Source organism: Dipteris shenzhenensis, chromosome 16 (assembly GCF_047967505.1).
Source record: "Dipteris shenzhenensis isolate YYH24624 ecotype China chromosome 16, Dip_SZ_1.0, whole genome shotgun sequence".
In the NCBI taxonomy this organism is placed as follows: Eukaryota; Viridiplantae; Streptophyta; class Polypodiopsida; order Gleicheniales; family Dipteridaceae; genus Dipteris; species Dipteris shenzhenensis.
This window is the reverse complement of record NC_141611.1, coordinates 19,716,203-19,860,381: the sequence shown is the minus strand read 5'-3', so window position 1 is coordinate 19,860,381 and position 144,179 is coordinate 19,716,203. Positions and strand designations below refer to the sequence as shown.

Sequence of the window (144,179 nt, the reverse complement as noted above, 5' to 3'; positions counted from 1 at the left end):
ATGAGATTGCAATGAGAAGGTGGTGTTGCAAGTTTGGAGCCTTGGGCTGAGCTTTCTCCATTAGAGGTTCCTTCTCCTCCAGAATGTATTGATCACCCTTTGTTGAACTAGATGCCTCAAACATTACTCCACTTCTTCCTCACATGGCTTCTCTAGATTCAACATCTCCAGTGTGTACCGTGCAACTACTTTCATTCTCTCCATGCATTTGGGGGGAAATGAGGGAAAGAAGGGAAATGAAAAAAATTATAAAAAAAACAAAGCCAATGGCTTTCCCACTCCCTCCAATGCGTGCCCAAACGGATCTCTCCCAATTGCCCCTTCCTACACACAATCAACATTGTGGAGAACTCCAAATTTCCAATGTCCATCTGCCCTATTCTGTGCGCACATAGCCAATTTGCCAAAGACTTGCTCCTTGTATGGATTTCCATCGAGATTGCCATCAAGATTGTGCACAATGTACCTTAATCTCAGCAAAGCAATTATACTGAGGTGCTTCATGGGTGCAGGCTAGTACTCATACGTCGAGTCATTGATTAGCAGCTGTAGCTCCTCAGTCACCAGTGTCCTCATGACTCACAAGGCCGCAACTACAATGTGTTTCTATTGGTGTTTCTATAGTCTATGCCTATCTTTCTATTGGTGTTTCTATATGTCTATGCTTCTTTAGTCTCTATGTGAATGCCATTGTTTGTTCTTCTATGTTTCATTAAGTTTATGCCTTGTCTATATGGTATGGCAATATTTCTTTTATTTGGTTATGGTATGGTAGTTTCACTTTTATGTATTTCTTTCATTCACTTATGGTATGATATTGCACTTTGTTAGGTGTTTATAATGGCAAGTTCTTCAAACAATTTAAGAAGGTGCTCATGCAACTATAGGTGTGCCCATATGACTCAAGGATAGCAATTTGTTAGTAGAAGCACTTGTTATAAGCATTGTCAACATGATTTGACTAGAAATGTGCATTTGATTGTGCTAAGTCAAAGTCGTTGTTTGAGTCAAGAGCAAACATCTCATGTGCAAGAAGGAAGTGAGATGAATACTTTGTCTACCATGGAAGAAAGAAGAAGAATATGGTGTGATTGTCTCTCATATAGTCATGGTGGACAACATGTAGCTCCTTCAACTTTTGTTTTACACCAACAATTAAAACATAGATATGAAGGCCTGAATACCCAACACTACTAGGCATATGCCCTTTTTCAATAAAAATACTGACCTTTTTTACACTTTTCTTTTTGACAGGCGCAAAGGTCACTATTCACGTCGCTATAAGTGTAAAAAAAGAACGGTTGCTATTGCCATTGGAAGGGAGCCTCTAATGGGACTCGTTGACTTATGCTCTGGCTAGCACTACACCAACCTCGGTCTTCATGCCCTTACTGTCCTTCGGGTAGGTGGAGTTGGGTTTACCGTTTACCCACCACGGAGCATGGGGCCAATGGGTCGTAACATGCTCCTTGCATATGGTGGCCACCCCAAAACCCTTTCCTAAAACTACACCTTTGAAACAAGTACTACCTGAAATAAAAATATAAGTGTCGCTATATAGCGATGCTAATAAACGTTGCTATATAGCGATGCTAATAAATGTTGCTATATAGCAACACTGGTAATCATCGCTATATAGCAACAGTGGTGAATGTTGCTATATAGCAACGATTAACAGAAGCTTTAAAAAAACATTAGTGGGGCTAAACAGGGCCACAACAAGCCCTGTTTTGCCCCACTAATGTTTTTTATTTAGTAATTACAAAATAATGTTTTTTATTACAAAATTTTCATTGTGGAAAGGGTGATACAAAATCGCTCACATGAACCAATTGAGCAATAGAAGCATATACATGTCAAAGATATACAACATTGTTTGTTACAAACTTACCCTTTCGAAAAGGGTGATACAAAGTCACCCAAATGAGCTGATATACAAAAGGATATACATGGCAAAGTATATGTAAACTACTACTACTACTCCTCATCCAAATCCTCCTCATCGTCCTTGTCCTCATCTTGCTACCCTGATCCCTAGCCCTCATCAGCTACGCCTAATCCTTGGCCCTCATGAGCTGCACCTGATTTCTGGCCCTCGTCAACTGTGCCTGATCCTTGGCCCTCATCACCACTCACCTCTGCTAATGGGACGATCGAGCTTTCATTCTGAGAGTGAAACCATATTAATTGGAAAATAGATTGGAACTTAAAGAATAAATTAGCTTAAAAAATGAGATTACAAGTAGGAGTAGACTTATACCGTGCGAGCAACCACCTCAGCCCAATCGACTGTCACTCCCATTGCCTCTTGCTCAATAAACCATGGCTTTGTTCCTATGTAAAATGCGTGTCTCGTCTCTGCGTTTGTAGAAAGGTGACCCATCGCAGCTTGCCATGGGTCCAATTTATGAGAGTTAGATAAAGTGCATGCAATATGTAGTAAAGCAAATAGAACAATACATTAAATTAGGAGAAGTAGACATACCACGGTTGCCTTGAATGCGAACCGTTCGCTTGCACCAAAGTGCGAAGTACCTATTGCGTCCAACCATCTCCTCATAGCCCTCCTTTGACCCTTGAACATTTTGGGGAGGTTCCTATTTTGCTTCTTCAAAAAATTCCAATCCGCTTTGTCTACCCCGTTGGGTTTAGCCCTCCCCTTTGCGATGGAAGTACGCAAGGTTGACCTACGATGCTTCAAGACCAAACTTATGTGCTCTTGCATGTAATTCTCATTGAACTCCCAATTTGGGCTGTTAGGGTATTTCGCTTTCAATTCATTAATGGCTGCTTGCTTCTTTTAGTCATCTTGATACCGCCAGTCAATAGCTATGCCGCTCCTGAAGTGGTGGCTCATCAATTGCCTCATGGTGGCCATCACTGTTGTGCCCTTTTTATCTTCTATTATCTCTCCAATAGTCATGATTTGATAGGATAGTTCCTCGACTAGGTAAGGAGGACTCATGGTAGAAGCGGAGTTAGAGTGAGTGGTGTTTATGCGAGTGCTTCTGGAGCAAGGAGTAGCAGTGGGAGTAGGAGAGGGCAAGGGACCTGACTGGTACTTGGTCTCGGGACCAAGTGGAGACCTATAGGGATATGAGTGGGTTGAGTCGTTTACATCTCCCGAGTCAGCACAACATAAGTGACCCCTCCTACTCTTCCTTCCCTTACGATGGGCATGCCTAGGTGATGACCCCTTAATCAAAGGGGCTAGAGGGGATGGCTAGGCAGTAGGTCCAGAAGTCAGTGTAAGAGAGGGAATTGCTGAGGTCCTCTAGGATAGCAGAGAGAAGAATCTCGCTACCTCCTCATTGGTCACCTATGCGACAAACTCGTCGGGACTCCTGACAAAGCCATGGGCTACTAGCAAAGAAGTTCCTTGAGGGGTAGTCATAGTACTACTTCCAAAAAAAAATGCTTGTACATTACTTGAATGTATGATGCTTGTGCAATTTTGCTAGCAACCATTTTTCTCATTGCTTCAATGGATATATGAAAATTTAGCATGTAAGAAATACAAAACAAGATACACTTATTATGTGGATATTGAGAAACAAATTGAATGTCTTTCTCAACATCACATAAAGATTTTTGAGAACTCATTTTTACAATGAAAGTTCAAGCACAATTGCAACAAATGGAGAAGTTGTTGCTTGTGAATTGTTAATAAGAAATGAAGGGCAAAATAGTAGTCAAGTTATAGAACACAATCATTTCATTTCTTAAGAGAAATTGACACAATAAACAAAAGTGATTGCAAATCAATCATCAATTGTTGTTTTGTGGCCCTTCAATCTTTTGAGCAACATATGCTGTTACAACATTGAACACGTTAATCAAGAAATGACCCTCAGCTTTCTTGTTGAAGAGATACGACTTCAAAAAGTGTGTATTTTCCTCAAACAAATCCACAAAAGGTCGAGGGAGCTGTAACACTTTGTCTACCAAGGAGTCTTTCAACACCACATCCACAGTAGCACCTTGCATGCTTGTAATCGTAGCCTTGACTTTAGAAATTTTGTGAAAGGAAGTGACTTTGTCAACAAACCAAGCAAAGCACTTTGTCAGAATCCCTTGATATTTTGTTCTCCTTGCAAATAGCACAAACAAACTCGTATGTTGCTCAATGGCTTTGCTTAAGAACTTTTGAACTGCAATAAAGCTTTGAATACTGTGTGTTTTGAAGAGGCCTAATTTCCATAACCAATTTGTTGTATGTGGGTGCTAAAAACTCTCGCAAGATAAACACTAAGATTGGGTCTTTCAATGGAGTGATGATAGTGATGTCAAGCATATTCAAAGCAATAGGCTGCATATTTTTCTTGCACCCGACATTATGGAGAACGAACTAAGCCTCTTTAAATGTCTTGAACCTTTCTGCTACCTTGACAAAATCTAAGCGCTTGTTGCTCCAAAATGTGAGCTGCGAAAATTGTACAATCAGTAGAAAATATCAACACTATATCAATGAAGCAATAGTGAACTATTACAATGCATGGAGTATTAAAAATCTATGAAAGATATATCACCATAATGAGGTCTTCAGGGTACTCCCCATCTCCAACTATCGATTCATTGTGCTGCTTGTAAGACATCCCCAACTTGATAACAGTTACAGCTAGGGCGGCTAAGGGCAACTAGTTGCTATCTCCTTTGTTGATCAAATTCTTGCACTTCTCTTTGTACACAACAATAATTCCGTCAGGATAAATCTCAAACACAACACTGAAGGGAGGGATGTGCTCAATACGAGTGGATGGATCAAATGGAATGCTATAGTCGGTGGTACCACCATCATTCCTAGGGTTCTTCTTGCAAACTGAAAAGTTTGTCACTTGAATGCAATCACCTATATTTATAAACCTTATGAAATCACTATAGTATAACTCATCTATGTGCAAAGTTATACATCCTATGCCTTTCCTATCTGCAAGATCCACTTTCGGGAACTCGAGATAATTGACATTTGCCAACATATACGTACCATACTTATTAAGGACCTTTCCATCAAACACACAGTTTTTCACAGTGAGGTCAATGTCTAGAACCACGATATTATTGACAACAGGTCCATTCCTCTCCTCCTCAACCCAATTTTCTACCTCATACAATGCTGGGAAAGGAATATTTTCAACAGATGGAGTGAAGGGTTTGTTTTCTTCTTTCACATGAACTCTTTTCCTGAGAGTTGGGGGACTGAAACAAAGACCTTTTCACTGGAGACTTGATGGAAATGGGAGGGGAAGAAAGAAGGATAGATGCAACACCACTAACAAAAGAGGGATTGATAGCACTTAATGATTTAGGAGAGATTTCTTGAGATAGAACATTTTTCCCTTTGCCTCAGTAGAACCAATAATCTCTGTTCACAACAGGGAAATAGTATAACATTTCTTGAGACACAACATTATGCAGTTACTATAATCTATTAAACTAAAAAAATCTATAAAAGAGATTTGCAGTTCTAAAGATCACTTGCAGAAAGAACGAACACCAATAGCATAAACAAATCCTGAATCAAAATTTTACTTGATGCTCTTTGTGACACTTTTCAAAAAGTCTAGCAACATTTTTAAATATTTCGTAGTAAGAATAAAAAAGAGTTTCCATCCTCACAGTTGCAAAATGACGTTCATTTTCCTTATACTTAACAAAAGTCTAACTTTTTGATTTCAAAGAGTTTAATTAGCAACATTGTGGTTGTATTTTTCCATATTATTCAAACAAAAAGAATAATAAAATTCAAACAATCGAGTTTTTTGATGCATACATTCAATTACTAACTTTAAATGGTCTACCTAAACTTACTATTTTAACTTAAAACAAGACGCTATTCAATTTAATTTACTCATAGTTATGTCTAACAAAGTGGATTCACTATAATGGGTAGAAAACTTTAATATATTTCAAGTACTTCACTAATTAAAAAATGACATTTACAAAGGTTTTGGTTTATCTAAAACATCATTAAACATTTGAGAAAATTTAGTTGAAACAACATAACTCAACATCAATATATTCCATTAATAATTTTGTATTTCAAAAAATCCCATGGCTACAAAGGTTTGATAACTATTTCTTCTGCTCATAAGAGAGGACAGAAGTGTTATAAAGGTGTAAACAGAAAGTGTCAAAATGATATGTTGATTGACAAACCTTTTCTTATGTTCATAAGATACAAAACAGTACTAGCCCAAAAATTTTAGACAAATACATTTTCAAAATGATATGTTGGGGGTATTATGTATACCTATACCTACCCAAGACACCGCAAGCACATAACAAAGCAGTAAAGTAATATAAAAACAGAAGGGCATTCACTGCACAAAAAAGAGATGAGGGTTAAACATGCAGACTGAAACATTTTAAGAGTACAGTACTATGACTACAAACACGAAAAAGACAGACATAGGAAACTGTAACATTATGGAAATAGATATAAGGTGTGTGAATGATCAAGAGAGTAAAGATATCTTCGGTGTGCATATGACCAAGAACATAAAGATAAACCAAGATAGCATATAAAGGAACAGATCAAAGATGCTTTATGACAAAAAAACTAAAAATTGCATGAGAAGTGAAAGGGACTAAGGTTGTAGATGGGCACACCTTCACAATAAACCATGTCGATATCAAACTCTAGGAAGGGCGAACTGGCAGAAAGCATAAGCGAAGTGACAGTTTTGCGAACGACTTGCAAGCAAATGCACTTATATAGAGGTGTGTACTTAAAGAAAATGAGAAGTCCATGACTAAACAAGGTACACGCCATGCACTACCTAGTATCATGCAAAATAGCTATAGGATGGCCTACATGACATACCCCCATGTGATGACATTAAAACCTTCAATCATTTCAACAAGTAAGGAACGCTGCCAGATGACGAAGGTATGGAATATCTACTTCTAAAACGATGAGCACAAAGAATACAAGATCAAAAATCGGTGGTCCTTCTTCTACAATACTATCAGCTATTAATTGCATATTAAAGATAACATTCGCGAATCAACTACTACTAACATGACCATTCAAGAAACAGACTATCATTGGACAGCCATGAAGGCCCACTCTCACAGAGCAATCTTAAACATGCAAGGCCCACAACAGCTTGCGTATATAACCAACTCGCCATAGCTTCATTATCTTTGGAAAGGCCATGAAACATCAGAAAACAATGGCTGCATGGCCATCGTGGCACTGCAGTAGAACCATTTTCATGTCCCCACAAGCCAAAAATCATTTGATACAGCAGAGCAGTCAGGCTGTCATTGCTGAGCAGCACCCGCTTTATTTCCATAAGTAGTAAGCCACTGCGCTGGACCAGCACACCAGATGTCATGTGTATTTTGATTCTCAGTAACTGAATATCCTCTCAGGAACAGCAACATGCCATGCTGCCACAAGGTCATGGAAAGACTACCAGCCCATGGAAGGTAAAAATGAGGAGATGACGCAGAGAGAGGACATGCAAGGACACGGAGCACAGAGAGGAGATGCGAGGACGAGGAGCAAAAGTTGCAGACAAAGGATAGCAAAAAAGGGAGATGGGTCATAGGAAGATAGATGCGAGGAGGAACCGGCGGCAAAGACCAGACGAGCAGGGAGGGAAGATGATCTGGCAGTGAGGAGTAGAGGAGAAAACAATGAGGTAAGTATACACTAACTTATCCTAAAACACTAACATATACTAAAACGAAAACTTAACTTAACCTAACTATGACTAACCACCTAAACCTAACCATGTACACACTAACTCACACAAACAGGTCAAATGACCAAAAGAACTAACTCACTAACTATGGACCATCATATACCCCCTCACACCATAGGACCCTTTGTAGGGCCCAAAAAAGTCTAGACTCGAGAATCTAGATTCTAGAATAAGAGAGGATTCATAAACTGGCATCGGACATACTCGTGTTAACCCTACATGTCTTACCAAACGGTATTTGGACACAAGCTTGGGCACATGCCACTTGCAAACATCCTCTATGGTTTCTTCTTTGTTGCTAAGCACTTCCAAAATACGAGGATCGAGCATATATGAAACGCTTTGTATATTTTGCAGAAAATTTGCTATAACATTACTATATTTAAAAAAAAAGTATTAGCTTCTTGGTTTAATCAAAATAAGCAAAGTATAAAGCCAAGGAAAAGGCTGCATCAAACCTGAGGATGGTTGTAATGACTTTGACATTAACCTCTTTCTTAGGATTCAAGAGGATTGAAATCTCTTCTTCACCAAATTCAAAAAAATGAGGTGGTTGTCGAATTAACAACATAGCGGTGAATGAACTTCCAATCTGCTCCAATAGATTCATATTTTCATGACTCAATCTTCTTGAGAGAGTAGTCTACGTCATATTCTTCTTCACTTGCTATGTCTTCTACATCCTCCTTCTGCTATAAAAATATAAAAAAGTTATGCGATGTACACATCCCAAATAAAGGCTTAAACAAGCAGATAAGGTTTCATACATGCTTTCATTAGAGTGAGTCTCTCCTCCGCTTGGAGCAAAAATTTAAAAAGTAAGGTTTCATACATGCTTTCATTAGAGTGAGTCTCTCCTCCTCTTGGAGGAAAATTTTAAAAAGTTAAGAGATTTACACATCCCAAAAAAAAATAAAGGTTTAAATAATCATAGAAGTATAAAGATAGCATGCTTTCATTTGACTCAGTCTCTTCTCCTCTTGGAGGAAAATATAAAAAAGTTATGAGATTTACATATCCCAATTAAAGGCTTGAACAAGCATACAAGTATAAAGATAAGGTTTTATACATGCTGCAATGTAGTCATATTTTCAGGTTGTTTCCCAATGGTAGCAATTAGACGCTGAATACTCTCAGCCCAAAATGCTAGCAGATCGGCTTCTGTATATGATTCCATTTTGACTGGTAACTCCAAATCAAAAATCTCTCTAAGAAACAACATGCAGTTGTAGGCAACTCTCCACCCATAGCTGTGCCCATCTTTTTGCTCCACTGGCAGACGTCTTTTGAATTCTACTTGGTCTTGTTGCTCTGTGGTTGTTCTGACAGTAGATACTAGCCGATATGCAGCACTGTCCATCATGACATATTAAATATATTAATATGTCATGATCATAAGATACAAAATAAGAAAGTATCAAAAATATTAAGAGAATAATTACCTTGGGGAGTTGGCATGATAGCCTTCCATTGAATTCACAAACCACAAACGGTTGAGTTTAAGGTCCCAGACGATCAGACTCCAATGTGAGCTACACGACCAGAATAAAAATGATTATTGTTTTACACAAACTTGCCAAAGAAATAGTAAAAATAAGGTTAGAGTTGATACCTATGCCTCATGATAAGGCATAAAGATGACTCGCACCCCATCTAAATTCAAAGGGCTTAACCAGGTACAAACATCTTCTATAGTCTTTTGAGGAGAGCTAAGAATAGAAGAAAGGAGAGCATCGAGCATGTAGACATGATGCTGCACTGCACTAGGAAGCTGAGAAATAACTACACTGCACCAAGAAATAAACAAACGTTAGCTCATAGAATTGATTTGCATTTTGCACTAGGAAACTGATATATAACTACACCTGTAAATAAATAAACAAATGTTAGCTCATTGAAGTAGCAACAAATAAACAAACGTTACCTGAGAATGGCCAAGATAACATTGTCATTAACCTCTTTTAAAGGATTGGAGAGGATTGAAACCTCCTCTCTACCAAAGCTCAAATATTGAGGTTCTCGTTTCAAAACGATCCTAACTTCAAATGAGCTCTCCATTTTATCCAATGCAGCTAAATTTGCAGAATGGGTCTCTGTCATAGCTTGTATTCTATGTTTGGGGTCATTCTGCTTTTCCATGGTGTCTTTAAAGCTCTTGTGCTCATGGGATTCTTCAATCAAATTTAGAGGTGGTTGCATTGTTGAAGTAGAAGGGAGTGCCTCCATATTGACTTCATCCATTTCTTCTCCCTCTATTGCCTATAAACAAATATGAGAGATTAGATTCATTATCTTTAAATTTAAATCTTATTTAAAAAATTGTATTTAGTTGAGAAATAGAGAGTTCATACCCCTAAGTATTGTCATAGTGGCCTTTTTTCATAACCCTGCGAGCCATAATTATCAAAGAAGGCATCATCATGTTTGTCTTCATCCACCAACCTCTCTCTGAACGGGTCATGTAAGTCCATCTTCAACTGGGACATTATGATCTTCAAGGTAATAATCCATGTCATCAACTAGGACATTATGATCAACTGGGACATTTCATCATCATCAACTGGGACATTATGATCTTCAAGGTAATCATCCATGTCATCAGTGTCCTTGTGGTCTATCTCTTTTTCATAGCCTATCGTTAGATCTGCTTGAAGCTGAAAATAAGCCATGAAATGCTTATTTTCAATAATATTTGTGGAGTTGCCTTTTATGAGGAGATCCTCAAATAAATATCCCATCCTGCACAAGGTGACCTCCCAACCTGCCGATAGCAAATTCTCCATCATGGTAAGCAAGAGACTCCCACTTTTTGTAGGACTTCCATAGTTGTTTTTTTGATAATGTATGGACCTGGGAATATCTTGCTCTTCTAGCATCAATCTCAAATTATTTGAATTCCCTCTTATGTTCTTTTGTAAGGAGTGATCAGGGTTGGGACTCCACATACACAAAAAGAATGATTCAAGAGATTGAATCGCTATGCCACATTCTCTCTTGCCTCTCTTTGATGCATAAACACCACTATAGATCTTTAAATCTGATGAATATGCTCGCTCTAGAGTAACCTACATGGCTTCTTTGTCTTTTTTATCAACAAAAATGACAATGTTGCAAATTGCCACTTTGCTAATGGTGGTATATACTATTCTATTAATGAAGTTATGGATATCATCGCTAGAAACTTCATTGATAAAGAATAGTTGTGGCTTATCCCATGCTGACTCATTCTTGAAGAAGTCATCTTCTGAGACTCCCCTGAAGTTCACAAGCTTTCTAGACTCTGCCGTAACCTCTACATTGAATTGAAAGCTTTGGTGCATATCTGTCGGCATCCTTATCTCGCTGATTATTCTTTCCACATATGCAACCACCTGTTGTGGGATTTCTTTTCTCATATAAGCGGTTACTATTTCTGACCCATCTTCATCCTTTTTAATCCACCTGTTTGCCCATAGCTTTACCTTGGGTGTTGACAAAGAAGCTATATGCTTCACCACATTATAGTCAATGTTACAATGAGTAAGTGGAATTTGTTTCTCTGATAGTAAATACTTAATGGCACTATGCACTCCATCACGCCTCACCTGTACATTGATGCATTCTTCCATGCAGTGGTCTTTGCCTTTTTTTCCAAAAAACCATTCTTTCTTTAAAATTTTTTGTGCTGCCATGGATGCATACTTGTCAGGTAAGTACTTTATAGGCCTCCACATCCTTGCCGTCAACTCCTTCTTATCCATTACCTTTGACTTTCTAGAGATAAACAAAGGAGCTTCATAGGTCAACTGTCCATGCTCACAAGCAATGCACGTTTCAAGCATCTCATTGAACACTTCAACAGGACGAAATATGATAGAAGTGTAGTCGGCATATCTGTCCCTCACCACCTTGAGGCTTGTCATACTTTCTTCTCGCTCTTGAGTTCCCCTAGGCACAACTGCACTCAAAGAAGTATAGAAGTTTGTGAGTGTGTTGGCGTCTGCTTTTGTGACCTTTCACTTCAAATCAAGATTTGGAGAACCAAATGTTGTCCATATAACCCTTGCCTTCTGTAAGACCTCTGATGTTGAGGATATCTTACGCTTTCCATGGACATAATGATTAAGTCTTTCGAACTCAATCAAATACTTGATCTCATGCTTGAATATACAGATTGTTGCAGGATAATAATGGAATGAACTTATCTTTGCAAATTGTTCTGAAGTGAGTCTTTTGACCTCCTTTGCTTCCTTTGCGATCTGATTACAAGCATAAGCCCAATGTTGACCATCAATGGGCTGGAATCTGCAATGGAGGAGGAATTCCTTCTTTGCTTCCTTTAGCATATTCTCACCTTATGCCTCTTCGCCTTGTTCATGTGGAATATTTTTAAGAGTGTCTTTAAAGAATCGACTGAAGGTTTCCTCGAAATGTGTAGGACCTGTAAATGTTATTTGATCCAAAAAACTATTTTTGATTGGACAAAACATTATTGGGCGCAAGACCACATTGCTTGCCACAGGTTTCTTACCATCTCTCAAAGCCTCATATATTTGCAGTGCATAGGATATATCAAGGCTTCGGCTATTAGTAAAGACAACTGCAGCTTCCACATCTTTGGCATTCACAAACCACGTCCTTTGACCCCAGATATATCCCACATCATCATCTGTAACTGCTTCATTAAGATGCAGATTAAGATTTTTGATTGATGTGAGTTCATCCTGATCATCTTCAGCCTCGGGTTTTGAGTATTCTTCATCTTTCTCTTCTTTTAACCATTTTTCATCCACATTATCTCTCTCTACAGTGGGACGATGCCTTTTTTTCCTGCTTGGAACCATGGCTCTTGCAGTACTAGCCTTTTGCATTTGACATCGTGGTTTGCTAGCAAGAGCTTCTAGCATAACTGCAGTGGATCGACCTTGATCTTTTAATTCCCGTGCACTCAAGGCTTGTGTTTCATCATCCTTACTTACATCCACCATTTCTTGCTCTAGAAGTTTGCGCTCATGTTATACACGTTTGTGACAGTGTGCCTGTTCTTCTTGTCCCTGCATCGAAGTCTGAGCTTTTTGATCTCCTTCATGTGAAGATCCTTGAATATGAGGAGCATATTGTGCATCCTGAAAGTACTCAAACATTATCTTTGCATGCATCCTTTTTGCCACCACACTAGGAAATTGCTCCCAAGTATATAAAAGAGCCTCCAATGCACTTTGCAGCTCTGGAAACTTTGATGGTCGAGGAGGAGGCATCACAAAGCTCTTTGAGTCTCTCCTTGACACAACAAAATGAAGACCGCCAACTTCAGGATCTGAACTCTTTGTAAAAATATCCATAAAAGTCTCTTTTGGCTCTATCATTATGCCTACTACAAGGCTTGAAGTCATATCTTTTTTGAAGAAAGTAGCATCCCATGGATCTTCAACACCATTGAACTCCCTTTTTGACATAAGTAGAAAGAGTCTCTTTTCCTTTTGATGAAGAAACCAAGCTCTTCTGCCCATGTGATATCGAGTTCACCTATTAAAGCCATTGGGGCTATATTCCTTTTCTTTCAAATTCAAAGTGACATCAGAAACCCATTCTCTGATCTCAGAGTCATTTAGGATAGCCACCACATTAGTTGATTGCTCCATAATCCTACAAGAAAAGATAATGAAGAATTTAGATACATACAAGTAAAGTACAATATACAATGCTTGATACAATAAATGTGGGAAATAGCCCAAAAGGCTTTACAAGGCTTCATATGGCAATAAATGTGGGAAATAGCCTAGAAGGCTTTACAAGGCTTAAATATTTGTACAAATGTTAAAAAATTAGCCAATAAAGCTTTACAATAACATAAAATGTCGTCTGGTGATAAAGCTTCAATCTTCGTGAAGACATGTAATCTGTCCATCCATTGATTTGCCCTCTAGTCATAAAGCTTCAATCTTCGTGATGACATGTAATCTGTCCATCCATTGTTGATATCTGTGCAATGATACCCAACTGATGCAATCTACCCACTAAAAATTGTTCCACTGATATCCACTTATGTAGCCCACATGATATCCACTTATGCAGCCCACTGATACTCGTTAAATAGTGAATGGTCAGGATGTCGAGTTTATTACAAGGCGCTTCATATGACCATAAATGTAAAAAATAGCATAGAAGGCTTTACAAGGTTTTTTATGATAATAAATGGGCTTAAATATTTATACAAATGCAATAAAATTAACCAATAATCATCAAGCTCCAATATGTCCCATGACATGTAATCTGTCCACTGATATATGTAATCTGTCCACTGATATCTGCTCATGCAATCTACCCACTATAAACTTCTTGGTAAATGGTAAAAGGCCTGATTTAATAGCATGTTATGAGTATTAAACTACATGCGAGCGAAGGGACTGACAACGATTAGGAACTAGTTAGAAAAATTTGAGCATGGCTTCGATTGGCAACTTGGAGAATTGTCTCTCCTCTAAGGCAATCTAATCTATGCTAAACTATGCTAAACCAACCGTCGAAGCGAAGAAAAGCAATAAATAATTTCTTTTTCTGTGTTCATTTTAATGTGCTGGGGTTTAAGAGGCTTAAATATGCAAAAGAAGGGGTTTTGATGTAGAGGCTAAACCTGCATGTGAGAGAAATGAAGAACAAGTATCTAAAGAAAAGTTAACATTTTTCAATTTAAAAGATGAATATATATAAAAATATTATCTCACCTTCAAAACAAACCATAAACTCACTCTTTTATAATTTTTTAAAAGTATAATATAAAACATGTAAATATATAAAACTCTCTTTACTTTCTCTCTCTCTCTCTCGACTCCTAAATCTCTCTATAGCCATAGTCAAGACACCTCATTCTCTCTCTTAATCTATCTCTCTCTCTCTGACAACTCTTACGTGTTTCCCTCTCTGTCCTCATCCCACTCATTCTCTCTCTTAGTTTATCTCAAGTCTCTCTTTCTCTCCCTCCCATGGCGGCTAAGATTTTTCATTCTCTCTCTTTATCTCTCTCTCTCTCTCCCTAGGATTTGTAATTATTTCTCTCTCTCTCCATCTCTCTCCTCTCTCTCTCTCTCCTCTTCTCTCTCTCTCCTTCTCTCTCTCCCTCTCTCTCTCTCTCTCTCTCTCTCTCTCTCTCTCTCTTAGCCTCTCTACCTCCCTACCTCTATCCTCTTGGCCGCTAGGATTTGTCATTCTTTCCCTCTCTATGTCTCTCTCTCTCTCTCTCTGAATTCTCTCTCTTTCTTTCCCTCCCTACTCTTCTCTCTCATTTAAGGAGCCCCTCTTCTCTCTCTTAATCTCTTGTCTCTCTCCCTCTCTCTCTTTCTCTCCCTCCCTACTCTTCTCTCTCATTTCTCATTCTCTCTCTCCCTTTGGCGGCCATGGCCCCGAAGAGCCCCTCTTCTCTCTCTTAATTTCTCTCTTTCCCTCTCTCCTCTCGCCACGTTTCATTCTCTTAAACTTCTCTCTCTCTCCCTCTCTCTCCCTCTCTCTCTTTCTCTCTCTCTCCCTCTCTCTCTTTCTCTCTCTTTCCCTCTCTCTCCCTACTCTCTCCCTCCCTCAAGCAGCCACGGCTGCCAGGAGACCCTCTTCTCTCTCTTAATCTCTCTCCCCCTCTCTCCTCTCTCTTTCTTTCCCTCCCTACTCTTCTCTCTCATTTAAGGAGCCCCTCTTCTCTCTATGAATCTCTCTCTCTCTCTCTCCCTCTGTCCTCTCTCTCTTTCTCTCCCTCCCTACTCCTCCCATTTCTCATTCTCTCTCTCATTTCTATTCTCTCTCTCCCTTTGATGGCCACGGCCGCCAAGAGCCCCGCTTCTCTCTCTTAATTTCTCTCTTTCCCTCTCTCCTCTCTCTTTCTCTCCCTCTCTATTCTCTCTCATTTCTCAAATTTACAAACTCAAATATAAATAAGAAACTAATTAAAATAGAACTCAAAAACTCAAATAAGAAACTAATTTAAAAAGAATTGTAATGCCTTCTAAAAAACCCCCTCCTCAAAAACTTGAACAATAAACTAATTGAAAAAGAATTGTAAGTAAAGAAAAAGAATTACAAGATGAATTTTAAGAAATAGAACTCAAAAACTTTAACAAGAAACTAATTGAAAAAGAATTGTAAGTAAAGAAAAAGAATTACAAGACGAATGAAAAAGAATGCAAGTATCTGGAAAAAGTGAAAAAAGTAAGGCCCCGCTTATCCTTTCTCTTCAGCTCTTGGTTGCTTCAATGAAATGAGGAGAGAGTGAGAATGAATGAATGGAAAGAAGAGTATATATAAGAAAAACTAGCCCACTCCTCCCACGCATAAATTTGAATTTTCAAAAAAGAGAGGGAAATTTGAATTCATTATAAATTTGAATTCAAATTTGTGTTCAACATTCTTCTTATACTTTCTTCTCGTACGTTCCTTTTGAATTCAAATTTGTGTTCAACATTCTTCTTGATACTTTCTTCTCGTAAGTCCCTTTCATTCTTCTCGTAAGTCAAATCTTATTTGTCGCTCTTGCTCGTGATAGTAAGTCAAATCTTATTTGTCACTCTTGCTCGTGATAGTAAGTCAAATCTTATTTGAGCAAGAATCTTATTTGTCACTCTTGCTTGTGATAGTATTAGTTCTACTCTTAGTTGTAAGAATTCAAATTTGTGTTCAACATTCTTCTTGATACTTTCTTCTCGTAAGTCCCTTTCATTCTTTTCCTAAGTCAAATCTTATTTGTCACTCTTGTAAGAATTCAACCTCTCTCCCTCTACTCCCTCGCTTCTCTCTCCCTCACTCTCTCTCTCTCTCCCATACCTTCCCCCCTCACTCTCTCTCTCTCTTTCTCTCTCCCTCCCCTCACTCTCTCTCTCCCTTCCCTCCCTCCTCTCCCCTCTCTCTCCTTCCGCTCCCTCCTCTCCCCTCCCTCTCTCCCCTCCCTCCTCTCCCTTTCTCTCTCCCTCCCCTCCCCTCTCTCTCTCCCTCGCCTCCCCTCCCTCCTGCCCTGGCGGCCGGCCAGGATGCCCCTCCCCTCCATCCCCTCCCTCTACCCCCCCTTCCCTCATCCCCTCGCTCCCCTCCTTGGGGTCCTTAGCGGCCGCCAGAACCCCGCCTCCCCTCCCCCCCTCCATCCTCTCCTTGGGGTCCTGGCGGCCGCGGCCGCCACAACCCCCTCACCCCCTCCATCCCCCTCCCCTCCCCCCCTCCATCCCCTCCTTGGGGTCCTGGCAGTCGCGGCCGCCAGAACCCCCCCGCCCCCTCCATCCCCCCCACCCCCTCCCTCCCCTCCCCCCCTGGAGGGTCCTAGTGGCCACGGCTGCCAGAACCCCCCCTCCCTCCCTCCCTCGCCCCCGCCCCTGCCCCCCCTCCCTAACCAGCTCCCCTCCCCCCCTCCCCTCCCCTCCCTTCTTGGGGTTCTGGCAACCGCGGCCACCAGAACCCCCCCACCCCCTCCCTCCCCTCCCCCCTCCAGGGGGTCCTGGCGGCCGCAGCCGCCAGAACCCCCCCTCCCTCCCCTCCAAGGGGTCCTGGCGGCCGCGGCCGCCAGATCCCCCCTCCCTCCCTCAACCCCACCCCTGCTCCCCTCCCCCCCTCCCCTCCCCTCCTTCCTTGGGATCCTGGTGGCCGCGGTCGCCAAAACCCCCCCCACCCCCTCCCTCCCCTCCCCCCTCCAGGGGGTCCTGGTGGCCGCGGTTGCTAGAACCTCCCCCCTCCCTCCCTCCCTCGACCCCACCCCTGCCCTCGCCCCTCTATCCCCCCCCTCCCTACCCAGCTCCCCTCCCCCCCTCCCTCCCCTCCCCCCTCTAGGGGGTCCTGGCGGCCGCAGCCACCAAACCCCCCCTCCCTCCCTCGACCCCGCCCCCACCCCCACCCCTCCCTCCCCCCCCTCCAGGGGGTCTTCGCGACTGCGGCCGCCAGACCCCCCCTCCCTCCCTCAACCCCGCCCCTGCTCCCCTCCCCTCCCCTTTCTTCTTGGGGTTCTGGTGGCCGCGGCCGCCAGAACTGCCCCCACCCCCTCCCTCCCCTCCCCCCTCTAAGGGGTCCTTGTGGCGACCGCGGCCGCCAGAACCCCCCCCACCCCCTCCCTCACCTCCCCCCTCCAGGGGGTCCTGGCGACCGTGGCTGCCAGAACCCCCCCTCCCTCCCTCCCTCGACCTCACCTCCCCCACCCCCTCCCTCCCCTCCCCCCTCCAGGGGGTCCTGTCGGCCGCAGCTGCCAGACCCCCCCTCCCTCCCTCGACCCCGCCCCCGCTCCCCTCACCCCCTCCCCTCCCCTCCCTCCTTGGGGTTCTGGCGGCCGTGGCTGCCAAAACCCCCCCCACCCCCTCCCTCCCCCCCCCTCCCTCCCTCCCTTGACCCCGCCCCCGCCCCTGCCCCTCCCTCCCCCCCTCCCTACCTGACTCCTCTCCCCCCCTCCTTGGGGTTCTGGTGGCCGTGACCGCCAGAACCCCCCCCACCCTCTCCCTCCCCTCCCCCCTCCAGGGGGTCCTGGCGGCCGCGGCCGCCAGACCCCCCCCCTCCCTCTCCCCCCCCTCCCCTCCCCCCCTCCTTGGGGTTCTGGCAGCTGCCCCCTTCCTTTCCCCCTCCCTCCCCTCCCCCTCCAGGGGGTCCTGGCGGCCGCGGCCGCCAGAACCCCCCCTCTCCCTCCCTCCCTCGACCCTGCCCCCGCCCCTCCCTCCCCCCCCTCCCTACCTCCCTCGACCCCACTATAACCCCCCCCTCCCTCCCTCCCTCGACCCCGCCCCCGCCCCCACCCCTCGCTCCCCCCCCCCCTACTCGGCTCCCCTCCCCCCCCCTCTCCCTCCCTCGACCCTGCCCCCCGCCCCTCCCTCCCCTCGCCCCCCTCCATCCTCTCCTTCTCCTCCCCTCCTCTCTCTCTCTAGTTCCTCTCTCTTCAAATTTTTTAAAAAAAATCTAGATAAAGAATTAATCAAAAAAATTTGCAAGTACGTGGAAAAAGTTTGTAAGTTCGCTCTTTCTTGCTTTCTTGCTCTTCCTTCCTTGCTTTCTTGATCGTCCTTGCTTTCGTGCTTCAATGAATGAAATGAGGGGAGAATGAATGAAGAAGGAAGACTATATATAAGAAAAATTAGGTTTTCCTCCTCCTCTCCTATTGGCTTTCCATTCCTCCCCTCTCTCCTATTGGCTTTTCATTTATCCCCTCTCCCATTGGCTCCCATTACTCCCCCTCTCCCATTGGACCCCCATCCATTTCTTCTTCCTCCCCCATTGCCACCACTCCCATCAATTTCCACCACGTCCCATACTCCTCCCATTTCCCAAAATCCCATATTTCCCCATCTCACCCTCCTCTTTTTCATCCCCTATCAACTCCCCTCACTCATTTCACTCCCTTATTATCCTACTCCCCTATTACCTTCCCCTCTCCCATTCCATTCTTCCCTCCCCACTCTCACTTGCACTTCCCATTACTCACTTGCCATTTGAAAACTATTAATATATTATTATACTATTTTTTATACTTATTATCATACACCCCTATTACTTCCCTCTCCCATTCCACTCCTCCCTCCTCACTCCCACTTCCACTTCCCATTACTTTCTATACACATTTGCAAACTATTAATATATTATTATATGATTTTTTATACTATTTGCAAACTTACATGTGGGCAAAATCACAGGTGTCAAAGCGATCCTATTGTGGTCATACAACAACTATGCTTTTATTCAAGGGCGTATTTATCCTCATCAATAAGCTTATTTACTCAAGGTATGAAGTGCATAATTTGTGCACTAGGTGTTTACTTTGTTGTATCAAAATTGTTTGCCACACACACACACATATCCACATATCGAGAATTTTCTAATATTATCGCATCTACATTTCTCCGATGGGCACAAAACTTTGTACACGCCTCAACCTAGGTCATATTGACTTGCATATAAAGTGGTGCACCCATCCCATAAGTACTTGTTCGGATAACACACCTCCAAACGTATTTTATGACGATTGTGCATAACACTAGGAACAAAATGGTGTATAATGTGCGATCGACTATGCAAAGCATATCCAATGGACACAAGACTTTGCACGTTCCTCAACCTAGGCAGTATTGACTTGTGTGCAAAGTGGCATCCCCATCCGATAAGTACTTGTTTGAAAAATACACCTAGGATCGTGTTTTTTGACGGTTGTACATGACACCAAGGCCAAAAACGGTATTTAATACTCAATCTACCATGTAAAGCATATCTGATGGACACAATACTTTGCACGTGCCTCAAAAGCGATGGTATGGTATTCCATGCAAAGTGGAACGTCCATTCAATAAGTACTTGGAATGATAATATACCTATTAAGAGCGTGTTCTTTGACGGATGTGCATAACACTAGGGGGAAAATGGTGTATAAAGTGTGATCCCCCATGCAAAGCATAACCGATAGACACAATACTGTGCACGCACATCAACCTAGTTAAAATTGATTTTCTTTCAAAGTGGCTCCCCCATCTGACAAGTACTTTTTAGAATATCACACCTAGGACCATGTTTTTTATTGGTTGTTGTCCATGACACTAAGGCAAAAACGTTGATTTATGCTTAATCGACAATGCAACGCATATCCGATCATCACAATACTTTGCACACATCTCAACCTAGGTATTATTGACTTACATTCAAAGTGGCATGCCCATCCCATAAGTACTTAGTCAAATAACACATCTAGGACCGCGTTTTTTGACGGTTGTGCATGACACTAAGGCCAAAACAGTGTTTAATGCTTGTTCGACAATGCAAAGCATATCCGATGGGCACAATACTTTGCATGAGTCTCAACAATTGTGGTATTGCATTGCATGCAAAGTGGTACACCCATCTGATAAGCAGTTGGTCAGATAACACACCTAAAAGCGTGTTTTTTTATGGTTGTGCATGACATTGAGGCACAAACGGAGTTTAATATGTGATATATCATGCAAAGTACATCCGATGGGCACAATACTTTGCACCCACCTCAACCTCGGTGTTATTGAGTTGCATGAAAAGTGGCGTGTTGCTTAGCTAAGTACTTGATCCGATACCATACCTAGGACCGTGTTTTTTTACAAATGTGCTTGACACTAAGGCAAAAACGGTGTTTTATGCTTGATCAACAATGCAAAGCATATCCGATGGGCACAATACTTTGCACACACCTTCAACTAGGTGGAATTGACTTACATGCAAAGTGGCACGCCCATCCCATAAGTGCTTGTTCGGATAATATACCTAGCAGCGTGTTTTTTTACGGATGTGCATGACACTAGAGCAAAAATAGTATTTAATGCTCGATCGACCATGCAAAGGATATCCAATGGGCACAACACTTTTCCTACACTGCAACCTATGTGGTATTGAAATGTTCTCAAAGAGGCACACCCATCCGATAAGTACTTGGTCAGATAACACACCTAAGGGCGTGTTTTTTTGCGGATGTGCATATCACTAAGAAAAAAACGGTGTATAATGCGTGATCGACCATGCAAAGCATATCCGATGGTGACAATACTTTCCATGCACCTCAACGTAGTTGAAACGTACTTGCATGCAAAGTGGAGCCCCCATCCGATAAGTACTTTTTTGATTAACACACCTAGGACCGTGTTTTTTCATGGTTGTGCATGACACTAAGGCAAAAACGGTGTTTTATGCTTGATCGACAAAGCAAAGCATATCCGATGGGCACAATACTTTGCACACACCTTCAACTAGGTGGAATTGACTTACATGCAAAGTGGCACTCCCATCCCATAAGTGCTTGATCAGATAACATACCTAGCAACGTGTTTTTTTACGAATGTGCATGACACGAGCAAAAATAGTATTTAATGCTCGATCGACCATGCAAAGGATATCTGATGGGCACAACACTTTTTGTATGCCTCAACCTAGGTGGTATTGAAATGTTCTCAAAGAGGCACACCCATCCGATAAGTACTTGGTCAGATAACACACCTAAGGGCGTGTTTTTTTGCGGATCTGCATATTACTAGAGAAAAAATGGTGTATAATGCGTGATCGCCATGCAAAGCATATCCGATGGTAACAATACTTTGCACGCACCTCAACGTAGTTGAAACGGACTTGTGTGCAAAGTGGAGCCCCCATCCGATAAGTACTTGTTTGAATTACACACCTGCGGCTGTGTTTTTATATGGTTCTGCATGACATTAAGGCAAAAACGGTGTTTTACGCTTGATCAACAATGCAAAGCATATCCGATGGGCACAATACCTTGCACACACCTTCAACTAGGTGGAATTGACTTACATGCAAAGTGGCATTTCCATCGCATAAGTACTTGATCGGATAACACACCTAGCAGCGTGTTTTTTTACGGATGTGCATGACACTAAGGCAAAAATGGTATTTAATGCTCGATCGACCATGCAAAGCATATCCGATGGGCACAATACTTTTCCTACACCTTAACCTAGGTGGTATTGAAATTTTCTCAAAGAGGCACACCCATCTGATAAGTACTTGGTCAGATAACATACCTAAGGGCGTGTTTTTTTACGGATGTGCATATCACTACGGGAAAAACATTGTATACTGCGTAATCGACCATGCAGAGCATATCCGATGGTGACAATCCTTTGCACGCATCTCAACCTAGTTGAAACGGACTTGCGTGCAAACTGAAGCCCCCATCCGATAAGTACTTGTTTGATTAACACACTTAGGATCGTGTTTTTTCATGGTTGTGCATGACACTAAGCCAAAAACGGTGTTTTATGCTTGATCGACAATGCAAAGCATATCCGATGGGCACAATACTTTGCACACACCTTCAACTAGGTGGAATTGACTTACATGCAAAGTGGCACACCCATCCCATAAGTGCTTGATTGGATAACATACCTAGCAGCGTGTTTTTTTTACAGATGTGCATGACACTAGAGCAAAAATAGTATTTAATGCTCGATCGACCATGCAAAGGATATCCGATGGGCACGATACTTTTCCTACACCGCAAACTAGGTGGTATTGAAATGTTCTCAAAGAGGCACACCCATCTGATAAGTACTTGGTCAGATAACACACCTAAGGGCGTGTTCTTTTGCGGATGTGCATATCACTAGGGGAAAAACGGTGTATAATGCGTGATCGACCATGCAAATCATATCCCATGGTGACAATACTTTGCGAGCACCTCAATGTAGTTGAAACGGACTTGCGTGCAAAGTGGAGCCCCCATCTGATAAGTACTTGTTTGATTAACACACATAGGACCGTGTTTTTTCATGGTTGTGCATGACACTAAGGCAAAAACGGAGTTTTATGCTTAATCGACAATGCAAATCATATCCGATGGGCACAATACTTTGCACACACCTTCAACTAGGTGGAATTGACTTACATGCAAAGTGGCACTCCCATCCCATAAGTGCTTGATCGGATAACATACCTAGCAGCATGTTTTTTTACGGATGTGCATGACACTAGAGCAAAAATAGTATTTATTGCTCGATCGATCATGCAAAGGATATCTGATGGGCACAACACTTTTTGTACGCCTTAACCTAGGTGGTACTAGAATGTTCTCAAAGAGGCACACCCATCCGATAAGTACTTGGTCAGATAACACACCTAAGGGCGTGTTTTTTTGTGGATGTGCATATCAGTAGAGAAAAAATGGTGTATAATGCGTGATCGACCATGCAAAGCATAGAAAGGGACATTAAAAAGAAGCTATTATACCAAGAGACCACACCATACTTTCCTCCCTTACATGAGAATGAAGATGGTAACATCCCAAGTGATGTTGTACTCAAGAATAGGAAGAAGGAAAGGATCGGCAGAGGCCATAATCTCAGCAAGCCATCTGTGCCAAAGAGAAGAGCGATACGTTGTTGAAAGAAGATCTCGCGCTCAACATGATATGAACTATATATATCGAGGAGTTTGAAGGGGTTGATTGGGTTGGATGGGTAGGTTCCGAGGAAACATTGCACCTCCTTCATAGACACCTTTACACTTAGCTCAAAACACTCTCCAAACTGTCATAAGAAACAGAGACCCATAACTTTCAGCAGAGACATGATATAAAATATTCAATCACACATTGAGATGTGCCTTGAAGTGGGCTTTTCTCTGATATAAGTTTCATCCAAATTGGACCACAAGCAAAAAGTTATGAGCAAAATACTGACAGGGGGTCAAACTGTCATGAAAAACACCTACTCCTTCTATTGGTGCCGACTTGGGAGAATCCTACCTCCATGCTTAGACTTCATCAACGATCCAAGTCCCATAGAGGTCACCTAAGAGGGAAGGAAGAGCCCCTTTTGTGGCTTGGGAAGAGCCTAAAGTGACCTTCATTACCAATAGAGTGAGACTCCACTGTAATGCAACTCAAAATACTACAAACACAAGGGAGAAGAAGAGGTTTCATACATACAATAGGAAGCAGAATCTCCAAGACTACTCATAGAGAGAGAATAAACTAGAGAGAAATGGACTCAAGAGTCTACATAAGAGAATATCTACAAGAGGGAGAGAAGGCTCATGGAAGAGGCTTGAGGAGACTAGAGCTACAGCAACATGAGGCCTAATGGTGGAAGAGATGATGAACGAGGGAGAGGAGGGCTCCTTTTATAGAGATTTTGTCACCCTCCTTCACCCATTTACAATTGCCTGTAGATTCTTTTCCTCATCAATCATATAAGCCCATATGTCACCACCCATGTCCTTTTTGGCTACTCTTGCCATGTGTCCCATCAAAAGATTCTCAAGACTCTTCTCTAGGGCAATTTTTCCATTTGGGAGCCATTATTGGTCTGACATGGGGTGCGTCTTTTGTACGAGCAGAAACCTATGAGCAGTTTTATTCGAGCGTGTTTTTCAAGAAATTTATATTTCTTTAGGAGGATACATGGATTTTACACTTTTATTTCCACAAGAACTAGACTACCTTATCATAAATATATGAAGAATAGTCACTCATTCACTTTCACATAACATAAATTTTCTTATTCATAGACATCGTTTGTACCCATTTTATTACTAAAGAGAGTGTTGAAAAATAATTTCTTTAAGAAACATCCCTCACAATCTCTAAATGTAATAATATTATACATATATAATTGCTTAAATACATTTATGTCAATATAACAAGAGCTTTCTAGTATTTTTATAGCATAAATAACAAGATATTTATGGATATGTTCTAAAGAAGTAAAAATTACTATAAGAAGCATTGACTGTTGGGCTTATGTATCTACTCTCATATATATATATATGCATGATTTAAGATTGTATATGCAAGATTTTGTAAAGTATAACCATGTACATGTTCTCAAATGGTATCTTTTGGTCACTTTGAGTGGTTAAATGACTATATTTGGAGATTGGATGTTTATGTCACTTTTAAAGTGTTTTCTAAGGTAGTTTCGCCAACGAAACTACCTTGGGAGACCTACTTCAAAGAGGTTTTCCTGGTGAAACTACCTTGGATGGCTTGCTTCAATGAGGTTTCTTTGGGAAATACTTTCATGAAGATAGGTTGAGAGAGGGCTTTCAAGTCCCCCCCCTATCAAGTAAAAGTTGTAAGAAGGATCATAAGGAAATTTTCATAGAGTAAAGCTAAAAAGGTAGGTGAAATTGAGTTAGCTCTAAGCCATCCAGCTAGTTTTTGCCCTCTACGAGGATTAATAAGTCCGAACACATTCAGTGTGAAAAAAGACAATGGTCTACTTACCATTTTTATTTTCCCTTTTTTAAACCTTGATGCCGAGGCTCTTGGGAGGCATATTTTGACTCTTCATTTGAGAAAGTCTTCTTTTGTTTTGCACTCGAGCTTGTGCTTTCCCTTTGTGACTAAAAAATCCTTCTCAACATTTCCGAGAGGGGCAGGAAGCTCTTGCTCAGAGTCTTCCTCTTCACTCACTCATCATCAAACCCTTCTTATTTATCTCATCCTCAAAGGTTTTAGCCTAGCCAAGTTTGGCATCTAATTCTTCAATTTGATTATTCTAAGTCCACTGCTCTCTCTTGATCAATCACTGCTTTAAAGGCATGCTTTGATTCAAAGGACCTAGGTATCTGTTCTTTGACAATTTGAGTGTCTACAACCTTCTTTGCCTCATTGACATTGCTCTATGCCATCTTCTTTCTTAGATTTACTTGATTTTTGATAGTCCACATAGTTTTGATAGTCTCAGCGGCTTAGCCAAGTTCTTTTGGAGGCTTTGATTTACCTCTCTTTTGAGGATAGTTCTTGTCATGTGAGAGGACAATTCTTGACTGTGTGAGAGCATAGACCACAAAGGAAACGAGAATTGGGTTAAACAAAAGGTTATCATTTATAGATCTCACCATTCCTATCAACCATGACGAGTATCATGTATCTCCTCTGCAACATCCATCTTATCACAAACTTGGGGATTGCCCTTTGGGTTTATGAACTATTGTTTGTCAACCCCAACAATGTCACCCAAGCTACCACAAAGATTAACAACCTGATTGCAAAGAGAGAAGGGAAGATCAAGAAGGTCAACCCAAACAAGACTAGTAGTGAATATAGGCCTATCCGCGTTGAAATCATGAGACCAATACTTTCAAAGAGAAAGAAGTAATAACCATTCCTAAGAAATCAGACACTACAAACCCTAACCTCACATGCACATAAGTTTTCTTTCCTTGATCTACTACTGAAGTGTTGGATTAGGAGCTCAGCACATAAATCCAAGGTAAATAGACCATATTTGTAATCCAACCGTACTTTATTGACAACTCAATTTCTATTTCTTACTATTTTCGAATGGCAACAATTCTTCCCATATTGAACCAAGGCCTCTAGACACCAAGGTAGTTTATGAAATATGGGAAAAAGATTGCTATGGCTCAATTCTCAAAAACGTAAATCTACCAGTACATAACACAAATTGCCTCCAATCTCTCTCTCTCTCTCTCTCTCTCTCTCTCTCTCTCTCTCTCTCTCGCACATGCACGCACATTGCACGCCTCTCTCTCTCTCTCTCTCTCTCTCTCTCTCTCTCTCTCTCTCTCTCTCTCTCTCTCTCTCTCATACACACACAATCCCCCCTCCTCTCTCTCTCACGTGCACGTGCACACACACACACTCTCCCCCACACACACGCTTTTTTTTTTTGTGTGTGAAACCAGTAACTATGAAATTAACATGAAATCAATGTACATGACATTAGACTCCAAAAGAGAGCCTAATGAAAGAAATCAAAAAGAGTGAGAAAACACTTCAAGGCTAGTAGCATCCAAGTCCCTACTTCAAGGCTAGTAGCATCCAAGTCCCTCGTAGCATAACTATCATATAAAGATTGCTTGAGGGACATTCTGAAGAAAGCATATGCCTGAGGAAATGGTTGTTCCATCCTAAAATGCAATCTCTGTGTCCAAATAGTCCATAGTACCCAAAAGCGAGCCCAGTGAAAGAAAAGGAGGAATGGAGACATCTGAGATGAGAAGCATCCAAACATCCATAAGAGTTTCCCGAATCTAATAGAGGGAAACTGAAGCCGCAGCAAATGAGAGACATGAGTGACCAATATTCGAGAGTGCGGACAAGACCATAACAAATGGGGAACTGTCTCACGGTGATGAGAGCAACGGGGGCAGGAAGAGGAAGCAATACGACGCGCTTCCAATTTCACCCCAATGGAAAAAGCTCCCACTATACATCTCCAAAAGAAAAGCCTCTGTTTCAATGGCAATTCAGCTTTCCAAATTTTCTTGAGTTTTGATTGCCACCAAGATAAAGGCCTATCCAAATTCCAAAGAGTGTTGGCATGCTTATCAATCCATGGCCGTGGAAGAAGAAATCTGTAGACCATCGAGGATGTCAAATTATGCATTGAAAGTGAACAGGTAGTAGGAGACAAGGAAGTCAGATTCCAGTCCAGTAATCTGTCCTGTACAAACAGTGGAGTAACAAGAACAAATGGCTGCAACATAGTTGTAAGTATTCTCCAAATGGGCCTATGATGGAGACCCAAGGGGAATGTCCTACAAGCTTGTGGAAATGAAAGCACATAACCATGTTGATCTACCACATCTCCGACAAATCTTATGCCCAATTTCATAAGATTATATGCTTTAATAGGTGCCTGTAAAGCAAGAGGCGATTCAAACACCTTGCTCCAATGGATGCTTTCCAAAACGAAGAGAGTTACCATGATGGGAGGAAGCACCTGACCATTTAGCATAAGAGAGAATTCTCTTCCAATCATGAATAAAAGCAGTAGAAACAGGACAGCCAGGAATTTTCCCCTGAAATGTGGTCATGACTGCTTCCCAGTGATCTGTAATCCAATGCCCATATGCATGCGACTTCATGTTTCCACACATAGCTGCTAACATAATAGCCCATGGCTGTTTTTGCTGAAAGAAATCAGCAATCATAGTGCTCTTTCTTGCCAACATATGAAACTGAAGATTGAGAATATTCAGTCTGCCATGAGTCTTAGGAGAACAAACAGATTGCATGGAAAGTAGTCGCAAAGCCTTTTTGTGAGATTTGCTTTTCCAAAATATCTCCATAGCCTGGGACATATAGGAAGCCAAATGCTTAAAAGACCAATGAAGAAGAGGCAAATAAAATTGCACATATGCCATAATGATAGAATGTACTATCCGAAGTCGAACATGTAGAGGCCAAGTTGACAAGTGCCAGTATTCCAGCTTCTTGTTAATCTTTTGAAGCACCCATTTAAGCTGTTGTTGAGGGGTAATATTTCAGCCAATGGGATACCCTAAATGCCTCACAATGGTATGGGAAGAAATAATGTGGCCTGGCCAGAGAAGTGCATGCCAATCAGCTTCTTTCAATGCTAAAAGATTCGATTTCTGAAAGTTGATATGCAGTCCAGCAGCTATGCCAAAATCATTCAAAGTATGCATCAAATGAGAGAGGTCACTTTGAGAATTCCTAGGCATGAAATATGGTGCAAGAAACGGCTCTGCCCCTGGAATTTGCAAGCCATGAAGCTGTCCTGTATCTGCAAGATGGTCCATATGCAACAATAACGGATGAGTAGCAATGGCATACAGTAGCGAACTAAGAGGGCATCCCTGTCTCACTGAACGGGTCATAGTCCATGTCCTTGACAACCCACTACCAAGCAGACACTGTGCAGTGGCATGAGAATACAACCAGTAAATAACATGGACGAGCCGAGGGCCAAATCCCAATTTATGCATAGTCTGAGAAATAAAATCCCAATGGACAGTATCAAATGCTTTCACAATGTCCACTTGCAGAATGAGAACATCTTGTTTAGAATATTTGGCATACTCAATTGCAAGCAAAACATTGGAGATATTGTCAGTAATCTACCTTCTGGGAACAAATCCATACTGCCTAGGATGAAGTCTTGCTTGCAAGATAAATCGAACCCTAAGGACAATCATCTTGGCAATGAGCTTGTAGATGACTGCCATAAGAGATATGGGCCGCCAATCAGGCATTGTCTCACACAACCTTTTTTTGGGGATCAATTTGACAAGGCCATGTTTCCAAGAAAGGGGAAGAGATTGTTCTGCCCAAGCATGATTAATCATAAGAAGAAGAGTGTCCTTGAGATCACCCCAAAATGCACGGAAAAATTCAACAGTCAATCCATCCCAACCAGGAGAGCTGCCTTTACGTAAATGACTCAAAGCATCATCTAGTTCATTAAGCATAAATGGCTGCTCCAATGCATGAGCCTGTTCCCGAGACAATATAGGCTGAACATGCATAAGAAATTGAGACCTAGCTGCATTCACTTGCATCGAATAATCAGGCTGAGGAGAAAAGAGATGCTGGAAATGACTAGAGCATTGCGATTCCAATTCTGATTTGGAGGTGGTCCAGGTGCCATCATCCTGCCTGATCCTGCAAATATCCTCCTTTCGCCTATCCGCATGCAGGCTTTTAAAGGCGGCCTTGGAGGAGCAGCCCTTATCCAAAAGGGGTTTCATGCGAGCTCGGATTTGCCACTTCTTTAATTTGCGAAGATCATTTTGATGGATGATATGAACCGCATAACGATGAAATGACTAGAGCATTGCGATTCCAATTCTGATTTGGAGGTGGTCCAGGTGCCATCATCCTGCCTGATCCTGCAAATATCCTCCTTTCGCCTATCCGCATGCAGGCTTTTAAAGGCGGCCTTGGAGGAGCAGCCCTTATCCAAAAGGGGTTTCATGCGAGCTCGGATTTGCCACTTCTTTAATTTGCGAAGATCATTTTGATGGATGATATGAACCGCATAAGCGCAAGAATCATGTTCAGAGGAGGTGAGCTGCCTATAAGAGTTGATTACATCCATTTGTTGCTTGTGAGATTGAGTCCATTTCAGCTTAAGCCTGAGGTTTTCCATGTGACTCTGTCCATAATCTTGAATGACAACCTGCAAGCGATGGGCAAGACTCTGATCCAAGCAAAATCCATGTCCTCCTGAGCATGTAAGAGGAGGGGGCGGACAGCCACTCTCACCATGTTCTGAAATTGTTGATGAAGCAAATAAGCACTATTAACATGGAGTAGGCGACGACCAAAAAAAGGCATATCATCTTACAAACGTGCTATAGATAATGTCAAGCATACTGGAAAGTGATCAGATAGCAAGAGGGAATGATCAACCCATAATGCACATGTGAAGCTAGCATACTGCTAAGCAACAAATACCATCTATCAAGTCGAGCCCAGTAATGAGTAAGAGCATTGTGACAGTATGTATAACCCATATCTCTATCCCTTGTTAAGAGCCATAAATCTTCTGCATGCAAGAAAGAAAGCATATCCTCCCAATGTCGAAGCTCAGTGGGGATCATGTGAGAACGATGAGTGGTGTTGTCTTGCATGGCAGGCGAGTTATTAAAGTCTCCACACAAAAAAGCATTAGACAGCCATGGATATTACTTGAGGGAGGCCCACATTTGAGCTCTTGTCGCAGAAGTTTGAGAGGCATAAACCGATGCTATTTCATAAAGATCGGCATGACAGATGCATCTGATTACCATCCATTGACCCTGGGAGTCGTCGTGAGCAACCGTGGGCTGCATATCATGTTTCACCAGCATGCATACCCCAAAAAAGTGCATTGTACCAGCATAAAAGATGTCATAACCAGCAAAGTGGCCTTGCTGGCCAGCCAAGAAGTGTTGGTTGTGTTTCTGTAAGGAAATTACATCGGAAATTACATCGGGGTGCATTCTATGTACATAGTGCCAAAAAAGTCTCCACTTATTGACATTGCAAAGACCTTGAACATTGTATGTAATGCAAGTAATTGAAGCAGACATAGAAGATATGTACAGCCGAACCAAGAAACATAGTAAAGGTATAAGTTGTCAGGCCTCAGCCATGACATCGACGTCCACCTGGCCTCCTGAATCAATAGCTCTATCGTCCTCATCATTGTCACATATAGGAATGCCCTTCTTGAGCACATCAACCCACAGTCGAGAAGTCAGGCTATCAGCAGGGGTAGAGGCCTGACCAGGGGTGGAAGTAGAGGCATCCCAATGCCGAGATTGTAACGGTCGTGGCTTAAGCGCAAATACCTTTTTGGGTTGCTGCGAGGCACCCTGGGGAGAGGCATTAGATTCTGAAATTTTACCCTTTCCCTTATTCTTTTACTTGGCTGAAACCTGGACCACACTTTCTTTGGGAAGAACAGATTTAGATACCACATCACCCAACTTGCTAGGCGTAGGCTTAGGCCCTGGATCATAAGTTGGAGGGGTAGCTGTAGGTGGGAGCTGATGTAATATTGCAGGACACTGTGAAGCTAGATGGCCAAATTTATAACAAGTAAAACAAGCACCTGTAAATACTCCCCATTTCAAGTCAAAATATTTTTCGCCCAAGGGAACATCTTCCACCTCTACCGCAATGGAAGGAGGGGTTGGGTGATCTGTATCCCAAAGAACACAAAACTAATTTCGATTACCCGAAGGACAGGGTGGGCATACAACTTGCCCCAAAGTCGCTGGCAAACTTGGTAGCTCAGCCCTTATATAATCCGAAAAATCCACTACCTCAACCCATACAGGGTAGTGATGTCGAATGAGACCGTGATAATCCTTATTTGGTGACCATGGCATGACATGCACCATTTGTCTGCCATAGAATAGAGGAGACATCTCCAATATCTGCTGACGATATGAGGCATCCAAAAAGTACACTTCATAAAAACCTCGAGAAGCAAAGTATACTCCTTCAACAAAGCAACCTCCCAACAAAGCCTGAACCCACTGAGCCACATCATTTACAGAAGGTAACTTCCCAGGGAAGAAAATGATAACTGCTTGCTGAGAGAACTTCCGGAGAGGAGTAACCAATGAGGGCAGCTTCAGCTTATACTTAAGGACTGGGGGAGGTTTGGCCCACTCCTTCCAGCTGTGGTGAAATTCATCCTTGAGCATGTCGAAAACATAGTGAGCATCTTCAGAGGCTGAGGTAGAGAATTCGACTTGCTGTCTTTTGGGGTCCCGGGATAAGTCCTTCCGAGAATAGCTTTTAATATGGTCCTCCATGGAGGTGAGCAGGGCAGAATTGATGAAGCGAAAGAGGGCAGCAGGGATTATGCACAGTTATGGACGGGTGATACACAGCAACGGGGAGGAAAGCAGATGGCAAGAAGGGGCGGACGGCAGCAGCTAAAGCAGGCGAGCAAGAGCGAGGCGACATAACTGAGGGGAGCTTCTGAAGGTCGCAGGGGCACAACGGGCACGCTTGGTGGGCGCAGGCAGATGCGCACAAGGTAGATGCACACGGGCAAATGCGCACAGGGAAACAGCAAGCGGACGCACGTCCAGCAACGGGAGCTTCGTCTATCTCCGCGGGCAACAGCAGCAGCTCCGTCGACTCTCCCTCTCACACACACACACACTTTATATTTCCCCCACACACACGCACATTGCGGTCCTCTCTCTCTCTCTCACACACACACACACAGAGAACGGTAACGATACTCTAAGGGCCTGGGCAGGTAATGGAATCCCCGCAAGGTGGCGGTTATAGCAGCAGTGATGCAGAGGAGCTCCCAGAGTTGTCTGATCATGAATCGGTTAGCTGGAGCACAAGGCTGCTGAGTTCCCCAACTTAGGAACAGCCCACTCCCATTTTTTGGCTTCATAACAGCCCCGTGTGTCAGCCGGCATCTCCTCAGAGTCGCGCAGTGACCAGCTTATAAAGGTGACTTGAAAGGCTGTCGAAACCAAGTCGTGCCCGTTTTACCAATCTAGCATGGACTTTCTAAAGAAGAGGGACACTGGCTACTATAAATTAGCCATTGCCATTAGTCTACACAAATTCACTTTCCTTGAAGAAATGAAAGAGATTTGCATCTCTGTGAAGAATATTTGCTCTTTCATAACATAGAGGTGTCCCCTTGGTGTAAGACCTGAGCTAGGGTACACATTCTTTCATTATTACAGGCACTTGTATCCCATTACTCTTGTATCCACCACCTCTGGTGTTCTATGCACAACTCAGCAGTCCACGCTGCTGCTTTCACTCTCATTGCCTTGATTGTCTTCTCATCCTCCTGCGTGTGAGTAAATGTTTGACATCAAGACGTAAGCTGCGGCATACATTTCATCCAATCGCACTGTATGTTCAAAGGCATGTCTTCCAAGCTCCACATTACCCCATTTTCGACAGGCACCCAATAAAGTATACCACACAACAAGATTAGGTTGGAAAGGCATCTTCTCCACCATAGCTCCTGCCTCAGCTAATTGGCCTGCACGGCCAAGAAGATCAACCATGCAAGTATAGTGCTCAATAGTTGGAATGACGCCGTAGTCTTTGCTCATAGCCTCAAGGTATTTTAGACCTTTTTCCATTAGACCTGCATGACTGCATACTGTAAGAGCACTTAGGAAAGTGACCCTGTCTGGCTTTATGCCTTCTCCTGTCATTTGTTGAAGCATATGGAAAACAATCTCACTTTCTCCTACTTGGGCATAGGCTGCAATCAGAATATTCCATGAGACTACACCTCGAACAGGCATCTTCTCAAAAACCTCCCGTGCTTTTGCAAGCAGTCCACATTTGGCATACATATCAACTAGAGTGCTGCTAACAAAAGGAGCTCTTTCCAATTCTTTTCTGGCAATCTCAGCATGTATTTGTTGGCCCTTGTCTATGGTTGCTGCGCTGCCACAAGCTTTCAAGCTGCAAACATACGTGACAACATTCGGAGACACACCCTCCAACTGTATCTGTTCAAAACAATTCAGTGCTTCCTCACCAAGCCCACATTCCACATAACCTGCTATTAATACGTTCCATGAGACTATATCTCGAACTGGCAGCAGATCAAACACATACTTCGCTTTAGCAAGCAAGCCACATTTGGCATACATATGGACCAAAGTGTTCCCAACAAAAGGATCTCTTTCCAATGTCTGTCTAGCAATCTCAGTGTGAATTTGACAGCCCTTGTGTATGGCTCCTATGCTGCCACAAGCTTTCAAGCTGCAAGAAAACGTGAAAGCATCAGGAGACACACCCTCCACTTGCATCTGTTCAAAACAGCTCAGGGCTTCCTCACCTTGCCCACATTCAGCATATCCTGCAATAAGTATGTTCCATGACACCACATCTCGAACTGGCAGCTTGGCAAACTCTTCCCATGCTTTTTCAAGCAAGCCACATTTGGCATACAGATCCACCAAAGTGCTGCCAACAAAGGGATCTCTTTCCAATCCCTTACTAGCAATCTCAGCGTGTATTTCTTGGCCTCTCTCTGCATCTCGCAGTCTTGCACAGGCCTTCAGTAGGGCCACAAACGTGTACTTGCTAGGATGTACGCAGTCCTCTTGCATTTTCTGGTAAAGGTTGAGGGCAAGCTGTGATTCCCCACATTTAATATAACCTGTGATGAGAGAAGTCCAAGAATACTCATTACGATCAAGCAACCTATCGAAAACCTGCCGAGCATCGCCCATGTTTCCACAGTCCACCAACATTGAAACAAGGTAGTTTCCCAACAATACATGCGCTTCCAGCCCACTTTTGCATAAGTAGGCATGCAAGCGCTTGGCATACGCAAGATTCTTCTTTTTTCGGCACTTCTGCAAAATGCATATTAAGTTCTCAAGCGAGGGCAACTGGGGCATCCGTTTCACAGAAGTGAGTGCGTCTTCCAACATCAGCATCTCCAAGCTACTGTTCTTGTGCTTTAGATGCATTCAATCGTACTCCAGCCCTCACAAACCCCGGTCTTCATACCGCTGGATGCTTTGGCCCCGTGCTTGGACTTCGGTTTTTTTCGTACAAAGTCTTAAGCCGAATCGGGATTGTATGAATACCAACTTCTTGCCGTATTTTACCTGTGCAATTCACTTTGCACAGACTCGCGGCAGACTTACTTTGGCCTTTGGGTCGTCCCATTACCACTAGTGTCGATATGTGGCGGATTGTCGCTCCAAGGCTCCTAGTCGACCAAGCATATGGTTCTCCAGCACCTTCTCGAGACCCACAGGCCCTACCCAATCTATACTCCTTGTCTGGCCTGCTGCTGGGTTTCTCCATGGCTGTCCCGACCGTGGCTTAGGGTTTTACCTCATTACGTTCCAATGAGGTGTTGGAAAGGCGAGCAAGGAGAGGTGAGGCGCCAATAACAGGCATCCCCCGAGTCGAGACTGCTAATGTCAGCCTACGGTCTTGCCACTGTGATGATCACTTATTCCAAGCGGTTTAGCTGTTACCAGTCGATCTTGACAACAGCTGATTCTCATGCCATCGATCCAGAACGAAGTTCACAGGGAGGAAATACAATAGCGTTGAAGATTGCGGCCTTCTTCTGCGACGTGGGCACTCCCCATAGCAAGCAACCACAGCTTCCTCTCACAAGCGAATCTCAACGAGCTTTGGAGAGCTCCCCCCGACTCCTTGCCAATGCCTCAAATCCATCGATGATTCCTTGGTAAAGAACTTGGAGAGGCACAGCTGCATCAATGTGGAAAACAAGATGACAAGAAGAAGGTTCCTCTTTTGATTGTATAGATGTGCTTCTTTACTTTGGGAATCATAGTGAGTCTGTGGGCTCGGCAGCATAGCTGAATTGTATTTACTTCCCTTTTTCCATTTAATTTGATTCCAATTGTTCTTTCTCCCAAAAAAACAAGATGAATTAGCCTGCCCAAATGGTGAACATTGACTTTGTTTTAGCACTGGGGCAGAGCTATAGCAATGATTTGCTTTGCCGTGTGAATTCGATTGTGAGACACTTCTAGCCATGGCATGGGTTTTGATTCATCTCCAAGGTGAGTCCTCTTCACTCCTTTAGGAGTTATGTGGCACCCTTGCGCACTTTCCCTTGGCTTTCTCTGTGCATCTCCAACGAATTATCACCCACAGACCAGTTGAATGGATCATCGCAAGGATGATCATAGAAAAGGGGGCAGTGCCTTCGGGCACACAAATTGTGCCCTCTTGTTTGTGACCTATTTACTTGCATTGTAGTGTACAGAAGTTTACAGCCTCCCATATCCCAAATTTGCCTAAACGTTGAAAGTCCCTTCTTAAAAAGACACACACCCAATCTAGGATGACTTTGGATTATCGCAGGGCCATGGCTAAAAGCCCAATGTGAGAGCGAGAGAGATCTCCCTAAAGGCGCATCTCCATAGAGGTCTAAGTCTGCCCGACGAGCATCCTTTTACTTTGAACTTCCATACTTGTACCATTCTAGTTAGCAACTCAAATCCTAATCTGGCAATCTTCCAGGACTACATCTTGCCAAGGAGAACATATACCTTTGGGTGCGTCCATACATATTAGAGCTCATGCTATCACCCACAGCTAGTAACTCCCAAACTAAAGCAAAATTTTGGTGTAGAGCGAGTCATTTTTCTCCTTTACTAGCCCAAGACCTCCTTCTTTACAAGTAGCTCTGATCTAAAGGAATGCCATCTTCCTTCCCATATCAGATTAGTGATGCCTCTATCGACCTACTTCAGACAAGCATTTGAGAAAGGCAAGATAGAGAGGACATGAGCCATTAGGATTCGAGAACATGCTTAGCTACTATAAGCTTTCCTGTGAGGGAGAGAGGTTTACCTTGCCATTTGTCGAATTTGGCACTTAACCTTTGATAAGCCCATTCTATGTGTGTGCCTACAAATGTAGCAATTGGAAAACTTTGTTCTTTTGGTTGTCTTTTGTTGCATTTGAGTAAAAAAAGATGTGGAGTTCTTTCTTTTGTTGGTGGTAAACACTTGTAGTTTTTGATAAGATAGTTGATGTCTTCATCTATTTGTTGTCTAGTTCTTATTATTATTTATCACATTTATGAATGCTTTATTTCTTTATCACATTGGTTCTATCAGCTCGTAGTATTAAATGTTGTTTGCCCAAATGGAGGGTTATATTGACATTCTTGTTGGTCGGATTTGAGAATATCCATGCATCTTTTGTTGGGATTGCTTGGCAGAGATCACCACACAATAGTACATCTACTCCATCGAATTGCTACATATGGTTGTCCTTGATTTCTCTCATGTGCATGTTTGCAGCGGCTATGATTGTATTTTGCCCAGTTAGCAAGACCTCATTGAACATTATTGCTACATATGGTTGTCCTTGATTTCTCTCATGTGCATGTTTGCAGCGGCTATGATTGTATTTTGCCCAGTTAGCAAGACCTCATTGAACATTATTAGTTCTACCTTTTTGTATGATGCATACAATTGTTGTATCTTCTCTACGAATAGGCTTGTGTATTTCAAGGTCATTAGAGGCAAGTGTGATGCCAAATGTATAGTGGTTCCTTCTATGATGTACGCTGCTTTTTCGCAAATGCTAGTAGAAGTACTTGAGGTAGTTCAACATCTTTTGTTTCTTTGTGAGACTATGATTTCTCAAAACTGCTTGTACTATTAGAAGTAATGTGAAAATTTTCCCTGTCCCTACATTTCATGTTAGAAACAAGCTTATTTGGAAGCCATCATCTAACCGCTTACACAACAGCAATTCCTTAAGTATAATGCATTGTTGGCTTGTTGATTTCCTTATCGTGAAATGGAATTCTTTGTTTGACAAAATTCTATATGTGAAATTCAATGTTTTGTTATTGATGTTAATCTCTTTGCTCAAGTTGACACTTCATGTATTTGAACATCTTTTGACTCATTTCAAGATGTTGTTCCTATATGCCTTATGTTTGTGGCACCTATTTCAAAGGGTAATAATTTATTCAATTGGTCCCTGTTAAATTCTATTGTGTCTTTCAAGGCAACGTATAGGTTGAGTCAAGTAGGAAATTGTTCACCCAAGCCGTGTTTGTGTTCTTGGAAAGGCAAGTATAACAAGCACTCTTCTCTATAATGTTTTTCTAGATCTTGTATATGGAATCCATCTTTGCTAGTGGAGCATAAGTCTCATCATAATCCTAACCATGTTGTTGTGCAAATCCTTTTGCAACTAGTCTAGCTTTGTATCTCTGAATACTGCCATTTGGATTATACTTCACTGTGTATACCCATTTGTTTGCTGAGGCCTTCTTTCCTGGTGGAAGGTCGCATAATTCCCAAGTTTTATTCTTATACAAAGCATCCATTTCTTCATTCATAGCAGTTTGCCATTCTAGCTTATCTACTACATCTTCGAAGTACACTGGCTCTTCTGTAGCCATGATGGTAGTCATAAGAGCATAGTTGGTGGTTTCCACCTGAATTGCTTTGCCTTTCTGAGCGTATGTCAATTTGGCTGGTGGTCTACTTTCCCTAGTAGATTGTCTGAGCTGCTGTGACTCTACTTGAGGTGTTTTTGGCAATTCTTGCTCTTCTTCATCAACCTGTTCTCTGTAGATGACTGTGAAGTTGATGCTTCTATCTCCTGTGTAGGTGAGGTTTTCCATTCTAATTCCTCATCAAAGATTACATCTTTGGTGATAATGACTTTGCGGTTGATGGGATCATGCAATTTGTATGCTTTGCTTTCTTCACTATAGCCAACCATGATGCATTTGCATGACTTCGCATCCAATTTCTTGCGATGATCATCATGTATGTGGGAATATGCTATGCAACCAAATATGCGGAGATGCCCAATGTGTGGCTTGTGTCCAGTGAATGCTTCATAAGGAGTCATACCTGTATTGGTTTGGTAGAAAGTCGATTAAGCAAATAGTTCGCAGTGGCTATTGCTTCTGCCCAATACTGATTCGGAAGATGCTTTTCACTAAGCATTGCTCTAGCACTATCTGCTAAAGTCCCATTCTTCCTTTCAACTCTTGCATTCTGCTGAGGAGTATCTACGTGTGAATTGTCTTCGACTGCCGTGATTCTGCAAAAGTTCATGAATGTTGAAGACATGTATTCACCTCCTCTATCTGATGATTGATCTCATGACTTTGATCTTTCTGCCTGTTTGGTTTTCTACCATGGCTTTGAATTCTTGAAATCTGAAAAACACTTCAGTTTTCTCTTTGAGAAAATAGACCCAACAATATCTACTATAGTCGTCGATGAAAGTCTAGTAAAGTGAACCATTGATGATGCGGGTCTGGGCATAACCCTACATCTATATGTATCAAATCAAGAATACCTCGTGCACGAGAGGTACTTCTAAAAAAGTTGGTTCACTTTTGTTTGCCGAAGCAGCATGCTTCGCAAACCTTTCCAAGAAATTGTAGCTTTGGAATCCCAATGGCCATATTTTGATTCCTGAGATCTAACAAGTACTTGAAGTTGACATGTGTAAGAAAATAATACAATGTCTGTGCTCAACAAATAACAAGATCTCGTACGCAAGAGAGAAAACAAGATAGTATGGAGAATCAAAAATTTGATCACTGCAGAACCGATACAATAGATGGCGCTACCTCCCAACCGTGTGCTCCTGTGAAAGAAGCTTTGATGGCCTACTAGAAATAGTAGAAGACGGAGGCTGGATGCTAAGGAATTAGGGTTGCTGTAGCCAGTGATGAAATGGGCTTCACGGGCTTGCTCTTATATAGCCACCAGTTATAGTCAGTTAGGCTCAATTGGGTGACCGACCCAGTCTGCCCAAAACGGTCGACTAGGGGTCGGTAGGCCACCGACAATATGATAGAATCGGTGTGCAAAAACAGAGCAACTATCCTACAGTCTCCGTTTGGCCTAGAGCCATCCGGGATCATCTGAGGCTCCAAACGGGCCCCGCAACCCGAGAGTGTGGGCTGCCTTGGGAAATGCTCCGTCTACCCTCAGTGTGGTCAGTCAAGGGATGCCTTCCCACACTTGCATGTAGCCTAGTTGGCAGTGTGCCAACTCTGCCGTCCAGCCATCAGGCCACACATGGCCCCCATCTGGTGTCCAAACCAGGACCTACCATATAACTGAGCTACTTAAATGCCTTCTTCTCATATGGAGGGCTTACAAGTAGAGTCAGCTGGTTCCCGCGTAGTTACACGAGAGTGGAGCATTGATATCTAACACCCCCCCTCAATGTCCACCCACAAGTGAACTTACTTTTTCGGCCCAATGCCAAGTCGATGAAGATGCCTCTCCAGCAAGTCTCTTCCAAGAGCCTCCGTGAAGATGTCTGCAGCATTCTCTGTAGTCAGACAGTACACCAAGTCAACCTCTTCATCCATGATGAGCTCACGTACAAAGTGATATTGAATCTCAATGTGTTTTGTGCGAGCGTGGAACATCGGGTTCTTTGCAATCGCCATGCAATTCTGATTGTCACATGATAACTAGATAGGCTTGTTCTGCACTGCACCCATGTCCCCCCAAATCCTCCTCAACCACACTGCCTCGCAAGAAGCAAAGCATGCAGATTTGTACTCTCGGCCTCGGTAGAAGAAAGAGCAACTGTGGGTTGCTTCTTGCTGACCCATGACACAACTCCAAATCCAAGTGAGAAACAGTACCCTGTCACTGATCTCCTACTGTCCACGTCTCCTGCCCAATCCGAGTCACAGAATCCGGTCAAGATGTTGCCCTTGGTATAGGTGATGCCATAATCAAGTGTGCCTTTGATGTATTTCAGCACCCACATCCCTGCCCTCCAATGGTTCTCCCGGGGCTTATTGGAAAACCTGCTTAGTACACCAGTCGCAAAACTAATGTCCGGCTATGTGTTGCACAGGTAAATCAAGCTACCCACAAGCCTTCTATACTTCGCTTCGTCCACCAGTGGTGATGAATCCTCGTTTGAGAGCTTCGCGTCAACCTCCATAGGGGTACCAATTGTCTTGCACTCAGCCATGCCAAATGCCTTCAGTATCTCTCCAGCATACTTGAGCTGCATACTTGAGCTATGAAATGAAGATCTGTTTCGGCTCCTGCCAAACTTCATTCCCCAAACAAAAATGCATCAGTCTGAGGTCTGTCATTTCAAACTCTCTTCCTAGCAAATGCTTCGTCTGCGAGATCTTCTCTTCATGGTTCCCTGTTATGACAAGGTCGTCCACATAAAGGACCATGATCATACACCTGCCTCCTTCTCTGAAGATATACAAATTTGCATCAAATGGGCTCCTCCTGAACCCATTTTGCAGAAAGTAGGCATTAATTCACCGATACCATGCTCGTGGGACCTGTTTCAATCCGTAAAGTGCCTTCCTCAGTTTGCAGACTTTACCTTCTAAACCGGGGATCTCAAAACCTGGTGGTTGTTCCACGTATACCTCCTCCTTGAGATCTCCATTCAGAAAGGTGTATTTCACATCCATCTGAAACACGGGCCAACTTCCCTAGGCAGCTAAATCCAAAACACTGCGAATTATGGTTAGTCGAGCTATGGGAGCAAAAGTATCTTGATAATCAAAACCATGTACCTGTGCAAATCCTTTTGCCATGAGCCGAGCCTTGTACTTATCCAACATGCTGTCGGACTTGTACTTGGTCTTGTACACCCACTTGGTTCCGATTACCTTGCGTTTTGGTGGTCGATCCACAAGGTCCCAAGTGTTGTTCTTCATTATGGAGCCATACTCCGACTGCATAGCCTCCATCCACCTATCATCACCCTGTGCCTCTTCAAGACACTTGGGTTCATCAGCACGGATCACTTCTGTCATCAAAGCATAGTTGACCAAGTGTTCCTGCACCCTTCTTTGCTCCTCTAATCTCTTGGACCGACAGTGTTTGAATGGTTCCTCCTCAATGGCTGGAGGTTCTCTGCCATCCAAAAGTTGCTTTACCCACTTCAGGAATGGCCGTTGCCATTGTGGTTCTACAGGCTCTTCTTCATCTTCTTTGTCTTGAATCCTCCCAAGCACCGTTGGGGGAGTTTGGTATACTATTGGTGGTGGTACTGGATGGATATGCTAGTCCTGGTTGTCTGGGAAGGAAGCATCCTCCTCCAATTGATGCGGCTGTTCTGAGAAGACCACATCGTGACTTATAATTACCTTCTTGGTTATAGGGTTATAGAGACGGTAACCCTTCGCCTCTTCACTGTAGCCCAAGAAAATACACTTCCAGCTCTTCAGTTCCCATTTGGTTCTGGTAGCATCAGGGACATGCACAAAACAATCACATCCAAAAAGTCTGAAATGTGCAGCTGAAGGTTTCTTAGCAGAAAAGGCTTGTAGTGGAGTCATCCCGTTCATAGCCTTCGTGTAGCTATGATTTAGGATGTAAACTACAGTGTTACATGCTTCAGCCCAGAAAGTCTTTGGCAAATCTTTCCCTTTCATCATACTCCGGCCCATTTCGCAGATGACGCGCATCTTGTGTTCTACTACTCCATTTTGCTATGATGTATGTGGCAAGGGTTTCTGCCTCTTGATTCCGTGACTTTTGTAGTAACTTTCAAATTCAGTTGATGTGAACTCTCCACCTCTCTCTTATCTCAACTTCTTCACCTTCCTTCCCGTTTCTTTCTCGACCATTACATGCCATTCCTTGAACCTACTAAAATCCTCGTCTTTAGTCTTTAGGAAGTATATCCATATCCTTCTACTGTAGTCATCAATCAACGTCATGAAGTAGTAGGAACCACCCAAAGCTTCCGTCTCCATCTTTCTGCAGAGGTCCATGTGAATGAGCTCTAGAGGAGCCTTTGCCCTGCTGGCCTCTTTAGGAAAGGGATGCCGATGCTGCTTGCCCATCATGCAAGCTTCACATACATCGGGCAGATCTGAAATTTTTGGTAGGTCTGCAATCATTCCACTTTTATGCATCTCCTTCAAAGAACTAAGGTTTAGATGACCAAACCTCTCATGCCACAGCATAGTGTTCTTCACATCCACTCGAGCACTGAAAGCTGAGAGTTTGTAGATGTTGTTGCGCTGTGCACCTTTACCAATGACCTTCCCTTGAAGATCCAGTTTCTATGTGCCATTCTTATCGAATTGAACTTTGAGGTCACGATCCATGATCGCAGAAATGGATAACAAGTTCCTCTTGATATCTGGCACATAAAGAACATCGGACAACTGTTTTACAACTCCATCTGACTTGAGAGCAATCGTACGTTTTCCTTTTGCTGGACATTTTGCATCATTTCCAACTGCTACCAGGATGTCATTCCCTACCGGCTATAGAGAGGTATACCAATCCTTCCGACTGGTCATGTGGCGCGATGCACCATTGTCAATGATCTACAGGCACATGAACTGCCTCTGTCCAATTGCAACGAGCAGCTCTATTGGTACTGCGTGTGCACTATTGCTGGACTCTTTCTTTACTCTGTTCTTCTCATTTAAAATCTTCTTTCGGCACTCATTCTACTTGTGCCCTGCCTTGTTGCAATAGAAGCACTTGATCTTCTTCTTTCTCTTTTTATCATCAGAAGAAGATGGGTTACCAGAGTCCTTACCCTTACCTTTCTTTGATCTGGTCCAGAAAGCCAAATCTTCTCTAGTCCTCGTCTTTTGATGCATCTCCTCCTCCAGAAGCATCGTGCTGAAATCCTCAAAGTTGAGGGGCGGATTTCTGTTCTGCGTATTCCAGTGCCGTAACAAGACCGTCGTACTTTGGTGGGAGAATCCATATGCACCTTCGTGCTAGATTCTCGCTGGTGATGGTGATGCCAATCATAGTCATCTGATCATGTAGATTCTTCACCCTGGTGATGAACTTCTTTGCCGCTTCAGACTCAGACAACTTCTCGTTCATGAGTTGAGTCTCTAGATTCTAAATCCGCATCTGATTCGTGGTCTTGTACTGATTTTTCAAGACCGTCCATGCCTCCTCCACTGTGGTGACATGTTGAATTAACACCATGATGGAATCACTAACACTGCAGACAATAGAACACAGCGCATCTGCATTTCTTCTTGTCCACGTGTGAATCTCATCAGCAGTTGGTACTATTTGTTGTCCTGCATTGGCTGGATCCGGTCTCGCAATCGGCCTCACGTCCATCCCAGTAGCAGTGTCCCAAAGCTCGTATACGCTTAGGATGGTCTTCATCTTGAACTTCCAGAGTGGATAGTTAGAGCCGTCCAACTTTCCACTTTCGCCGAACGGTGGGATTCGCAGTCTTGCAGGCTAGGCCATCTCTCACAATCTACTCGCAAACAGAAACACACTACCAAATCTTCTTGCTAGAGTCCAAGCTCTGATACCATGTAAGAAAATAATACAATGTCTGTGCTCAATAGATAACAGGATCTCGTACGCAAGAGAGAAAACAAGATAGTATGGAGAATCAAAAATTTGATTACTTTAGAACCGATACAATAGATGGCGCTACCTCCCAACTGTGCGCTCCTGTGAAAGAAGCTTCGATGGTGTGCTAGAAATAGTAGAAGACGGAGGCTAGATGCTAAGGAATCAGGGTTACTGTAGCCAATGATGAAATGGGCTTCATGGGCTTGCTCTTATATAGCCACCAGTCGTAGTCAATTAGGCTCAATTGGGTGACCGATCCAGTCCGTCCAAAACGGTCGACTGGGGGTCAGTCCCGAAATAGGCCACCAACCATACGATAGAACCAGTGCGCAAAACAAAGCAACTAACCTATGGTCTCCGTTTGGCCCAAAGCCATCTGAGATCATCTGAGGCTCCAAACAGGCCCCACAACCCGAGAGTGGGCTGCCTCGAGAAATGCTCCGTCTACCCTCAGTGCGGTCAGTCAAGGGATGCCTTCTCGCACTTGCATGTAGCCTAGTTGGCGGTGTGCCAACTCTCTCTGAATATTTCCAGCCATCAGGCCACACATGGCCCCCATTTGGTGTCCAAACCAGGACCTACCAGATAACTGAGCTACTCAAATGCCTTCTTCTCATATGGGGGGCTTACAAGTAGAGTTAGCTGGTTCCCGTGTAGTTACACGAGAGTGGAGCATTGATATCTAACAACGTGACCATATCTCTTCTGCCATTTTGTAGATAGTGGCATCTATTGTGGTTGAGCTGACATGGCATGCTTATCTGGTACTGTAGCTAGCATTCTGTATAAGCATTCTAAATTGATACCTTTTGCTACTAGCTGACATCTTTTGGATTTGCAGAACTTTGGAACATAAAGTGCATCTTTCACCAATCCTTTCGTACCAGTGAAATTGTTCATAGGATAACACTTGTCCCTTGAACTGAATTCGGTGTATTGTCTATTGTGTAGATGACATTCTTCTGACCTTCTAATGGTTTCATCTCTGTGAACCATTCCTGATGATTTGTCATGTGAGATGATGCGCCGCTATTGATATACCAAGGATCTTGTTCCACTTGATTGATAAGCTAAAATCCTCTTTAGGATTGAAATCAGAGTCTAGGTACACTGTATCAGTCTGCTGCGTTTCCTCGCTTGCAAGAAACATAAATGGTTCAAGTAATCTCTCTTGTTGCTATGAGTGGATTGTTGTAGCCGTTTATCCGGAGTATGTAAGCATGACCAGTTTGGCTGCTGTTGCAAAAACTCTGGTTGATCTGGTTTCTCAGTGTGAGAATCTTGGATGTGTTCTTGGACTCATAGAGAGCTGCGAACATATCCCATGCTTCTTTTAATGTCTTGACTGTGTTGCACATTCTACTTGATCCGATGATAGGCATACTTGTCTTTCTTATCCCATTCTACTTGAGCTCGGGCAATGGCAAGATCTGCTACAGGTGCAAAAACTTTTTGTGTAGCTGTAGATTCCATTGTAGATCTCGCTGCTGGTGCTGTGACAACAGGTGGAGTAGAGCTACTATTGGATGGATCATCCAATGGTCTAGGTGTAGACCCATCGACATACTCCCATTTGTCCTGAAGTACAAGAATGGTCTCCATTCGATATTTCCATGTACCGTAATTGGAGTTGTCTAGCTTAGCAGATGCCTCTAGATTGAGGTTGCTAGCAAGTCATAGACATGGTGCAAGAAATGTAGTCAAAAGTGTCGTGAAAATCTTTGTATGAATCAACTACAAATACACTGACTGTGGCAAGTGAAATCTTTGAATTGTTGGTGAAGATAGAACTACAATATATAAAATCTGATCTGTATTACAAGGCTTGTGGCAATGATGCTGGGAATAGCCAAGAGGATTTACAAGGCTGAAATGATGTGCACAATGCCATGAAATAGCCGTGTAGGCTTTACAATGGTGGCATGTGTGTGTGAAATCAAATGCTATCTGCCCACTAAAACAATCTGCAATACCGCTGAACTCTTTGAAGTCTGCTCACTGAACTGATGAACGTAAGGTTTTGGGTAATGTAATGATGTGAAACCATATGTGAGCGTATGGACTGACTCTGAGTAGGTACTAGTTAGGAATTTTGGGCATGGCTTAGATTGGCAGCTTGAGGAAATTCAAAGCATCCCCTCTATGGCAATCTAGTCTACTCTGATCTAGATCTATACAAACCGTCGATCGATGAAAGAACAGCAAATAATTCCTTTTCTTTTGTTCTTTTTTAAGTGATGGGTCAGATGCATTGATGTAGAGGCAGATGTATGTGTAGGAAGTGGATTTGTCGGCGAGGCTAAAATGTGGAACCCATTCACGTTTCTTTTACAAGCATCCCTCATAGAGTTGTTTTATTATATATCTTCTCGGGAGATTTTTCAATGGCTTTGGTTCATACCATAAAGCTGTGAATGTTATAGGAGTTCCCTTGTCATCTCTTTCTATCTTATCAACCTTTACAACCCAAATTAGGCCACCTTGGTCCCCAGAGAATAATCTGAATGACCATCAACTTCTTGCACTCCCACCACAACTGAGGATATACTTTTTCTTTCACCTCTGCCCAAATAGTCCAGTATGTGCCATGTGATAGTCCAGTTAACCATTGATATCCTCAATTGCAAATGGATCTCCCATTAACCATGGGTTTCAATCTAGGTTTATTGTGTCTTGTGCTCAAATGTGCCTTGATGAAGAAAGCATGAAAACTCTTGAAGAAGATATTATGTCTATTAGGCACTGTCTTACTCCAAATACCAAGGCGTATGGCTGCACAATCATCTTTCCCAACTTTTCTAATGTAAAGTCTCTTGCAACAAACTCGCATAAGCATCCTTTCCATATTCTCCTCGGATAACATTACATGTCTCTTTGGTTCTAGAATTGATGCCTTGATTCTTCGCCTCTTCACACTCACATACTTTCTTTTTGTAAATAGTGTCTTGCATTTTCCAGTTGTAAGACCATCACACCTCGAATCCATTTCCCTTGAATCTTCATCTCTATAATCAAATGTTGTGTGGGCTTGAGAATTATTTGATGCCTTGGAAATGGCAATCTGGTAGACATGTTCATTGATGTCAATTTGTTGCCAATGCCTCTTGAATTTTGTGGTTGAACTCTTTCTCCTTCATAACTCAAGATTCTCCCATCTATATTCTCTGGCATGCTAGCAACAATATTATGAACAACATGACTAGTCTCAGATTCTTTGCCCCCTTTGCCCTGCATTCGAGTGGTAACATCATGATTATTGTCACTAATATTATCAATTCCTATTATTGCATCACTTATCCCATCGATCTTTGCATGTATTTTTCTTTGCGGTCCCATCTTATTATTCTCAACACAAGATAAGTCTTCTATATCAGTAAGCATGTTTAAGTCACTTGCAATATAAGACAAGTCTTCTATACCAGTGAGCCTGTTTGAGTCACTTGCAACACAGGACAAGTCTTCTATACCAGTGAGCCTGTTTGAGTCACTTGCAACATAGGACAAGTCTTCTATACCGGTGAGCCTGTTCCAGTCACTTGCAACATAGGACAAGTCTTCTATACCAATGAGTATATTTGAGTCACTTGCAACACAAGAAACCGTTTCTGCATCATCTGTTACTATAATGTCCTCAATACCTGTGAGCATGCCACTATGATACTCTTGATCACTACTATGGCTTCTTATCAATTTGGATCCCATTTGTGTTATAGTCCTTTTCTTCTGATAATATTCTGTTGTGTCTTCCATGACATTGAAGGAAACTATCTTGGGCAAACTTGATTTCCTGAAAGCTAACCCCCATTTACAAGTACTATGAACTTGTAGATGAGACGTAATATTATGGACGTCTAGATGTGAAGTACTATCCATTGCATTTTGAACGACACCTACACTAGTCAACTTAATTATCTCCACTATACAGAGAAAACTCTGAGCATAGCCCTTAAAGTTGCCAATTGCTAAAACTTCTCCAAAGCAAGATAGCATCTCTACTTTTTCCCCCTCAAAATAATTTTTCTTGATATCTTGAAAGTATGTCTTTGGAACAATTTCGTCTTGGTCCCAGAGCATTCTATTTGCTTACATATCAAATATGTCACATTGTAAGCTATCTCCCAATGTTTCAAAGTCTCCATGTGGATATTTTAAATGTACTTCAGGATTTACAACATTGGTGATTATCACTACACATCTTCTCTCACCATAATGTTAGAAATGACACCCATTCATAGGATCAAGACTATGATTCGTCCAAAAGCCACCACTTCATTCTTCTTATATAACACCACATCTATACCCTTTGTTAGCGTGAATACGTATTTTATGTATAAAAATAGATTAGCAAATCAAAAAAAGACACAATAAATAATCATTGAGCTTATTATTACTTTATAATTTTTATATCAAAACTAGCAAAGAAGGCATTAAACCTAAATCCTACATCCTAACCTTTAAACAATTAATACCAAAACATCTTAACCACTGTAAATCCTAAACTTTAAACATTCAATCCCTAAACCCTAAACCCTGAATCCTAAACTACTAAACACTAAATCCTAAACCCTAAACCCTAAACTCTAAATCCTAAACCCTAAATCTTAAGTCCTTAACCCTAAACCCTAACCCTAAAATACAACCAAAATTTGAGCAATAGGTTGGGGGTGCACCCCTCACCTGTTGCTCAAGCAATAGGTTGGGAGATATATCCAACCTATTGCACAAATCAAGAAAATTCCTTGATTTTTGCAATAGGTTGGGTGCACCATTAACTTGTTCCACTTGCAACAGGTTGGGGGATATATTAAACCTATTGCACAAATTGAAAAAAATCATTAAATTTTGGTTGTATTTTAGGGTTAGGGTTTAGGGTTTAGGGTTTAGTATCTAGGGTTAAGGATTTAGGGCTTAGAATTTAAGATTTAGTGTTTAGGGTTTCAAGTTTATGATTATGGTTTTAGGATTTAGGGTTTAGGGCTAAGGGTTTAGGATTTAGTGTTTAGGGTTTAGGATCTAGGGTTTAGGATTTAGGGTTAAGGATTTAGGATTTAGCATTTAGGGTTTAGTGTTTGTGATTATTATTTTAGGGTTTTGGTTTTAGGGTTTAGGGTTTAGGGTATAAGGTCATGAGCTTAGAGTCTAGAATCTAGGGTTTAGGATCTAGAAATTAGGTTTTAGAATTTAAGCTATAGGAGTTAGGGTTTAAGGTTTAGGGTTTAGGGTTTAGGGATTAGAACTATTATATAAGTTTAAGAGCTTAGATTATATAACTTAAGATTTAGGGAACTTTAGGATTTAAGATTTAGGGTGTAAGATTTAAGGTATATAGACTATATAAAATATGCATTCCAAAGTATTTAGTTTATATATATAGAGACTATATATTATATGCTTTCCAAAGTGTTTTTGTTTATATCCAATACTAGGTACGATCCTTGGCAAAGGCTTTGCTTTAAGTAATTATAAGTCTACCTAGTCAAAGTATCCTACTGATTAAGGACAAGCACATAGGCTAAAAGCACACCGATTCATATTTTCTTACATTCATGTTGCATGGTATATCAAAAGAAATGAAGAAGTATGTGATAAGAAATATTCAGAAGAAATGTGTACTCCATATCATGGATTCATACCATGGATATCTGGTGGTTGCTAAAGTAGAAAAATGATATGGATTCAATGATACTGTAATTTTGTGCAAAACCTTAAACAAAGTTTAAGGCTTTTGCAAAGTATTACATACTGTAACAAAGATAAGCAAGTATGCTAAACCACTTCTAGATTCTATGGTTTTAAATACCTACCTTATAAATACATTATCTAATTCTTCATTCTTTGACTAACAAGTATTATACACATGGAAGAAAAGCATACATGCTAAAAGCACGTGTGTAAATTTTAATATTTCCTTATTTTTTAATCTTTGATTGACTAAAAAGGTTATTAGTATATAATATACATAATTTTAAATGTTATTAATCTATAATATTAGTAATTTATATATCTATTTAAATTTATACAATAATTACATTATATTTATATTAGTTTTTAAGTTAATAATGTATAATTTTATTAAAACTAAAATTTAATATCTAGTTAATAGCAAGAAGAATATTGTAGAGATTTTTCATATTAAGAACTACCTTACAAATACATTCACTTATTCTTCATTGTTTGACGAATAAGTATTATATAAAGCACATATGCTAGAAGACCTCCCTTTTAAAAATATTTTCATTGTTATATTTTTTTAATTAATGTATTTATATATATATTTTTATCTAATAATTATATAATATTCATATTTATTTATAGATTAACAATATATATTTTTAGCAAATTTATATTTTAATATTAGTTAATAAAAATTTATTATATTATGAAGTAAAAATATTATAAATGGATTTCTCATATTAATAAAGTGTGGTGAGAAGAGTTTTTGGAGAGATTTATGGTTAAATTTTGTTTTGAAGTTGTTGCATACGCAATAGGTAGGGAGGTTTGAGTGGTTTTGATGTTGAGAGAGAAATTTGTAATAGATTGTTTTCTTTTCTTCTTTTTTTTGAAATTGTTGCATGCCCAATAGGCTGGGAGAGTTTCAGTTTGAGAGAAATTTGTGACAATAGGTTGTGAGAGTTTGAGGTAAAGAGGGAAGTTTGTGGGAAAAAAGATTTAATGCAAAAGATGGTTTTTTGAAGTTGTTGCATATGCAACAGGTTTTTGAGAAAAGAATCAGATTTGAAAAAAAAAATCAAATTTATAAAAACTTGATTCTGAGAAGTTCTTGCATACACAATAGGTTGGAAATGAACTCACCTCTTGCAACATTTTAAAATTTTTGAGAATCCTGCAATAGGTTGATGAGAGGAGAGAAGCGTGGAGTGTGAAAGAATGAACTTTGAATGAAAGAGAGAATGAAGAACGTTCTACTTATAGTAGAACTAAAAAAACTTAAAAACTAAAAAAAGCTGACTTCACCTAAAGCTACCCATTTCCTCTAAAACTCTACTTCTCCTCATTCTCTCTCACAACTTTCCTCGAGCTCTTCCACCACTTCCCCACCCACGTACTCCCTCCCTTCCCCTCCCTTCCCTTCTCCTCCCGCTTCCCATCCCCTCTCCTCCCTCCCCTCCCTTCCCCTCTCCTCCCACTTCCCATCCCTTCTCCTCCCGCTTCCTGTCTCCCCTCCCTTCCCCTCTCTCCCGCTTCCCCCCTCCCTCCTCCCGCTTCCCCCTTCCCCTCTTCTCCCTTCCTCCCTCCCCTCCCTTCCCCTCTCCTCCCCCCTCCCTTCCCCTCTCCTCTCGCTTCCCCCCGCCCCTCCCTTCCCCTCTCCTCCCTTCCTCCCTCCCCTCCCTTCCCCTCTCCTCCTGCTTCTCCCTCCCCTCTTCTCTCGCTTCCCCCCTCCAATGACAAATCCTCTCCCTCCCTCCCCTTCCCCTTCGCTGCATCTTTTTTGTTGGGGGGGAGCGCGGAGGCAGGAAAGTGGGAAGCGGAGAGGCACTCCATCTTTTTTTTTTTGGAGCAGGGAGGCAGGGTGGCGGGGAGTGGGGAGGCGGGTAGGCGGAGGAGAGGTAGAGGGGGAGGCGGGAAGGCAAAGGAGAGGTGGGAGGTGGAGGAGAGGTAGGAGGTGGGAGGCAAAGGAGAGGAGGCGGGGAGGCAGAGGAGAGGAGGGGGGATTAACCCCCCTGAAGTAGTTACGCGTGCAACAGGCCAGCTCGCGGGCTAGCCTATTGTGTGCGCAATAGGTCCAGGGGGGGTTAATCCCCTACCCTAAGCCCCCAAAGGGGAGGCCAGTTGTGCGTGCAACAGGCCCCCCTTTGGGAGCTTAGGGGAGGGGATTAACCCTCCCTTAAGGAAGTGGGGGCCCTTTCGAGCTCACCCCAAAAAAAAAAAAGGGACGAATAAATTAAATTAAATTAATTAAATTTTACAAAATTTTAAAAAATAAAATTAAATTTTGAGAGAATAAACAAATTAAAATTAATTAATTAAATAAATTTTAAAACAATTTAAAAAATTTTAGAAAAATTAAATTAAATTTTAAATATATTAATTAATAAATAAATAAATAAAATAAAACTTTTTAAAAATTAAATAAAGTTTTAGAAAAATTAAATTAAATTCTTTTATCTATGTTTATAAAATATTTTGAATTAAATTATTTATGTAAAAAAATATTAGATAAAATAATAGTATCTAGAAATATAAATATATATTTTTAAAAATATATTTAATTTAATTTTTAATATTTAATATTTAAATATTTAATTAGAAAATTTTTAAATATTTTGAGTTTGAAAATCATTGTAATTCTCTTTTTTTTTTTGGATTACTTTGCAGAAAACTATGGCTTAGAGTTTTGGTTCCAAGGTGTCTTTCAAATATCTTGAACATTCTTGGTATTTTATGGAGCGCAAATCAAAGTATTTTTTGGTGATCACTACCGAGAATGTGTCAAGCATGAAATATTCTTCAAAGGCAGTAAGAAATGGTGGCATGGTCTCAACCATCAACATTAAAGAAAACAATTTGATAGAAGTTATGTGCAAAGGGAAGAATGATGATGTGGTCTACAAGTTACGAGTTATGCACAAGCACTTCTTGAAGCCCTTACCAGATTCAATTGAGGGATCCCAAGAATTACTTAGTGCCTTGGAAGCATTGAAGAAAATGTGGGATGCATTTCCAAGTGGTGGTGTTGTACCTTCAGCAACAGTAAGTATGCCATCTATAACATGTAGCCCTCAAGTTGTACTGCCAATATCTGTGGCAATAACTACGGTATCTCCGACAAGAGTAACTACAATATCTATGGTAGTGACTACAGTATCTCCAACTATACCTACACCATTGACTGCTGCAACTACATGAACAAGAAGGAGTGATTGTGGAGTAGATTCAAGTTCCACAGCTATTCCCAGAAAGAGAGCCAAAATAACTCCTACTCCACGTGCAGATCATTCAAGTGTAGGTTATTTAAAACCAGGCAAAAAATTGGATAATGATGATCAGGAGGATCCACAAGAAGAAGATACAAGTCTCGCAAACTTTTCTATAAGTGTGGCAGACTTACATCCTCTAGAGTATGAGGAATACATTTGGGGATTTGGGGATTTTCACAATTCAGCATGGCCACAATGCTTATTGATCCAGCTTCGTTGTTCACAAATCAAAGAAAGCTAGATAAGACATTTGCATGCAAATTGTATGAAAATACGAGGAAAACAAGAACTCCAGTTGCCACTAATATCACTCTTCGTCCTATGGCATTTAAGAGACTTCAAGAAGATGATCCTACATTGCCTGATGTCACATTTCAAATGCGCATGGACTTTCTTGATGCTTTTGAGGACTTTAGAAGGAGTGACTTTGTTCGTGGAGAGGCTTTGTACCAAAGTCGATATGGAACTGACATCGAGAAGAGATGCATGCTGGCAAAGAATAGATTCTTGGAAAGATGCAGGTTTAAGCCCATTGATGGGCAACACTTTTGTGAAGCTTGCAGGATCACCCTTGATGAGGGAAGAAAAGGAAACTTGCCACAGATTTAGTGGATGGAAAACTTTCAATGAGTCATTTGTCATGTATGCATATTTAACAATGAGTCAAAGTAGATTCTAGAATCAAAAAGGCTAAATTCTGCTCCATTTAGGTTGAAAAAAAGCTCTTCTCTTTCTAAGATCCTGATAAAGGCAAGGGAGTTATGGGTGGGTTGTGGAAAGCCACAAATAGTGAAGGGTAGGAGACCTACATCTGAGTATATGGCAAAGAGGACTCGGTTCTATAGATGCTTGAAAGGTGTTGTAAGCAATACGCAAGGCATACCAAGTAATAAGGTTGAGGCAAAGGATTTGAACACTGCCGTTGCAAGATACAGGGATGTTACTTGCATTGTCTTCCACAAGGACTCAATGTTTTAGAGCATGGTGGATGTTTGCCAAGCATATGAAATAGGAAAGACATCCTTTGAGGCACTAGAGCACACTGCAACTCAAAGGAAAGAAATAATGAAACCGATGTCTATTGTTTGGTGGAGAGCATTAAGGTTTATTCCAGATGCAATAACAGAAGAAATATGCAAGAAGATTCTAAGCGGTGACTACTTTGGAAAGAAGAGCAAGCATAGCAACTTGGATGAAGTGGTCACCCGAATGATTCAAAGTGAGGCTGCTCTCTTGGCACTATTGTTTTTATTGAAATCTAATGATGAGTTAGCTAGCAAGTCAATTGTTGTGGATAAGAAGAAAGCACTTAGCCTAGGTCAACTCCTTGATAAGACATGGGCTAGAAAGTGGTTGGCTTCAATGGATGCAGATGCCACACTAACAAAGGATCTAAGAGCTAAAATGCCAAAGGTTGTTGAGACAAAATATATGGACATCAAGAAAAAGGCCTTGCAGTCCATTGCCCAAGGTAGAGCAATTGGTGGTTTAGATGATGGTTCTCCATTCAGCTTCTCCTATGATATCTTGCTATCAAAGAATGATACAAATTTTGCACACATCAATGGCATTGATACAGAGCATTTCATAACAATGAGCGGTCATGCTTGGGAGAAGCCATGTGTATTTTTCATAGATGAATTGCAAGACCTTGCAGTGTCACAGATAGTTGAACTTGTGTGGTTTATCATACAAGGTCCTATGGCAGATAAGAAAAGATCAACGTTGGTCCTGTTCATGATAGAATCACAAAGGGATGCCTTGTGTGCGAGTTTGGCATCTGCACTTGGGTATTTACTTTCAAAAGTATACCATGGTATAGTCCTACGTAATCATATGACTATCTTGGAAGGCACTACCATTCAAGTCTTGCAACCTTTCTTGATGTGCTTCTTATCTAGGGGGGGTGATGGCAATCTAATCAAAATTCCTTTAAGGACTCTCAAGCTTCATAACTTTGAGGACAATAAGGTTAAGCTTGATGCAACAATGGTGGATTACAGAAAGATGATGGATCCTTATGTGATACTAGAGATGACAAAGAATTTACCAAATGATGGGTAGGAAGTAGCATTGTATCAAATGGGTTTTGCTGCTAAGAAATTGCTACGCCAAGATAGAAATGTAAATGTAATTGATACCCCACATCAGATTAAGTTCTTTGACACATATTACAGTTGCACTACCTTCTTTGAAGAGGAAAATGTCAAAGAAGAGGGTAGTGAGGAAAATGTCGAAGATGAGGGTAGTGAGTCTGAGGGTTATGATTCTAGCTCAGGTGATGATGAGGATGAAAGCTCTGCATCCGATGACTTACGCCGAGAAGATATCTACATAAAGAATAAGGGTGATCAATTGTCAACTAGAGTCAAGGAGGTTCCACTCATTATACGGGAAGGCCTGCGGAAGCAAGAAGTAGTAGTACAGCATGTCGTAGGAAAAGGTAAGGCTAAAGAGGTGGAAGCACTTCCCTTGAAATTAAAAGTAAGGGAGGCACCCTTGATCTTGGGTGAAGGACATGCAAGTGAATCAAGCAAGGAAGCCTTACCCGAAGGAGATATGGACGAGGCAAAGCATGACCAAGAGGAGTTACCAGGAGGCATAGATGGTTCTAGGAGGCATAGATGGTTCTTCAACCATGACCTTACAGGCTCCATAGTAGCCTACTAGTCAGGAACCTAGTCGCCAGGACCCTACTCACCAAGAACTTGGTCATGAGACTCTAGAGCAGCCTACTAGTCAAGAGCTTCGAACTGAAGAGCAAACTACTAGGCAGGATGATACTAGCCAGGACCCTGCTATTGAGACTCTAGTCTTATAGTAGCCTATTAGTCAGGACCTTGGTAGTCAAGGGTGCATTGAGGACATTGGTACTAGCCTATTAGTCAGGACCCTAGTAGCCAAGGACCTGGCATTGAGGACATTGGTACTGAGGAACATGATGGTTGACGGCTTTGTAATCACAAGTTTTGAACTTTGCAAGTTTTGAACTTCTATGTAAAGAGAATATCTAATAAAATTTTTTTTGATTTCTTGACTCTCATTATTGTGTATAAAGATTGTTTATGAGGTCCATTTTATATTTAAAGTGTATTTTAAACTTTATGTCAATGTATTTTTATAGTTAAGGGTGTTTTTTAATACCAAGTGAGGTGTATATGTACACCACTTACACATAAAAGGATTTATGTACACTACCTTTCTAAGGGGTTTATGTACACCACCTTTCTAAAAGAAATGGTCATAAAGGTGTGTGCACACCACTTATACATAAAGGTGTTTATTTACACCATCTTTCTAAGAGAATTGGTCATCTATTGATGTTCTTAGGTGATAGTAGCTCAATTCATAAGAAGTTATGAAGATGTTTATGTAGACCACCTTTGTAAGAGATTTGGTTATGCATTGATGTTCTTAGTACTTAATCACCAAACCTTTTGTTTTGAGTTGTCAAATCTAGTACAAAAAACAACTTTACTAGTATATTCAAAATTTTTGGACTATTTTTTAGTCCATTTCTTAAATTGGACTTTACACAAGTCCAAAATTTTTGAATAGTGTGTTCCTGAAGATGTAACCAAAGTTTCAAGATCATCATTTAAAGTGAGTTCAAATAAGTTGCCTCATCAAAGAGCTATATGAATGATGCGGCCATCTTTCTCAAGCTGACATTGAATATGATCCAATCCAACAAAAATTTCAAGATCAACAAGATAAACCACAGATAACAAATTGCATTGAAATTCAAGAAGATGTAAAACTCCCCGTAAAGTCCATGTAGATGAGGTGGTACTTAAATAAAGATCCCTAATACTAGTGACTTTGCATGTCATATCATTTGCAAGATAAACTAGCTTTTGAACTGGAAGAGTAAGATAGTTATGAAGCTATTGAGCTTGATAAGCCATATTTGCAGTGGCACCAAAATCATTAACAAAAGTATCACCATTATGAATAAAGAGTACTTGAGGAGAGGAGATGGAATGAGTGACATAGTGGACTTCATTGAGATGATGAGATCATCAGTTATTTTAGTTTGATTTTGTTGGTCATCATATGCCTTTTTAAGGCAATGGGAGAAGGGGTGGCACTTGCGGGGCCATAATAATTGCATGTGGCAAGTTGATTATCATTCATCCTTCATCCAGAGATAAAAATACCATGCTCTTGATCATAACATCTTGCAAAACTATCAGAATCGAGAGGGCTTCTTATCCTTGGCCCTTTCACATATTTTGATCCTAAACTTGGGGTACATATTCTTATATTTTTAATCTTGAAAATGATCAAAATTGCAAGTCAAAATACTTTTGGGTCCTGTTGCAAACTACTTTCACTAATTTTGTCAGGGAATGCAAGGGTTGGTATGGGTCTTGGTATGTCTATCAGGATCTAGAATGCCAGAGTCGGTATGATTGTCGGTGGTATGGGTATCAATATGGGTGTCAGTCCCCAATGCACATACCAACGCCCATACCAATGGATTCGTTCCTATTGATGGATTTCGCACTTGTAGTGCAAAAAAATCCTAACACACACAATATTGGGAGATATGTGTCATAAATAGATCGTTGTGTAGTTGCGAAAACAACCTTCCAGAGGCCTTGGAGACCGCATCTTGTATGTAATAGTCTAGGAATGAGGCGAAGCATTTGTCGACTTGAGCTCTTTCAACCTTGCTTGAAAGTTCAAAGGAGGGGCTCTCTATAGAAGTCATTTCTCCTTATCCTCAATGGCATTCACTCATCAAATATAGATTCCAATGAGCATACTTCCACGTCAAAAAGTAAGAAATATAAAATTATGGTGATTCTCGGGTGTGAGCTTGATGTGGGTCATGTGGAGCCATAAAGGTGGAGAAGATGCAAAAAGTACATTGAATATTGAGAGGTGGAGTGCTTTGCAACAACACTTTAGACAAAGTAGTAATGAAGCCATGAAGTTCAAGCTTGGGAAGAAAGTATTGCTTGTAAAGGTGCAACACATCTACATGGGGAAGGACATGCGCCTTCCTCCGTCAAGCAATCAATCGACAATACCATCGCATTTTGTAATTTTGCATTTTGTGTAAGATTTTGAAGTGTAATGAGTCAGCTTGAAATTGTATTTTGAAATAGAACCAATGTAATGAGTCAGTTTGAAATTGTATTTTGAAATAGCACTTGTGCATAGCAGATGTATTTCCTTCAGACTTTGAGGAGTGGGAACCAGTCAAGTGCTTCTTAGGTAAGTTTACTGCCATTCATGAGGATTTAGGAAGGCAAATGCATGTTGGAGAGAAGTCCTCTACTTTGAAATAGAGAAATATCTATTGGTATAATGCCAAGTACATTACTCTAAGGACGGCATCAAGCTATGGCCATCTTTAATGCATTGCAACACCACAACTTGAAGACATGGATTGCAGCATGGTGGACACAAGAACAATGCAATATACAAGGAAAAGATTGCAAAGGATGTGGGCATGGCCATGAAGTTTACATTTGGCTCTAAATGGGTAAGGTTGTCTTGGTTTATGCCTCTCCACATTTTTGCTTTTGTTTTCATAATATCTGGATGCACAGAACAAAAACCATGTGGTCATGCAAGTGCCTACATGAGAATGCCCTTGAGGAATTGCTTGGGGTGAATTGGGGAAGTAGGTCAGGTGAACAAAAGGGTGATCTGTTTCAATGCCATGTATGTAAGGACAATGTGGTTTTCAAGTACCACATCTCCCACCAAATGTTATATTTTGCTTTCCAATATAGGCACTGGAAGAAAACAGGTGGCAATTGGCTCCCCCTTGACTCTAACAATGATGATAATACAGGGGTAAGTTTATTTATTGGTTCTCATTTAGGAGATGTCAAGAATGTGACTGTCACATCACAGAGGACTCTCAGGGACGTGCGGGAACACCTATTGGTCATGGGGGATGGCATGTCTGAGTCCTTTCACTTTACTTAAATGGTGAAAAGTTAGGAAAGCGTGCAGAGAAGCTCATGCATAGTGCCACTTTTATCCCTCCTACAATATTGAAGATTGTCTAGAAAATGTGGGGTGGAACAATTGTGTATTTTGACATTTTCCAATTAATAGTGGTGCAATTAATTTTGATGTTTTGAATGATTTTGTTTCATGTCAATGTCAAGTTTTTCCCAAAAGATTTATAATTCTTTTTATTTTTTATATTTAGAACATTTGGGTATATATAGGTTATAAAGTTACTTTAGTTTCAAAGTTTCACTATCATAGCCATAGTTCTCCTAGCTACCAAACTACCATGGATTCTGCTAGGTCTGCCTTCCACGATTTCATCTCCTGTACTCCATTCATTGATAGAGAGGAGGAGTTATTTACAGTCTTTGATAAGAGCATAGATGTTCTAGGCACCTACTTAGGAGCTCGAGACGATTTTGAAGACCTCATCAAGTACATGCAAGACTACATCACGAGTTTTGCATATCAACTTGATGAGTCTACAAAAAGATGGGTCCCCATTGATTATTCCTAGCTACCAAACTACCATGGATTTTGCTAGGCCTGCCTTCCACGATTTCATCTCCTGTACTCCATTAATTGATCGAGAGGAGGAGTTATTTCCAGTCTTTGATAAGAGCATAGATGTCCTAGGCACCTACTTGGGAGCCCGAGATGAGATTTTGAAGACCTCATCAAGTACATGCAAGACTACATTGCAAGTTTTGCATATCAATTTGATGAGTCTACAAAAAGATGGGTCCCAATTGATTATTTGAAGTACTTGTTCAATCAAGAACCCAGGTTCATGAAGCGTTTAAATCACTTTCGAGCCCAACTCACACCCCTAGGTTTATGGAGGTGGACACTGATGACCTCCTAGCATGTGGAGTTGTCGAAAACACAAGAAATAGGTTCCTATTCTTGGAAATTACCTTTATTTTCCTTCTCCAAGAGGACAAATGGAAGAGGAGGCCTCGACCTCAAGCCCTAACCCTGCCCCTGCCCTTTCCGATCCTCTTATTTATGTTGAGATATTAAGCTCCACTCGCGATATGCCAGGGTGACCGTTGTGTATTTATGTCACCGACTTGTTAGCTGGAGATGCGTTTGGTACACCGCCCACGAATAATAGCTGGATGACAGCTATCCTTATCTACTCTAGTTTGTGGCTCAATTAGTATGCCACCTTAGTTAGTTGAGTTTGGTTTGAGACCCACATATAGGGTTCTTCTATTTCTTTGTACTAGAGTTCTTTTGGCTTTCACAACTAAGAAGAGGAAAACTGTATTCAGCCTCCACCTTTGTGTGTATTTCCCCATTTGTGCATGTGAGAAAGTCGCAAGTGAGACTCCTTCCCTCTCTCCCACTATCTTAACATGGTATCAGAGCCTTGTTCATAGTAAGGAGCTCAAGAAAGCAAGCCAAGTTCGTGGTGTCCTGGTAAGAGGACCAGTGTTGCTTTCCTATTTCGAGTTTGGGAGCAAATCTCTGCAGGTAGCACAACCAGAAGTGCAAGAGTGCACTGTCTCAGATTGAGACGCCCTTCGTGGTGTGGCGAGAGTGCAGTATATGCTGCGGGAGAGGGCGAAGCCTATAGTGACTTTATTTTTTTGATTCGAGGCCATTTCGGGGCCCATTTTGAAGGCGGAGTTCTTCGCAGGCACTCAGAAAAAGGCCCTGTTTTGGCTGTGCGACCACTGTGCGGCTAGTCGGTGAAAAGTTGCCACAGAAATTGCATCGTATGCCTGTGTGCAGAGATATTGGGAGTTGCAGATTCATGCTTGTTGCCTGTTGATGCAAAATCGTCACTAGGAAGTGACTGTGTGGTGAAATACCACTTTCGTCAGTTTTGCTGATCTGCCCGTGTGAGGCAAAAGCTATGTTTTTTGCAGTGACAAAATATTTTGCAGTGTTCTGTAATGGCATCTGATTCTCTTTCACAGATTGTCACTGAAAAGCTTGACAAGAACAACTTCCAGGCATGGAAGCTTAGAATGACGAATTTCTTGATGGAAAAGGCACAGTCTTGTATATATCCTCTTCTACCATACGAACTTGATGATAGCCAGATTTGAGATCTATCTTACTGAAGATCTTGGCCCCTTTCAATTTGTCCAAAAGATCATCAATCCTAGGGATTAGATATTTATTCTTCATTGTGATTTTGTTTAGTGCACGATAGTCTATGCACATTCGATAGGTTCCATTTTTCTTTTTGACTAATAAGATAGGTGCTCCATGAGGAGAACTGCTGGGTCTTATCAATCCTCTCTCTATCAGTTCCTCCACTTGCTTTTGAATTTCCTTTTGTTCTAGCTGATTGACTCTATAAGGAGCTTTGCAAGGTGGAGTATTGCCTAGTAGGATTTCTATCCTATGATCTTCAGGTCGAGAACATGGTAGTCCAAGCAGTAAATCCTCTAAGAAACAATCAAAAATTTGAGAAAGAAACTTTTGGTGTGTAGGCTGTGTTGGGCTGAGTAGCCATTACCGTATTCACCAAAATTAGATATGTCTTCTCACGTTTTCTAATTGCTCTTTTGGCTTGCATGTGGTTGAGTAAAGGACTCTTATCTTAGGTTTCATTGAGCTTTTTAGACATATTTCTTGTCTGTCCTTCTCAATCCACATCTGATGTGAATCGTAATCTATCTTAGGATTATATTGATGCCTCCATGGCATTCCTAAGATGATGTCCACTCCCTGTAGGGGTGCCACTGGAAAGTCTCATGTATCCTTGTAGGGTTTGATTGAGATTTCAAGATTCTTGACTTCTCTAGTATAATTGTACTTTGTCTTGGTAAAAGCAACTTTGACCTTGTAGTTAGATGGGAAAGACTTTAGGTTTAGATTTTCTAAGGCTCTTTTCGAAATGAAATCATGTGTACTACCATCATCATGCAGAATACCAACTTCTTTGCCATTAATGAAACCTTTCATCTTTAGAAGAGCATGACAATTATACTTACCTCCCTCTTGCTTGGTTGCTTCATCGTCAATCATGTGCACTTTTGCCATTGGGGTCTTCTTTCTTTCGAGACACTTAGTGGCTATGTGTCCCACCTTGTTCCACTTGAAACACCTTATTTCTTTCTTTGGAAAATTTCCACCGTTCAGCTTCGATACGTTGCAGTATTTTGGTTAATCCCGTGTGGTAAATAGAAATGCCATGCATTAATTTTTCATATCACTGCATGGTATACGGATTTATTGCATGATAACCTCTACAACCAGTCCTGTTAAAATTGATATTGGACCGATTTAAAATGCTCTTGGTAGGGGAAAAAACGTTTTAAACCTTTAAAATGCTCATTTAAAATGTCCATTTGAAATCCCTCCCAAATCCCTGTCAATTAGGTCCTCCAACATTTTTTGTAACATTTACAAGTAGAGAAGGTAATCGAGTAGCCTTGCAAGATGCATATTGCATACTACACATCATATCTCACAAAAGTGGACAAATTAATAACAAAGGCATTCCATGACATAAGGAATAAATCTAGCAATGAAAACAACGATGCAATTGCTCACATTAAAAATTTGGGGGGCTACATTCTAAACTTGCAACAAATGTGAGCACAACAAGCAATTTACACAATACTTTCGATGTAGTTGTATCCTGCCTCTAGGACAACACAGTTGATAAGTACATTACCCCTGTAGCAATGCACAGTAGTGTTAAAGCTTGACAAGATATTGCAAACACTATTGGATGACTCAACTGATATTATGTGTGCTTCGAGTACTAACCGTTACATGGCATGGCCAAAGATACTTGACTTGAAATCCCTTGTTGAGTTTGTATCGACAAGAAAATAAGGAAGCCACAAGTGATCCACTTCTTACACTTTGATCAGCATCACGACCTAGAAACTATCATAGAGAGTAACTTCATTTTTCCCACAAAAAGTTAAATTCTATTAATGCTATGAAACAACCACACAAACAGCTTCCAAAAGGAGCCGTCGATCCAAATACAAAAGGAAAATAAGTTGCCAGCTGAGAGAAAGCCACTTGGTTATAGATCTCTAGGCTCATTGCCTATAGAGATTATAAAACAGGAGCTAGCAACCAAGGTGTTGGTCTATACATCCAGTGAACACCCTTTGGGAAAGGGTACAGAAATTTTTTTCCGACCATGCCTGGCAGAAATGCTATTGCCTTTTGACGGTCCACTCTCAAGCTTAGAGTACCATGCTCCCAAATGGTGTGCAATGTGAAGATAATATCATGCTAGATGGCTACTAAAGTAGCCATAGGAGAGATTGACTAGCCTCCCATTAGTCGACTACATCAAGCGACCCAGACGTTCCAATCAATGACGCTAGAAACTTTCTCCCACACATCGTCCTCTGGTAGAGGTGGTGGCAATGAGCGGGAGGGTTGAACTGCATCATGAGTCTCAATCTAGGAAACCTGATGTCCATGTATCATGTAAGTCACAGAGACATGGTCAATCACGAAGGCATGTCCTCCCTCTGTGAGCCAGGCCACCATTCCCCAAGTGAAGTTCCTACTTATCCTTTGTATATACAAGCCACAATCCTGAAGGACGATAGCCAAATCCATTGAGCAATAGGGCAACCCCATAAGCACTGAGGGATCATCTCCAAACTCCATCCACACAGCCAGTGCATCTACCGTGCACCCGCATCTGCTCCAGTAAGGGGCTGATGTGCAGACCCCCATGAGCCATGAGCCACAGAAGAAGTCAGAAACCTTGCATGGGTGCAAGCTTCGAGGCCAAAAATGGGCTATGACCTCTCTCAAGACATCCTACTCCAACCAATGGCATTCCCTCGAGGGAGACCATGTCACTGCCTCAAGCTGTAAACGATGTCCAATGCGAGTGGTGTAAGAAAAGAAGGGGACCTCTTCCACCCGCTCTGAATATGTAGGTGCACCAAAACCACTCTCCTGGATCCCACTGAATGTCACATAAGGGTCTACCCTCCTAGATTCACAGGTACCACACTACACTCTCTGAGGTTGATAAAACTATGGAGGGGTCAATGTACCAAGTTCTGTCCACCTAGCGCACTATCCTAACTCACTACCACTCTAGGTCCTCTAGGTCCACCTCTGCCTCATCCTCATCCTCCAACTCTAACTCTGCTCGTAGCTAGCCTGCTAGTCCCACCCTACAAAAATGAGACTAGAAGGATCCGAGGACTCAAGAAAGAAGTGCATCCAGAGTGGTACCCCATGCGCGAGAACTAATCAAACTAGCAATGGGTGGTCCAAGGATTCCACAATCCCTCCCACCATGAGTTGGGGATTGCTGCCTCAATCTCCAACATCCTATTGTCTACTCAAAGGTGAGAGAGAGCCTGTCTATGAGCCTCTGGCTCTTGGGGAAGCTGCCTCCATGCCCCAAAGGATCTAGCCAATCCACTGCCCCATTGTTCCCAACCAATGTGAGTTCACTACCCAAGCAATGTGAGTCCATTGTCCTATTACTCCCAACCAATGTGAGACTGCTGCCCAAACATATGTCCCTCCAAATCTCTCATCTCCGGGTGCCAAATCAACACGCTGCCTCTCAAACTCCTCCCTGTAAGGTAGTCTAACCCTTATGAATCCTCACACCAATCTCTGCTAAACTTGATAGAGACTCCTCATCAATTGGGAACCCTTCCCTATACAAGGAGAATCTCGTTGTTATTGATAAAGTTGTAGAGAATGATTCTAACTTAGCTTGAGGCCTTAGAGAAGATCCATTTGTAGGACTATTGCAATTGCCCACCTGTGTGCAGAATAATCCCAAGAAGCCCTTGCTAGAGTAGGACCTTCCAAGGTTCCGCTCTTGGGGTGAGGCCCCTTGCTACCAACTTCCCCAAAAAAGCTCTACTTTGCATCTCTGGATCGATAATATGCAGTCCACCCTGTGCCTAGGGCAAATCACTATCTGTCAAGCCACCCTTGCTTTGGTGTTGCACATGCCATCTAATCTCGACTAGAGGAGGTTTTGTACTAAGTGTTGTAGCTGCCCCATGCCACCCATATGAAAACACCAACACGAGGCAATGTACTAGGTTGTGGCTAAGAGTACCTAGTTCACCACTAGTGCTCATCTGGCTAGTAAGAGTTTGGTAGGGCTCCATATAAGAGCTTCTTCCTAACACTCTCTAGGACCGGGCTGAACTACTGCTCTACCAAAATGTTAACGCCTACCTTTCAACCTAGGTATCTCATCGTCTCCACTCTCAGGATCCAGCGAAAGCCAAAATCAGCTCCCCAATCTCAAACCTCTTGGATCTCCTCCATACCTGTGAAGAAACTAATAGATTTGGTCCAATTTATGTGAGCTCTGGAAGCCTTGCAATAATGGATAATGCCCCTTTGACCCTCTCTAGGCTAGTTGCAGAGTCGTCCATGTAGAGCACTGTGTCATCTATGAACTCGGAGTCTAGGAGCTCCTCCTTCTGCCTGATCAAAAGCCGCATCCCTGTGAGGCCAAATGTATGGGAATGCAAAAAATATTGTTGGGGAGTCATGGGAGAGAAGATACGCATCATGACAAGAGTTGAGAACACAAGGGAAGACAAAAATGTGTACTCTATTAATTGTAAGAGAGAAGTCTCTCATTTATAGAGTGGGAGAGAGGGCGTCCTACATCATAGGCACCTCTCCTACATCAAAGGAAATCAGCCCTACATCATAGGGACTTCCTAAATCTTTAATACCTCCTCCAAAGGACGCCTTGTACTGCAACACCACCTGTGTCATGGTCCTAGACACCTCATAGCACTGAGTGTGCTATACTACATACAGACAAAAACATGTGACTGCTGCTAGATGCACACATGCACCTTAGAGCAAGCCCTTGATAACAAACGTCCCAACATACCACCCTTCCAGGTTTTTTCTCATGCTATGTCATAGTTTCACATGCCAACTCATGGTGGTCAAGGATAAATCTATGGCTAGGATCACATGCTAACAAGGGTTCCCAAGGGTTGAGGTCTACAAAAAATGGGATAGACCCCCCCCAAGTGGTTAGCCTTTGTGTGGACCTAGTTTCTCATGTTTGCAAGAGGTAAAAATGGAGGCAAACACAACACATAACCATAACATTCTTTTTGGAGTACTACTCTAGGCAAAGAACCTCAAAATTGACTACATCGCCAAGTGATGATAAAAGTTCAAAGATGTTGGACTTTAGAAGGTCTAATTTTTTTCTTTATATACCACAAAATTTGTTTCTTCATTTGTTGATGGAGTTCTTTCTTCAACCATATATGCCTTGTCTTTCTTCTTCTCATTGCAAAACTTCTCATAGTGATTGTTTTTGCCATAATAAGTGCACGGATTGATCCTATAGCAATCTTTTTCAAGATGATTGGTCTTGCCACAGTGCTTACATGCTTTGTACTTACCTTTTGAGAACTTCACTATAAGTTCTTGAGGTTGATCTTCTACCTTCCTTGAAGTCTTCTTTCTCTCTTCTTCTCATAGAGCACTGATAATGCTCTCTAGTGTTGATTGGGGAAGATTCTTCAAAGTAGTCACAACCTAGTCAAAGTCTTAAGGCATACTCTTCGAGTGCATAGCCTTTGCATCATCTTTAGTGATTAGAGAGTTGACTAAGGCTAATTGTGTCATAAGATTCCTCATAGTGTTGACATGAGCTGCAATAGAGTCTCCATTCATCTTTAGTTCAAAGAACTTAATCTTCAAAGTCTATTTAGAGTTATGAGAGCTAGCACCAAATAGCACATTTAAGCCTCATAAGGAGATTCCAAATTTGAAGTATTATGCACATAATCATCTCCCAAACCTGCAAAGGCTTTCTTTAGCCTTTTAGCATCTCTTGGTGTTGTTGAAGTAGAGTCACTTACCTTCTCCTTACCTTTGGTAGTAGTGGATTCACCCTCTTATAATGAATGATTCCCTGGCTTGACTGAATCCCACAAATTCTCCTTCATAGCACAAATTTAATTTTGATTTGCCCTATATAGAAGCCTTGGCCATTGAATTTATCTATACAGAGGAATTGCGAAATGTTGTGCCAAGTCACCCAGGAGAGCTACACCAAGTTTGACTGATTTTTCGCTTATTTCTCCTCATCCACTAAAGCATTTGAGCTCAAATTCATCAGGAGATTCTTCGTAGTGTTGCCCAACTTCAACTAGGAGGGTTGGTCAAAACTTTGAATTTTGAAAAAGTGTGCTAGACATAGAACGCGTTGGTACGGGCAATAGGAGGACAATTCGGTGCCAAGCTTGGAGCTAGAGGTGTACCCTAATGAGAAGGTTCTTCATCCTAAAGGGCTCAAAGAATGGTTTCCCAGGTCATAGAGAACAAACTCTCACAAGAATTTTCAAGAAAGAGGCAAAATGGAGAGAAGGAGGTGGAGGTGAGGAAGAAGATGATGATATGGCAAACTAGGACGGTAAGGAGTTTTCTAGAACCTATAGCTCTAATACCACATGTCGGGGAATTGTGTGAGAGAAGATATGCATCATGACAAGAGTTGAGAACACAAGAGAAGGCCAAAATGTGTGTTCTATTGATTGTGAGAGAGTGGGAGAGAGGGTGCCCTAGATTATAGGCACCTCTCCTACATCAAAGGCAATTAGCCCTACATCATAGGAACTTCCTAAATCTTTGGCACCTCCTCAATAGGGTGCCTTGTACTGCATCACCACTCGTGTCATGGTCCTACACACCTCATAGCACTAAGTGTGCTATACTACACACCTGTGTCATGGTCCTAGACACTAAGTGTGCTATACTACACACACACACACAAACATGTGACTACTAGATGCACACATGCACCTTAGTGCAAGCCCTTGATCACAAATGCTCCAACAAATATCCTAGGGCCTTTGCCACAAAGAGGAAGAGATAAGGGACCAACGGGTAGCTCTACCTCACTGAGTGGGAAAGGGGGAAGGCCTCGCTTGTGTGGCCCCTAATAATCATCTGGTTGGAGCTGCCTGCATAAAGAGCTTATACTCCTCTGATCCATATCTCCAAGAAGCCAAGTCTCTGCATAGTCCCCTCCAAAAAGACCACTCCACCCTGTCATATGCCTTGTTGAAATCGAGAAGAAGAATGTTGAGTAGTTGCGCCTCCTTGTTGGCCAAGTGCATTGCCTCCCAAAAAGTGAACATGTTATCTAGGATGCTACGCTCTAAGACAAAACTGGTCTATGTCTATGAATGATATTTGAAAGTTGGGGTCTCAGATGCCGACACAAGACCTTAGCCAAGATCTTGTAGGCTATGTCTAGAAGGGTGATCGGCCTCCACTATCGAATGTTTGATCAATCTCCCCCCTTGGGAATCAGGCATACCAACCTCTGCTCAAGGAATGTGGGAGGGATCCGGAGTCGCAGAATTCTCGGTAGGGTAGTCTAAGTGGAGTGGAGATATGCTTCCATAAGTACTAAAAAAAGGTCGGGGTTAGTAGACCACCCTCTCTTGGGCACTGTTGAGCTAGAAGGGCATGTAGGGCCTTACACGACTCCTCATTATGAAAGGTGCCTCCAGCTACCTACTAAGGCCCTCCGAAACAATTTAGGGGATCTGCTCCCAAACCGTCCCTCCAGCCAAAAGAGTGGTGGGCAATGCCTCCTCCGACTGAAAGAGCTGGCAATAGAGGCTGTAGTCGTTTCAAGGATCTCCTAAGGGTTTGTGTGTATATGCCCCTGAGAGTCCCAAAGCCGCAATAGATGTGGATCCCTGCGAACCATGGTCCTATGACCTAGAAGTACTGTGTGGTCATCCTGTCACCCTGCTAGACCCACCCAGCCCAAGAATAGTGATATGAGAACTCTGCCCTATGGACCTCCAAATTCTATAGCTCCAAATGTGCACACTCCAAATGATCCCTAAGCCATTTGGATCTTGAATTCTACTCCTTGAGTCCCTCGAGAGATACAAGGTCTCTACGAAGGACTTTGTCACTACTCCTAAAGAGCCACTCTTCATTTAAGGGCCTGACTTTGGAGCTCCCGATTGGTTCATTGAATCCTTTGAGCCACCACCCCTCCTCGGGTTTGCTCTCGGCCTATCTCCAACGCTTTGTTATCAACTGTGAGACGTCTACCTCTTGGAAGGGAACATATGGTATACGAACCCCCTTTTGGGGGAGGCTGCTCCAAGTGAAGAACTATTGGAGACTAGTCCGACATTGTAGTACTAGCTAGAATGCCAGTGGAGCCATCACAGAGTAGAGCCCAATCACCAATATAAAATCTATCCAGATGTTGTCACTTGCCAAATGAGAAACGCAAGTTGCCCGGGGTCTTCGTAAACTCAGGTTCTCGCCAAGAGTCCTTACCACTGATCACAAAAATGAATTACTCCTAGGTACTCCTCTCCCTAGCTAGCATCTTTGCAAAAGAGGCTCCTCCCTACTTATCCTCCATGAACTCGAGATTATTGAAGTCCCCTCCAACAATCCATGAGTCCACGTCTAGGAGGCAGTCCTTGGGCTATCGCTAGAAAGGCGGGAGGTGTTGTCTACAAGCAAGTGCGTACACACTCGAGATACCAATCTGATCCTCTCCCACTTGAAGGCCCATCCACACTGTGTGGCCTAGAATGAGCTTGCCCTTTGCAAAAATATATGAGGCCATCGCTTGGGATACCGAAATGCATACCCATCCGCTTCTACCAAACTATTGTGGACCAAATTGGGGCCCTTCCAAGGAGAAGGCAGTGTTGGCGTGTGGTGCTTGATGTGGAAAACATGTGCTCCTGAATAAAAAGAAAGTCAATTGGTCTACCTCTACTAGAGCCCATTGTAGTTCTTGACAAAGAATTAGGTACTGCAGCAGGCTGCATGCATGATCATGAAATCCATGCACAACTCACCACCGTCAAGCTCATAGAGAAGGGGCGGCAATGAACAAGGCTAAAACCAAAATTCAATGACTTTGCTGCAGGTTGGAGGGAGAGTAATCTATGTTAGTGTGCCATTGGACCAGAGTCACCACCAGCTCAATCCCCACCCTCCGTGCCCAATATTGCATGAAAGGAACATCTAAGCCAAAAAGGTTGACGCATTGTGAAGCATCGAGTATTGAGGCTGTGAGAGAACCATCTTCGGTGGCAAGCGAATCGCTACTACAACCAAGCCTAATGACCCTAGTTTCGCTGGGGAAAAGCTAAGCTGGAAGTATGTAGATCCACTGTGAGAGCAAGCCATAGATCCATACTCTAAGGTCCCATCCACTCATCCATCATCCAGTATACCTAGTGCTCCCTCGTCCCATCGAAGAGCTCTAGGGTCCACTTCTCCACCCTTGTGGAGGTGAAATGGAGGATCTGAACTGGGTGGGTGCGAGATCCTACCATGTTGATGCCCTCTTTATGGGGTTGCAGGATTAGAATGGTCAACTCAAGGGCATGGGGTAAGAATTCAGGATCTCCAAATAGGGAGAGTGAGGGAGCGATAGCGAGGGATGCACAGTGAGCTGCCCCTCCTTCAAGAGTGATAGAAAGTGAGGGAAGACGTAAAGTGTAATCAGGAGGACTAGGATGTAAGAAATAAGAGAGTATTTGTGGAAGGACTACGATGGAAGATTACAAGTGCACTAAGGCACGATGTGGTCCCAACCACCAGAACTCTCATGGAAGACGCCTCCACATGCGGCAATAATGCACATGCATAATTATAATATATTTTAATGTGAACGTGCCTTTAAAAAAAACCAAGTGTAGAGTTGTAATTTAGCCACTATAGTAGGCAACGTTGGTTGTTACAGAAGGTTTGGTGGGAAGGTTCAAGAACGTCGAATGTCAAAACAGGAATGTTTCAAGACGGGGGAACACGAAAAATGGGAATGAGAATGCCACATCACATGACATAAAACTATACTCAATTTTGAAAAAACTAACTTTCTACTAATTTAGTGATTTGTTCCGATTGGAACTAGTAATGAAAAAAACAAAGTTGGGGTTCTTGAACAGTGCTGGAGCTGGAGCTTATGGATGTCATTAATGACGCACCTCTACTCCTTTCTAAAGTTTATTAAAAATGGCAAGGTGGGGGAGGGGGGAGTAGGCTTGGCACATGTGTTGTTTTGTTGCTTATGGATGATGTCATTAATGACCCACATTGCCCCTTGCTAAAATTTGCTAACAAGTTGAATGACTTTTGTCATTCATAAGGTTTACCCAGAAGGAGTTGGAGGCAATGGAGGAGCAAGGGTGCAGCTTCTTGGCTGCATTGCGATAATGTGGGCATGGAGATCCAGAGTGGGGAGAAACTTGAGACCTTGGCCTTGAAATAGAAATGAGAAAAAGAGGGAGAAAATAGTGGGAATGAGGACAACGAATTAGCGAAATAAGACAACTAGTATTGGAGGCATGTGTGGAACGAAACCGTATTTACAAAATAAAACTAATAAAACGATTTTTCACTTTGGAAGCATTCCTCGCCTTCACTAAGGCCTCTCTGTGGTGGCAAGCCAAAAAAGGCAAGGCGAGCGTGGCGCATGTGGTGTTGGGTGTGTTGAGTTTGATCCTGAAGGATTCGAATGGTCCGAAGTTAAAAAAATTATTGTTCTCACAATTTCTTTAGGGTAATTTCTCAATGGTTTAAACAAGGGCACAAATTATAGGCTTTTTTTTCCAACACTTCTTTTGGTACTATCACTTCCGTTCATACGTTAGTTCTATATCAGAGTATTGCGACCTTTAATATTTTTGGCCCTAAATTACCTTGTATAGATACTGATCGTCTCCACGTACATTCTGTTCAGACGCAATGGAGACTGGGGAAAGCAAGACAGGTTTGTGCTCGTATTTACACTGTTGTATCTGTGCCTCTTGCTTTTTACCTTAGTAGGGGCTCACATTGCAGTTGTTTTTGTCAAGCATTTGTGCTATCTTGTTTCAGTATCATCGCAAGAATTCTTAGAAAGTGCCTTAACCTTTACAGAAAGGGTAAAAGGGTCAGAAGTGTTTGTTGGAGGCCTTCAACAGTCTGTAACTGAAGAGATGGTCCGTCAGGTAAGGACTCGTTACTATATTACCCAAAGTGCTCGATTAAAACGTCACGGGTGGTCAGCGGTACCTTCATTTTGCTGCCTAGTTGTGATTATGCTCGAGGTAGTCTTTTCTGTTTTATATAGGATTCCCCTAGCTTTTTGAATCTGTTTTCTATCCTTCTGGATTGAGACGCAGGTTTTTAGCAAATGTGGAGAAATTGTAGAGATTCGGATGATGAAAGACCAAAATGGCAAATTGAAGGTAGAACTCCTGTGCCTTGAAGCTTTTTATAGGACTTAATGTACCGCTGATATGTCTCAAATAGGATTTATGGGTTGGAATTATGACGTGTTATGTATTTGTGCGAATAGAAATGCTGAAGATGATGTTTGGGAGAATACATCTACAGCCCCTTCTTGTTTTCAAAAATGCCCCTCGTTAATACATTGGACTGGCGAATGTTTATATTTCTTGACTTAAGAGTATATTTTTTATGTAATGTAAGATTCTGCTAGCAACGAGCCTGTTGTGCCTTTTTTGCAGCTCTCGTCATTTGTATTACAGAATACCAGATTGTGCTATAGCAATGATCCTGCATTCCCATTTTCCAGCATTATTTAGGGAGAATGCTATTTGTTTTACAGAATAGAAATGTGATGCTAGCATCCTGCCTGCCATCCACTGTCAAAGCTTGTGCGTGTTTCCTGTCAAGTTTCTAGCTTTCCTTACCCTATTATCTTTCACTGATAGCACTTTCATGTGTAGGGCTACTGCTTTGTACGTTTTACAACCCGGGAAGCTGCTCAGAAGGCTCAAAAGGAGAAGAATGGCATGATTGTATGATGTGCTCTGAGAGTGTTACTTCTCATCTTCTATCTTGCTTTTATATTATCACAAGTATCCCTTTCGTATATCTTCAAGGAAGCTCAGTCACTGTTTTTTCTTGTTTTTTTCAAAAGTTACAAGGCAAGAAAATTGGCGTTTCTCCTTCAACAGATCAAGACACACTTTTCCTTGGAAATCTAAAAAAAGGTACACTTTACAAGCGATTCTTACTATCTGTGGTGCAGCATACAGCTAACCAAGGCAATACATGCTGTCTGTCAGCTTCGATGTTTGATTTTTTGGGTTAGTTTCTCGTATTATTGGCTGTTTGGTTACTCTTGTTCTTGTCTGCTTTAATACTGTTTTAAAAAAAAAGTGCTCTCCAGGTGATGATATGTACTCTTTGAAGTAGCATGCAGGGGCTATTTTAGGAGTACGTTATTGTGCTTGATTGCTGGGTTCCATATTTCTGTTGTTCTAATCAAGATGTAGATTTTTGAGCATTCAGCTTGAAATTTTAAAGGGAATTTAGTATATTCTCGAATGCGGCTTTTGATAACTAGCTACTTGTATGATCCATTTGACTCTGTGTTTTTAAAGTAGGATCTGAATTAATTCTAATTGATTGCACTTGTATTGCTAGTGTTGTAGTCTTGATTCTTCACTGATCAATGTGATATGTCACAGAATGGACACAGGAAGAGCTAGAGACGATGGTTTGTCAGGTGATGGGTGGGGTTTGTTTTACTTTCTATGATTGTGACGCGGAGTAAAGTTGTGGATTCCAATGCTTGACATTTGTGTAAACTATGATGCTCCACTCTACAGGCATTTCAGGACGTTGGATCTGTGGAACTTGCAGTACCTCTAGCCACAGGAGAATCTCCTCCTGACAAGAAACGACAAAATCGGGGCTTTGCCTTCGTTCACTTCACCTCTCATACTGTGTGTACTTTCAAGCTGATCAAAGTTCTAATGAAAGTTTTATTCGACAATGCATGGTTTGATATTTTGTCTTTTTCATGCATGAGTCGTCGTTGTTGAATATCTGCATTGCATCGCATGTATCATTATCTTTCTTTGCTTTTCTTTCCCTGATTCATCATTATAATTGCAACTCGTGCTTTCCATGTTTTTTCTCTTGCATGCTGTTGACTTTTTTCATTTACTGCCTTACTATGGGTTTTAATAATGCTAACAATTTAAGTCATGTCAACATACATGAACTGATTGAAATGTGAATGTTCACTTGACTTTGGGCAGTGATTGGCAGCATTTGAAAGGGCCAGGCTTCTAGCCTCTTGGGTGCGACTGCCTGGAGATAGCTTATTGATTCTCTTCTCTCTCTTTCTGTCCGTCTCTCCCTTTTATATTTCATCCAATCAGCAGAAACACGTATGGAGGAAGTAGTGCAATCAATTTTTTTAAATTAGTGTCCATCTCAATTTCAAAGACTAGGGTCAAAGATCATTAGATATCATGTCTTCTTGAAGTTAGCCGATGCGTTTTTTTTCATTCCTTGTACATCTCCAAACGTTAGGCAATCAAGTATTCAGTATTTGCCTGCTTCAGTGTTGCCTCTCTCTTCCAGGTGAGTATCTCAGAGATTTCAAGTTTATAGATCACGAGATATCACAAGCCATGGCATGAAATTAGTTTTTTGGTCATTTGTCTTTATAAAATGGTACGCTCCACTTCCCAGGGCTCCCAAAGAAGTATAGAGCCATCCTCCCCTCCATTGGTTGGGCATTTGGCACTGTGCTCGAGTCTCCGCCAGATTCGGCTGAGCAGATGACAGGGTCCCCAGGATCAGATTGGTGGTTGAGAGCCCAGAGTCCCTCCTAGAGTTGATCCTCCTAGAGACCCTCGAAGGGGGTACACTTCGCCAACGAGTGGAGATTTCTGGGTTACCAGGCCAGTGTCTTCGTTGCAGACAGATGGGTCACCTAGCCAGAAATTACCCCCGTGGCCAAGGCCTCCCATCCCACCCTTGGAGAGCAGGCAGAGTCGGCGGGCTAGAGCGCGGGCTAGAGCCCAATACTCCCCAGACAGGAGGAGCAGGAGTCTGAGACCCCCTGGGTGACCCCTAAAGAGGACTGGACCAAGCAAACAAGCTTGAAAGAAAAAGAAACCAAGCAAACAAGCCTGAAAGCGCCGCAAGTAGTCGGCTAAACGTAGAGAGAGACGAGAGTTTTTTGAGAGGCACCTGAGGAGGAGCAGCAACAGGATCCCATACGTGGGGATCCATCCCCCCAGCGGGAGGGGCCACTACCCAACCAAGTGATCTTGCCGTGTTGGAGGTTCAGCGTCCGCATTCACCCTTGCATCAGCAGTGAGTCCCAGGGGCTCCTGATGTTGCTATGGCGGAAGCTGCGGACGTTAGCCCGACAACGACTAAGGAGGATTGATCCAGAGCCCTGGCAAGCCTGATCAGCAGGGGGGCCTGTGGTGGCCTCTACTCCCCCCGCCCCCTCCCCCTCCAGATCCCTGTCCCTCTCCTCTCCCCTCCCTCCCTCTTGGATTTCCCCCGTTTCCTCCCCCCCATCTCGCCCCTCTTGCTATGGTCATCCTCACCACCCGCTCCCTCCGCCTCCCCCTCTCCCCTCTCCCTCCTCCTCCTCTGCCCCCCTCTCCACCTCCTTAGTAGGTTCTTGAGCCTCCCTCCCCTCGCTTGCCTCGACACCCCTGCCAGTAGGCAAGGGTAAGACGACGTCCCCTTCCGCTTCCTCACCACAGCATCTTGTCCCCTCCATTCGGGGAGGGAGCCATAGGGAAGGTGTTCGTCCTCTCGATCAGCATCTCCCAATTTTCAGCCTAGGCGTCCCTTATCACGAGACTTTTGGAGATTGTGACCTTGGAATTATCTGGAGATTTCGGACTTACCCTCTACCCCTGGAGGTAACGCTTGTGATCTTGCAGCCTCGGAAAGGGGGTTCGATCAGCATAGTGGGCTCCCAGACACACCCAGTTTGTAGATTTGGAGTAGTCATCCCCAGCGGTGTTTGATGCTATTATGCGAGATCAGATTTCACGCATGATGGATGAGTGGATGGGGCCATAGGGATTGGACCTTTGCCATGCCCATGGTGCGGAGGTGAATTTTTAGCTGTGCTTCACGCGAGAGAAGCCGTTGTGTGGTCTGGTGGTAGGAGTTATCAGATTGCCGCGTCGCTTGAGGCAAAGGTTGATCACGCATACTACTGGCCACTCCAGAAGTGTGCGGAGTTGTTCGGGGTGGAAGTGTCCTTCATGATGAAGTGGGCACGGAAGATTGGCATTGAGCCGGTGCCCACCATAGTGAGTTGGAACGTGCATGGGCTCCACGATCGTGCTCGTAGTCAACCGCAGTACCCGATCCTTCAGCAGGAGTTGCAGAGGGTAGTGGTAGGGTGGACAATGGACATGCTTTTAATTCAGGAGCATATGTTCTCAGCATCAGACATTAGACAGCGACACCACGTTCCCTCGGGGAGAGGGTCAGAGGTGTGGTCCCCTGCAAAAGGATGGAGCGGAGGGGTCTGCATCTAGGTCTCACAGACAGTGGCTCCAGAGGTTTATGATCAGGGCGAGCTTATCCTAGGACGGGCAGTTTGGATGGGAGTTAGGATGGGAGGGTTCAAGATTGGGATCCTGAACGTGTATGCCCTAGCATGCAGACATCACCGTCCGGCCTTTTGGAGGAGGCTATCAGAGTGTCTCTCGGATGTAGACTCCTGGATTGTTGGAGAGGACTTCAACAACCTGGAGTTTGGGGAGAACAAGCAAGGCAGTGCCTCCTTTGAGATGCCAGCAACATAGCAGAGCACCTTGGAGCAGCTCATTTTCATGATCAGTGGCAGAGACCCGTGGCGAGAGCTAGAGTTCAGTAGGATCTTTGACAGCCTTCTCTTCTCTTTCGGACGGAGGAGACATGATGGACTGCTTGAGAGGCTAGACCGCTTCTACGTTCGGGACTGGGCACTGCACAGAGGTGGCTCTACAAGGATTTGGGCAGGTACCACGATGTCATATGACTCTCTAGTAGTACTCCACTTAGAGCAGCCCTGTTGAGGTCATCCCCAAAAGGGGGTTCGCATCCCAGAGGACCTTTGCAGGATGAGGAGATTCATTAGGTCATGTCAGAGATTTGGTAGCAGTCAGAGATGGCAACGTGCGAGGGCTGGGCTTCGCAGGTGGCCGATGCGATCCAAAGGAAAAGTGAGGCGTTGCAGGTTCATGCCCTTAGGCGGAGGAGGAATGCCATTGGAACTAAGTGGGTTTATAAAATCAAATGGAAAGCTGATGGTTTAGTGGAACGTTATAAAGCCCGTCTTGTTGCTAAGGGCTATGCTCAGCAGCTTGGCATTGACTTGAGGCATTGTTATGCTGAAACATGTTTCAGAGCTCAGCCAGGCCTGAAACACTGTTTCAAGGAAGCCTGGATCCTGAAACACATTTTAGGGTTTGAAACGTGTTCAGGACCCTGAAACGGCTGGCTGAAACGTTTCAGCCAGCCTGAAACGCATTTCAGGGCACAGAAACGGCCCGTGTCAGACAACAAAGTGTCTAGGTTCTCCAAATGTCGCGAAAATCCACCGCCAGCCCGATTTTGGTTGTGTTGATTTCGATTTTGGCCTCCTGTGCAATGTTTCACTCCTTCCACTCCTTTAGCCTCATACTCTCTCCATCCTCAGGGTTTTCCAGCCCTCCTTGAACCCCATTCACTCCTTTGCACTCCTTTCTCTCCCGCAGGCTGCTTCAGCCCTCCATCATCATCTACTCTCCTTCAACCCTCCTTTAAAGCTCTAATTCCACTCCTTCAGCCCTCTTTCAGGCTTCAGCCCTCTTTCAACCTTCCTTCAGCCCCCTCTTTGAGCCCTCTCTTTCAGCCTTCTTAGTTAACTCCTAAGTCCTAATTGGTATCTTGTTCTAAGTTCTAACTTCTAAGTGACATTGTGGTAAGTATTATACGCTATGTTTTAAGTTACAGGTAGGTTGTAGGCTGTAGCAATCTAAATGTGTGTGTTCTCATCTCAAAACCCCCTTTTCTAAAACCCCTTTTGTTGACGTGGCGTTTCCCCGTTTCAGCCCTCCCAAATATCCCCAAACGTTTCCGTTCCCTGCTTCCCTGTTTCCATTTCCCCTAACTATGCTTTGAGGAGACTTTTGCTCCCACTTCTAGGATCACTACTATTCACATTGTTATTGCCTTTGCTGCCCACTTTCATTGGGAGATACATCAGCTTGATATAAAGAGAGCTTTCCTTCATGGGCATTTGCAAGAAGAGGTCTATTACATGCAATCTACTAAATAGTGGCTTCTACCACCTTTGAGACTCTTTTGCAATTCTCAGGAGGTTCTCAACTCAACTCTGTCATGAGAGTTAGAACCCTTCGGCCATTCGAGCAGGCAACAATGACATTTGGAGGGAGCACTGTGACTTGAGATTGGTCATAGGCTACTAGTGACTCTTCTTCACTTCCATGACCTCGAGTACCTCTCCATTGACATCTCTCTTTAGAGCAGCTTGGTGTGTGAGAGATTTGTGTAGATCATCTTCTTAGCTTTGAGTGTTTGGAGAAATGCCTTCTTTGTGATCAACCCTTGAGGCTAGTGCGATAGGATATCTTGTGAACAGATGCAATAAGCCTAGTAGGGATGAGCATCTATCACCATCAACAATCTCCATCCCTTCCCCATGGCTGCCCTTGATGTTTGAAAAAAATGCCTCGATTAACATGATAGAATCATAGTCATGCCTCACGGCTAACCCAATCATCTTCACTTATATGAGGTAGGTGGAAACTAGATCTCCAATGTAATCCTTCTCGTAAATGACATCAAAGTTACTCTCATTTTCTCTCCCTCTCCCCCTCTCTCAACAGACAGCTAGGGCCCAGGACAACATGTCGGGCTGGACCCCTTCGAAGGTATTTTATTTCTTGAGAGAAAGTGAATACACAGTTCAGCGTAGAGCTGCTCCTACAAAAATCCAAACGTGAATAAATATTACATGAGCTCTCAGGCTCCCCTCCTTGGCAACAAGCCACTTGTCAATTTCTACATTACTTTCCTAATTACATGCCACTAAGGGCAACTCTGGAGTCTTCGAAGCACTTGGTCACACGGACCGCCTTCTAGACTCTTGTTAGGCTCCATTGCGCTTAGGAAAATCACTCTTCCTAGTACCTGCAACAATTAATTAAAGCGCACCACCATGGTATCCATTAATTGTTATCGCTTTGCATGCAAATAACACATTGTGGACTAATTCTAGTCACGGTGGGCGTCCCCACTGAACACATGTGCACACATAACAAATATAAAAAAAAATATTTTTATTCTCTGGTTGACCGAAGTCAACACTCTTGATCATAATTAAGGGGCTTGAACCAAGGGTCGAGGCGCCTTAATTATAGTCAAGTCTCTCCAACCGAAGTTGGCACATCTCGGTTAACGGTAGTTAACCCTCTTGGGGCATGCCAAGTCTCGTTGATCGAAGTCAACACTCTTTGGCCGTAGTCAGCTTTGTAATTCTTTGGTTAACCGCAGTTAACCCTCTTGGTAATAAACCAAGTCTCCCCGACCGAAGTCAGGTTTGCTTGACCAGAGTCAAGTATCTTTGACCGTAGTCAATTCTTTGACCATAATTAATACATATAAAAACTCTTTAATTATGATCAGATAAATGGTCAACTGTACTTTGACTTAAGATATTTACATTGTGGTGACATCCCCTCGGCTTCTATTCAGTTGACCTCAACTGAAAAGCTTCCTTATGAACATCCAAAAGCTGTGGATGATCGGATAACATGTCTTCATCCATCCACTTGGCATCCAATGCTGTATAATTCTTGAATTTTACAAGATACCTATAAAACTCTGAGGGCCTTTGCGTACAGGATGGTACACAATCTGCTCTGGCTGAAGGACCTCCTCCAGCTCATCCACTTCTGGTGGATCCTTTGATATTGGCTCTGTAGGCTCTGCCCCTGGAATTTCTTGAGAATGGTCAACTGTACTTTGACTTAGGATATTTACATTGTGGTGACATCCCCTCGGCTTCTATTCAGTTGACCTCAACTGAAAAGCTTCCTTATGAACATCCAAAAGCTGTGGATGATCGGATAACATGTCTTCATCCATCCACTTGGCATCCAATGCTGTATAATTCTTGAATTTTACAAGATACCTGTAAAACTCTGAGGGCCTTTGCGTACAGTATGGTACACAATCTGCTTTGGCTGAAGGACCTCCTCCAGCTCATCCACTTCTGGTGGATCCTCTGATATTGGCTCTGTAGGCTCTGGCCCCTGGAATTTCTTGAGAAGACTCACATGGAATGCATTGTGAATCCTCCAATGCTCTGGCAATGCCAACCTGTATGCAACCTCATTTATTCTTTCTGTAACCCTGAAAGGGCCATAGTACCTGAGAGATAACTTTGCATACGCTTTCTGTTTGCCTTTGAACTTACGGAGCCTAGCTTTCTCGAACTTCAAAAGTACCCAATCCCCTTCCTTGAGATCTAGTTGTCTCCTATGCTTATCTGCAGCTCTTTTATACTTCTCTTGAGACCTTTCAATTGCTGTCTGGACTTGGCTATAAGCTGTCTGGAGGTCTCTCACAAACTGATCAGCTGTAAATATTTCGTCCTTGGTCCTTAGGATAGGTGGCAGAATCACCTTTCCATAGGTGACCTCAAAGGGGGCTTTCCCTGTAGAGCTGTGTACTGTATTATTGTAAGCAAACTCTACCAATGGTAGGTACTTTTTGTAAGAAATCCTAGATTTATTATATTTAGAAGTGTGCTAAGGAACAGAAAGGAGACTGAAATAGCAGAGAACAAGGAATAATTGTATTGCTTGAATGTCTGTAGGGTATCTGTAGTGTGTCATCCATATAATTGGGCCTCTCTTATATAGAGAGTGAAGAGTCACACATGAAAAGGTGTGTACTCCGAAGTGTATGTGCATGAAGAGGTGTGTACCCCTTGTGAAGGGTGTGACCCTTGATGAGAGGGTACATTACAATAGGAATGTCTCTTCAATAGAATGTCTCTTGTGAAGGGTTGTGCCTCATAGGAAGTGTCCCGTCGAAAGGGCATACCCTTCCACAAGTGTCCATTCATCAAACCATCCATAAGTCTAGAAATAGAGAAAGGAATACGTCACAGATCGTGACACTTTTCCTAGTCTGAACCTTGGTCACCCACGTAGCATTGCAGCGTATCCAATGCTGTAGAATTCGCTACTTCACTTTGACCATCTGTCTGGGGATGGAAAGAAGAAGAAAAATTCAGATTCGTCCCCATATTATCAAATAAAGCTCTCAAGAATAGACTGGTCATTCTGGGATCTCGATCACTAACAATGGACTTAGACATACCATGGTACTTAAAGATCTGTGCCATGAAAAGCTTAGCCATATGATCTGCCTTTATGGTTTTGCGAACCGGAATGAAATGAGCTTGCTTGCTGAATTTATCAATGATAGTCCAAATGCCATCATTCCGTAACTTTGATCTTGGCAAATCAAAAATGAAGTCCATTGTAATACTTTCCCACAATGCCTGAGGCACGGGAAGAGGCATAAGTAGGCTAGGTGCCTTCCGTCTATCATACTTTACTTTCTGACACGTAAGGCATGCAGTAACAAACTGATGTATATCTTTCCGCATCCCTGGCCAAAAGAAATACCTCTCTAGTGCTAGAGTTGCTGTAATTCCTCTATGTCCAGCATAGGGAGGTGCATGGCATTCCTCCAAAATCTTTTTCCTCATCTCTTGGGTGATGCATAGGCAGTCATCTTTCATTAGATACCCATCTTTCAGAGAATAGTGACCGGCGGACTGCCCCTCTTGGATTTGTTGTAAAATCTCGCCAAAATCTGCATCATTAGCATATTGCTCCCTCATATCTTCCAGGTCCTGATGATAAGCAATAGTTACATTGTTGACTTGGGGTCTTCGGGACAAGGCATCTGCCACTCTGTTCCGAATTCCTGGGGTATGGACAATCTGAAAATGATACATTGAGAGCATATTTGCCCATTTCATATGCTTCTCGGAAAGTTTTGTTTGAGTCAGAAAATATCTCAGACTTTGGTGATCTGTTTTAACAGTAAAATCTGCACCCAAAAGATAATGCTTCCATGTATGGATGGCATGGATTACAGCCAATAAATCTTTCTCATAGATTCCTTGATATCTCTTTGCATCTTGGAGTCTAGTGCTCTCAGAGGCTACCACATGACCATTCTGATGCTATGCAGCCCCAACACACTCTCCACAAGCATCGCAATCAACATCAAAAGGTTGATAAAGATCCGGGACTACAAGAATAGGCTCTGTAGTCAACTTCTCCTTGAGTGTATTGAATGCTTTCTTCTGTGATATTCCCCATGTGAAGGCTGCATTTTTCTTTATAAGGTCATGTAGTGGAGCTGCTATATCAGCAAAATGCCTCATGAAACTCCTGTAATAGGAGCAAAGTCCCAAAAAAACTACGGACTTCATGCACAGTTTTCAACTCAGGCTATTCTTGGATGGCTCAGATCTTTGCAGGATCCATCTGTATTCCATTCTTGGATATTATATGCCCTAGATAATGGATCTCTTCCAAAAAGAATTCACTTTTCTTGCTATTGGCAAAAAGCTGATGATTTCAAAGTTTTTGAAATACCAAAGCAAGGTGTTCCCTGTGCTCTTCTTCTGTCTTTGAAAAGACTAGGATATCATCAAAGAAAGTACCCGTGAAATGCCTGTACTTCCAGAAGATGCGATCCATTATTCTATTGAATGTGGCTGGAGCATTTGTCAACCCAAAAGGCATCACTAAGTATTCATACAATCCGAATGTAGTGCGAAAAGCTGTCTTATGCACATCTTGTGGTTGTATCCAGACTTGATGATAGCCACTCTTCAAGTCTATCTTGCTGAAAACTGTTGCTCCTTTGAGCTGGTCAAGCACATAATCTATGCGTGGTATCGGAAATCTATTTTTGATGGTCATCTTATTCAATGCACGATAATCAATGCACATTCGAAAAGAACCATCTTTCTTCTGTACTAGAAGTACTGGTGAGCAAAAAGGAGACGAGCTGGGCTGAATCAACCCTTTGGACAACAAGTGCTGCACCTGAGCCATAATCTCCTCTCTCTGAGTCGCACTGACTCTATAAGGTGGTCTATTTGGTAGCTCACTACCAGGCATTAACTCTATCTGATGATCTTCTGGTCTCTCTAGGGGTAACTCCCCTAGCAAAGCATCGGAAAAGCAATTCTTAAAGTTTACAAGAAACTGAAATTTATCCTTGTCTGCATCATTCATTTCAGCGTGCATATCATTCTCTTTTTCTTTTACAAAAACCGTGTACGCGGAAATTGCAGACTTTATTGCTTTACCACATGTAACATCAGACACAATGGGGATAGTATCCCCTTTATTCTTGGCAACTAAACGCTGGTTTTCCCCCCTATGGATAAAAACTCAGCACCCTCTCAGGGTATTCTATTGTTACTTCCTTTCGATGGAACCACGTTGTACCAAGTACAACATCATGCTGCTTGAGAGGAGAGATTAAGAAGTCCTCCTGATCTACATAGCTCTGCACATGGACACGAAGCTTTCCAATCAAACTTGCACTAGATTCCCTTGGAACATTTGATCAGCATCAAGAGCTCTGCCTAGCTCTTCAGTTTTTATCCCTAATCTCAAGGCTAATTCTTCAGATATGAAATTGTATGTAGACCCTCGATCAAATAGGATTAATGCTTGCTGATCTCTTATCTTTCCCCATGATAGCAAAAGCTCTTTTTCCTTTGGGTCTGAGGTACTCCCCAAAACATTTGGGACTGCTCCCACCATTGGCCTCGGTGGTACTTGTGGCTTTTTCTGCTCCTTAGAACCCGAAGGCTTTTCAGGGCATTGGGCAGCCATATGCCCCTCTTTCCCACACTTAAAGCATTTCCCATCTCTGCGGAATTTAGCTATCTGTTCAGGAGTGAATGGGGATTTGCCTTTATATGACTTTGAAAATTGAGTACCCCTCGGCTTCTGAGGCTGAAACCCTTTCTTTTCAACCTTGGGATACTCTTTCTTTTTTGATTTTGAAAAATCAGTTTTTTCTTTCAGCACGTCCTGCATGCAAGGATAGTACCGTGGATGGATCTTGTAACGGCACAAGACTAGCTACTGAAGTTGAATGCATAAGGTTTTGAATGTTCTTTGCCCCCAAAGCATTCACTACTGCCTGGATTCTTGGACTGAGACCTGCTCTATACTTTCTCATTTGGGTTTCTTTGGAGATATCTTTGAAAGGTGCAACCTGCAAATAAGCATCCCAAAACTTTTGGTTGTACACATCCACTGTATCTCCTGCATCCATATGCAAACTGTCCCAATCTTGGAGAACATGATCTCTAAACTGTTTAGGCATAAACTGCTGGTAGAACGCTTTCTTGAAGTCCTTCCATCTCTTTGGGGCTGACCCATCTGTGGTCTGTGCACTCCACCATGCACTAGCTGTTACTGTCAAGTGCAAACTAACCATTCTTAACTTGGAGGATTCTGAAAACTTTTCTGTACCAAATGCAACATTGAACTGCATGATGAACTGCAATGCTTTGTCTGTATGACCATATTGTCCATTATAGGTCATAAACTTGACAGATTTACCTCCCTCTTTGAATTCCTTGGTCTCTCTGGAAGACTTTCTCTTCCTAGACTTCTTGTGTTTCCTTCTTTTACTCGATGGTTTATCTGATAAAGACGAAGATATAGAAGTCAAGCTTGAGGTAGACGGTGAAGAGCTTGGTGATGCCTTGATCTCTTCCTGCTATGAGACTGTCCCCTATGAGATCTCTCTCTCTCGGGCTGTACACGATAGTGTGCCTCTGGCATTGGCACATCATAAGCTGCATTAGGCATATTTTCTACTTGAAACAAATGCTGAGCTCTTGGATCCCCTCTGAGATTTTCCATCTCTTGCATACGAGTGCGTACCATCTGCTCAAATTCTTGCTGATTTTGCTGCACACTTTTCTATCTTGGATGTGCATCCCTATCTTGTAAATCCCTCTGGATAGGTGATTGAGCGATTTTCTTACGACTCGTCTGAGATCTGCAAGTTTGTCACACACACTGTGTATGCAACTGATGCACGCTGCCTTTGCTTTTCAAAGAGAGAAATTAACCTCAACAAGAGGTATCTTGCATTCACAATCTATGCCAGTACCGGGCTGTCAACTCAAGGCATATACCCACAAAGTTGCCAAGGTATCAACAACTATATTGCCCCTTTTCTAGCTGCTGCAAAAAGCACTGAGTATGCATCTGATTCCCTTTTCCTGAGCATAAAGGCATGCATTCCTTTACTTTTTTAGCTTTTTATGACAGTAAATACTCTCTCAGATAGGTGAAAACTGCTAGCAGAAACAGTCTCTGCAACTGTCTTTTTTTATTTTTTTTAATGACAGTAACTTGATGGGTAACTACTGGTTACTCTAACCAGACTAGTTCTGGTCTGGTTTCGTTGGCTCCCAACTGAACTCAACCCACTGTAATCTAGTTAACCAGCTATGGTCTGGTTAGCTAGAACCAGGGTTAGTTGGTCAGACGTGGTTCCACTAACCAGTTTAGTTTAGTTAGGTCAACAAATTGGACCTCTGACCAGTCTACTAACCAAGGTTAGGTTAGATAAACCCAGGGTCTGCCACATCAGCTACCTGTCTGTCACATGTCAATGCCATGTCAGCATCTGAATAGTACACTGCCATGTCAGCTCGCACGTGTCAGTGCCACGTCATCTACTAACTTGCCACGTCATCTGTTGCTTGGCTAGGCACCATGTCAGCGCAACCTAAGGTAATAAAATTTTGGTAGAATCCCAAGGTCGTCACGCACGTCCGTCAGCGTCGCAAAACATCGACGGAACAACTTTGCTCGCATCTTCTTCACAACAAACGCCTCGGAAGCTCTTCTCTTATCGTTCACCCCTCGATACCCCACGCTTGCCAACCGTCAGCGCACGTGTTAGAATAATCCTTTGGGGTTGCTAGCACAGAATTTGGCTTCGCGAAACCTCCACGCTATCAGAACCTCCAAACAACGTTAAAAGGTCTTTGCAAGTTCTTTTGGTCATTTGGCGTCGTGAGACCACCCAAAGATGCACGCCAAGGTAAGCGTCACATGAAGAATTTACTTCACGGAGAGGCGTGTCGTTGCGTGGAGATCTCCGTCATCCAGCTCTTCATCAGATGCACAGGTCCCTTGTGAAAGCGTGTCCACACCTCCACGACACCTGACTTCAGATTCGCACCCCCAAATCTCTACTTGCATCACAATTTCTTGTCGAGCTTTCTTTTTGCACGCAGCCCGTACTTGATCGTCACAGCAACAAAGAGTTGTGAAGCCATGCTCTGATACCAATATAATCCTCCTCGTAAATGACAACAAAGTTACTCTCATTTTCTCTCCCTCTCTCCCTCTCTCAACAGACAGCTAGGGCCCAGGACAACATGTCGGGCTGGACCCCCCCGAAGGTATTTTATTTCTTGAGAGAAAGTGAATACACAGTTCAGCGTAGAGCTGCTCCTACAAAAATCCAAACGTGAATAAATATTACATGAGCTCTTAGGCTCCCCTTCTTGGCAACATGCCACTTGTCAATTTCTTCATTACTTTCCTAATTACATGCCACTAAGGGCAACTCTGGAGTCTTCGAAGCACTTGGTCATGCGAACCGCCTCTTAGAATCTTGTTAGGCTCCATTGCGCTTAGGAAAATCACTCTTCCTAGTACCTGCAACAGTTAATTAAAGCGAACCACCATGGTACCCATTAATTGTTAGCGCTTTGCATGCAAATAACACATTGTGGACTAATTCTAGTCACGGTGGGTGTCCCCACTGAACACATGTGCACACATAACAAATATAAAAAAATATATTTTTATTCTCTGGTCGACCAAAGTCAACGCTCTTGATCATAATTAAGGGGCTTTGACCAAGGGTCGAGGCGCCTTAATTATAGTCAAGTCTCTCCAACCGAAGTTGGCACATCTTGGTTAACCGTAGTCAACCCTCTTGGCGCATGCCAAGTCTCGTTGACCGAAGTCAACACTTTCTGACCGTAGTCAGCTCTATAATTCTTTGGTTAACCGTAGTTAACCCTCTTGGTAATAAACCAAGTCTTCTCGACCGAAGTCAGGTTTACTTGACCAGAGTCAAGTATCTTTGACCGTACTCAATTCTTTGACCATTAAAAGAACTCTTTGATCATAATTAACACATATAAAAACTCTTTAATTATGATTAGATAAATGGTCAACTGTACTTTGACTTAGGATATTTGGATATTTACATTGTGGTGACATCCACAGTCGGATTAGAAGACCTTTCTAGGTTGGCGGAAACTAAATCTCCACTGTCCGACCATATACCTTTCTAATTTAAACAGACCAAATCCCCATTTTATAAATGGAAAATTTAACACTTTGAAAAAATTAAGTCTGAGTGGTTGGTAAATAACTACTGACTCTATTTAACCGCTCTTGAGGAGCGTGAGCAGGCACTACGAAGAGACCTCGCCTCCATAGAGAGGCTCAAGGAGGAGGATCCATGATCTCAGTGGTTGAGTGGCAGGTTTGAGAGGGCTCGCCTCGAGCTTCAAAACACAGAGATTTGGTAGGCTGGCTTCTCCTATCACTCTTCTCGGGCCCGATAAGTACAATAGGGGGACAGGATGACGAAGTAGTTCTTTCAGACCACTGGACCCCGATCGGCAGGCACGCAGCTGCAACGTCTTCGAGATCCGTAGGGCATCATACACACTGACCTGCAGGAGATTTTAGACCTGACCATAGATTTTTACAGCCAGCTCTTTCAGATAGAGAGGATGACTCCTTGTTTTGTGGCGTGTGAGGTAGTTTGGGATCACGTTCCGACAGTAGTCTCGCAGGATTTGTGCAGCAGTCTGGAGGAGCCTTTCACGGATGAGGAGCTTTGGGAAGTCTTCAAGGCTCTCTCGACCCAGAAGTGTCTTGGCGAGGATGGCTTGACTCCGGTCTTCTTTCGAAAATTATGGGAGATCATCTCCACCCCTTTCCAACTAGCTTGCCAGGAGATTTTCTACACGGGCTTCCTTCCTCAGTCCCTAAGCAGGGGGTGGATTTGTTTCATCTCGAAAGGGAGAGATAGGTCAGACATTCGGTAGTGGAGACTGATCACTTTGCTTGATCTTGCATACAAGATCCTCGCCGAGGTCTTGAGTTTGCAGCTACGGTCCTATCTTACTTACATCATTCACGACACAGACCGGGTTCGTCCAAGAGCACAATATCTTGGACAACATCTTCACGTCCTGGGAGGTAGTGGATTGTTTCTAGGGAGGAGTCACAACCGTTGGCCGTCCCCCTCTTGGATTTTGAGAGGGCCTACGACAGGGTAGAGTGGTCTTTTTTGGAGGGTACTATGCGGAGATTGGGTTTCTCAGGTAGATGGATCGGAGGAGTTTCTACGCTTTATGCGGGGAGCTCTAGCCAGATGCTTATCAGAGGACACACGGGTGAGGCCTTTCCTCTTTCTCACTCGGTCCACCAGGACTGCTCCCTCGCTCCCTTCCTTTGGGCTACTACTTGAGATCACAAGTGGCGAGCCTCACAGGGTTTAGGCTCCCAATCAGGCAGGAGGAGGAGCTGTTGGACTCTGAGTTTGCAGATGATGCGGCCTTGTATGTCGAGGGCACCATAGCGAGTTTGGAGAGAGTCAGGGGAGTCTTGGCTATCTACTATGAGGTCTCGGGTGCACGGATCAACTGGACAAAATCCATAGGTTTCTTCATAGGCTCGAGAGTGGAGGAGCGACTTTGGCTTCAGATGGATACCACGGGGCTAGACAGCGAGATACCTCGGATGCGAGGTTGGTATTGATATTACAACAGAGCAATAGATCGCCCCGGTCCTTGAGAGTGTTCGGCGCAAGCTTCTCTACTGGAGCTTGGCCAAACTCTCCCTAGCGGGTTGTGCCTTAGTGGCAAACGAGGTCGTCCTTGCCACGGCCTAGTATATCGCCTACTGCTAGTGTTTTCATAGAGGGTGCATTAGGTAGCTTCGACGGTTGGTTCGGGACTTCCTTTGGGTAGGTTCGGACGGCACGAGAAATACTAGAGCCCGGGTTGCTTGGCAGACGGTGATCATGCCGCAGGCACTTGGAGGCTTGGGTATCATTGATCTGGAGATGCAGAACAGAGCCCTCTTGGACAAGTTGGTTGTTCGCGGCCTCACCCAAGGTGCAGAGCCTTGGAAACTCCTTTGATAGCGAGGGCTTCTCAGGAACACCCCATGCACTAGGGAGCAGTGTCAACATTCACACAGATGGATCTTCTCAGAGACCCCCCTTACGGGGAAGGGTCCCCCCTTGATGAGGAGCCTTCATAGTGTATGGCAGAGATTAGCAAGGGGCCTCATTTGTGTTCACCCTAGATGCAGAGAGGAGTTCGAGCGTCTGCCCCTTGTTTGGCACCCAGAGATCAGGGATTAGGAGGGGCGTATGCTCGGGCAGCGGACTCACATTGGTTGGGCACAGCAGACCAGCCGCCTCCTTCGGCAGATAGAGCAGATAAACCCATGGGGGCAGAGGTGAGGCTTGGCGCCTTAGTGCATTTGTGAGGGGAAGGGCAACGGATGAGAGAGATTGACCTAGCCATCCCTAAGTCCTGGTGGGAGGGACTTTGCGTGTGGATGGACAGCATATGGTTGGGCTAGTTTTCTTGGATTGGTGTCTCCTTGAGGATGATGATGCAGCGAGGCAACACGCAGCCCGGTTTTTTCCGTGTAGGACTTGGAGGTCTAACTCCAGGCACTCATTGAGAGAGACCTTGAGATGGATGGGAGTCTAGATGAGATTCACTGGGAGATGATCAGAGTGGTGGGACGCTTGGGGAAGGAGTGGCACATTGACCCTCCTAGTATCTTAGAGCAGGATGCCCCAAGATGGCGCCTTTGGCTTTGGGAGGGTAGGCCCTTGAGGGAGGTTTAGTGGGATCTGGGAGAGAGAGTGGTTGTGGCCCTCCAGGGGTGGCCTTGTCGAGCAGGTGGACACTCTCTCTCTCCTTCCTTCTATCCCAATCCAGCACCACTACCCGTAAACGATGAACTAGTCGACACTTGCAAGGCATGAACATGAATTTTGAAATTGAGGCATACTTGGAGAAAATCTCGTCTAAATTTCTCGTAACAGAGATTCCTATCTCAGGAGTTGGTTTTGATACTAACTGACACGTCCGAAACCTCTGATTTGCAAGCAAACACAAGAACACACCAAACGTGAGATCCAAGCAGGCTGCTCACCACCCAACCATGACATCTACGGGATGCGATCTCGAATCAGGAGATGTCCCCTCCGAGCCACGAGCCCTTCTTTTCCTATACCACACGGATGGGCAGGAGGCTTTAGATGGACTCTTCGATGTGGACCCCTTCGAGGGAGAGGCATTGGATGGCCTAGAGAGTGCCTTGGGATGTCCGTTCCAGGTTTTGGGTGCGGTAGCTTTCAAGCATTAGTAGAAGGTTCTTTTCTTCGCCCAAAAATTAAAAAACAATGAATTTCCTTCAAATAAAAACTTGTTATAGACTGCCTTTTCATAGGAAACTGAATATTTCAAAGCCTTGTCGGCCAATTTATTGTGGAAATGCATGCCCTTTTGATTTAAAAATCTTAGGCTAACATTGCAATTGGAGTCTCTCTCTCTCTCTCTCTCTCTCTTCTCCACCTCACCCTCTCCTCTGCTTCTCTTGAATATCTTTATCTAACAATCATCTCACGTGGCCCTGTTCTACGGTTTTTTATGTGTTTGTTGTTGGCGAGTGGGAGATTCCTATTCTATGTTTTTTCATCAGTCTTGCCAAATAGTATTGAAGTTTCTATGGTCACCTTGGAGAAATATGTTGAGGTACATCTACAAAATTCCGTGTTCATTATTCTCGTCTCGCGGTTTCTCATGCTATTTGTATCCGTTTTGCATTTTGAGTAACGGGCACAAATCTGTATCCAGACAGACTTCTTGGATAAACTACTGGACATGGTGCGATGAAAGATGGATTTGAGTCGAAGCGCATCCATTTTTACTCACATGGCTTGCTTGCTTTAGGCCGTTCCTTCATGGCCTCTTTTAAAAAACCTGTGACATCTCTAACAGGTTTAGTGCCTTTTTTAATGACATGTTTGGTGAGAGATGTAGTCCACAGGGTTCTCTCCTGCACATGGTTATCTAAGGAGATTCGTTATTCCTTTCTCTACCTTGTGGACTGTAACTTTTTAGCAGTTTTACACTCCATTAGGATCTGTTGTCCCATTGCAACAGTGCATGCTTGATCAGTCTAACATGTCCCTGTTTTGCGGGACCCATCCAATGGTAACAGTTGTTTTGAATATACCGGCATGGATATTGCAATGTGATGCTTAATATAAACAAAGTTCACTTAAGCTCACCTATCGGAAAGCTTCATTCAAATTTCAGGACAAACTGATGTACACAGTTGTTATGCTATCTCTATTCATGTCTGGAAGTCTTTGTGATCTTCAAGTTTTATCAAGTTAGTATTTTTTTGTTTGGCTGGGGGGACCTCTCTGTCCCCAGCTATCTGAAAGCTTGATACATAACAAATCGTAGTCTCACGGATTTAATACATTCTATTGATTGTATAGTGTAGAGCCATGAAGTCACATCATCCATTCATTATCATCATTGTGTTTCGCTGGGTTGTGGAGTCTTTGTCACACTCATCCTGTGTACAATTTATCATTGATCAAAGGTACTTTTGTAAAATGACATTTCATGTCTGAATTGACAGTCAAAAGATGTCAGAAAGAAATTGGAAACATTTTTGGATTGATCAATTATTCCCTCTCTCCTCTTTCTGAGAGTTATCATTCAGGAATTGGAAGAAATTGATTGTAAATATATTCTGTTGCCTATTATGCGGGAAAGTTGCATTCTGCTTCTTTCTTTTGCTGCCCTTATTCATAAGGCTTTTCATCTTACTTCAGTTGAGGATACTCTGTTTCACTACAATTTTTTTCCTTTATTGAAGCAATCACTTTCAATCCAAATCATTTGTCGATCAATTTCACAATCGGAAGCTTTCTCTATTGTCCTAGCCATCTAGCATCTTTGCCATTTGATCTTGTCCCATGATCAATTCCATCACAGGCAGCAGCACGTGCGCATCGCATAGGAAATAGAAAGGATTTTTCTTTGGGAGGTAAATGGCACCCTATTGTTGACTGGGCTCAAAGTGAATCAGAAGCTGACCCAGACGAAATGGCTAAGGTAAGACATTATTTTTCATTACCTGTGTGCATTCTCAAATTCTTATGCTCGAAACATTTAAGAGTAAATGTGTCCTGCCTGTTTGATAGCTTACCACTTTCTTGGGGTGAGGAAGTTGGTGCAGAATCAAATGTTTTGACACTGAATGCTTATGGTTTTGCTGCCTGGTTCAAGGTTAAAATTGCTTTTGTCGGCAATCTTCCAAGCAATGCCAAGGAGGATTTTCTCAGAAAACTTTTTGAACCCTTTGGAAAGGTATGGAGAGAAACTTATTGTCTTGCATTTCAAGTTTTTGATTTACTCAAAAACTATTCCTCTACTTAGCATTCAGGGAACTTTTGTGATAGTGGCTCCCTGGTTTTTGCTATCGTTACTCAATTCATCAACCTGTGTTTTTAATGTTGCGTGCAGCTTGAGAGGGTGGCAATATCCAGGAAGAGTAATGTTCCAGTCGGCTTTGTGCATTTTTCCCAGCGTTATGTAAGTGAAAGCCTTGTCTTTGCAAGTTATGGGAAAAATACCTGGAGATTTGTACAGTGCTTCTCAAGCACCTTCAGCTTTAGAGACAGTATAGCTTTGAACTTTCACTGTTTTGGTCAGTAGTTTTGATGCATTGGCAAGATAAAATGTTTGCTGTAATTTGAAAAGGTTGGTCGTGAAGCATGTTTGATAATGGTACAATTGGCTAGGTAGCGTGGAGCATCCCTGGACTAGGAATGCTCCTAAGGCTGCACAAAAGTTGTAGATGCTGAAGATGTCCTTTGTTGGTCAAACTTCCTTCTTAATAATTGCTTATAACTCTAGGAGACTCTTTATTTCAACAAAGCATAGGTATTTCGATGGACACTAATTGTGCTGTTTTCTTAGCAAACTTCTACCTGAATTTGAGTTTATGCATCAATTGATCTTTGGTGAGACTCCTCCAATCGTTCTTCCTAAACTTAGTTAGATCAGGAGATTCATAGATGATTATTTGTCCCAAACATCCCAAAATTCAAAGATCTTATGTATAAAGATACAAACTCTTTTAGTGGAGGAGTTTATCCTTGAGTTTTGTGAACTTAATTGTACAACTAGTGGAAGCTTTTGTGGTTTCTTGGATCTTAGCATTACCTAGTTTTCTTTAGGTATAGTAGTTGTTCTACTCCACACATAGACTGAGGAACATACCTGGTCTAGGATGGTCCTTGACCCCAACCCTAGCAGTAAACTCCATTGTCTTTTCTTGGGGGCCTTTACCCTTATCTTTTGGTTTTGGCAAGCAAGCATATTTCCAAAGCATGAACAACCAAAAAGGGAGCAGAAGCACAACAAAAATTGTGTTTAAAGGAGTAATTTGACACACTTCAAGAGTTGTGCTCAAGAAACCGATTTGGCTTATTGGACAGATTTTTGATAGGCGAAATCGCTTTTGGACAAACGACAACCTCAGTATGCTATGTTGAATATCATACGAATGCATCACATTGAATCAAACATCTCTGATATGGTGAAATATGGAGTGATTACTTTCTAATTCTATAGGTTCTCTTGTCTTTGTACAAGTAAGAGTGCACTCATATCTCAATTTGTAATTTAATCCTATTACTTCTAAAAAAGGGCTATAATACAAGAAAAGTAATGATAAAACTCTGCTCTGTCCTATGTTGTAGTCATTATATCTTTGAAATTTCGGCTTTAGGTATGTTTAGGATCCTTGAACGTAGAATAAAATCCAAAGTGGGGAGCTTCATAGCCCATTTTCTTTTTTGTTCTTAGGTTTGTTCTATTTTTGGAGTTCACCTATTCTTAGGCACATGTTTAGTTTAGTTTGGACTAGTTTTTGATTAGCCTTCTCCTTTAGTGCTAGCCTTCGTCATGGTTGAGTCTGCCCTTCACCTCTGGAGTGCCAACATGTCATCCTGCTTCAACATGTATCCACTTGCTTGGTACTATTTCTTTTTGTTTTTCAATAGTATGCTTATTAAGAAATGAAATGTTTTCCTTCTGTTCAGTTACGGACAATGGGGACTAGGTCTAGCATTTGAGGGTGGACCCCCTTGCTTGGGGTTATGGGCATTAGTGACCCACAAGAGTGATGGCCTCTCTTTGAGAGGGACATCTAGAAACCACACCCCACCTGAGTACCCAAACATGGGACCAATCAAATGCACAGATTGCATACCGACCTAGGAACCATTCAAGAGAATGTTCCCTGAGCTTTGGGTGTGGGCCTGGCAGCATGCCAAGAGTAATGGAGATACAAGATAAGACGACAAACAAATGAGCTCAGTATGGCTCAGTTATGACCTTAGAGTACGTCAATAGATAGTCTAAGCTGTTAGGAACCCGTGGGTGCGATCAGAATTAAATTCTGACAACTTTGAAATTTTAGGGTTTTTGGGAGTGACGTGGCAGCTGACACGTGGCAGACTGCCACGTGGAATCTGAGCTGGCAGGTCAGTCCACCTGTCCCACACATGTGGCAGCATGCATGGCAAGTGGCAGGGCATGCAGGCCAAGTGTTTGGCCCCAAATCTGGTAGATTTAGGGCAACTGGTGGGCTGTCCTCTTTGGGACTGCAGCCCACCAAAAATCTGGGACAAGTGTCCACCTTCCACTCTAGGTCTAGGGGGGGGGCTGAGCCTATAAAAGAAGGCCTCTCCCCTTCATTCCTCACATGAAAATTTCGTCACTTTTCTTCTCCCTCCTTTTGGATGATGCAGCAGAACCTCTCCAGCTCCTTGGGTGCAGCCAGCTTCTCCCCAGGCCATTCTCTCACCTCAGCAGCACTTTCTCTCTCTACAACAGCACATTCTCTCTCTACAGTTCCAGCCCCTCCTCTCCAGAAATCTGCCCCCTCTCAGCTCTTCTGGAACAGCAGCAGCATCCTCTCTCCTTCACCTAGCCTGGAGCAGCCACAGCCCCTTTCTCTCTCCTGCTGCAGTCTTTCTCTCTCTTCTGCAGAATTTCTCTCTCTACTGTTCCAGCCCATTTCCCTTGCAGAAATCTGCCTTTCTGTGCACCTCTGGAACAGCAGCAGCTCCTCTCTTACATCTCCTCCCTTGGGATCAGCATTGGCACTCTCTCTCTACAGCTATCACTCCATAAAAGCTTTCTCTCTCTAGCCTACAGGCTGTTTTTCCAGGCTGTTCTCATTCCAGCCCCATTTCCACACTCCCCTCACCCAAGGTAGCTTCAGAGGCATCAAGGACTTCATCTACAAAAGGGCCAAGTCACGAAGGGAGCCTGTATTGTCAAGTTTATCTCATTTACAGCACTATTTCATGTTGTTTCTACTATCTTTCTAGAAACTAGTGTTTGTCTCTAATGTTGGATGTAAGTGGTGATTGTTGCAGGCTTCTTCCTTGTGGATTGGGCAAGCCAAGAGCTGAAACCTGAGCTTGGAGTCCTCCTTTTTGTTGTCTACCTTGTACATATGCTCTTGAGTCTTGTATCTAGGTCCTAGGTTTTCACTGAGTTCATCAGTTTGGAAGGTGCATTGCACCTTGGTCTTGTATCTCCATTTTCAAGAATAAAGTGAGCCTGGATAAGGGGGGGGGCCCGTCTTGGCCCCTCAATCATATTGCATTTTCCAATGATGTCACTTTGTGTTTAAGCTCTTTAAGTCTTAATTCCAGCTTAATTGCAAACTCTTAAGTTCAAGTATATGTGTTTGGCAACTCGCAATCATCTCATTCAAATGCCTCTGCAAAATCCATTGTTTGAATTGATAGAAAGCACCGAGTAGTTTACACGACAGAAACTCAGTACGAAGACTTTGTATAAATGGATGCTCAAGTATGTGTAGGTGTGTGGATTTTTATGTGTTAGAGCATGTGCTTATACTATAGTCTTTTTATCTTTGTCCCTTGTGTTAGCATTAGTGGTTGTTTTCCCGCTTCTTCTTCTTCTTCTTCTTCTTTTGGGGGTTAGGTTGTGTTGTGGTGGAATTTAAATCTGATTTAACTCTCTCTCTCTCTCTCTCTCTCTCTCTCTCTTTCTCTCTGCATTTCTTAATCATATTTTGTGCTTTGTTTCTCTCTTTTTGCTATCAAAGTTTTCTGTTGTTTGGTTGGGATTTCAAAGCTTAGTAAGCACTGGGTTTACCTAAGAGATTTTGGAATCTTTTGAAACCTAGATAGTAGCCACTATGTGTGATGGAGTTTATGGTCTTCAATCTTATGAGTGCCTATCACGAGATTGAAACTGCACTATGTTGTGTTTTTAGAGGATGAGTTTGGGAATGCTCCCGGATTCATCTAGGTATATTTCCAGCCCCCCCCCCCCCCCCCCCCCCCCTACAGTGACAATGTCCTGGTGTACAACCATTGATCTCAATCACCAAATGTAGGTAAGCCCAAAGCTTTGTGGAAACTTCAAACTTTTCTCTAGATAGAGCCTTGGTGAAAAGATCTGCAATGTTCTGATGTGTAGGACAATAGATCAAACTGATCTCTCCTACCTGTAACCTTTCTTTGACATGTCACATAATGATAATGGATCTCAATGTGTTTCTTGCGTGTGTGCCACTTAAATAGCACTCTGACTGTCAGTGAGTGTTGGAGTAGATGGTTATAAACCACCACAAAGATCTGCCATCACTCTTTTGAGCCAGACACATTCAATTGTAGTTGTGAAGGCTGCCTTGTACTCAGCGTCACAAGATCATGTTGTCACGGTGGATTGTTTTTTGTTCAACCAAGAAATGCATGAACTGCCAATAAAGGAACAATTTCCTCTGCTGGAATATCTGGTATCCTAATCCCTAGCCCAATCTGAATCATTGAGAGTATGCAAGTCGGAGTTACCCCCTTTGGCATAGAGAGACCATGTACCCTGCAAATATATGAAAACACGCTTTACAGCACACCAATGCCGTGTCTTTTGGCTGTGTATGTACCTACTCCACCGGCATACACTAAACAGAATATCTGGACGGGTATTGTAGCAGAGATAAATGAGGCATCCAACAGCTTGATTGAATACAACAATGTCAAAAGATTCAATTGCATCATGCATGGACAGCCTCAACCTTAACTCCATGGAGTTGAAAAAATTGAACCTTTATAACAGTCCCTGAATGTATTTGGCTGTATGAGTGCAATGTCTTCATTTGCTTGCATAAACTGAGTACCCAAATAATAGTGTAAAAGTCCTAGATTTGACATCTTAAATGAAGCTTCAAGATCATTCTTGAAATCTACAATTTTCTCTGCCTTTGTGCCTGTAAGCAGCAGATCATCGACATATAGGATGATAGTCAACAAATCCTTTTTGTCTTTCTTGACATAACGGGTACTCTTTGTGTAGACCCTAGTTGGTAAAAAATGTATGAATTTTCTCATACCAAACCAACACAATCTGAGTGCCTGTATCTATCAAACTCAGTCATGGACTGAATTGTGTTTTTTGCAAAAGTCACATATCTACTGACCAAAATACTTAGTCAGAGGATTGTAGAGATAGTAAGCCTTGCTCTCACTGCTATCACCAACGAAAATGCATTTAGTTGCCTTATCGTCCAGCTTGCTTCGCAACTGACTAGGTTACACAGCCAAAACCGTCTGATAGTCCACCTTGGTTGTATCGAGCCTCGAAGGGAGTCCGAGTTTTCAAGACCTTGATGGGGCATCTGTTTAAAATATGTGCTGCAGGATTGCAGTGAACTAGTGGAGATGCAGGTTCAGGGCTGACCCTACTTGACCTTGATGCCACACAACAGTTGAGTCAGTTCAGCATTGCCTCTGGGAGTGCAGACAGGTGAGGACGATCTGGAAGGGTTGTTGCTAGGATTTTTAGCATATTTCATAGAGCACCCTTCTTATTGACTTGGGGATCAGTGGCATGCTTATCTCTTATTTGCCCTCAGGTGTTTTTCGAGGGACATGACTCAAACTCAGCCTTCATTATACGACGACACTCTGTGGAGTCTTGTTCTCTCCAGGATGTTCCCTTCACTCCTTTCAGAGCTGCTCATGCCTCGGTGGACACATCATGGGAGATTCTGGCTAGCATTGCAGCTTGGCATATTTGGAGGGCTAGATGTACAGAGGCGATGGAGGGTTCCCAGGTTCACCCTTCCCAGTCTATGGCCAGTGTATGGACTGATACTATACACACATTGGTGGCCATCTGGGTGAGCATGCAGGGATCCTCCAGAGCAGCTATAGCTAGGAGAGGTGCTTTTTTCAGAGTTTGAAGAGGATCTCCTTTCTTCTCTGAGTGCTCTTCAGGGTTGAGGTGGCACTTTCAGCCTCCACCTTGGATTTTTGTGAGCTTTTTTTGAGCTGGTTTTTTTCTAATGCATGGCATGATGTACTCCTGCATTAGAGGTTGCTCTTGCAGTTTTCATTCATACTAAATGAAGTAATCTTTTTGCAAAAAAGAAAAAGAAAAAGTGCTGCAAACATTATTGCCTCCAACCAAAATGTGGCAACCTTGTCTCTTTGATCATGCATTTGCCATCTCCATCTCAGCAACACTTTTTGTTGAGGAGTATAAGGGGCTGTATATGGATGCATAATCCCTCTTTTCTTTAAGAATTCTTTGAAGGCATCTGACATGTATTCCCCCCTCTGTCTATCCTGAAAGTTTGCACTTTGCGCCTAGACTTATTCTCTCACCCATAGCAACAAATTGCTTGAAGCATTGAAAGAAATCATATTTTTCTTTCAAAGGACACACCCATAAAAATATGAAAAAAGGATCTATGAAGGTAACAAAATATAGATGTCTCAAAGATGGTGTCCTTATAGGACCACATACATCACTGTGTATGAGCTGCAATTTTCTAACAGATCCATCTCTAGGAAAGGCATCCTTGTGCATATGTATCCTTCATAGACATTTGTCTCCAATGAAGGCATATCATGTAGCATATGTTTCTGCAACAATTGCAAATTGCCATAGTTCAAGTGGTTGTCATAATTCTGCATTTTTCATTTCTGCAGTCATTGTTGCCACACTGCATTAGAAATTGCTGTCGTGTTTGTCCAGATGGAACAAACCTTGATTCAAAGTGCATGTAGTGATTGTTTGATAGTCTTTCTCTATCTTTGACAATCTTCAAAATGATAGCCAAGCCCCTTTTTCCAAAAGAGGACATAGAAAGTAAATAATTCTTTATCCCTAGCACATAGAGGACATCTGGAAGGCATAATTCAGTCCCATCAATTGATGACGACATAATTCTCCTAACTCCTTTCACATGATATGAACAATTGTTGGCACAAGACACTCTTTTGCCAACGGGCGCAAGCTTTTAAGTCTGCAAATAAATTCTTCTAGGAAGTAATTGTGCTTGGAAGCACCACTATCAAAGTACCATACAACATCCACTTGTAGTGAGGCAACCTCATGGTTCACATCATACCTGACATCGTAATTGCAACCCAAAAAAGACTAATCTTCTGTAGCACCACCCTTGTTTGCATCTGATGCATGAGACTATCATTCTAGCTCCCCTCTTTTCTTTTCTTTCTCCAAACTGTTCTTACATTTATTGATGTTGTGATGTTGTGTGGATTTGTATGTGTGAGAGTATGTCGGTGACTGATGACGTTAGTGGGGATGTCATAGTAGCTAGTCCCTGCTATGCGTGATGGGCTTTATGGTTTTCAACCTTATGAGTGACTTTCATGTGATGGAAACTGTAGTATGGGTTGTGTTTTAGAGGATGAGTTTGGGCATGTTTTGCTCTTCTCCATGATGCCTACGACTCATCAACATCACATTGGAGAAACTAAAACATGACTTTTGTATGTGTGAGAGTATGTCGGTGATTGATGACGTTAGTGGGGATGTCATAGTAGCTAGTCCCTGCTATGCGTGATGGGCTTTATGGTTTTCAACCTTATGAGTGACTTTCATGTGATGGAAACTGTAGTATGGGTTGTGTTTTAGAGGATGAGTTTGGGCATGTTTTGCTCTTCTCCATGATGCCTATGACTCATCAACATCACATTGGAGAAACTAAAACATGACTTTTATTGGTAAAAAATGCGAAGGGATGTGTATAGTTATTGTGAATCCATGGAAGAAGCAATGAGGCACAAATGTAAATCTTTATTCCAAGAGTGGTTACATATATAGGCAACTGCCTCCATGTAGGTAGATCCCAGATTCACAATCATCTCCCTGATTATCTCAATCAATCACCTCCTATGATCACTCACTCATCACACCAACCTGACACACCTAACTAGAACCTTCTAGCACACCTACACTCATTGCATAGGACTCCAAGCCCATAGGCACACACACACACACACACATATTAATGTTCCCCTTCATTCCCCCCTACAAATTGATGACCTCATCCCTCAGCAGTAGTATATGGGATGCTCCATGGCTTGCCCACCATCATGTGGCAACACTCATGGCCCCAACTTGTGACTCACTCTTTAGGATTCTTAGTTTACAATTGGGAGATGAACATTGACTATGTATGTAAAGCCCAATGAGTCCAACAAGGAAAACTCTCAAAAGACTAACAATCTTTTAAGGATGGACTATCCATGGCAGAGAACCATTATTGACCTCACACACACAACTTAGAAAACATATGGATCCTTACCCTTGTCAGATTTGAGAAGCTTCATGGCTTCCAAAAGATGAAAAATCACTTACTATGATTGCTCTTGGTTTGAGAGATTTCTTTATTCATCACATTGATGGATGTGAGACTGCTCATGCTGCATCGACTCATTTTGAGCATGTGTTTGGAGCACAGGGAAGATGCTCTAAGTTTAGCTTGCTTATCAAGTTCTTTGACTTAAAATTCAATAGAGATGCTATGACTGGTCTAGGTATTACTATTGTTGCACTGCCCCTTGTATAATTTTGAAATAGTCAAGAACGAGAGAAAGATCAAACAAAGAAGTGATTACAAAGAAGGGACATATACAAAGAAGGGGCATATTTGGCTAGAAGCAACTTAAGCAACTTCAAGGGAAAGAGCAAAATAAAATGCAACTTTTGTGGCAAACCTGGACACTTTGAAAAGGAATGTTATGCCAAGAAGAGATGTTCAACCAATCTTGTTGAGGAAGCAGAAACTGAAGAAGAAGAAGAACCAGAGAATGTCAAAGCTCTCACTGCTTACAACACCTCCATTTGCTACCTTCCATATTTTCTTTTTCATGAGAATAAACTTCAGTTTTGTTTGCCAAGTGTGGAACCTCTCTCCTTCAAACTTATCTATTTTCAGTTTGGAAGCCATTTTGGGAAGGTCTTACCAAATTAATGGCAGTGTCTAATCCCTTCACAAAAGGTCAATTTTTTCGAACAAAAAATTCACCTTCACCATATAGATGCAAATTGCAAGATAAGAATTGTGAAAATCCTAATTGTTTGGCATATTCATAACCAGTTGGCTTCTCCCACAACCTCTTAACTAGGGTCTTCTTTACCTTGTACTTTGTCTTTGTAGTCTTCTTGGCACTTGAAGAAGAAGATTGAGAGTTTGGCATTTTGTCAAGAAATCAACATCAACTGAACTTCAAAGAGCATTCTTTGATCTGAAAAATAAATCTCTGAATCTCCGATTTGAATTCTAACTCCTCAATCATCAACTTAGCATTTAGTGTAGCATGTATTTAGTCAAGAAATGCTTGCAGAAACAGAGTAACCTTGGAGGATTGCTACCTCACACGACAAGGCATCAACCATAGGGCATTTGCTGCACAATTAATGATCCTTGGGAGTAGGAGACTCAATGCAAGTCTCAGACCAAAAAGAGCTTCACACTTCCAGGGGCAGTAGCATCTTCTCCACCTCCAAAAACATGTCTCCTTGAAAAACCCGACTGGTTTTTCTGTAGTTTCTCCTCATTCCTTGGTCCATTTGCTCTCAAAATTCACCAGCAGGTAGCCCATAGGGTCACCTAAGTGCACCTTAGACCGTTTTTGAAATGGTGGCTCAAGCAGGCTATATTATCAGAAATGGAGCGGGATAGGGCGAGTGTAAGCACGGGCTGTAGAGGCCATTATCTTTCAATTCCTCTCAGGTGGAAGGGTGCCCTAACTAGGGGAATCTACACGTGAAAGGGCTGGAGCAATGGTGGCTTGTAGGAGGAGAATGAGCTTAAGGAAATTCATGGAAAAAAGGAAGAAGAAAACTCCACTTGGGGAATAAGAGAGCATTTAGAGAGAATCTTAAAAGAATCTCTTCAAAGGCACTAGAATCTTCAGCAAGCTCTGATACCACGTGTGAATCCATGGAAGAAGCAATGAGGCACAAATGTAAATCTTTATTCCAAGAGTGGTTACATATATAGGCAACTGCCTCCATGTAGGTAGATCCCAGATCCACAATCATCTCCGTGATTATCTCAATCAATCACCTCCTATGATCACTCACTCATCACACAAACTGACACACCTAACTAGAACCCTCTAGCATACCTACACTCACACACTTCTTGCATAGGACTCCAAGCCCATAGGCACACACACACACACACATCAATTTGCCCCTTCAGTTATGTCCAGAGATGTCAGATCTGTCAAAAAGTTGAAGTGTTCCATCAGAAGACAGCAAGTTTGTTGACGCTCTTACTGATTCGAGAAGATCCTTTCTAGGACATAACTATGGATTTCTTGGGACGCCTTCCTGCATCTACAGATATGTGAAATACTGAGTGTCTAACCACCAGTGTTGTTCACTTCAGTAAGTTTTGTATGCTTATTCGTTGCAAGCAAACGATTAGCGCAGAAGATGTAGCTTGCTTGTTCATCAAGTATTGGTATCCTATTGGAGGTTTACCACGGATCATTACCATGGACATGGATTCAAAATGTAAGGAGGGCCCTGCTTGAAAATTTTGGCACGAAGCTCTAGATGTCCAACGCATTCCATCCGCAGAAAGACTGGCAATCAGAGGTATATAATCAATTTGATGTACTAAAATTTTATTGTCATAATGTGTAGTCAAAGTGGCAGTACTATCTATTATTTATACATGCCATCCTCAATGATACCTTTTCATCTAGCATTGGTCTTACACCATATGAAGCAAATTTTGGAAGAAGGTTTTTCTCACTTCTTACCAAGATGATCTCCCCGTCTCTTGAAGCCAATAAGACTACAAAATCTATGGCAGAGATTATAGAAACAGTTAAAGACCGCCTTGCCAATGTGCAAGCAACGTATACGCGCCAAGCCAACAAATCTCGTCGAGATGTCAATTTTAAAGAGGAAGATCGGGTTTATTTGTGGGCAAGCAATGCCCCAAGCTCTCCTTGAGAAGCCTTGGACTCTTCTGAATTTTTAAAGAGTCTCCATGAAGTTGCGGCTTCCAGACAGTTGGGCAATGAATAATGTCTTTCACATCTCGTGGGCCTAGCACTCAGTGATATCACAGATGAGCAACAACTCAATGTGATCGATGATGTAGAAGTTATAGAGCCGGAGTGTATTCTCCTCCATAAATGGAAACATGGGTCAGGATGACGCATCCACAAATTCTACACCAAGTTCAAAGATCGAGGGACCCATGAAGTGGTATGGGTAGATGAAAGTTTTTTCCAGGAGTTTCCACAAATATTGGCCGACTACTTGGAAGCCATGCATTTACCGCCAAGTTTAGAAGCAGTGAATGTTACATGCATCCCTGCACTTGGGTGCAAGGTGACACCTGGCTACATCGACAAGTGCTAGTAGATCCCTAAAATAGGTGATTTTGTTGTATGAGCTACGCAAGTCCAGGGACAGTCCAGGGACAGTCAGGCATGAGCTACGCAAGTCAATCTTTCAAGACTTAGTTCAGTCCGTGTTCACTGGTACCCTCTGGAGAAATCCCTCTCAGGGTTTAGTTAGGTCTAGGTCATAGCCTAGGGTAGGAGCTAGAAGGGCCCCTAAAGGCTGGCCTATGGGAAAGGGAAGGAGCAGCCATGGTAGAGACCCAGAAGGGCCCCCAAAGCAAGGGAAATGGGCAGGGGAAGGCACCTATTGATAGGCTGCCTTGACCCTTCCAGGTCGGTCCATTAGGGCTGAGCTTTAAGGCTAAACCAGCCAGCCAACCAGTCGGCTAAATCAGCCCCCTCCTGCGGGGCCTCTTGTCCTCATGTCAAGCACTCAGCTCCCCCCAGCCTACTCAGTGCCCCCCAGCCTTCAGCCATTTCCTCCAGCCCTGGGGCAGCCTCTAGCTCTTCCAAGACCTTGCAGTATAGCAGCAATCCTCAGCAGTACAAATCACGATCCAAGGAAGGTGTCCACACAGCACCATAGTTCGGGCTTGGAGCAGAGGCTTGGGGTTCTGTTTGAGCAGTTTTTCGCTGTCAGTTTTACAACTCTTTATAGCTCTTTTCTCAGCTCACCTTTCAGCTCTCATTTCTCACCATTCACTCAGTTCTCTCAGGTCCATATCTCTCAGTTTCTGTCCTCAGCTCACCTCCGTTCACCCCTCTCAATCACACAGTTCTAACTTCTACTGCATGCATGTGGACGGCACAAGCCTCTTAGATAGCCTTACATAGTGGTCTACATTGTCAGTGTGGACAGCATTGGGGCTGTGGTCGTGGCTGGTCTGTTTCTCAGGCATCCGTGGGTCAGCTCTTCGTGTTCAAGGTGTCATCCTCAGAGTCACATCTCCGTGCATTCTTGAGGAGTGTCTTTTGTATTTACAGTTTCTCTAAGGTAAAAGCAAATTCTTCCTTATATTGGGGAAGGGGGCCCTCCATGGGTATAGGGACCCAATCAGTTGTCGTCCTTTTTGTGGTGCATACCCATACGCCTCGCAGTAAGGTTTAACGAAGGTTTCGGTATGATTAATGATCATTAACTGTTGCATGTTACTCATTTTCATTGCTTGATAACACCAGCCTTCACCAAAGCCACTTCCGATATCCTCCATTGCCCAGAGGCTGGTTCCACAAAGTACCCGAGACACAGGTGGAGAGATGACTGTTTCCTCAGTAGTGATTTGCCATGATCTTCCATGGCTCGCTAAGATTGATGTGATTTGGTGCTTGCATCCTTTCGCAAAGACATCACGGTGTATCTTGATACCTGCTTTTCTCTTCTTTTATGGTGCCAGATATCAATCTTGGGTGGGTGTGGATGCCGCCTTAGTGGCTCCACCCCTTAGATTTCTCATCATAGCCTGATTACTCGCGTCTCCTAGTGATGGTGCGTGTTCCTCGTGCATAGTACTCAAGCATTTCGACCCTCCTCTCATACTCACATCAGTTCCTCCATCTCAAGCCTCACTTTCTTGAAACTTCTTTTTTACTCTCTTGCCCAAGGAATGCTCTTTCCTCTTTAGAACTTGAGAATGAAATAGAAAGCCTGTAGAATGATCTACTTTTTCCATGTATAAATTATGGAAGATATGATAGTTTGGGTGTTTGGTTGCACCATGGATTTATTAGGTCTCCCAAAGTAATCAACAAAGTTTTCATTTTATTTGGTTATTACTATGGGTTGAGTATGATGAGGAGACTGTTTCGTTTCATTGTGCCTTCTTTCCTTGCTTGCAATGCATGTGTATGTGGACGATGGCCTGCTATTTTGGAGTGGTTCCCCTTCTATGGACTCTAGAGTAGATAGACAGTAGGAGTCTTCTCTTGCATGGTAGCTAAACTAACAGTTATGTGATTCAAATGTTTGGGCATTGCTATCTCTTTTTTCGTTTAACGGATTTATGAATGATTTTGATTTGTGTCTGATTTGTTAGGATCTTGATGCGGCGATCCTAGAACTTGATGGCAAGTCTGTTGATGGGCCTGACAAGGGGCCTAAGTTCAAGCTTCAGGTAGACACATGATATGACACTATTTTTTAATTCTCTGTCTCCGTAAGCTTATGCTTAGTGTTAAGTGACTTGGGGATCATCCTACATGATTGAGCTTTCAAATCCTTACCTCTTCAATTTCTGCCTGCAGGTTTCAGTTGCTAAACCAGCGGATAAGTCTAGAAAGAGAAGCAGGGAAGAATCTGAGAAGGTCACATCTGGAAAGGGAGGCCTGGGAAAGGCAGTCCCTGCTGCTTTAGGTGGAGCTTATCCGCTTTCTAGTGCATATCCAGGCTATATTGACTATGCAGCCTTAAAGAACCCTCGGCCGGTATGAAATGCTCTGCCAATGGAATTGCAGTATTTGCTTCGATGTGGGGATGCTCTGCTTTGATTGTGTTAAGTATTGTTCTTGGTAGTCAAAACCCGTTTGCTTAGAAGACTTAAGGTGGGGCGAGGGACAGGTTGGAGGGAACATGCTCTCATTCATTTGGTTACTTGTGATAATGGTTTTTGTGAAGCTGGCCTTTACTAGGCATGATAATGTTTTTGTGAAGCTGGTCTTGGTAGGCCTCAGAATGTGGGAGTAACGAGCGTAATAGGTGCAAATCTAATGATACATGACCTTTATAAGCATGCTGGGCAAATCCAGTTTTGCTTGACTTCTTTAATGCCGACCGCTATGGCGAATTGTATTATTTTTGATGAAATCATGTGTGGAAATTTTCTAGGATTTTTATATTTTTTTCAGAATTGATCTGGTACTATTAATTAGCTTCTCTAGAAGGAATTTGAGTAGCTATCTTGATTAATTATTTTCACCAGAGAATGAGCAGGTCCTTTGCAATGGAGAGGATCATAAGATGTCTTGCATTTTCAAGAGCCATCTTTAGTTCCTTTCTCATTCCTTAACATCGGGTTCTTGTAAAAAATGCATCTTATGAGGAAGGTGGCTCTCAGTTGGTTGTAAGGGCCCATTTTGTATCATAAGCAAAGTTGTGTGTGATGTTGGTCTTCTGAATTGCATTTCAGTTGGTCAGGATGTGCGCTTTGCGAATCTGGCATAAAGCTGTACAGTTGCAGTCTTCTTTCAACTTGTAGAAGTGCATCTTGGTTCTTTATAATGTGCACCTTCTTGTTCTACGTAGTCTCTGCTCCAGCCTGGAAGAGGAGATTGAGTGACTAATGATTGATATTGATTAATCAACTCTTTCATCTAATTCAAATTGTAAGCCAACAATAGACACTAGTGTAATACTGATATACAGCCTTTATAATCAGTAAAATATTGGGCGAGGTTCCTGTGCTTCCATCTTGTTATCTTCTAGATAACATGTGTATATACCAGTGCTTGTTTTGCTATTCAAAGCGAAGGTCATTGTAACTTATCTGTTGCACCGTAAAGTGCGAAAGAAGAGGGGTTGTTTTTCTCGGACCACAACACATGTAAACGTGGAAATGGTGATATTTTGTTCCGTAACTGTTGTAGATATGGGGTTATTCTTTTTTGTAACTGTTCACTTTTTGTTAAAAAGAGATTTGAATTTAGGTGGCGAGTCATGGACAATGGTTGGTTTTATGCTTTTTGTACTCTGAGGTGGCAAGTCATGACAGTCTTTCTGTTTTATACTTTTTGTGCTCTATGGAGAATGTAATGTCTGGAACTTGTGGGTGCAGACTGTAGATACGTACGAGCTGGCTGTACTTGGCTTGCCTCCCAAGGTTACTGAGAAACTAATACAGATATTTCAGCAAGGGCCTGTGATGCAACATGAGGTAATCATTTTGGTCTCGCTTGGTAATTGTGTTCCCTTGAGGATCAACTGCCTTGGTTCATTGAGGTAGTAATTTTAGGTTTCCTCAGCTCTCCTCTTAGTGTTCATTTTTTTAATGTCCGAGTTTGCCTTTGCCTTGCCATGCCAGTTTGCTTGTAAATGCATGATAATTTATTATCAATGCACATTTGATGCAATATTTCTAGGGCCTTTTTTATTTGATGAGGGAATCAATTATGGTCGACATTGCATGTAAAGTTTATGGTTTGAAGTGTGTGATTGGAGAATTTTGAAGTAAAGTTGAAAGCTTCATGTTAGACTCCTGCATACATAATATATTCTCCATGTTGCTAAATTTCAGAGAGAAGGATAAATGTCCACCGTATCTGCAGATTAATGTTATTTAACCTCTTCTGCGGATGATGTTTTCCCCCTGAATTTTGTGTTTTATGCGATTTTTTTTCTTGTAGGTGGATGTGCATATCCTTGAGAGCCTCCGAGAGCTGCCGGACACACGAGCATTGGCAGTGCTAGACAAGGTATTTGTATGGCTGCATCAACATTTAATGTTTTGCCTTCTTGTGAAATGGGGGCTGGTGAGCTGTACTATAGGGCTTTTGATCTAAAGATATGGCTCTGATACAATCACACATAGATAAGGTTTCAGGCACCCTTCCACAATTAGAGTAGATATGCAATATGAAAGCTTGTTAATAGAGATATATTTGGAGATCCTAAGTCTAAATATATAGCAGAATTGCATCGTAGAATCTCTCATGTGCCAGAATCCACCCTTTTTTGGTGATAAAAAAGCACAGCATGAAAATTGGAATTCGTAATTTTTATCAATGTTATATACAAAGATGGAGCATTGATGAGAGAGATCCAAAAGTCTCTTCAATTTGGCCCGTTGCAACAAGCAAAAAAGGAGCAAGTCATAAATCTATTATTCTGGGAGGGAATCGAGTTACAGCATATTTTGACGCGGATCAGAAATAGGTAGTGTTGTGACAGTAGGTAGCAAATGTCTATGCTTAGCTTAAGGATTGGTTGTGATACAGAGAAGAGACCAAAAATGTATTTTGTATCTGTTGAGGTCAAAGAGAGTCATAGGGTAGAGGAGGGATGGGGGGAGAACAAGTAAGGGAGAATGGTCAGCCGAAGGTAGGGAGGAGTGAGGAAGGAGTTGATTGCACATGAATTCTGACAATGATATCTTTTGCAGTTCTGCTCTGCAAAATTTTCAGAGATCAGAAGCAAGGGGGGATATTTGGCTAGCCTGATCAGCAAGGTATGCAGACCTTGATTTTTCAATATATTTATTCGCTGCTGTATTCTTTATGTTCTGCATGCAAAAGCAAGGTATGTACAATTTTTTAGTTTGGTGCGACAAGATTATTTGTATTTGATGTTTGTTCAGCAAGAACAGTTATTTTGGGGGAGTTCTCTCTTAAATAGTAACTTGTTAAGACCACAAGGAAGTATAAAGCTGGTACTTTGAGATATAATATAATGTTGTTTGGTCGATTGTGTGTGCATGTCTTTGTCATGGAAGCAGCAAAGAGTTGTAGATATAGGAGGAAGCTGTTAGATCTAGATCTGGAGTCACGAGGCTTGACATTAAAACCCTAGTAAGATCTAGGTAGTGGCTAAATCACAATTCCTTACGCATTGGTTTTGACACAGACGTTGAGAACCTACTACATTTGGTCAACAGAGCCAATTTACCTTCTTTCTTGACTTCTATTGAGGGAGACTAGCCTGTCTTATATATTCAGAGGGAAGATGCCTCAAACATGGGACACCAGTTTACAAGTTTCCTTCAAGCTAGAAAAACCCATGTTTTCTCAATAGTTGCTCAAACAAATGTATTGAAAAGAAGCTACTACATGTAGTGGAGGCATTAGTGGTCAACAAGTCAAAAGGAGAGCCAATTTACCTTCTCTTTTGACTTCTACTCGAGGGAGACTATCCCTGTCGTATATATTCAGAATGAAGATGCCTCAAAGATGTAACGCTAGTTTACAAGTTTCCTTCAAGCTAGACAAAACCCGTCTTTTCTCAATAGTTGTTCAAACAAATGTATTGAAAAGAAGAGAGGAAATTCAAACACATATATTGCAGCAGAAGTGCCTTGACGCTTCTTTGAAAAAAAAAAAAAAAGTGCCTTGACGCATGGGAGAACTTTGGACTTGGGCAAAATGATCAAGAAACCCTAAAAACGTCTGCTACCAACTAGGGTCAAGCTAGGCTCTTCCTCTACCCGAGCTAATAACATGGAGGAGTTCTTAGAAGAAGGATATGATGGCTCTTACCAATTGGTAGCTAAGGTTCTTTCTTGACCCTAGCTAATAACATCAAATCTTCTTATTCTAGACCAATATGATATATTTTAGTCCAATATGCTATATTTTTGGATACTTGTATGTTTATGAACTAGTAATTAAGATTCTTTCTCGACCCTAGCTAATAACATCAAATCTTCTAATTCTAGACGGATAGAGCGTCTGAGAAATTTACGCGGAATTGTTTAATTACGGACTCCAAAATTTCTTTATTTGTGTTTACCCAATGAACATGTTTGTTGTGCAAGCCAGGAAATAGACAATGCTCCACATGATAAATCCGTCCGACATGGCACAATACAAAATAAGTCTAGAGTCCCACCAAATCGTGTTCCTTTGTCCTTATCCCAAAAGGTGTTGTCCTACCACCTCCGTGGCAGTTCTAGATCCCTGAGCTGCATGCTCCTTGCTGAGCTTCTGTAGACTTAGTCACTGTGTGCTGACAAAAACACCTCCAAGCTATCCTTTCAGACAGCTACCTGTGAAGCAGTGAATGCCTAGAAGACTTGACCTCCTTGCTACCATGATGTAGGTCCTTGCCACCTTCCTCTGTCTTGTGGAAGCCCTTTTGGCTGGCTGTGTACTGCTCCAATCTTCTTTCTGAAAGCTGCCACATTGGATGTATAATCCCCCTAGAGGGTCTCCTTTTATAGGCCCGAAGGGCCCCCAAAACAACCGAACCATCAGTCCCCTATTGTCCGATCCAGTCAGCCCTAATGGCCGACTGGCTGGTGTGCCGCTAACCGACCTGGTTGGCTGGCTTTGACCGGCCAACCGGTCCTCTAAGACAGCCGACTGGCCATGTGGCCTGCAGCCAGTGGACCAGCCCCATGTCAGCCCCCATTGGGGTCTTCTTCCAGCCATACACCGCCCAAGTCCTGCGCCACATCTGTTCGGGCCTGTTTCAGCCCTGATCTCTGGCCCATGGTCTGCTCGTTCCAGGCGTCTATCAGATCCAGCCTTCCGCCTACTGTTTCGTCTCTGCATCAGCCCTGGATCTTGCCCTAGATCTGCTGTACCAGCCCCATATATGCTGCTGCAGACTCCTGTCATGAAGGTGCCTTCAGACCCATGCAGGGCTGTACCAGCTCTTCCAAGCCATCCAATCCTGCCGTGACTGCCCCATGATGTCCACCCAGTCTTGTACAAGCCTCCATGCTCCAGTCGACATATTCCAGGCTCTATATCTTGCCCACACCTACTGCAAGCTGATCCACCTTGCCGCGTGTCTGCTCCTACAGGATCTCCACTCATGGCCAGGAAAGTCTCTTATTGTGCTGCCCACATGGCAGCCTGTTTGCTCTCCATGTAGCAGCCCCCTCTCTATGCTTTCCCTGTGGGTATGCTGCATACATGCCAGCCAAAGTGCTGCCCATTTGGCAATCCTAACCCTAAGTCCACCTCCCTTGTGCTCTCCTCATATGGGAGGCTTACATATGGGGAGGTGACTTTTTCAACATTGATCTCTTACAATATAAATTTACTTTCTGATTGCATTGTCATTCATTAACAACGGTTAAATTTGTTAGCATATAAATTGACAACACATTGAACATCAACATTTTATAGTGAACTCAAAGGAATGAATGAATACTATGAACTTTGGGGAAGCCACTTCTTCTCAGAAGAATCAGGTTTCATTTGCCAATACAATTTTGAAGCCCTTTTGACTTGAAGGCACATCTTTACTTGAACTCTTGTTTTCTTTGAGATTCCTTCACTAGTTTGTGTTTGTCTCCTTTGTGGTACTTCATAGTAGGATCCGAAACGCGCCGCCTACTGTAAGGGGCATTTTTGGCATTGGAGGCATCGTAGAATGCCTCTTGCACAATGGCCCTTTTTTTTGTGTATGTGTGTGTGGGGGTGGGCTTCTTAGTTTTTAAGTGTGTGGGGGTAGGGGGGGTTTGGAGGCAAGGTAGGGTATGGATGCTAGTGAGTTGTATTTACTAGTTATAAGAATATAGGTCAAAGCATTTAATACTTGGCATAGTGCAGACTTCCATGTGCATTGCCTGTACATCGATATACTTATGCCCTTAGTCTCTCTAGCTCTACCCTCTCTCTTTGTAAGCATGCACATTGCCTATCAAATCTTTGTAAACATGCACACTGTCCATACGTTGATATAGTGATGCCCTTAGTCTCTTAGATCTAGCCTCTCTCTTCATGTCATCTCCACCACTGCAAGGCCTCTCTATTGCTCAAGGTTGTGATCTTATGCTTGATACTTATCTATGTTCAACCTCTCATGCTCATCCACGCTCAAGATCTCAATTTATGTGATAAGTTTCGAGTCATATCATATGCGATAGACTTGTAATGTATAGTGAGTCTAAACTTCTCTAGAGTCTAGCTTCCATTCTTTTGAAAAATACCATTTTTCATTGAAGAAAAAGGTTTTTGGGGCTTTTTTAAAAACATGGCTCATGTGAAAAAAAAAGAGGCCCAAAAAGCCATTCGTCGAAGAAAGGGGTATTTGGGCCTCTTTTTTTCACGTGGGCCATGTAAAAGAAAAGGCCCAAAGACCCCTTCAACGGAAGGACCCTTTTTCACATGAAAGCAGCCCAAAACCCCCTTTCATCTCGAAGAAAAGGGTCTTTGGACCTCTCAGAGACCCCCTTCTTCGATGAAAGGGGTTTTAGGCTGTTTTCATGTGAAAAGGAGCAGCCCAAAAACCCCTTTTGTCAAAGAAAGGGTATTTAGATCTCTTTTTTTCACATGACCCATGTGAAAATAAGAGGCCAAATACCCCTTTTTTCGACGAAAGGGGTTTTGGGCTGCTTTCTTCTAAAAAAGAGCATCTCAAAAACCCCTGCTTCGAGGAAAGGGGGTTGAGGGCTACTTTCATTTGAAAAAAGACATCCTAAAGCGTCTTTTCGTCGAAAAAAGGGGTCGTTGGCCCTACTTTTTCACATGACCCATAGAACCCTTTCTTCAATGAAAGGGAATTTGGGGCTGCTTTCACATGAACAAAAGCAGCCCAAAACCCCTTTCTTTGAAAGCTGGAGATCAAATTCGTGTTGTAGATTGAACGAATTCTAGTTTTTCTTCACTAGTCCTACAATAAGGCAGGCCTTATGAATGACAAAAGTCATTCATATTGCTACTTGTTAATAAATGCACACTCCTATGTGCAAAATGCAAAATGATTTTCCAATTAACTAACACAACAACATTTACTCTCACGTTCGATATTCAATTTCAAGCTCACAATTAAAGAACAGAGTGCTATCTTCTTTCTCGATATAGCTGCCTTCCGGGATCTACTTAACACTTAACATATCATTATTCATTGAAGACTTCTTTTAATTTGGCCAACTTGACCAAAAGCAAAGGATCTCTCAGATTAGTTAAACAAGGTGAATGATATATATATCATTCATAAGGCTTGCCCCTACCAGAGTGAAATGCGCAGAGAGAGCTGGAAAGCCATAAATTTGGAGGCCCGAAGGAGAAGGAGATTAAGAGTGTGCAGAAATGAGTAAATGCCAACAAAATTGGAATGGCCCAAAAAGTTATAAAATTGGGACCCCAAATCATCAATAGACTTGGAGCATCCAATGGGAATTTAGAACAACCGAAAAAAACAAAAAATGCCTATTTAAAGGGGTCTTTGGGACTTCTTTTTATGAATTGCCCAATATGGGCAATGTAAACAATATGGGCTCTGATGACGACATAAGTGTTGCTTTGTTTGCTAAGTATGTCTTCCTTTTGTTTTTCAAAACGTTTTTGTTACCTCTTTTTTCTTCTCTTTCGTTCTCTTTTATTTTCTGTGTAAATTTTTGGACTTAAGAACAACAAAAAATCTAAATTTGTATGATTTGATATATTCTAGTCTTACAAAGGTATGTAATAGAGGCCGAGAGACCCCTTTATTCACAAAACGGTTCCCTGTGCATGGCTTTTCATGAATTTTGAGACAAAAAAATGCATTCCTGATTCAATTTGCTCGGATGGTCGGAAGATTTTACTTGGAAAATAGATCCCCCCTCTTAAGTGCATGCACAATTGCAAGCAGTTCTTTGCCATGAGTGCCATATCACATCTCTCTATCAATGAGTTGTCTACTTTCGTAAGCACTAGCCCCATGGTTCAAATCAAAGTAGCTCCCAACCCATGGCCACTATCAAATCTGGCTGTCAATGGGGCTGCAATTATCGTGAAGCAACACATTTTCCATAGTAAGAAGCAAATTCCGAGAAACTTCTGAGTTGTCCAACAGTCTTTGGCACTCTGCATTAACTGCCTGGAAGTCCATTGATCATGTGTTAAGTACCATATGTTACCTTGGGATATTGTCAGTTGTAGGAATGCAAAAATTATAGATCATTTTTGGTAGGAATTATTTATATCAATTCCTCTAGTATGTCATACCATCCCAAGACAGACGATCGGTCTGAGATGGGAAACATATGGGTGGAGTCGTCACCTAAGGCACTGCCATGACACTCAAAAAGTTTTGGCATAAATGGCTTGGATTTTAGGGGAAACAATGAATCATTGTTTATAGGGTGTGCCCGTGTGAGGCATTATATGTAAGCAAAAACTTGTAATGCTGTCCTTGGTTGCAGGGATAGCTGTGAAAGATCAGCAAGCAAAATATTATGTTAAGATGGAAGCTATTGTTGCAAATGGCAAAAAAGAACATGCATGAAGTTCAGGCTGAGAAAAAGAAAACTTCGTAGATGACTATAGGAACTGCTTGGAATTTAAAGAATGGAGTTTGTACCTAGGCTGTGACATTGCATGGAAATGCATAAATCATGTTAGCTTAATGAAGTAAGAGCTATGTAGTCTTGAGTGGACATGTTTGCCTATCTGTGGAGGTCAAGGAGACTCTTCGGAACACTTCTATTCGGATGATCAAAACCATTTTATTTTTCAAATATATTGCTGCGGTCCATCTTGTTCTTATTGCGGCAGCCTGCAGCCTGCCCTCCTTTCAACCAGGTTCCAAGGAGTCGAGTTGGAAGGTCCCAAACTTATATAGCAGTTAACCATGAAGAAACATAATTTTGGATTAGTACTTGGTCATTCTGTTGTAACAAGTGCTTCCTCAAGGCAGGGATGATAAAACCCCTGGCCCATGTATTTTTATCCCCCACCAAAGAACAAATTTTGTAACTTTGTTAAGGTTTGGAGGGTATACAGAGTCCATACTCTGTTGCATTGCTCACCAATTCAAATATTTCCTTCCAGAAAACTGCTGTCAACACTGACATTTGGATTATGTTTAGCAATTCGGATCATTAAGAGGATCCAACCTGTAATTTGAATGAGCTTGATTCCATGAATGTCGCGTGGGGAAGTGTCCTCCACCTTGTCATTGCCATGTTTGCTGAAGTGTGTCAATTTTTCTTGTCAAATTTTCAAAGGAGAAACATTTTTAGATCTGGTTAGCAGTTTGTGGCTTGTCAAGAGCGTGCAAGCAAAACAGGATCCAAAGCAGCAATCATGATCTCAAGAATACTTATTCCATCTGCATTCCGATAGTAGCCTTAAGGTCGGTTTTAAATTTTTTGTAAGGTCCAAACGCATGGGACATCAAATTTTAAAGAAAACTTAAATTTGATATTAGAGCACACTGAGTTGGCGAAACAGGAACGAGAAATATTTATATGTGGGCTAAAGATTCGTGCCTTTTCCAGAGGTTTCAGGTTTGTTGCCCAGTGTTTTACCAATTTTAAGTATTTCTTTATTATGTCAGAAAGGTCATCTGGTGCATTGGGTAGGATCCTTGTTGATATTGGGAAACTGTTTGTTGCTTTTGTTGCTCACGATATTCTCTTTTTGCAGAGCCGCAAAGAATCGCGAGAACTTGGACAAAAGGGCTTAAGGTTTACCCCTTCTATGCAAATTGCAAGGCCTTTGGATGCTCTACCCAGGGAAGGGAATTTACTTGGAATTAGTGGAGTGGCAGCTCCTCGATTCTCTGTTCTGGATAACTATAGTTTACCACATATTTCCACAGATAGTGACCTTCTGGGGTAAGAGATGCACACTTTGTATGTTTGCACTCTTAAAGAGAAGCTCATAACCTGCCACCTTATGCCTTGGATTTGTGTCACAGGTATGCTGGATATGGCTCACTTTCTTCTCTGAGCATGATCCCAAGTTTACCTGGTGCAGTATCATCAGAGGCCCTCTTGACGCGAATGCCCGCAGGTTTGGGGGATGCGCAATTATTGCCATCTTACAGAGGGAATTCAGCCGCTTTGGGTCTTGGTGGTGGCCTCAGTGGTCAAGAGGCAGCTGCTGACCGCAGGCCTTTCAAATTTGATCCTTTTACTGGGGAGCCTTTCAAGTTTGATCCGTTTACTGGGGAACCTCTACAGTCCTCTGTGATGGCATCTGCCAGGATGGGTGCCAACTATTTCTAACCAATGTTGTAGACAAGCCAAAGTTTTTCTCTATAGCTCTCTATGATCTACAGCTATAGCAAGTCCTGGGCTTTTGCTTAGCATACCTAGTTTTTGGTGTCACGGTTGTTAGTGGGCTTTATATGGCTGTCTGAAGGTTGCCATAAGATTGTAGTTTCCATAAGATTGAGGCAAACATGCGTATTAATTTAGATGTCCATTTTTAACCTTACGAGGTTGTAACTATAAGAGAAGTGTAAGGGTCTAGCACCGACTCCACTACTTAAATTTCTTTAATTGTTCTTGACAGTTTGCAGGATTTAATAACTGCTGCATGTTGCTGGTGATCGATGTACGCCTTTATGCAGGATATAAATTCAGTGAATTCACCATCACTTAGGATCTGACTGGTTAAATTTGTGTTCTTGTCAGCTCGACCTCATTGTAAGGTAGATGTATGACCATGCAGTAACACAATGATTCAGTGCAAGTCTTGATCTAATGTCCGTCTTTGGTAAGGAAGTGAATTGGGACCATAATTTCCTGTTGTGATTTGCATTTGGCTGAAATGAACAGAAAAGGTCGGAAATCTGAGGTCATGTAGCATGTTTCATCCTTATACCATTGTTTACTAAAACAGTCAGCACTTAAATGTGGAAGCAAACCCAAGAAAAAGTGTGTTGGAAGTGGTATCTGTCTCTGCCTACTTTGATTTCCCCCCCTTCAAAGCAAAAATTGCGGAGGAAAAGCAGGAGAAGTGGCAGCAAAGCTGTCTTCGTCAATTCCCTGGGAAAGAATGCAGCCCCTGGTTTCTGTAACAGAACAAAAAGAATCTGACTGTACTCACGAAGGCTCCCTTCATTCACAGTATCATTTACAAAAAAAGTAGAGGTAAAGGGTTAGAGGCATAAATGATTCTTCAATTCTTCAAGGGATATTCTCCACATAAATGAAGAGTAATGGGCTGATCATTCTCCACAACTGAATGGGAAACCACTATGCATTTGTGTAACTAAGAGAAAAATGTTTTTTAACACGAGAACAGGATGACATATTTTTGGTCTGTACCTTAGAAGCAGGAGTGTCGTTTTTAAAGCCGTCGATATACATTGATATTTACACATCTTATAAATTATAGTATCAACTAATCTCTTCTGAGGAATGGTGGCAGTTCTCTCCCAAGAAATGGCGTGTCCCAGTGTCTGCACAAATATGGTGAAGGGTTTTTTAGAGCTCAACAGGTGGATTTAGAACATCTATTTGAAGGCAATTTCTCTTCTTGGTTAGTATAACCAAGATGAAAATAGGGCAACCATTAGAGTTGTGTTCTGCTTGAGTATTTTGCTGAATAAAGTCAAACTTAGTCCTTGCGAGTTAGAACGTTATGTAATATTTTTTTGTGAAAATGCTATTGGCCTTTCTTGAGCAACATGTGATACATAGGCTCTTGGCATCTAAGATTCAAGACACTTTGAAGTGAGTGTGAATTGCAAATATGTTTTATATGCCAGACGAAAAGGAGGAGTTAACCCTATTTGCACAGGAAGAAATACACACGATGTTGGAATATATATTCTGTCATGATGCAGAGAGAACTAGGATTAATTGAATTGTATAGGTTTCCATTTAAAGTGTTGGGAGATAGTGGTATGCCTCCATTATTCTTCTTACAAGGCTATTAAGGGAAATGTCTTGAGGACCAGCTTGGTGAAATGGTCCAGAAGTGGAAGATGGAAATGAAGGTTGTGCAAATGGGATTCTCTCTCCAATTATGTTGTGAGCACTATGGGAGATAAATGGTCAGTTTGCATCTCCTTTTGATATTTGAATCGAAGGGGAAGGGAAAGCATCATGTCTATGTCCTATCCTGTTGTGGTATATGCACAATGGAGTGCTTGTCATGGCATTACCTTTCCTTACGTTCTCTGGGTTCTTTGGATTGGGGAGGGTGGCATCATCTTTAGATTCTTTTGTATTTCATGATGGTGTAGCTACATTATGGTGAGATAGTTGTTATGTCATACTTGATTAATGAATGAAAGCCTTCATTATGTCTTCATTTGAGTATCACTTCTTCACTCCCTAGCCTATATCTCTCTCTCTCTCACTCACGTCATGTTTCTAACATGGTATTAGAGCAAGATTACCCTCATCATCTATGACGTAACCCTAACCCTAAACCCTAATTCTACTCAAGCCCTTCTTCTTGCAACCACCTCAGCTCTGCTCATTTTTGCCTTAGATTCAGCCTCATTTCTATCTCCTTTCAGCTTTCGTCTACCCGTTTAGGTTTTTTGCACAACTGTCATCTTTGCTTCCCTCATTTCGTCTCTGTTTTGTAGCTTCTTGTGTTCATTTCTGTCCATTTAGCCTCTCCATAGCCTGCTGGTCGCCACCCCTTCCAAGAGACGCTTGTACACGTGGATTTTCGAGCCTTCTTCGAGTTGTTCCATCCCATTTTTAGGTTTGCAGGTTGTTACAGCAAAATTCGACCATTAGTGAGCATTTATTGTAGATTGTCTCTTTTGTAGGCGTTTTCGACTTGTCTTGGAGCTGCTCTTGCATTTGAAAACTGTTTTGGAGTTGCTGCAGCAGAACCGCCTTCAATAGAGCCGTTCTCGGGACTACTACTAGCCTCTAACTCATATAGAATACTCGATTCTTGGCTTGGTGACATGTCGGTGCATTTTGGTCCACTTATACCTCTACTACAGCATCTCGGTATAGCTTAGAGCTGGTTTGCTGAAGTGCTTCACAAATTTCGAGCTGCATCATTGCATTTGGTACCCCATTAGCTACCTTCTTGAGGATTTCGGACCTGCTACAGCATCTTGAGCACTCATCCTACTCAGAAGTGCTCTTCTATTGGCTCATTTTTGCACTTCAGGGTATCTACTTGTTATTTGACTTGGATTCACTCAGTTCTACATTTTCAACAGTATTCTTGTGGCTTTTTGATTAGGGTTTGCATTTTGGAACCCTTGAGGGCATCTATCAGCAGGTGGACACATTTATTCAAGCATTTCTCAAGCTGTTGATTCATTTCAGAGCCCTAGACAAGCTCTTTTATTGGTTGGTTATGTATTTCTGATTGGTGCCTTTTGCTACCTCAATTTGACACTATGGAGTCTCATGTTGAAGACTTGTCAGCTCTACCTTCAGTTAAGGATGAGTAGCATGACAAAGTATTGGCGCTTATGGGTGCAACGTTGGTCAACAAATTGCTTTATCAACTTGACCTCACTACTTGAGCTAAGGAGAACCTCGACAAGCTCAAGAATATTTATGCTACATCTATTGGACCTAAGCAAGAAGCTTCATTTGCTATGTTGCATGATCTGTTCCTCTCTGAGGTGATAGATGATGCTTAGCTCTATGTGTGTTTGTGTTGAGTCAAATAGAAGTTCTTAGTCTTGAGTTGTTCCTCTAAACTGAATGTATTTGGAGTCGATGAGAGGTACTCTGCCCTGGGTTGTCCCCCAAAATTGAACATATTGTCTTTTACTTTGGTTTGATGGTATTGACCAGAGTTAAGAGGGGTGATAAGTGATGATTTTCCGTTGTCGATTGCAAGCTCATTGAGAAGTTGCTATCACATGAGAGGTGTTGGATGGTTGGACTTGCTCCTACAATATTGCAGTGGAGGGGGAATCGGTCTGCTCTCGCGTGTTGGGTCTCACAGTCTTCGCTCCGAAGGGGGGTGTTGGAGATATCATAGCCAAAGAGTGTGTTGATGTGATGTGTCAGTGTGTAGTATTAGGAGATCTAGTACTGGTGCACGTGTGTGAGTTGTGTGAGTGTCACGTGTCACTATGGGACTTATCCCATATGCACTTGATGCAAGTGTGTGTGTAGCCTATATAAGGTTGGTACTTCACTTGTCATGTCATACTTGATGAATGACTGAAAGCCTTCATTATGTCTTCATTTGAGTATCACTTCTTCACTCCCTACTCTATATATATCTCTCTCTCTCTCTCACCATGTTTCTAACAACAAGGGTATCAAGATGCCATCCGTGGTTCTGAAAGTGTGCCTAAAAGCATTGTTGCTCTAGTCAGCTCCCTGCCCTCATGTCAGTCGTGCCCTTGGTTGCACGAGTTATTGTGAAAATTGGCGTTGTGAAGATAAGTGTATGACTGCATGATCTCAACCAACTCCCCTCAGCAAGTGAAGTTGTGTCTATGAGATGTTGGGATCATAACTTGGGTCTTGCCAAGGTTGATTGTCAGGTCTCTCTACTTGCAAAACACCTCTAGGGCCTCTAGGTGTCTTTGTAGGCTTGCCGTTGAAGAGGATATGACAACTATGTCATCTGCATACTATAATATTTGTATCATTAAATCAGCATGTAGGATCCCTTCCTTCCTAGGCAATCAATGATAGTCATCATCTCATTAATATAGAACCCAAAGAGTGTTAAGGAGAGGGGGCATCCATGCTTCATAAGATCGTGCTCTCAATCAAATTTGACAGGCCTCGAGGGGTGTGCACTGTTCCTTTTTGTAGCTCACATAAGCTCATCATCCTTGAGATCTTGTCTCCTAGAATATGCATCTACTGGAGTCTCCTAATCATGCGGCCTCATTGGATTGTGTAAAAAGCTTCCCAAAGTCTACAAAGTAAGCGTAGATTTTTTGGAATCTTGATCTCGCCTCGTCGATGATGGCATGTAATGAATATGCAGTCAAAAGTGGAATGTTGCCTCTGGAAACCAGCTTGTCCCAAAGCTCATCTCCCTTGTACCTCTGTGTAGGGGCTGATATCTCTCTCTAGTACAGATCTGGATGGAACACACGCACCTAGAATTTTACAAAACTTGGTGGGGAAGAATGGCTTATATGGGGAGAGAGAGAGAGAGAGAGAGAGAGAGAGAGAGAGAGAGAGAGAGATCTATTAACGTTTGCAGAAGACCTCACAGGTCCATGAGACAAAGTACTAGTACCAAAAAATGAATTACTACATCTGGGTAGCAAGAGAATCAAGGGAGTGGACAAGGCCAACTCCTCCCAAGTTATTATAGACTATAGCTACATTCTAATACTATCATAAAGTGGTCTTTATAACATCAATTTAAGATTGAGAGTATTTGGGTTTGGATTTGAAGTCCCTAATCAATGCTTGCCCATTTCGATAAACCGCCCATTTGCTTGCCTTGCCTGCTTTCTTTACCTTGGTGAGTTCATTGTTTCTTTGTTTGACCTGGAGCGGAGTGAGCTCCTTAGATATCCAAATCTTTGTACCCTTCAAATTATGTGTTTGTCTGAGAATTTTGATTCTTGCTACCTTCCCTCTACAGTAGATCTATGCTTATGTGCTAGTTTAACAGACATTGCGGATATCATTTTCATCCCATTTGATTTGCAGTACTTCCTTCTTAAGGCATATGATTATGTCCTCAATGCTTTTCTCCTCATCATCATGAAGGCAGCCTTCTTTCAACCCCCCAATGCGTAAGATCGTCTTATTTTATTTCCACATAAAGGTCAACTCTATTGACTTTGTTACTAGCATCAACAGCTATTTCTTGTTTGATTGAGCTCACGTGAGTGGTGATCATGTCTTGAACCGTGGAGACAAATATCGGTGCTAGTGGAGATGCATTAGATTTGTGTACTATCTCTGCAATAATTTCCTCCTTTCCACTACATATCTTGCACTTCCTCCCAAGGGTTGCGAGCTTGAGCTCTCTAATCTCTTGCTGTAGGTAATAGATTTGCTCCTGCAACTCAATATTAACCATCTGCCTTTGATGTGTTTTTGCATAGGGGGAAGGTGTCTTTGCAATGGTCGAATACGAAGGCTTGAAAGACGGGGCTAGGGTTGCCTTTGGCCTTACGGAATTCCATGGTGAACTACACTTGTATGTGTACCCCCTGCTCAAGGTAACCCCCAAAGGTTGGGCCATGGGTTCAGCCCAACCTGGAGTCTATGAATTGGACTGCTGAACTGACTAGTAAAATTGAACTGAACGGCTAACTGAATTGACTAGACTAGACTGAACCAAGGTGAAGTTAGCCGAACTGAAGCTTAACTCGAAATGGCGGCTATGAACTTTGAAGGAACTTTATGGCGGCTGTGAGAAGAGCAGCAGCACAACAACGATAAAGACCATTGGCGGTGACTCGACAGTGGTGAAATGACCTACTTGTTGGGAGAGAGGGACTACTCGGGCTAGGAGAGATAGGATGGGAGAGAGACGGGTTGCTCAGACTTCATGGTGGGAGAGAGAGGGGAAGAGAGAGAGAGAGAGAGAGAGAGAGAGAGAGAGAGAGAGAGAGAGAGAGAGAGAGAGAGAGAGAGAGAGAGAGAGAGAGCTCTAATACGTGACTGCAATGCACATCTACCATTGAGATTAGGAGTTAGGTCCCAATCCCTCAAGTATCATTACTGAAACTAACACTACCTACTCTATTCCTCCATAGCACGAAGCATGGCATCCACACATAAAGCATTAAGGCACATGGAAGAACAAAGCATCATGCAAGCTCACCTGCATTTGTGCTCAGCTTCAAATTCTGCTCCAAAGGAACTGAAATAGGCTTATAGCCTGTCATCCCATATTTGGACAGCATGTCCAATCCGTACTGCCTCTGCAAGAGCTGTATCCCACTTGGTGATCTAATCACCTCAATGCCCAAGAAATAACGCAGCTCTCCCAAATCCTTCATCTCAAACTTCTGCTTCAATAGCATTTTCACATGAAGGATATCTTTATCACTATCACCTGTGATAATCATATCATCAACATAAATGACAAACAGCATAATACCTTTCTCTGTTTTTCTCACATAGAGTGAGAAATCTGCCTTGGAGATCTGAAAGCCAATAGTGACAAGATACTGTCCTATCTTGTCAGACCATGCTCTAGGAGTTCTTGTAGAATCTTTGTATATATATTGTAGCATGTATTAAGAGTACAAATATGTGGCATATATTTATACCATCTTAGTATATATAGTATAACATATATATATTATAGTATCTTAGTATATATGTATAGCTCATGTGTAGCACCTTAGTATATGTAGTACATAGCATTTGCACAAATATCCACACACATATATAAGTATCTTGTATCCACCTTACAAATAAGCATCTTAGTGCATATGTTAGTAGCCAAGCATATATGTATAAGTAGCTTGTGTCATAGCATAGATGTAAGTAGTTAAGCATATATGCATATCTTGTGCCTATGCATATAAATAAGCATATCAAAGTATCATAGCATATATATATTGTCTCAGTTAAAATAGTACAAGCATCTAAGTATAGCATTTTTATAGTATAGCATCTTCTTATATATGTAGCATATAGTATAGTGTATTAGTATGTATAGTATGGAATGTATAAGGTATCTTAGTTTATATAATATAGCATATATTTAGAGTGTATATAGTATAACCCATACTTGGGCTTACAAGGGACATTATGCTGAATATGAAACTATTGGTTATGATCAAGGACACATGGAATCGATTATATGATGTGGGATCAACTTTGAGCTAGCATGGCGAGTCACTACTTTTTTAAAAAACACGTTATTATGATACTCCGCAGACTTTGAGATATAGATTTGATGTAAACCTACACTTATGATGTTAATATAAATAAAAACCCATTGTTTTCGTATTTTTTTAAATAGAAAAGTCAAGTCGAGTGATTACCAAGTAATACTATTCCAAAAATTGCAGTTTTACTATTTTAGACATTTATTTTTACCTGTGATAAAATGTTTGAATCATTAAAATCATATTTTCAATGCAAAACATTTCAAAAAATCCCAAGGTATAAGATAAGATGACTCAACAAAATGTGGGTTTATAAGGATAAAAATATACCTCTATAATTGAAGATACACATAAACATATGTGCATAAATAAGTGTATAAGTACCATATAGTCATTTGGGGGGAATTCTGATGCACATCATACATAAGTTATGAAAACTAAGGGATATGTCCCTCTAGACCATTTACTACCCATGATACTCTTACCCCACTCTTACTAATGTACTCTTAGCATAGGAAACAAAAAATCTAATGTATGTCCTCTGCAAAAGTCATGAAACTAAGGAACATATTCCCCCACCAAGTCATTTACTACTTGTGATACTATTACCAATGTTACCTTCTTAGCATACAAAACACAAAACTAAGGATATTCAATAAAATTGGACTAGTAAAAAGTCCAAATTCAGAAGTGGACTACAAAAAATTCCAAAAATAATGAATACTATGCTAATGTATTTTTGAAAGCTAACATTTGTATCCAAAGTTTAGCAAAATTACCAAAAAAATTCTTCCTATGATTATTCCTGATACTATACAGTTATAACACAAGGATGGAATTATAAGTTTAATTACAAAAGAAATATGTGGGAGACGGGGGACCATGAGGCACACATCATATGTGGGAGAGGGGGAAGCATAAGAGTTTCATTACATGAAAAGCAATTACTAAAATCTCAAAGTACTTATGGTGTTATAAACACCTTTCAATAATTACAAGAAGACATGCCAGTAATGACTTTGTGTGTCTTAGAGACAATGCATATTATGACTCTCTATCTCAGAAGCAATGGAGTCCTCTACTTCATCCTTTACTTCTTTATTAATATAATTATGATAACAAAAGAGGACCAAAGAACTTAAGATTCTTTCTTATTTTCTCGAGATCCTCCCTGTCTTACAACTTTTGCACAACAAATTCTTCTTTCTCTAATTGTGTCAATGGTTTTGGCTCTCTTTTGCACTCCTCTTGATGTCTTGTGTTCTTAGCAATCCAATCTAAGTTAGTGCTTATGTCTTGCTTGACTTGAGGTATTATTTCAAAAAGATCCATAGCCATCTGCGAGGGTGAGAGGGAGAAAGCGTGCTTTCTTAATACTGAGAAAAGATAGAAAGAACTTTCGTAATGATGAGATGAGAAATGCAGTGCACACCTATAAGGTGACATGGAAGTAGAAGGAGAAGAAGAGGATGAGAGAAAGTAAGTGTGAGCAATGCAGTATACAACTATAAGGTGAGATGGAAGCAGGAAAAGGAGAGCAAGGAGATGAAAAGAGGATGGAAGAAAGTATGTGCTTCACAAGGATGTGGCATTGCATTAGGTAGTCTTGGCCTAATAAGACCTGGAGCTAGCATACATGGTGGGCTTGGCCACACTGGCTGCATTGATGAGGGCCTAGGCATGGGCATATTCACGTTAAGGCACCGGCCTATAGGGTGCAATTGTAGGGTAGGGAGTGCCTTTTGGGGCTCCCACCAAGCTTGAGTATGGAGAGGGGCTAGGGGCCATTGTGTGTGGAAGGATATTTCCCCCAAAGTCCATTTGTTCATTTTCTTGCGTCTCAGAACTTGTTGGCCAAAAGCTAGGTATCTAGGCTCGAAAATTTCGATGAAGGATGGCTCTACCTCATAGGATTGAATCTGCATCACATGGAAGTGACAACACATGTAGTCTATCCTTACTCTGACACAGTGCCATGGATGGATGCCATTGAGTTGCAAAGAGCACTTCTTGGCAAAGATGTCCACGACCACCAAACTCCAATGTAAGGTGCATTATCAATAAAGAATAATTATTGTGTTTGAGACAATTCTACTAATGCAAGAGAAAAAACAAGTAGGGTTTGATGCTTACTTCTCATAATATGCTGTAAAGATAACTCATGTCTCATTCATAGGAACATGCTTCAACCACTTGCAAACATCCTCTATGGTATTTTATTTGTTGCTAAGCACTTTAGAAATAAGAGGATCGAGGATATATGAAACTCTTTGTATATTTTGAGGAAAATCTGCTATAACAATACTACAAAAAAATAATAATGAGTAGTAGCTTGTTGGGTTTAGTCAAAAGACGAAAGTATAAAGCCAAGGAAAAGGTTGCATCAAACCTGAGGATGGCTGTAATGACTTTGACATTAACCTCTTTCTTAGGATTCAAGAGGATTAAAATATTTTCTTCACCAAATTTAAAAGTATGAGATTGTTGTCGAATTAACAACATAGCATTAAATGAACTTCTAATCTATTGCAATGGAGTCATATTTTCATGACTCATCTTACCGAGAGAGTGCTCTACATCATATTCTTCTTCACTTGATATGTCTTCTACATCCTCATTTGGCTATAAAAATATAAAAAAGTTATGAGATTTACACATCCCAAATAAAGGCTTAAACAAGCATAGAAGTATAAAGATAAGGTTTCATACATGCTACAATGTAGTCATATTTTCTGTTTGTTCCCCAATGTTAACAATGTGTTTTCATTAGACTGAGTCTCTTCTTCTCTTGGAGGAAAATATAAGAAAGTTATGATATTTATGCATCCTAGATAAAGGCTTAAACAAGCATAGAAGTATAAAGATAAGGTTTCATACATGCTAAAATGTAGTCATATTTTCTGTTTGTTCCCCAATGTTAACACTGGTGTTTTCATTAAATTGAGTCTTTTCTCCTCTTCGAGGATGTGTTGCTACTTTACTCGCATGGTATTACTCAATGGTAGCAATTAGGCACCGAATACTCTTAGCCCGAAACGCTAGTAGATCGGTCTCTGTACATGATTCCATTTTGATAGGTGACTCCAAATCAAAAAATTCACTAAGGAACAACATGCAGTTGTAGGCAACTCTTCACCCATAGCCATGCCCATCTTTTTGCTCCACTGGTAGTAGACATCATTTGAATTCTACTTGATCTGGTTGCTCCTTGGTTGTTCTGATAGCAGATACTGGTCGATATACAGCACTGTCCATCATGACATATAAAAGAAATTAATATGTCATGATCATAAGATACAAAATAAGAAAGTAACAAAAATCTTAAGAGAACAATTACCTTGGGAGTTGGCATGATAGCTTGTCATTGAATTCACAAACCACAAATGGATGACTTCAAGGTCCCAAGTGATTAGACTCCAATGGAGCTACACGACCAAGTTAAAAATGATTATTCTTTGACACAATCTTGCCAAAGAAATAGTAAAAATAAGGTTGGAGTTGATACTTACTCCTCATGATACAGCATAAAGATGATTCACACCCCATCTAAATTTAGAGGGTTTACCTAGGTACAAACTTCTTGTATCATCTTTTGAGGAGAGCTAAGTATAGAAGAAAGGAGGGAATCGAGCATGTAGACACGATTTTGCACTGCACTAGGAAACTGAGATATAATTGCACTGCACCAACAAATAAACAAACGTTAGCTCATTAGATTTAATTAAAAGATTAAAGTAGCAACAAAAAAAATATAGTATCAAACATGAGGATGGCCAAGATAACATTATCATTAACCTTTTTTAAAGGATCGGAGAGGATTGAAACCTCGTCTCTACCAAATCTCAAATACTGAGGTTCTTGTTTCCAAATGACCCTAACATTAAATGAGCTTTCCATTTTATCCAATGCAACCAACTTTGCAGAATGGGTCTGTGTCATATCTTGTATTCTATGGTTGCAGTAGTTATTCCTTCTGCTCATGGGATTCTACAACCAAAGTTCTATAGAGGTGATTGCACTGTTGAAGTAGAAGGGAGTGCCTCCAAATCTCTACCCTTCGCTAGTGTAGTATTGACTCCATCCATTTCTTCTCCCTCTATTGCCTGCAAACAAACATGAAAGATTAGATTCATTATCTTTAACTTTAAATCTTATTTTACAATGAAGAAATAGGGAGTTCATACTGCTAAGTATTGCCATTGTGGCCTTTTGACATAACCATGTGAGCCATAATTATCATGGAAGGTAGCGTCATCTTTCTCTTCATCCACCAACCTCTCTCTGATGGGGTCATGCGAGTCCATCTCTTCATCATCATCATGTGGGGCATTATGATCTTTGAGGTCATCATCCATGTCATTAGTCTCCTTGTGCTCTACCTCTTTTTCATGGCCTGTGGTTAGATCCACTTGAAACTGAAAATAGTCCATGAAATGCTTGTTTTCAATATTATTCATGGAGTACCCTTTTCTGAGGAGATCCTCAAATAGATATCCCATTCTGCACAAAGTGACCTCCCAACCTGCCGCCACCATTGGCAACAAATTCTCCACCATGGTAAGCAAGAGACTCCCACTTTTTGCAGGACTTCTGTAGTTGTTTTTTTGATAATGTATATACTTGGGAATATATTGCTCTTCTAGCATCAATCACAAACTTTTGAATTCCCTCTTATGTTCTTTTGTAGGAAGTGATCAGGGTTGGGACTCCGCATACACAAGAAGAATGATTCAAGAGATTGAATCATTATGCCACATTCTCTCTTGCCTCTCTTTGCTGCATAAACACCACTATAGATCTTCAAATTTGAAGAATGTGCTCACTCTAGAGTAACCTGCATGGCTTCTTTGTCTTGTTTATCAACAAAAATGACAATGTTGCAAAATTGCCACTTTGCTAATGGTGGTATATACTATTCTAAATGAAGTTATGGATCTCATCGCTAGAAACTTCATTGATGAAGAATAGTTGGGGCTTGTCCCATGCTGACTCATTCTTGATGAAGTCATCTTCTGAAACTCCTAGTTCACAAGCTTTCCGACTTTGACGTAACCTCTATACTGAACTGAAAGCTGTGTTGCATATTTATCGGCATCCTTATCTTGTTGATCAGTCTTTCCACATATGCAACCACCTGTTGTGGGATTTCTTTCCTCATGTAAGAGGTTACTACTTGTGACCCATCTTCATCCTTTTTTATCCACTTATTTGCCCGTAGCTTTACCTTGGGTGTTGACAAAGATGCTATATGCTTGACAACATTATAATCAATGTTACAATGACTAAGTGGGATGTCTTTCTCTGTAAAAAATACTTAATGGAACTATTCACTGCATCACACCTCACCTATATATTGATGCATTCCTCTAAGCACTGGGCTTTGTCTTTCTTTTTGAAAAACCATTATTTCTTTAAAAGTTTATGTGCTGCCACCATGGATGCATACTTGTCAGGTAGGTACTTTAGAGGCCTCCACATCCTTGCGGTCAACTCCTTCTTATCCATCACCTTTGACTTTCTTGAGACAAACAAAGGAGCTTTGTAAGTCAACTCTCCATGATCACATGCAATGCACACTTCAAGCATCTCCTCATTGAACACTTCAAGAGGACAAAAATGATGGAATTGTAGTCGGCATATCTGTCTATCACCACCTTGAGGCTTGTCATATTTTCTTCTCGCTCTTGAGTTCCCCTGGGCACAACTGCACTCAAAGAAGTATAGAAGTCTGTGAGTGTGTCAACATTTGCTTTTGTGACCTTTTTCTTCAAATTAGGGTTGGAGAACCAACTGTTGTCCATACAAGCCTTGTCTTCTGTAAGATCTCTAATGTTGAGGATATCTTACGTTTTCCATGGACATAATGATTAAGTCTTTCGGACTCAATCAAATACTTAATCTCATGCTTGAATATACAAATGGTTGCAGGATAACAGTGGAACGAAGATATCTTTGCAAATTGTTTTGATGTGAGTTTTTTGGCCTTCTTTGCTTCTTTGGTGATTTGATTACAAGCATAAGCCCAATGTTGACCATCAATGGGTTGGAACCTACAATAAAAGAGGAATTCCTTCTTTGCTTCCTTAAACATATTCTCACCTTCTTCCTCTTGGACCTTTTCATGTGGAATATTTTTAAGAGTTTCTTTAAAGAATTGAGTGAAGGTTTCCTCGAAATGAAGAGAGAGAGAGAGAGAGAATGACAAATCCTAGCAACCAAGAGGATAGAGGGAGGGAGGTAGAGAGAGAGAGAGAGAGAATTACAAATACTAGGGAGAGAGAGAGGCAGAGAAAGAGATGAAGAGAGAGATAGATAAATCCTAGGTAGAGAGAGAAGGGGGGGGAGAGAGAGAGAGAGAGAGAGAGAGAGAGAGAGAGAGAGAGAATTACAAATCCTAGAGAGTTCAAAGGAATGAGAGAAAGTTTTATATATTTACATGTTTTATATTATACTTTTAAAAAATTATAAAAGTGTGAATTTATGGTTTGTTTTGAAGGTGAGATAATATTTATATATATATTCATCTTTTTAATTGAAAAATGTTAACTTTTCTTTAGATACTTGCTCTTCATTTCTCTCACATGCAAGTTTAGCCTCTACATCAAAACCCCTTCTTTTTCATATTTAAGCCTCTTAAACCCCAGCACTTTAAAATGAACACAGAAAAAGAAATTATTTATTGCTTTTCTTCGCTTCGACGATTGGTTTAGCATAGATTAGATTGCCTTAGAGGAGAGACAATTCTCCAAGTTGCCAATCAAAGCCATGCCCAAGTTTTTCCGACTAGTTCCTAATCGTTGTCAGTCCCTTTGCTCACATGCGATTTCACACTTATAACATGCTATTAAATAAGACCTTTTACCATTTACCAAGAAGTTTATCAGTGGGCATAGATTGCATGAGCAGATAGCAAATATCAGTGGTGGACAAATTACATGTCATGGAGCATATTGGAGCTTGATCACTATAGTGGTCATTTTATTTCATTGTAAATCTTTATGGGATCTTTATTAGCTATTTTTATTGCATTTGTACAAATATTTAAGCTCATTTATTGTCATAAAAAATCTTGTAAAGCCTTCTAGGCTATTTTCCACATTTATTGCCATATGAAGAGCCTTGTATTAAACCCGACCATTCACTATTTAACGAGTATCAGTGGGCTACATAAGTGGATATCTGTGGATCAGTTTTTAGTGGGTAGATTGCATCAGTTGGGTATCAGTGGATAGATATCAGTGGATGGACAGATTACATGTCATAAGGAAGATTGGAGATTTATCACTAGAGTGTGCATTTCATTTCATTGTAAAGCTTTATTGACTAATTTTCTTACATTTGTACAAATATTTAAGCCTTGTAAAGCCTTCTAGGCTATTTCCCAGATTTATTGCTATAAAATACTTTGTAAAGCCCTCTCGGCTATTTTTCACATTTATTGCTGTATGAAGCCTTGTAAAGCCTTTTTGGCTATTTCCCACATTTATTGTATCAAGCCTTATATATTGCACTTTACTTGTATGCATCTAAATTCTTCATTATCTTTTCTTGTAGGATTATGGAGCAATCAACTAAGGTGGGGGTTTGTCTAAATGACTTTGCGATTAGAGCATGGGTCTCTGATGTCACTTTGAATTTGAAAGGAAAGGAATATAGCCCCAATAGCTTTGGTAGGTGGACTCAATATCACATGGGCAGACGAGCTTGGTTTCTTGATCAAAAGGAAAAGAGACTCTTTCTACTTATGTCAAAAAGGGAGTTCAATGATGGTGATGATCCATGGGATGCTACATTCTCTAAGAAAGATATGACTTCGAGCCTTGTAGTAGGCATAATGATAGAGACAAAATAGACTTTTATGGATATTTTCACAAAGAGTTCAGACCTTGAAGTTGGCGGTCTTCATTTTGTTGTGTCGAGGAGAGAGTCAAAGACCTTTGTGATGCCTCCTCCTAAACCATCAAAGTTTCTAGAGTTGCAAAGTGCATTGGAGGCTCTTGCATATACTTGGGAGTGATTTCCTAGTGTGGTGGCAAAAAGGATGCATGCAAAGATTATGTTTAAGTACTTTTAGGATGCACAATATGCACCTTAGATTCAGGGATCTTCACTTGAAGTAGATTAAGCACAGACTTTGATGCAGGGGTAAGAAGAACATGCACACCGTCACAAACTTGTAGAACATGAGCGCAAACTTCTAGAGCAAGAAATGGTGGATGTCACTAAGGATGATGAAACACAAGCCTTGAGTGCACGGGAATTTAAAAAAATTGAAGAAGATCAAGGTCAATCCACTATAGTTATGGTAGAAGCTCTTGTTGGCAAGCCACGACATGAAATGCAAAAGGCTAGTATTGTAAGAGCCACAGTTCCAAGCATTAGAAAAAGGCATCGTCCCACTGTAAAGAAAGATCATGTGGATGGAAAATGGTTAAAAGAAGAGAAAGATGAAGAAGACTCAAAACTTGAAGTCGAAGATGGTCAAGATGAACTCACATCAATAAAAAATCTCAATCTACGTCTTAATGAAGCAGTAACAGATGATGATGTGGGATATATCTGGGGTCAAAGGACGTGGTTTGTGAATGCTAGAGATGTGGAAGCTGCAGCTGTCTTTACTAATAGTTGGAACCTTGATACATCCTATGCACCGTAAATATAGGAGTCTTTGAGAGATGGAAAGAAACCTGTGGCAAGTAACGTGGCCACGTCCAATAATGTTTTGTCCAATCAAAAATAGCTTTTTGGATCAAATTACATTTATAGGGCCTACACATTTCGAGGAAACATTCACTCAATTCTTTAAAGACACTCTTAAAAATATTCCACATGAATAAGGGCAAGAGGCACAAGGTGAGAATATGTTGAAGGAAGCAAAGAAGGAATTCCTCCTTAATTGCACATTCCCGCCCATTGATGGTCAACATTGGGCTTATGCTTGTCATCAAATCACCAAAGAAGCAAAGGAGATAAAAAAACTCACTTCAGAAGAATTTGCAAAGATATCTACATTCCATTGTTATCTTGCAACCATCTATATATTCAAGCATGAGATCAAGTATTACTTAATCATTATGTCCATGGAAAGTGTAAGATATCCTCAACATTAGAGGTCTTACAGAAGGCAAGGGTTGTATGGACAACATTTGGTTCTCCAAACCCTGATTTGAAGAGAAAGGTCACAAAAGCAGATGCCAACACACTCACAAACTTCTATACTTCTTTGAGTGCAGTTGTGCCTAGGGGAACTCAAGAGCGAGAAGAAAATATGACAAGCCTCAAGGTGGTGAGAGACAGATATGCCGACTACACTTTCATCATTTTTCATCATGTTGAAGTGTTCAATGAGATGCTTGAAGTGTGCATTGCATGTGAGCATGGAGAGTTGACTTATGAAGCTCCTTTGTTTGTCTCCGAAAATGAGAAAAGAAATCCCACAATAGGTGGTTGCATATGTGGAAAGACTGATCAACGAGATAAGGATGCTGATAGATATGCACCAAAGCTTTCAATTCAATGTAGAGGTTACGTCAGAGTCTGGAAAGCTTGTGAACTTCAGGGGAGTTTCAGAAGATGACTTCACCAAGAATGAGTCAGCATGGGACAAGCCACAACTATTCTTCATCAATGGAGTTTCTGCAATGATATCCATAACTTCATTGATAGAATAGTATATACCACCATTAACAAAGTGGCGATTTGCAACATTGTCATTTTTGTTAATAAATAAGACAAAGAAGCCATGCAGGTTACTCTAGAGCGAGCATATTCATCAAATTTAAAGATCTATAGTGGTGTTTATGTAGCAAAGAGAGGCAAGAGAGAATGTGGTATAGCAATTCAATCTCCTAAATCATTCTTCTTGTGTATGCGGAGTCCCAACCTTGATCACTCCTTACAAAAGAACATAAGAGGGAATTCAAATAATTTGAGATTGATGCTAGAAGAGCAAGATATTCCCAAGTCCATACATTCTCAAAACAAACCATAAATTCACACTTTTATAAATTTTTAAAACTATAATATAAAACATGTAAATATTTAAATTAACCTTTTTTAAAGGATCGGAGAGGATTGAAACATAGTCAATATGGAGGCACTCCCTTCTACTTTAGCAATGCAACCACCTCTAAATTTGGTTAAAGAATCCCATGAGCAGAAGAGCTTTGAAGACACCATAGAAAAGCAGAATGACTGCAAACATAGAATACAAGCTATGACAAAGACCCATTCTGCAAATTTGGTTGCATTAGAGAAAATGGAAAGCTCATTTGAAGTTAGGGTCATTTTGAAATGAGAACCTCAGTATTTGAGCTTTGGTAGAGAGGAGGTTTCAATCCTCTCTAATCTTTTAAAAGAGGTGAATGACAATGTTATCCTGGCCAGTCTCAGGTAACATTTATTTATTTGTCGCTACTTCAATGAGCTAACATTTGTTTATTTATTTACAGTGTAGTTATATCTCAGTTTCCTAGTGTAGGATGCATAATCATGTCTTAAGCTAATGTTTGCTTATTTCTTGGTGTAGTGTAGTTATATCTCAGCTTCCTAGTGCAGTGCAGAATCGTGTCTACATGCTCGATTCTCTCTTGTCTTCTATTCTTAGCTCTCCTCAAAAGACTATAGAAGATGTTTGTATGTGGTTAAGCCCTTTGAATTTAGATGGGCTGTGAGTCATCTTTATGCCTTATCATGAGGAGTAAGTATCAACTCCAACCTTATTTTTATTATTTCTTTGTCAAGTTTATGTTAAACAATAATCATTTTTAATTTGGTCATGTAGCTCACATTGGAGTCTAATCGCTTGGGACCTTGAAGTCAACCGTTTGTGGCTTGTGAATTCAATGGCAAGCTATCATGCCAACTCCCCAAGGTAACTGCTCTCTTAATATTTTTGTTACTTTCTTATTTTGTATCTTATAATCATGACATATTAATATATTTCATATGTCACGATGGACAGTGCTGCATATCGGTTAGTATCTACTGTCAAACAAGCCAAGGAGCAACAAGACCAAGTAGAATTCAAACAACGTCTACCAGTGGAGAAAAAAGATGGGCACAGCTGTGGGTGGAGAGTTGCCTACAATTGCATGTTGTTTCTTAGAGAGATTTTTGATTTGGAGTTACCATTCAAATGGAATCATATACAGAAGCCGCTCTACTAGTGTTTCGGGCTGAGAGTATTCAGTGTCTAATTGCTACCATTGGGAAACAACCTAAAAATATGACTACATTACATCATGTATAAAACCTTATCTTTATACTTGTATGCTTGTTTAAGCCTTTAATTGGGATGTGTAAATCTCATAACTTTTTGATATTTTCCTCCAAGAGGAGAAGAGACTGAGTCTAATGAAAGCATGCTATCTTTATACTTCTATGATTATTTAAACCTTTATTTGGGATGTGTAAATCTCATAACTTTTTAGATTTTTCCTCCAAGAGGAGAAGAGACTCAATCTAATGAAAGCATGTATGAAACCTTATTTGTATACTTCTATGCAGTCTAATGAAAAAACCATTATTAATGTTGGGGAACAACCTAAAAATATGACTACATTGCACCATGTATGAAATCTTATCTTTATATTTCTATGCTTATTTAAGCCTTTATTTGGGATGTGTAAATCTCATAACTTTTTTATATTTTTATAGTAGGAGGATGTAGAAGACATAGCAAGTGAAGAAGAATACGATGTAGACCACTCTCTCAATAAGATGAGTCATGAAAATATGACTCTATTGCAGCAGATTGAAAGTTCATTCAACGCTATGTTGTTAATTCGACAATAACCTCATACTTTTGAATTTGGTGAAGAGGAGATTTTAATCCTCTTGAATCCTAAGAAAGAGGTTAATGTCAAAGTCATTACAACCATCCTTAGGTTTGATGCAGCCTTTTCCTTGGCTTTCTACTTTCGTATTTTGATTAAACCCAAGAAGCTAATACTTTTTTTTTTTTGTGGTAATGTTATAGCAGATTTTCCTCAAAATATACAAAGAGTTTTATATATGCTCGATCCTCTTATTTTTGAAGTGCTTAGCAACAAAAAAAATACCATAGAGGATGCTTGCAAGTGGTTGAAGCATGTTCCTATGAATGAGGCACGAGTTATCTTTACAGCATATTATGAGAAGCAACCAGCAAACCCTACTTGTTTTTTCTATTGCGTTGCTAGCATTAGGGGAGAATTGGGGTCTCAAAAGGGCCTCATAAGGAATGGATTAGGGAATGCTTAGTGGGCTAATGCAAGGGGCTTGGAGGGTCCCAAAGAGGCCTAACCAGCCCAACCTAGGTGGGTTAAGCCCACATTTGAGCCCACCTCTCCCCCCATCAATGAGGGGAGGGGGCCACTTTTTGAAATTTGAATTTCAAATTTTGAATCTCCCTCCCTCTCTCTCTCTCCCTCCCTCCCTCCCTCTCTCTCCCTCCCTCCCTCCCTCCCTCCCTCCTCCTCCTCCCTCTCCCTCTCCCTCTCCCTCTCCCTCCCTCCCCTCCCTCCTCCTCTCCCCTCCTCCATCTTGCTCCTCCTCCTTCCTCCTCCCTCTCTCCTCCTTCTCCTCCTTCTGGCTCCTCCTCCTCCTTCTGGCTCCTCCTCCCTCCTTCCTCTCCCCTAAGACTCATTTGTACTCTACTTTAGGAATTTCATGGAGGATGTGATGGGAACAATGGAAATGGATGATAGTGATCCTTCATATGTTCTAAGAAGTTTAATAAAGCCAAGTGATGTCATGGAAGTGTTGCTACGTAAACAAGTTGCTAGAGAGGCAATGAAGGATTTCAAGGGCCTCGTCCAAGCAAAGGAGGTGCTTGGAGCTTGTGATGCTACTGGTGTAAGTCGTGAAGCTTACAACTCTATTTTTAAAATTTTCAATTCTGCTATGGAGGAAGAGTATAAGATATCTACAATGCCATTGCCAACACCGTGGTCTGTAAGGCTTGCATGTCAAGAAACAAACCAATGTGCTAGAGAAAAGCTTGGAGGATGCCATTGTATAAGTGGCACAATGACTTGGAAGAGTAAAAAGAAATCTGGCATCCAAACGTTTGAGATGAATGCTTTCAATAATGTTTACATGGATGTAGAGAATTTGCAGAGAGCCATGGTCAAATTCTATGGGATGAGGGAAGAAGGTAAGAGAAATTCCCTCTTCACATTCAACTTTATTTCTTTTGATTTCTATATCCTTACTAAATTTCTCTTTCATTGTATAGATGGCAAGCTAGTATTTGTTATAAAAATGGATGAAGCTCAGTTGGTAAAAGAGCACAAGCTAGAGAGGGTGAGCATTTGTATTATGAATGACGCCTTTCATTTTGCTCAAGGAGATGAGGAAGTTGAGCAAGGTTTCTCAGTCCAATCTAAGAAGGACATATGGTGGCTTGTAGCCTTTGAGACCCCAAAGGAGTGCCACGAGACATTGAAGTGGGTTTTGGAGAGAACCGACATCCCATCGATTATTCAAAGACAAGAGGCAAGACAAACATTAATTGTGGATGGGCATGGAATGTTTCAAGTTGAATGGCATCTAGCTGGTGATTTGAAGACCCTCAAGTGCTTGTATGGTTGTAATATAGGTGCAGATGCAAAATGGACATGCTTGTATTGCACCCACTCTCAGAAGATGCAAAAGGGAAGCCTATAGTGGGAAAATGGCATCCTTTCTTACAACCAAAGTGCAGCCCCTGATTGTCACAAAAAGGATCCTAAGTGGGACCCCATTCTACTAATTTCATTGGAGCAAGTACACGTGTGTACTTTGCATGCTGAACTATGTATACTTGATAAGTTACTCTATCTCCATCTAGTTTATGCTTGGAATTTGAGGCCACAACAAGTATCTGCACAATGCATTACAAAAGCTAAAGAACTACTCTCACTAATGGGACTTCACGGAGGCAATGTGAAGCTTAAGCAGGATAAGAAACAATCAGGAAAGACACAAAATCTTCCTACTAAAGTGTCCATGGGTGGAGGAAAGGCAAGGAGGTTCTTGTCCAACCACAATGCTGATAAAGAAAAATATACATTGGCTCAAAGCACCCTAGGTTGGGAGTACTAGAAAGATTTGTGTGAGCGTACCACAAATCAAGCTTCACATCTGCGAATTGCTACTTTAAGAGCAAAACTATGGACAAAGCTTGATGCATTTATAAAGTTGCTTAGACAAGGTCAAACAGATGAGCTTTATTATGAGAGATTCAGGACAGCATTGGGAGAATTCATATCATTGATGGTAGAAGCATGGGGGGAGTCACATATTACACATTACATGGTAATCCTCCTTAGGTTGAAATTTTGTGCTTTAAACTTGAGTCAATTTATGTTTCTAATACAATGTTTTTCTTTACAGCATATTCTTTATGCACATGCACCATGATTTGTGGAGCAATGGGGCCCTCTGTCCATTTGGAATACTCAAGGAATGGAGAAATCACACTACAAAGCAAAGGCAACATACTTCACGTATACAAGGCATGGGAGTGGTATCGCGTGAAGCAATGCACTACATGAAATGTTTGATTGGTTTTATAGATGTCTAGAGGCCAAGGCCAGGACTCTCAAGCATGATAAGGTAGAGGTCTCAAGTCTCGCAAAAGCGGTTCAACATGTCAAGAAGACAAAGAGATGTGCTGCTTGGAAGTCCTCAATAGGGAACCAAGGGGTTGCACTTTGGTTGCAACATAGAGTCAAACAGGGGAGGCGTTGGGTCGTAAGAGAGCCCCAAATGTAAAATGTTTGATGAATAAATTTAACACTATTTTGAGTCAATTATAAATTCCAAAATTCACAAATCTGTTTGGGAATTACAGAATTGCATGTGCGACATGGCAGGGTGGAGGGGTGGGTGGGTTGGTAGGGAGGGTGGTGAAGATTAAGTATTACCGAACTGGCAACAAAACACTGGGGGGGGAAGGAGGTGCACTCAAAAAACCCTAATTTAAAAGAAAAACCCCTAAAGTGCTTTAAAAAAGACTATATAAAGCACTTCAAAACCCTAAAATCCCTAATTTCTATGGCACACTGCAAGATCCACTAGATGTTGTTTAGACACTACCTGTTGTCCTCCTTAGAACACCATGGCCTCTGAACACACTGCAAGCCCCAGTGGCCAAGAGGGCAATCATCACCAGGGATCTGAAGGCGGTTCTCATCATCAAGAGTCCAAGCAACGCGAGACCCCACCATCCGACTCTCATGGGGGATCCCAGGGATCTTAGCACCATGAGGAGTCCAAGCACGATGAAGGATCCAAGCACGATCAGGGGTCCTCTCAGTCCTTCCACACAACTAACTGTGGAAGTAGAGAGGTCTCCCAAGAGGGGCAAAATGGTCTAGTCAATCCTAATCAATTGCCCCTGAAGGGGATTAGGGACAGTAAAGGGCAACAAGAAGGAGAGGAGAACACACAATGTGGGGGTATCAAGAGACACTAAAGAAAAGGTATGCATAGTATATATAGTGGAAGCATAGTATACTATGTACACGGGACTGGCCACATGGCCTTTACCCCAACAACCTCCCACTTAAAGGTGATGTGCCTAAGGGGAGTGAGAGTATGTACAACAATGTACAACAATAGAAGAAGGTCACCCATCCAATACCCATGAGGTCTCGGCAGTGTGCAAACCTTGCTGAAGCTAGACTCTTCGTAAGAAGATCTGCAGGATTGTCGTCCGTATGAATCTTGACAAGCTGGATGAGCTTATCACCAAGTACCTGCCGTATGAAATGGTACTTGATATCAATGTGCTTTGTCTTGGCATGGAATACTGGATTCCGGGCCAACATGATAGCACTGTGGCTATCGCAGTGTAGCACTGGAATCTCCTGTAACATACCTAACTCTACCAAGAGACAAGAAAGCCATATGGCCTCCTTTGCGGCCTCCGTGGCTACCACATACTCTACCTCAGTGGTAGAAAGGGTAACACAACCCTGTAGATGAGAGACCCATGAAATTGCACCACTTGCAAATGTGAACAAGTAGCCTGTAGTCGACTTCCTACTCACTGGACAACCTGCATAATCAGCATCTACATACCCATGTACCACTGAATCTGTCTGCCCAAAGCATATGCACATATCCTGAGTGCCTTTGAGATACCTCATAACCCCTTTCACTGCTTCCCAATGCCGTTTTCCAGGATTCGCCATGTATCGGCTCACTACTCCCACTGCATAAGCAATGTCTGGTCTAGTAGCAACCATGGCATATATCAAACAACCAACAGCCGATGCATAAGGTATCTTGGACATTGCAGCCCGCTCCTCATCTGATTTTGGACTATCCTCTTGAGAAAGTTTGCAGTACAGAGGCAATGGAGTAGAAAGAGCCTTCGCACCCTGCATATGGAATCTCTCCAAAACTTTCCCAATGTATTCCTTTTAAGACAAGTAAAGCAATCGCCTTTGTCTATCTCTCTGAATACGCATGCCAAGAATATGGCTCACAATGCCCAAATCCTTCATCTCAAATGCCTTATGTAGTTCAGCTTTCAAGGCATTTAACGACTGCTTACATGTTCCGGCTAGAAGCATGTCATCTACATAGATGAGCAAAATAAGAAGGCTGCCATCTTCGGCCCTCTTTACATAGAAACAGTGATCCTCTTCACTCCTGCCAAAGCCCTGCTTTCTCATGAATGCATCAAACTTGTGATACCACTCCCACGGAGCTTGTTTCAAGCCATATAAGCTCTTCTTGAGCTTACATACATGACGAGGTTTCCCTTTGTCAACGAACCCCTCTGGCTGCTGCATGTATAGCTCCTCATGGAGATCACCATGAAGAAACACGGTCTTCACATCCATCTGATACAACTCCAAGTCATCTCTAGCAGCCAAAGCTAAAACAGTCCGCAAGGTAGTCATCTTGACTACGGGAGAAAAAACCTCATCAAAATCAATCCCATGTTCTTGCTTGAAACCTTTTGCCACAAGCCTGGCCTTGTACTTTAGTGAAGTGTCAACCGGTGTAAACTTTTGCTTATACACCCACTTGCATGGCAAGACTTTATGCCCATCCGGCAAAGGCACCAAATCCCATGTGCCATTCTTCTTGAGAGATGCCATCTCGCTCTTCATGGCCAACTCCCACTTAATCTTATCTGCCCTCTGCATCAAGCTTAACCTTATTGTCCTCAAAGTAATGAAGCTCGAGAGTCCTTAAAGGAATTTGGATTAGATCCAGTCTTGCTTTAAGCTTCCTACTCAGCAAATAGCATGAAGGCTCACCACAGTCAGTCACCATAAGATAGTCCAAACCTGGCTGAAATCTATCAGGAGGATGTGACAGTCGAGTACTCCTCCTCAGCGGGCTGCTCATGTGAGGCTCGTTGCCCATCAAAACACGGCTGTTCTACATCGTTATATGGTTGAAATTGTGGTATATGTGGACCTGTGGGTGGCTGATCTACCTGACCACCATCCAATAGATTTTTGAGCTGAACTGGAGATTGTTCTATCTCGTCCTGTACTTGCCTAACTAGCTGTCCAATGTATGTGTCCTCAAATATGGTGCGTCTCACCACTTCTGGTCTATCAACTGATCTTTTTGGCATAGAATGCTCTTTGAAGACAACGTCATTACTACGTACTATTTTATGATGGCTAGGACCCAAAGTCTATATCCCATCTTTCCCTCCTCACCATAACCAAGAAATATGCATTTTTGTGCTTTTGGATCTAACTTGTTGCGATCCTCTCTACGTATGTGCACGTACGCATCACAACCAAACACGCGCAAGTGTTTATAAGACGGAGGCTTGCCTTTCCACATTTCTTCAGGCACCTTGTAATCCAAAGCACGATGATGGGAACGGTTGATTAAATGTATAGCAGTTTTTACTGCCTCAGCCCAAAACCCATGAGATAAAGCAGCATGTGACAACATTGAACAGACTCTATCCTGTATAGTCCTGTTTAACCTCTCAGCAACACCATTTTGTGATGGGTTGTGAGGTGGAGAGAGTTCCCTTTTGATACCTTTCAAAGCCAAGAAGTTATCAAACTCTTTCGACACATACTCACCTCCATTGTCAAATCTAAGACATTTCAATGACCTGCCTGTTTGATTTTCTACATATGCAAGCCATATCTTGAAAGTCTAAAACACATCATCTTTCTGACGCATAGGATACACTTTCATGTAGCATCATCAATAAAAGACACAAAATACTTGCCACCACCCAAAGAAAGCTGTGGCATCATACACACATCTGTATGTACCAAATCTAATGGCAAGAGCTTACGCATAAGTTTCTTTTTGTGAGGTAATTGAACTTGCTTCGCATAAATGCAATGTTCACAAGCAGCAAATTCAGAGCCACTAAACACAGGCAAGTAGCCACAACGAGATAAGATTTCCATTCTTTTCTTGCTCATATGCCCCAACTGGCAATGCCACAACACACCTGTTGGCAGCTCTGTGGTAGCATGAGCTGAACTACATGAAACAGTACAAGAAAGAGGGTATAGAGAATCAACCAATGATCCCTTTGTCATGACCAAAGATCCTTTACATATTTTCCATTTCCCATGCCCAAAAGAGAGTACATGACCACTCAAGTCAAGCTGACTTACACTGATGAGATTCTTATTTAGCTCAGGTACATGCCTTACATCATGAAGTGTAAAAATGTGTCCATGACCAACCTGGAGATCAATATCACCAATGCCTACAATACGTAGCTCATGATCATCTCCAAGAAAAACCGGTCCCATGTCACCTGCCATGTATGTCGTGAACCACTCACGATGTGGAGTGACATGAAACGAAGCTCTTGAGTCAATGAGCCAAGTATGCATAGCAGTGCCCATGCTAGCTAGCAAGTGCTGGTCATCATGAGAAGATATATAAAGTATCTCCTGTTTTGCTACATACTCATCCACTATGTTATCAATCTCCTCAATGGTAACACCACCTTGGCATGTCACACCTCTATCATGAGAACCTGGAGAAGCGTACGAAAGAGCATTTGCTTCAACTTTGCCCTTCCCTTTGTCCTTGTTTTTGTCATCGTCCTCTTTCTTATCCTTTGACTCCACTTTGCCTGGCTTTTTGTCAGCCTGTAGCTTATGACATTGACTCTTATAATGCCCTTTTTTCTCACAGTAAAAGCACACAATGTCCTTTTTAGATCTAGATTTGCTTCTAGACTTGCCTCTTTTGTCTTTATCTCTGTCCTGTTGTCTACCTCTGACATTCATAGCACTAGAGGATTTGGAACCTGCTCTATTTTGCCTATTCATGTCCTCTTGCATGATGGCACCCTCTACATCAGCATAGACCTGCAAATGATGAGAGTTGCTAGTGGCTGTGACAAATGTATCCCAACTGGGAGGCAAACTGACCAAGAGTAATGATGACTTAACCTCATCATCCAAATTCAGCCCATGCTGAATAACATGACTAAAAGTCTTATTAAACTCATTCAAATGAGTCAATACAGATTGCCCTTCTCTCATTTGCAATTGCACAAGCTTCTTCAACCAAAAAACTTTGCTAGAAGCGCTTTGCTATGCATACAATGTCCCTAATCTGTGCCATGCGTCCCATGCAGTGTTCTCATTCCGAATGCTCATAACGATGTCATCGCAACATGTCAACATAATAGTGGCTTTAGCAAGTGTGTTTAGCGTCCACCATTCAGCATCTGTCATAGACGTAGGCTTAATGCCTTGCTCTTAAATGGGAACATATGGGTCCTTGAGATACAGTATGTTCATGCATTGTGTTTGCCACACATCAAAGTTGCTAGTTCCCTCTAGCTTTTTAATGTTCATCATAGATGACGAATCTGCCATAATGTCCAAGCCACAACAACAAGACAATAATGATGCTCAAACGCTTAGCTCCTTGCAAGCAATCAATGCCACCAAAGGGTGAAATGCACTACAAGTGCACAGCCTGTACAACAAGTGCCCGCACTTAAACCAGTGCCAAAACCTTCAGCAACAAGTGCAGAATCCTTGCATACAATTGCATTGACCCAACATGGCATATGACATCCAAACCTTCAGCATCTGTCATAGACGTAGGCTTCCTGCCTTGCTCTTGAATGGGAACATATTGGTCCTTGAGATACAGTATGTTCATGCATTGTGTCTGCCACACATCAAAGTTGCTAGTTCCCTCTAGCTTTTTAATGTTCATCATAGATGACAAATCTGCCATAATGTCCAAGCCACAACAACAAGACAATAATGATGCTCAAACGCTTAGCTCCTTGCAAGCAATCAATGCCACCAAAGAGTG

At 41.9% G+C, this 144,179-nt stretch overlaps 1 protein-coding gene and 1 pseudogene across 1 annotated transcript; one reads left to right on the top strand and one right to left on the bottom strand.

The window, feature by feature from the left end:
• Positions 1–31,955: 31,955 nt before the first annotated feature.
• On the bottom strand, positions 31,956–35,677 carry LOC147892667 (pentatricopeptide repeat-containing protein At2g13600 pseudogene; annotated as a pseudogene).
• Positions 35,678–71,711: 36,034 nt separating this feature from the next.
• On the top strand, positions 71,712–116,707 carry LOC147892666 (uncharacterized). The gene is made up of 17 exons (XM_087387618.1): positions 71,712–71,873; positions 72,023–72,093; positions 72,268–72,333; positions 72,838–72,909; positions 73,032–73,104; positions 73,585–73,622; positions 73,726–73,842; positions 92,088–92,207; positions 92,382–92,462; positions 92,619–92,687; positions 105,865–105,942; positions 106,073–106,252; positions 107,599–107,697; positions 108,167–108,235; positions 108,922–108,987; positions 115,841–116,031; positions 116,115–116,707. Exons 1-17 carry the CDS (start codon positions 71,849–71,851, stop codon positions 116,422–116,424), a joined length of 1,725 nt encoding a protein of 574 aa, XP_087243744.1. The 5' UTR covers positions 71,712–71,848; the 3' UTR covers positions 116,425–116,707.
• The last annotated feature ends 27,472 nt before the right edge of the window (positions 116,708–144,179 follow it).

What these genes read in the sequence shown, in the direction of transcription:
- LOC147892666 (XM_087387618.1), top strand. Translation starts at nt 71,849, where the DNA reads ATGGAGACTGGGGAAAGCAAGACAG. An exon ending in CCTTGGAAATCTAAAAAAAG is followed by an intron (nt 73,105 to 73,584) that starts GTACACTTTACA and finishes GATATGTCACAG; the next exon opens with AATGGACACAGGAAGAGCTA. An exon ending in TTTTTGAACCCTTTGGAAAG is followed by an intron (nt 92,463 to 92,618) that starts GTATGGAGAGAA and finishes TGTTGCGTGCAG; the next exon opens with CTTGAGAGGGTGGCAATATC.